At 31.8% G+C, this 140,886-nt stretch overlaps 1 protein-coding gene and 2 long non-coding RNA genes across 5 annotated transcripts; 2 read left to right on the top strand and 1 right to left on the bottom strand.

Annotated features, from left to right (window-relative positions):
* Positions 1–31,793: 31,793 nt before the first annotated feature.
* Positions 31,794–75,857, top strand: LOC143082162 (uncharacterized). Of its 2 annotated transcripts, none has more exons than XM_076257723.1 (7): positions 31,794–31,962; positions 69,869–69,901; positions 72,744–72,849; positions 73,330–73,461; positions 73,878–74,153; positions 74,578–74,761; positions 75,185–75,857. In XM_076257723.1, the coding sequence occupies exons 2-7, from the start codon at positions 69,878–69,880 to the stop codon at positions 75,324–75,326; spliced, it is 864 nt and encodes a 287-aa protein (XP_076113838.1). In that variant the 5' UTR covers positions 31,794–31,962; positions 69,869–69,877; the 3' UTR covers positions 75,327–75,857. The 2 variants fall into 2 exon arrangements, with proteins under 2 accessions (XP_076113838.1, XP_076113837.1); XM_076257722.1 differs by lacking the exon at positions 31,794–31,962 and adding an exon at positions 67,329–67,451.
* A 13,641-nt stretch (positions 75,858–89,498) lies between these two features.
* On the bottom strand, positions 89,499–102,128 carry LOC143082165 (uncharacterized). Its single transcript, XR_012980308.1, has 3 exons — positions 102,018–102,128; positions 91,691–91,816; positions 89,499–89,829 (listed from the first exon to the last, which is right to left on the bottom strand). It is a non-coding gene; the product is annotated as an uncharacterized LOC143082165 (long non-coding RNA).
* On the top strand, positions 102,109–116,833 carry LOC143082164 (uncharacterized). Of its 2 annotated transcripts, none has more exons than XR_012980306.1 (4): positions 102,109–102,210; positions 111,210–111,285; positions 113,620–114,030; positions 116,687–116,832. It is a non-coding gene; the product is annotated as an uncharacterized LOC143082164 (long non-coding RNA). The 2 variants fall into 2 exon arrangements; XR_012980307.1 differs by having other exon boundaries at positions 102,199–102,249; positions 116,687–116,833.
* Positions 116,834–140,886: the final 24,053 nt, after the last annotated feature.

Genomic DNA, 140,886 nt, shown 5'->3' on the forward strand with positions numbered 1-140,886 from the left:
CACAAATTGAATTTGATGGCGTATCTTTAACACTTGTATATAACATTTAACTAAAATAGTTTTTGTTTAAGGATTTTGTATTTAAATATCGTTCAAGAAACACTTTTAACAAATAAATCACCAGGACTTAAATAATTGGAAATTAAAAGTATTTAAGAGGCTCACATATGAGCATATAAGGGCATGTTTAACGGTTATCAGTGAGACGAAATATACGTTACACAGTATGATAAATCTATCTCAGAACTTTTATAGTTTTTCATCAGAAGAGTATTTAACCGTGAGAGAAAAACAATAGTTAAAAAGACAAGAGCCATTCAAAATAATGGATGTGCTCGGGAAAAGCCAGAGAGTTGATAAATATTGTAGGAAAGTTGACAATTGCAGCAACGTTCTTCCTTGAAGCAACTTCTTTTCCGTAGAAAATATAGGTGAAACTTTGTCAATTTATTGCATTGGTTTTCTGTACTAAAATGGTACTTGACAGAGATTGTGTATTACAATCGTTTAAGAATAAAAACTCAGCAATAAATCACACTCGGAACTATATAATAGGGGATATTAAATAATAAATCATTCTTAACTAGGCTATATTATATTTTGTTTGCGTGATCCTAACGAACCGTCCCCTTAAGTTATTTTAATCTATATAATTTTTACATTTTTGATCCTATCATTATTGTTCTATAAAATTATGACACTTGCGAAATATTATATGAAATTGTGACCTCTGAATTTCCTAATATGCGACCTACATGAATTGGTTTTGATCAAATTCAGACTGACTAAACCAATCACTATTTATGCAGGTCTTTCTAAAGTACAACAGCGGTTTAACAATAAGCATTGCTGTTAAATGTATAACAGTGTGAATACTAACAAGAACAAACTGATATTTTTTCATATTTTTGTCGAACAGGGTAATAAATGATGGTGGTAGATGTTTTGTTCGAGCTATTTGAGCTAGACCTATCGTATTGACACTTTTATATCATATCGTTCATTAATCTGTAGATGTATGGGATGGCGGTTCTCTCAATGGCGTTAAGAAACGATACCCGTTACAATGCCGTCCTACGCACCCAACATAGTGGATTAGTGGTCGAGTCAAGTTAATATTGTCCTTATAGTCTAAGGGAAAATATGAAGTATCTTCATGAATATGATGGGTGCATTTGAATAAAAAGTAAAAATCACAAAACTACTGAACTCCGATGAAAATTCAAAACCAGAAAGTCCCTTATAAAATGGCAAAACCATATGATAAAACCCGTCAAACAAATGGACAACAACTCTCATATTTCTAACCTGTTTCAGGCATTTTCAAATTTAGAAAATGCTGAATTGAACCTGGTTTTATAGCGCTAAAACTCTCATTTGTATGATAGTCGCATCAAATTCAATTATATTTACAACGATGCGTGAACAAAATAGACATAGTAGGTAAAATTGGGATACAGCGACCATCACCGTGTCACAATCTCAATCAGAACAAAAACAAACAAATATTTAACAAAGTAGCACAACAAAAGTACATATCAAATTAAACAACCACATATATGTATTCATTGCTTACTTATTTTTGTAACTTGAATCAACCCATAAAGGATTGAAATATTTGAAGTCCTGTTACTGAATGGCTAGTTAGGTTCACATCAACTCTGGTGTAGAATCGCGTGTTTGACGTCAGAATGTAAACGTCACACAGATAGAGATATAAAATAAATTTGTCGTTCAAAGTATTTTCAAAATTATAATAGAACAAATTATAATATAATGGCATTATAATAGAACAATAACATAACGGCATTATAATAGAACAATTAAATAATGGCGGGATGTTTAAAAGTACAGAGCCACGTCATATGCACCGAAGAAACACAAAAAGACACGTAAAAAGCACACCAGCAAAAATGAAAGATAATACAAACAACACATTGACGGGATTCAAGAGTACCGAGCCACGTCAAATGAATAACCCTAAAATCAGACCAAAAAGTAAAAGTAAGTTCGTGTGCATGATGGAATTATTTTTCGAAGGAAAGTATGCTATTCTGATACTTGTATTGTCCATGATAAAAGAAATGCGAAATTTACCAAAGGGACATTTAAAATAATAATTAAACAGACTAATTACGCCATTGCTAAAAAAATAAAAGACAAACGGACAAACAATAGAACACAAAACACAAGATACAAAACTAAAGACTGCAACACGAACCCCACCAAAACCTTGGGTGACCTAAGGTGCTCCGGAAGGGTAAGCAGATTTTGCTCCATATGTTGCGACCTTCGCGTTACTCATGTTAGTATAAACTTGGTAATAAGTCTAACTCGGAAACTCACATTCTGGAAAAAGTGACGGGATTGTAGTTACGACACAAGAAACATATCCACTATGATTTGTGAAACGGATATTCCATAACGGTCAACTCGTGATGATGTCCGTAAAACATACGGAGGGATGACTTTAATTTCAACACTTGGAACTCTTGGTTTAATAGTTTCCTTGTGAACAGCAACTCTCTGCTTCAGAGAAATGGAAAGTTCACAATTGGGGAAACTGAAACCATATGTATTGTAAAATTTTGTTTTCAACCTACCCTTATCGTCAACTTATAGTTTTAAGTCGAGATATGAGACAGACTTAACTGTATCTGTTATATCCTTTATCTCAACTTCGGTGGGATAGATGCGTTCAACATAGTCACCAAATTTTGAACAATTTTGTAAGAGAACGTCATCTATAATATACATGTATCAGAAAGTAAAGTTATATACCGCTGACTTTTTTCTTTTTTCATAAGAAGTTTTTGTATAAAGTCAGTCTCATATGAATAAAAGAACACGTTGGCAAGAAGAGGCGCACAGTTTTTCCAATGGGAATGCCGATTGTTTGTTGAAAAACGCGTCCTTAAAATGTAACAAATATGCTGTTTAAACAATAACAATCTGAAAACCAAGGAGTAAACAAAGACTCACAAATCCAAAGGACATTTACATCAACAGTTTTAAATAATAATTAAGAAACAACACGAACTCCACTAAAAACCGGGAGTGAAATCAGGTGCTCCGGAAGGGTCAAATATCGTAATAATGCCAGTTTCAGAGAATGTTTCGTTCAATAGGAGTGATTTTTTTTTTCAAAATATGAAGTTTTGTTTCTACCTAATTATACTTGTTTCTTCGATGGCCAGTTTTTTTTTATGTAAGGCATGTATCGAAGAATATTCGCCCCGTTTGAATGTTTGATTGGCTATTGTTTATCTAATCGATAAACATCGATTCTTTCTGGTGTTTATGTATCAAAATTTCTGTTGATGTAATTACCAGGTATATTTATTTGAGGAATGGTCTTACTGCTTTTGTTTGCCAACACAGATGTTTTATGACGAATTGTGAAATAAACTAAACAATGTACATTTGTACATCATTATATATTAATGTCACGTGATTAATCATGTATTATGTAATGACTAACTGTAATAAATAGTACACTCTGACGCAGTACGACACCTGGAATGTCAAGATCACTAATTTATTATAAGTTAATTACTACTAATTACGATATAAATATTAAAGACATTTCAGACCATGAAGATAATTACCTGTAATAGTTCTTAAAAGATACACGAATCACTGATGCTGAATGTATTTATCGTGTCTTTATTGTACACCATATTTCCTTTCATATGTTTTTGTCAAGTAAATTGTAAGCATGATTTTACATATTTTGATACCAATACAATACCATCAACAAAGTGTTTCAGAAGCAACAATACAATTTTAATACTAGGGACGGATTCAGACATTTCTAAAAGGAGGATCTCAACCCATGATAAAGGGGGCTCCATCTATATATCCCAAATCAAGTGCATTTGCATTAATCGTTAACAAAAAAGGTTTCCAATCCCCAGAACACTCCCCCAACCCCTGGATCCGTCGAAAGAGTAGTGATGTGAATTATGATGGCGGGAGTCAGTAAATTGAGATCTGCCTAGTATGGTCAGTGCATCTCAAATGCCGACTGTGTTTGTTTTCTTCTAAATGCATTCTTTGTATATTTTCTTCGGAAATGTAAAATGATATAAGATATTAATTAGTGTAAAATTCAAACAAACGGATTGCTACTTAATACATGAGATACTAAACAATACAAAATGTCATATTCCTCACAAATATTAAGTTAATTATACTTTACTATACAGTTTCTATAAGTTAACTAATTATTATTAATATTCAAATTCTCTTCATTCAAAAAGACCTTTTTTTCCAAAATGATGTGTAACATTCCAAAAGCTTCTTTGTAAAAGCCGAGTGTAATTCTTTCTTTTTTTTTTAGAAAAGGTATAGCAAGATTTTTAATATTTTATTAATAACATTATTAGTATATAGTAAAGTCTCCATTCAGTTTTTAAAAAATATGTATCCAGAATCTTATAAAAGACGTCAACGCCTGAATGGGAAACATTTATAAGAAATAAGGAAGCCAAAAGCTTAGAATTCTTAACATTTAAAACAGCAATATAAAAATTGTCATCAATGCCTATCTGAGATATTATCTGAGCTAAAATGTATGTCAATATAAAAAAAAGAAGATCTGGTATAAGTGCTAGTGAGACAACTCTTCAAAAGAGACCAAATGACACAGAAATTAACAACTATAGGTCACCATATACGGCCTTCAAAAGTGTGCTTTTGCTTTACAGCTTTACTTTAAAATATGTAAGAAAGTGGCTCTATAAAATTTTAACGTTAAGTGACCAATTGTTAAAATCGTTTAGCATCTTCACAACTTCTATCATAACGTGACAATTTACTGTTGCCAGACAGCTGACCGACTCTAACATTTAAGTAGGAACTATTAAACTCTATAGTCATTTGAATAAAAACGTCGTTAGAAAGATAATGTTAGGTTTTAAATTATTGCAGTTCAACTAAGTATGCTATTTATTAAGAGTTCAATCCAATTAATTTTACGGACACGTGATTTTTCAAGGCGATCTGTAACAATCCTCATGTCTTCTTGGTATATGTTCTGATGAAAGTTAATCTACACGTTTGTATAAAACTATTAAACACTTGGTTTGCTTTTTTGATATTGATTTAAACTAAAGCACCGGGTAACCGTTTCATTAAAGTAAGCAGTTTATAAGATTGATTGGGGATTGCTAAACGACGCATCAGCACAAAAAAGTCTTAAAACGTTGCGACCAGTTAAAAAGAATGAAGTATCAACGAATGTGGATGACATAATCCAATTATATATAACAGAAAAGCTAGGAGAAATAGCTTGATTGCGAACCAGACAACTACTCACCCCACAAGAGACCAACTTAGGTGGATATAATAGTCTCTGATAGTTCTTTTAAGAATGGCACATGCATTCTAAATTTTATATTGTGTACTTGATATTATATTGTGTTTATACTTGTATGTATGTGGTGAGACGTTAATAAACTATTGAATCTATAAGCAAGCTAGATACTAATTCAAGTACTATTTATTTCATTTTAAAAAGGGGAGATTTGTTTGGTTGATGCTTAAGCTTGCTAGCTTAAAACGTTCATTTTTTCTATTTATAGACGCATATGAATGAACACTATGGAGCTTTTATAGCGTTGATAAAATATACATTGTTAGAATATAACGCCGACTTTGACATTGAGACACTTTGTAAGAATATAACGCCGTCTTACATATTGAGACACTTGATTCGGTACAACATTATGGCATCTTTATATACAATATACAGATCACAAATAGCAGTGAGTAATACGATTTGTCAGAAAGAAACATTTGCAAGGACTTTATGCAAATTATTATGATTTTTAATTAAATGTGTTGTCATTGTGTGGTCCAATAAGCCTTTGATCTGTCATAACAGATTACATTTCATAAGAAAATATAATTATTCTATGCATTTAATTTTAAATGACACAGTATAGTTTTGTATATAATATCGCACGATGATAATATGGCATTTGTGTCGAGTGCATCTGAAATGAATACCGAAACTTGAACAGTTTGGCCTCTGGGCATCCACTAATTGAATTTGATATATATGCAAACTTGGTTTTTTTTACAATCTGCAGTTTACCCTTAAAAACAATGTTGCGGTACGATCTTTATATTTATTAAATACGTGCAAATCTTATTAAAATTAATTTTAACATGCTGTACACTACATATATATGCTACCAGTATCAGATTTTCCTTTGTAACACTATATAATTATAACTGCTGAAATTTTGATATGAGTCATTTGAATGTCATCAAAGAAGCACGATAAACCTCAAGCAACATTTGAATTTATCGAAGAAGCCTTGGGCAATCAGAAAATCTAGAAATCAGATGTGAGCATCACGAAAAATATCGTGAGCAGACCTAAGCATTTAGAAAAAAATGTAAGAAGCATGTGTGAGCAACTCGAAAACTAACGGTAGCATCCGTGTGTAACTCGAACAAATATGTGGAGCAGCGATCAACAGTTCAAAAAGTACCAGTAGGGGTGAACAGCTCGAAAAATATCAGGGATTGTGAGCAGCTCGAATAATACAGTTTCAAGCCTTAATTGACTGAAGATCTAACCAACTCCAACTATTGCCTATATTTATATTTGCCAATTAAGCAAAAAACAAACTTCCTCAAAATATTCCAAGAGAAGTTGACTATGACTTTCTATAGACGGTTTCATAGACCTGAATTCAATACTCCGATTTCTTACAAAATGAAAACTGAAAGAGCCTCTAAGATGAATAAATCAACAACTCAATTACATTCACGTGACTTGTCGAAGTCCATGCGCAATACATCTTTCGGGTCACACATACACAATACTTTTGTCCAGTCCCAGATGACGATAATTTCCTCTACTTGAATACACCCCCACAATCAAGACTTGACTTACCAATCATACACTACTAATATACTACTGAGATTGAAAACATAAGTTATTACGAATAATTAACAATAGACCTTAGCTTCATTGATTCTTTTTCCTCATCATTTTGTAACAAGCAGTCCAAAAGACAAATCAATAATCAGAAACGGGTACAATGTAAACAAAACAAGAAACAGCGAAAAGGATACAACACCACCACCATTTTTAAAACATCAATAATAAAAGAAACCTCAGAATCATGACGTTAAATTATAGAAGCATTTAAGACAAAACGTCTGAATTTAAAACAACAATACAATATACAAAGCCGGATATTATTTCTGGAACCGAATCTTGGCTTAAAGGGATAAAACCCGGAAAAATTCCAACTAAAAATGCTATAAAATCAGCAGAAGTATTCCCTGATAATTACACATCATACAGGAATGACAGAGGAAGTTTAAAGGAGTATTCCCTGATAATTACACATCATACAGGAATGACAGAGGAAGCTTAGAGGAGTATTCCCTGATAATTACACATCATACAGGAATGACAGAGGAAGCTTAGAGGAGTATTCCCTGATAATAACACATCATACAGGAATGACAGAGGAAGCTTAGAGGAGTATTCCCTGATAATTACACATCATACAGGAATGACATAGGAAGCTTAGAGGAGTATTCCCTGATAATTACACATCATACAGGAATGACAGAGGAAGCTTAGAGGAGTATTCCCTGATAATTACACATCATACAGGAATGACAGAGGAAGCTTAGAGGAGTATTCCCTGATAATTACACATCATACAGGAATGACAGAGGAAGCTTAGAGGAGTATTCCCTGGTAATTACACATCATACAGGAATGACAGAGGAAGCTTAGAGGAGTATTCCCTGATAATTACACATCATACAGGAATGACAGAGGAAGCTTAGAGGAGTATTCCCTGATAATTACACATCATACAGGAATGACATAGGTAGCTTAGAGGAGTATTCCCTGATAATTACACATCATACAGGAATGACAGAGGAAGCTTAGAGGAGTACTCCCTGATAATTACATATCATACAGGAATGACAGAGGAAGCTTAGAGGAGTATTCATCTTAGTCCACAACATGATTGGCACTGAACAACCACAATTTATTACAAAATGCAATATTGAATGGTTAAACTCAAACTTATAAAAGCTTAAGACCTAATCATCGGCTCACGATTGGGAACTAGAAGAATCCCCATAGGAGAACAAAAACAATAACATCATACTAGCTGGCGATTTCAACTGCCCAGATATTATATAGGACACCCTCTCCGTTTAAAAAACCAAACTGCTAGACCTTGTATATACAATAAACTCGTCACTAAATGAAAACATCAACAAACATATCAGGTATCATTCCATCATTACAGATACCGACATCAAACCTTACTACTCGAAATCTATATCTCGGAAAGTGTACACCTGGGAAAGAGCAAACTGGGAAGAAGGGAATAATGATTAGACTCACTATCACCACAAATAAAGAATAACATCCAAATCAACCAAAATGTCAACGAAACAGGGCTAACATTTAAAAAAACATCTATTCGCCAGCCTAGACAGAAAATACCATCAAAAGTCCAACAACTGCCATGGATAACCCACAAAATCAAGAAAATGCTAAAGAAAAAAGTTCTAGTGTTGTCAAATCGTACGCTTTTGCCTAACCGGTTATTAGGATAATCGTTCGACCGATTAACTGGTCAACCGATAGTTTAAGTTGATAGTACCATACACATATTTATAAGATGTGGTATGCGTGTCACTGTGACAACCGTCCATCTAAGTCATAAATTTACGTTTTTGTGATACGATGATTCGATGTTTGTCATTAGATATCATAAGGGTTGTTTGTGAGGATTCCTGGCGAAGATTGACTTTAATAATCAATTACACCGTATCAACTATGGCGTTTGTACTACATGTAACTTCAGATTGAAAAAATAAATAAAAACCGTCTTGATCTTCTAGAATTGAATATGTCTGAAACCGATGATTCTTTCATTTTCTCTTGTTGTCTCCGAAAATCATATGGATGTGTTATAATTTGAAATGGTTAAGCCTGTTACTCGTACTATCAAGTATACATTGATTACATTCAAACTAGTTTGCATTTCACAATTTTTGAGTTAGCATTTCGTTTTAAGTATTACAAAGCCTTGCACGACAGAGGTTGCACATTCAGATGTAGGTCTACACAATGTTAGATCAAATATGAAATAATGAAGTAAATCGTAAAATTTAATCGTATAACTGATTTAAAGTTACTGTTAAAACAACGGTGTCTTCCTTCTATTCCCACATGCAAAGAACAATAGATGTTTTGATAATTAATTTGTTCTATAACAATTAGGTTCATTAAAAATTCACCTAAGATATACCTGTTTTTATGAAAGAAACCAAATTCTTAGACTTTAAGAATACAGATTATTTAAAAAAGAATTTCACTGTTTATTTGTAAGATACTTTTCTTCAACACAGGATTACCTTAGAATAAAGAATAAGTCAGATAAACAGATGTAATATATGATTGAAAAATTGTTGAATTTTTAAACCTAAAAAATTGCCATCCGAACACATAAATTGATGATAGATAATAAAAAAAATCTTTCAAGATTTCCATGTACAACCAACACAAATAAAAAGCTAGTACTATAAAATCAACATAGAGGGTAGTCGTGTATTATTAGTGACTGGGATATTGATACGAACATTCATAGAACAAGTTAGCAAAAATAGAATATAAACTTTTAACCAATTATGAAAATAAATGGTCAGATGATCTCCAATGAGGATAAACATAACTATTTAATGATTTCAATACAAATTTATATCAAATATATTCAAATTGAAACAGGTCCGGTTAACCGGTTAGCGAATTTGGTATTCGGTCGTTCAAACGGTTAAACGTTGACAACACTAGAAAAAACAAAAACTGTATAACCAAGCATAACGATCAAAATCATGGACAAACTACCTCCATTTCCCAAAAATACTTCCAAATAGAAAGCAGGAAAGCAGAACATAATTACATTAACAACGCCATCAGTGAAGGAATGAATAAAAACAATACAAAACCGTTTTTTGAAAACCAAGGAAGCAAGATAACATCGGGGTTACACCTCTAAAGAAATAAGAACAGTTCATAAACAACCATACGGAGAAAGCCCAAATTCTACTGAATCAATTTGCGTCTGATTTTACAAAATAGACAACACAAACATTACACAAAATTCAAAACAAGCATCAGGGTAAAAGACTTCAGAACAGAAGGAGTAAAAAAATCTGCTGCAAGTTATCAACCCATCCAAAGCACTTGGTCCAGACAATATACAAAATTGGCTACTGAATCAATGCGCCGAACATCTGGCACCGATACTAACATCAATATTCCAGCTAACCATAGACAGTGGTACTCTACCAGAAGACTGGAGAAATGCCAACATCGTCAAGAAAGAAGATATACATGCGGCTGAAAACTACAGGCCAGTCTCGCTAACATCAGTATCATGTAAGATACTTGGGAACATTATATGCAAACATCATTATACTTAAACATCCAAAAAAGCTTTGTGTGCTGACTTCTATACTATGGCTTGTAACAACAAACGAGCGGTTAGTATCGAACAGTAAGACAGAAAAATTCAAGAATATTCTTTTGTGTGCACTGCATTAGAGTGAACCCATCTAGAGGACTCAGCAAAACTGCACTTCTCAGCAATAACGACTTGTGTGCTGACCAACCCGTCACATAATCTGTGACGTACCCATCCATATACAGAAGTGGGAAATACAGATATGCCGAACTCTTAATCATCTCGAGTAAAAGATAGATATGTATATTTCCTTGTATTACAAATAAAAAAATGTCAAAAGACAAAATGCCACACAGGACCTCTTAACTTTAGACAAGTTCTGTTACATAATAGAGACCAATGACATATCTGTAACAGACACCGGACGTCTTATGTAAACCACTAATGTCTACATTGTCCATCATCATCTGTAACAGACATCGGACGTCATATGTAAACCGCTACTGTCTACATTGTCCATCTTCATCTGTAACAGACATCGGACGTCATATGTAAACCGTCACTGTCTACATTGTCTATTATCATCTATGACTATTTCGGTTGATGCTTATACAAATACCTAGTTGCTTTTTGTTTGTGGCTCGCTTATGCCATCGTCTATCAATCATATTTTTAACCGTCGGAACATTTACGCTATGTTGGCGCATCATAAAGCCATCAGGGCATACAATTCATTTGATCCGAACCAGTATTCGAAGACCCTGTTTGAGAAACTTTCCAAATATTTTCATTGGAACAGGACCACCTCAATACAAACTTCATCGTGCAAGTTTGATTAAATTGGTTTGAAGTAATACAAATCAGTTTGACAAAACTGAAAATGACGTTTGTTTTGTATCAAAATGTGCAATGTGACAAATTCCGTAACCTGTGAGACTGTTGACAAGAGATCTCGTTCAAAAAGGCTATTAAAATAAAATCCAATAAAACACCATTTTGACATGTTTAGGAACAGTTTTATAATTACTTGTTTTGACACTTAATAATTACCTTTTTAAAAGTTTGAAACTTTAATTACCTAAGTGCGTTGATAATTACATGAGGATCAAAGGCATTTTGTTTCCACGAGTCCAAAGGTCGATGACAGAGGTCCACACATATTTGAAAGCTTTTATACACCACTTATTCAAATCATATTACTCTAGAACACTTTTGAAATTCTTGTGAAGATGATATAATTATAACGTATGTCAAATTTATAATTATTTGAATTGTAAATGACAATGGCCGCGTCATTTATACAATTGTTAAAAATATTTCATGACTCATAATGTCTCCCTGAAGATAGTAATTTATACATTTAGGGGGACCAATGCATATAGTTCTCGAAAGAACAACGCAAGGAGGTCTATTGTTATACAACTCACAGGGAGAAATTAATCATTGATAATTTAAGTTTTCATCATATTATTTCCGATTGATATTTTATTGTAAATAAAATTGAAAACTACTTAATTTTCAATACACCTTTTCATTTCATTTGAAATAATAATTATCAGATTGAAAGTCTAATAATGAATGCCAATATATAAAGGAAACCCACAACTCCATGTATTCTATCCATAATAAGCTTTGATAGATATGCAATTATTGCAGTAACACGCTGTATATTCTCAATAATAATATTGCATTGCTATTTTTGGAATATATAAATGAATGACCTTGTACATATATTTTAAGGATCATTTGGCAAAACTTTACCAAGTCTTTGAGGGTAGTATATTTGTGCTGTTTTTAATCAGGTTGATGAATATTCACAAGAAAAACCAACCACTCGCTTGTGCACATGTATATTATGATAATTCCGAGTCGACAATCTCTCGTTAAAACATTGTATTTTACCAACATTAAAAGCTTTGATTTTTTTCAACTCTTTATACCACTATTCCACATAATAAACTTAAATCTCGACTGAAAGAACTCGTCAGCTTATGTTTCTTTAACAAAAAGGGCACTAGACGTTTTAAATATCTAGTTTAGGGCTGGAATTCAGCTTACTTTGTGAAAAATCATACAGAGTCAAGGAAAAAATATACCGACCACGATATCACTCTAGGCTTCACTTTTTAATTGACAACATATTTGTTGAAATTGGAGGTTTGGTCTTCCAACAGACTATTGGTATCCCAATGGGTACCAATTGCGCTTCTCTAATTGCAGATTTGTTTTTATATTCCTATGAAGCAGAATTTATCCTCCAAGGGCTTGTACAAAAAGGAGAAAAGAAATTAGCGCAGTCTTTTAATTTCACCTTTCGGCATATTGATGATGTACTGTTTCTTAATAATAATAGATTCAGTGATCACTTACGTTTAATATATCCAAGTGAACTTGAAATTAAAGATACTACCGACACAGGTACTTCATATTAAAACCTTTTTCTCGAAATGACTACTGATGGTTGGTTGAATACCAAAATTTATGACAACCGCGATGATTTTAATTTTCCTATAGTCAACTTTCCATTTCTGTGTAGCAACATCCCAGTGGCACAATCATATGGAGTATGTGTGTCTCAATTGATACGTTACTCTAGGGCTAGCTCAAAGTACGTTGATTTTGTTGAATGAGGAATACTGCTTTCTCAAAAGTTGCTAAGACAGGGCTATGAATCAATCAAATTAAGGTCATCACTCAAGACATTTTACAGTCGACATCATCAGCTGATTGTCCATTATGACAAAAGTGTATCAGAAATCATATCTGATATTCTTCCTCAGTCATAATAACCTTCCATCATTACCGAACTCAAAAAAGAAATAACACGACGGGTGCCGTATACGGTGCAGGAAATGCTTACCCTTCCGGAGCACCTGATTTTATAACTCCCGGTTTTTAGTGGAGTTCGTGATGCTTCTTAATTATTATTTATTACTGTTGAAATAAATGTCCTTTGGTTTTGTAAGTCTTTGTTTACTCCTTGGTTTTGACTGTGATTGTCCTTGGCCACTTGACTTAAAATTTCAGCTTTACCAGGAAAGGACAAGATAAGACAAGACACATTCTTTATTAAAGTCTCACCACTTACATATAAAAGAGGGACAAAAGATACCAAAGGGACAGTCAAACTCATTAATCTAAAACAAACTGACAACGCCATAGCCAAAAATGAAAAAGACAAACAAAAAACAGCAAACATTACACAACATAGAAAACAAAAGAATAAACAACACGACCCCCCCCCCCCAAAAAAAAAAATAGGGGTGATCTCAGGCGGTAGGTCACATTCATGAAAGGGAAGGGGATTGTAGTTACGACGTAAGGAACATATCCGATATCATTTGTGAAACGGTTATTCCATAACGGTCAACCAACTCGTGTTGGCGTCCGTAAAATTTACAAAGGGATGCTTTCAACTTCACCATTTGGAACTCTTGGTTTAATAGCTTCCTTGTGAGCAGCAACCCTCGATCAAGAAAATCATGATAGGAAATGCAAGCACGGGAATATCGTATCAATCGGGAGATATATACCGCGTATGCAGGTACTGCTGGAATGTTACTACTTAGAAATGGAAAGTTCACAGCTGGAAAGCTGAAATCATCTCTTTTGTCGTAAAGTTTTGTTATCAACCGACCCTCATTGTCAATTTCTAGATGCAAGTTAAGATATGAGGCCGACTTAACTGTATCTGTGGTATCCTTTATCTCTAGCTCGATTGGATAGATGCGTTCCACATAGTCACCAAATTTTGAATTATTTAGTGAAAGAACATCATCTATATAGCGGAAAGTAGAGTTAAAAGATATTGCTAACTTCTTATCTTTCTTCCTAAGAAGTTCCTACATGAAGTCAGCTCATAATAATAAAGAAACAAGTCGGCAAGTAGAGGGGCACAGTTTGTTCCCATTGGAATGCCGACAGTCTGTTGAAAAACGTAACACATATGTTGTCAATCAAGAAATCAAGCATCTTGATATAAAATATACAGCATAGTAAAACACAAGTTAACAACAAGAGCCACTCTATAAAGAGTTACGAGAGACTATAAAACAGTTTAAGATGATACAAATACAAGTCAACTATCCAGAGCATAAAATACATTTTCGCTTTAAGAAAAATTTCCTTTCCATGTCAACCATCGAACACTCGATCGCCCGCACTCAAGTAAATTTTACCACGGGACCACCGAGGCGGTACCAATAAATAGTTTAACTCTACTTATTTAATGATACGATACGTTGAGCGTCACTGATGAAGGTTGATCTAAGGGAGACATTTTCGTTTGTTCTTATGTGACACCACTGTCTATAATCATCGACGGCCATACGCATAAGTACGTAAACCAGACATAGAAATGATGACTTCGTTATTGAAAAGTACGACAAATATAGAAGAGACGAAATCACAAGAAAGGAATATATTAGATGTGTTGTCTATACTAAGTACATACTCAGCAAGAACAGATTTATGATTTTAATGTACTCCGTTTTTATGGATATGAACGCTGTAAAAAGATTTTCAATTCGTCATATTAGTATTAAATGAGTGCTTTTTATCTTAGGTTTTTACTTCTTTATTTTAAAGTATGTGAATAAAGTGTACAACTGGCTTACGAAAGAGGTCTATAATGATAAATGAAAAATAACATGACTTGGATGGAGAGTTGTCTCATTTGCACTCATACCACATCTTCTTATATCTTTTCACCTGTAATTTACCTGTAAAAAAAATCGGCGCAAATGAAAAAAAAATCGACGCAAATGAAAGAAAAAATCGGCGCAAATGAAATGCAGATCGGCACAATTGCAAAACGCCGCATAAAATGTCGTCGTAATGTAATAATATTTATTCTTTTGACAAATAATTCGTTTTTTACCTCTTTACATCAACATTAGATAACAATTACAATTTTACAAATATGAAATTGAATAAATCATTAAAAATTCATTGAAAAAAACGTTTGAATGAAAACATAAGCTATATCTTTTGACCTTTATTATGTTAGATTGCCCCTTTTAACTTAATATAGTTACATGCATATATGGTGTTACATGTAGGTTAAATAATTTTAAGCTTTTTACAATACATTTTATACGATTACAATACATGGCATTCACTGACTGATTCAGGCCAATGACATTTTGATACAAAAAGTATGTCAAAATGATGAAGTGGAAGTAAACAAGTATACTTTTACTTTATGATCAATTGTGTAGCTTATCTTACGAAATCCTTATACAACCAACACTGTGTTCATAACAAACTTTCTCATTGACAATTATACCACATCTTCTTATTTTTATATTGATATCCTCTTTATCTTTATTTGTGCGGTTTTCATGTTAAAAACTATTATAGTATATTGTTATACATGACTACCGACAGGACATGTTTGCTTTTAAAATAGGATATATAGACATGCAATGTAATGACCGATTAAGGTGGTACCTAACACTACAGGGAGATAACTCTGTAAAGTCAGCTAAACGTTTCAATTACGTTGTGTTGTAAAAGAAATATTAAGCTTCTCAATGATCAAAATTGGTGTTTGTCAAACTGCTATATAACCAGTGTAATTTTTCTGACAAAACGGTTAGTTCAAAATTTTCAAAATTTTTATATTTTTGTTAAATGGTCAAAACTAAGACTACTATAACACATGTGGTATAGTCTGAGGGTATAGTAGTCTCAGGTCAAAGTCAATAATTCAATACTTTGACAACATTTTATGAAAATTAAACGAGCCAAATTAATTTTAGTGAAAGTGTTGGGTACCACCTTAATTGTTACAAAAATTACGATTCAGTTAATGGTTCATATCATAATAAACATTTTCTCGTCTGATATTGATGTGATACTTCTCGCCGAATGTTTAACATTTCTGGCATTCATGTTAATCAACACAGGTATTTGATGGCCAAAGGCCGATAACTTTGATCGTAGTTTGTAATATGTTGGTCCGCGTTTGTACCTATTTGAAACATACTACGAGTAAAAATGGATAGTTTAGAGTACACCAAGACACTTCTAATACAATAATCAGTACATTGAAAATTAAACTATACAATATTTATCATTAAAAAAATACACATTTATAATACGAGGGTTAAAGACAAACAGTACACAATATGCACAAAACCAACATTATAAAATTTTAAAACCTTAAATGTTAATAGAAAAAAAAAACAAATAGTAAATAATAAAATTCCATGATAACAATCAATAAATATGCAACATAATTTAAGTTCGATAGTTAATTATTCTGTGGCATTTACATATATAGTCTTCAACAATTGACGAGTGTACAATCTAAATATTTAGGCTGCATAACCTTTTACCCATGACCACCAAAGTTGAGCAGTGCGGTGTTTTATCAGATTCATGTTATAGAAAAGGGGAAATAAAGCATTACAACTGGAAGATGTAAGTATCATTTTCATTAGGATAACTTTGTTGAAATCCTGTTTTAAAACACGATGAAAAGCTTGTTCTTTTTGAAGGGGGTGGGCTGGAGTTGCCAACGTACATGTATATTTGTTCCGCCTAACAGAAGTTACCTGTTTGTTATTGAACAAATCTTATTCTTGTATGCCATTGAAAAAAAAAACTTGTCTAGAGGGAAAAAAATGCTGCACCACATAAGATGAAAAGTTGGGGCCCGGATGCGTGCTTTAGCTGGCCCATAAACAAAAAAATATATAATAGTTCAGTGAAAATGGACGCCATACTTAACTCCGAAATATACACAAGAAACTAAAATAAAAAATATACAAGACTATAACAAAGACCAGAGGTCCCTGACTTGGGACAGGGACAAACTGTGGCGGGGTTAAAAATGTTTTTGGATATATCAGCCCTCTCCTAATACCTTTAGCTAATGTAGAAAAAACAAGCACACAACAGTACGCACAATTCAAAGTCCGAGTCCGATGTCAGAATAGGAAACTAAAGAAACTACACAAAATGACAATGATACATAAATTAACAATCAACTCATCATAGATACCATGGTTATATTTTGTATTAACGCCAGACGCGCTTTTCGTCTAAATAAGACTCATCAGTGACGCCCGAATCCAAAAAAGTTAAAAAGGCCAAATGAAGTACGAAATTGAAGAGCATCGAGGACCGAGGACCAAAATTCCTAAAAGTTTTGCCAAATACAGCTAAGGTTATCTTTTTCTGAGGTAGAAAAGCTTTAGTATTTCAAAAATTGAAAAGTTTTGTAAACAGTTAATTTATAATTATGACAATATAAATGATTATTCATGTCAGCACAGAAGTGTTGCCTACTGGGCTTGTGATAACCTCGGGGAATTAAAACCCACCAGCAGTGGCATTGACCCAGTGGTTGTAAATAAACTCATCATATAGAAACCAGGATTACATTTTGTATTTACGTCAGACGCGCGTCGTTTCGTCTGCAAAGGACTACTAGCAGTTACTGACATGCCTGCTCCAGACCCCAATTAAACTGATTGAAAGATTATGTCTTCATCATATGAAGTACAATCCATCCCGTTCGGGGTTTAGTATTTAATACCATCATAAAATATATGAGAAGAACTAAAATCGTATCATTACAATAACTGGTTTTAGAATAAAGTGTTATAAGACACCATAAGTGAATTAATATTTAAGCCAAAATATGTAATCTTTAATGACCTGTCAACATTATCGTAACTATTTCTATTTATTTTTAAGTCTGCTTAAAGGTTTTGTTAACTTTTTAGGTGAATTCCGACTTTTTGTGCTTTGTAAAGAATGTTGCCATAAACAATTGGATGTAAAATATCTGAACGTATAAGATATCTGCATTTTGAATTATATTTACGAATGATGTCCTTGTACCGATGATAAAATTTAGTAAATGTTTTGACCGGTTTGTGATATCGAAAACCCTGGTGTAACAATTTTTTCAGTAATACACAAATTTCTCTCACTAAAATCTAATACGTTGTTACATACACGAGTGAATCTTACAAGTTGAGACATATAAACACCATAAGATGGCGATGGGAGCGTCTCCATCTAAAAATGGATAATTAACGATTGGAAATGAAAAATCTGCATCATTGTGGTATTGAGTTTCCCGTTTATGATATAGATATCAAGATCGAGGAAAGGGCAGTGTTCATTATTTGTATTAGCTTTATCAAAAGTTAGTTCAACAGGATAAATTTATTTAGTATACATACTGAAGTCGTCATTATTGAGAGCCAATATATCATCCAAATATCTAAAAGTGTTGATAATTTTTGTATCTGATGCTGGTCCAATGGGGCTTTGTTGATTTTAGTCATAAATTGTAACTCATAATAATACATAAACAGGTCCGCAATAAGTCGTGCACAGTTAGTTTCCATTGGAACTCCGATTACATGACGAATGCCGATATACGGAATCTCAAAAGCGAACACAAATGTTATCTAGTAAAACTTTCAGGGCTGTTATATCAGAAAAGCATATCAACTTGACATAGTTCTTTTGCTACTTAAAATGACTTAAAAGAGTTTTAACATATGTATTCGTGTCAATATATGTATAACTGTCAATGATTCTCTCTGTACGGAGGGGAAGGTTAAACATCCATAGTTTAGGTTGAATCGGGCTTTGGAGTTTCAACTTTGGTTTAGTCTTTTGTATTACTCATGTAATATTTTTTGGGGACCTTCATGTTATTCTTTATGTGTATGATAAAAAGTAAAATTTACTGTCAAGAAGCTATAATTATTTGTCATCGTAAACTCGAAATCGATAGCGATGCATGCAAACTAAACATAATTGGAGTAGGGACAGTTTGTGAAGTAAACTTAGATCCCTCTATGTAACAATAAAAAAGAACGATAATGATATACTACTATAAAATTTAGTTTTGAATAACCTATGACTGAAATAATTATTATTAATACATAAATACATCGGGGCAGAAACATAAGATATTGTATTTGTAAGATTTGATGTTGCTATTGCGTGTTGATGATTAGAGTTATTTCGCTTAGAATGATAAAATCCGTATTTCTTAGTGTAGAAATATGCACATGCAACATACATACATACATACATTTTGGTAAGTGTATATTTCTGTTATATAGAATGTCAAAAGAGGGTCAACTATTACCTAGTTTGACTTGAAATATGAACTTGTACGAAGACATTAGGAAATAAAGGCAACAGTAGTATACCGCTGTTCAAAACTCGTAAATCTATGGACAAAAAACAAAATCAGGGTAACAAATTAAAACTGAGGGAAACGCATTAAATGTAAGAGGAGAACAACGACACAACATTAAAATGTAACACACACAGAAACGGACTCAGCATTAGACAAAATCAAATGAGAATAACAAATATACAAAACCAAATACATGAATTTGGGATAGAAAAGTGCCGTGACACGTCTTATAGTAATATGAATTCACACTCAAATATAGGAAAAAACAAACGACACAAAGGAAACACAGAAACGAACTATAATATAACAATGGCCATTTTCCTGACTTGGTACAGGACACTTTTAAAGAAAAAAATGGTGGATGGAACCTGGTTTTGTGGCATGCCAAACTTCGCACTTTAATGGCAATGTTAAATATAACATTAAAATGACAACATAATATTACAGGACTATAATACAAGTAAATAGGAGAACGTATTAGACAAAGAAACACATGAATAATAGATAACAAAAGGCATCAGGTTTAAAATTCAATACGCCAAAAACGAGCCTCGTCCACACAAGACTTACCAGTGACGCCTAGATATAAAAGTTCGAAAGTCAAAAAAGTACAAAGTTGTACAGCACTGAGGATCAAAAGTTGAAAAAGGTTGTGCCAAATACGGCTTGGGTTTTCTGCTTGGGATTAGAAATTCTTATCATTTAGAACAATTTATGCTATTGCAAACAGTAAATTTTAGAAAACTGTATCCACAGCAAGGTACCTATATATAATACAGTCTAAAATTGTTTTAAAATATACTTATATATGTTCTGACATATTAACTTCCCAATTAAAAAAGGATTCAGCAACATCATCATAATAAAATTGAGAATGGAAAAGTGGAATGTGTCAAAGCGACAACAACCCGACCATAGAGCAGACAACAGCCGAAGGGTATTAAATGCAGCTAGAAACTCTCGCATCCAGAGGAGTTCTTCAGTTGGCCCGTAAACAAATATGTATACAAGTTCAGTGATAATTGACGTCATACTTAACTCCGAATTATTAGCACAGGCCAGCGTCTCCTGACTTAGGACAGGCACAAAAATGCGGCGGGGTTAAACATGTTTTTGAGATTTCAACCCTCCCCCTATACCTTAAGCAAATGTAGAAAAAACAAACACACAACAATACGCACATTAGTCTAAGAGAAGTGCGAGTCCGATGTCAGAATAGGTAACAAAAGAAACTAAACTAAATGACAATAATACATAAATTAACAAAGGACTACTAGCAGTTACTGACATGCCAGCTCCAGACCTCAATTAAACTGATTGAAAGATTCTGTCTTAATCACATGAATATAAAGCACAATCCCTCCCGTTAGGGTTTAGTATTATATCATCAAAAAATATTAGTGAAGAACATAACCTGTGTCATGCATGCCAACAACTGCTTTTATTATAAATGTGTTTAATTCCGATGCAAAGACCCTATAAGTGAATCAATATTAAAGCCAAAATATGCAATCTTTTATCATTGATAAGTTGATATGAAAATAAGGAGATGTTACCAGATTACATATGAGAAAAATATCCACCGGAGACCAAAGGACAATATATAATTGTCTCCATGGCAACCCTAACACATCTCTTAATTTGTAATGCATTAAACAAGTGGCGTGATTGTTTATGATTTCGTATTATTAACCTTCTTCAAGCCGTTTTATAAATGACGTTGTTATATACCGTATTCTGTAGACTGGTTCCCGATCCCAATATTAAGTATGTTACACATAAACAAACATAACGTGACAGTGTACCAGGATAAGTATGCTATAAAGTTCAGTCGCCGATATTAGAGTGGGGACTCAATTTTCAATATCAGCGTTGGATAAAATTCTGTGAAATTCCTTCAACTGCAAACATTCTTTAGTTTTGGTGTTCTGTATTTGTGACTTTTTATCTATTATATATACCGTTGTCATATAGTTACGAGATTTTCTTGTACTGATTGTTCCTTATAGAAATAAGAGGATGCGATATGAAAGCTCTCCATAAATGCAGTAATATCGTATTACAACTGGATGATAGAAGTAGCATTTTCATTAAGATAACTTCTTACAAATCTTGCTTCAAAACACAACGACAAGCTTGTATTTTCATTATAAATCTATGAATCTATGAGCATTCTTAATTCCCAACATTCATTCCGGTCGACTTACTTTGCAGAACCTATATATATATATATATATATATATATATATATATATATATATATATATATATATATATATATATATATATATATATATAACTCGTCTAAACATCAACCCAACAATGTTAGATCTGTAAATTTGCTTTCGCAAATTTTTGGTTTTTCCCTCGCCGGGATTCGAACCCATGCTACTGTGATATCGTGACACCAAATCGCCTGCACTGCAGCCGTCCCGCTAGACCACTCTCAATAAAAGAGCTTTCGCTGGCCGTGTGTTACCTTTCCTCGTCAGTTTTAATCTAGCGGCGTACTACAGTACATGATATATAAGGCATGAAGATGTTATTATTACAGATCAGCTAAATTATCTATAGTAAAGGATCCTACAAATTAATGTAATATACAGTCACAGAAAATAATTATATTTATAAGTACGTCTGAGTCAGTGACAACTCTACAACAGATGTATCCATCGGATCGCCATCAATGATGGTGATACATGGCTGTGTACATAATGTATATACAACTCGTCTAAACATCAACCCAACAATGTTAGATCTATAAATTTATAGATCTGTATATATATAGATAAGATAAGATAAGAATTTTATTGATCTAATCAAGAACCCATAAAGGGCATCATTTTACAACAATATTATGCACAATATGAATCTATTTGATTGGAGAAAAAAAATTAAACATAAACCAAACACCATACTGTAACGTTATGGACAGGATTAGAGCCTAACACCATACTATAACGTTATAGACAGGAGTAGAGCCTAACACCATACTATAACGTTATAGACAGGAGTAGAGCCTAACACCATACTATAACGTTATAGACAGGATTAGAGCCTAATACCATACTATAACGTTATGGACAGGATCAGAGCCTAACACAACATGTGTCTTACATAACTATTATATCAAATCTTATAATAATAAAAATATTTTATATATTTTGTTAACATCTGGATCTAATTTCTAAACTTTTAATTATGTAACTTCCTATGCACATTAGAGTTGGTAAATGCTCATTCGTGAACAGCCAGAGGTATATTTTTTTTACATAAATAAGGCCGTTAGTTTTTTCGTTTGAATTGTTTAACATTGTCATTTCGGGGCCTTTTATAGCTGAGTATGCGGTATTGACTTTGCTCATGATTGAAAGCCATACGGTGACCTATAGTTGTTAATTTCTGTGTCATTTTGGTCTCTTGTGGACATTTGGCTCATTGGCAATCATACCACATATTCTTTTTTTTATATTTTGTATAAAGTTTTATTTATTCTAACTCTGAATATCAATGAAGTACTTGCCATTGGACTTTAACCAAGAAACATTTAATCAAAGCAAATGTATATGAAAATTCATTATGCAAACTACACCTATTCTTGTTCTACACTTAACTTGTTATTTATTTTTTTGGGGGGGGGGGGGGGGGAGAAGGCATAGTTTTTAAGATACATCATTTCGTTCGAACTTTATGTTACTTGAAGAAAACAAATTTTATTTCAGAAGGAAAGTAAAAAAAATATTCCTTTCTTTTAAAAATCATGGAAAAAATTAAATACAATATTCAGTTAAAAAAATTCATATTGTTCCCATCATGTAGTTGTTTTTTTTTATTCTTCTATGTCATCGAAATTATATATTTGTCCGGAGAAAAGACCCATGCTGTACCACAGAAGATGGATAGTGGGTGCCTTATAGTATTTTCAATATTCCCCCTTTTACGCAGATCAAACCGTTTTACTCTTGTTATCAGTAATTTCCTCTTTATCTAATTCAGTGGGAACAAAAACAAAAGGCACATAGAAAAAAATACATAAGTTATCAGTTTAAAATAAATCTAAAGATATAAAAGGTGAAAATAGATCAAACTCAAAGATTCTGCAACAAAAAGTAAAACATCAAAACTAACGAATCGCCGAGGAAAATTTTGAAAAGAAAGTCCTTAAGCAAATGAAAAAATCAAACACATCAAATGAATGGATAATAACTGTCAACTATTCTCTCTGTTCTGTTACTGAGAGGAAGGTTAAACATCCATTGTATTGTTTGAATCTGGTTTTGGAGGTTGGTTTGGTCAGTTGTATTACTCATGTAATTATGTATATCCTTTATGTGTATAATAAAATGTATGTTTTCCTGTTAAACTTTAACTCGAAATCGATAGTTGTGTATGCAAACTTAACATAAAACTAACTATCAATTAATAAAAACAAATTGGAGTAGGGATAGTGGAGTAAATTTAGATCCCTCTATGTAACACTAAAAAAAAAACGATACTGACATACTACATTTTGTACGGTATTGTATTGTTTTGCTATTGCGTGTTGATGATTAGAGTTATCTCGCTTTGAATAATAAAATCGTATGTCTTGGTGTAGATATAGAATGTCAAAAGAGGGTCAACTATTGCCAAGTTTGTGTTGAAATGTGAACATGTACAAGGACATTTAGAAAACTTTATTAAGATACCTCTACTGTCGAGAATTGATTAAGAATAGACCTAAATGTACAACAAGTACGGGGAATACCATTTTGAATCATTCTGATTAGAAACTAACGTTAGCGTATAAGGATACAAACTACTTTCATTATTTATAGACATTTGTTTTAGGAACGGATGAGATAAAATATGATTATGATAACTTTTACAATATTACTTTAAATATGCTGGGTGTAACCTGTCGGTTCAAAGCACGGATTAGGAAGTAAGCTTATATATGTTCTGACATATTAACTTTTCAATTAAAAAAGGCCTTTGTTAGTCTCGTATGATTTGTATTTTTAGTTCATTTATAATATATTTATCATATATTTCGGAATTTAGTATGACGTCCATTATCACTGACCTTAAAACGATAAAGATCGAAGAAAAGTGACGATTTTGCAATCGTAAATTACTCACATTTGTACAAAACAGACCTCAAATATAATATCGGCGAAATTCATGACAAAAGACAGATTATTTATTTAGAGTTACATATGTACAAAATATAATTTACACAATTTTGCAGAAAAAGTAAAAAAATAGACGAAGACAAAGAACTTAATTTCCAAAAAGGATTATACAAAACTGACATAAAAAAAATTCTGACGCTCAAATAAGTCGAACTTATACGGATATACGAAACTGCAAACTGATTTTTCTATCTCAAATGAATATGCATACACAAAAAAGTCACACATTCAATACTTGCATACAACAAGTATTTTATTTAAAAATGTCAACTTACATGACTTGTAGATATGATAAAACTACAGAAAAAAAAAACAAATACGTTGCATTCTTTTCGTCAAAGTCGAAGTCTAATGACATAACTATCTAAGGTTAAAAATGTATAACAAATTTTCTGAATTATTCCCAATTAGATTACAAGAATGAGAATCAATTGAGATGAAATAAGTAGCAATTCATGTAACTTGTAGATATGATAACGTAAGACTTCAATACGCTGATGTTCGTATCACGGACGAAATGGTTTAACTGATTTTCATAAAAATGTTTACGATAATGCAATGTTCTTACTAAACGTCGAAAGTTCCTTGATATATCAATTAGAACAGCAATGTATATAGATATACTTAGTATGGAGGAAGATAACAAGGGACAATAGACACAAATGTGGAATAAAAAAAATACGAAAAAAGGGCGATATTTTTGTAACAGTTTAATTCAGATGACTTTACGGAAAGGCTTTGAGTTTTTCATGCATATTCAAAATGTCAAATATGCTTTATGGTCGGGTTGTTGTCGCTTTGACACATTCCCCATTTCCTTTTTCATCTCAATTTAGGTACAGAAGAAGAAAGTTTTAGTAACACGAACATGATTTAATAGAAACGCATATGCTATTTTTCAAATTAAACTGTTTTCAAATGAGATCGTTCAAGACCAATCAGACAAAACAAATGAGTGTACCATCAATTCTATAAAATAAGTAGATGCGATTTGATTGCCAAAGAGACAAGTTGAACACTGCACCAGAAGAAACCACATGAAATAGAAGTTATCAACTTTAGGTCATCGTTCGGCCTTTAACAATGATCAAAGCTCATACCATATAGTCAGATATATAATGCCTGAAAGGAAACATGTAAAACAATTCAAACGAGAAAACTAACGACCTAAGTAATGTACAAAACAATAAACGAAAAACAAATATGACATACAGCATATATCCTTAACCAGCGACAGACACAAGAGTATCACCTGAAATCTAAATAAAAGCAGATGTATATGTCGTGTACACGTTATTATTTTGGACAGGTTATTACTTGTACAAAATAAATCATACAAGTTATTACTTGTACAAATACAATTGTACAAGTAAGTAACAGTACAATTTTTACTGAGAAAAAGATAATAAACTTGTACAAATCATTATTTTACCTTGGCCTATTTAAAGTTTACAACACATAGTTTTCTTTTTAACAAATAATTCATTACTTAGCCTAAAGGTTTAGACTCTCAATATGTGAGTACATTTTATATATCAAATATATGAGCAAATTGTTCAGTTTAGTCGTCAAAACTAAAGTGTAAAGATGGAAAACAGTATAGAAAAGAAATTTCTGGACAAACACACTGAAATTAATATTGCAACCAGTACGTGCACTGAAACTAGTGTGAACACAGATTCAAATATCAATATTATATGTGCAAGAAAACGAGCCCTGTAAGGTCAACAAATACAGGCCGACTAGATGCTGTCTTCTTCTAAAAGAAGATTAAAAGATTTAGAAATTGAATACAATGTTATAATACCAATGCAAAGAGTAGACTGAGGTCCGATGGACTGTAGAAATATTAAAGGAGTTGTACTGACTATTGAGGAGTCGAAATCAAATCGAAGATTCAGGAAAAAAGAATTGACAATATTGGACATACTAGAGAACGCTGAGGTTAACGTCAGGAAAGGCAGTACAATTACTTTTTTTAAGTGGTGGCCAATGTCATGTTTACTGCAACTGTCGGGATGGCTGTAAGACTGGCAAATGTAAATGCAAAAAATTGAAGTTATTGCGTAATTCAAGAAGCCATGCTTCCTTGTTTTCAGCAAACAAATAGGTTATGTAATCTATTAGGCTTAGCTTTTGTTTCCAACTTTTTGTCATGATGTATGTTTGAAAATAAAATTTGCTTAAACGACTTTGTCACTTTGCACCAAAATAAAATTGAGAATGGAAATTGGGAATGTGTCAAAGAGACAACAACCCGACCATAGAGCAGACAACAGCAGAAAGACCGTATTTAAGTGGCATCAAGCTGTTTAGCTAAAGTTGAACAAGGTCTCATGTTAGCTTATGTTATAATTTTGCGTCCTACGTTCGTTTATAATTTTCTAAAATTTATAAATCAATACTTATAAACACTTGAAAATAAGAAAAGAAAATCAAACACAATATAAATTTCAAAAATACGACAAAATGACAACAAAAATCCAGACTTACAAACGCAAAAGAGAAGAGTTTTTAAATAAGAAAAAACAAATATTACTGGAAGATAGAGAGTTGAACAAGTTATTATATTTTTCTCCACAAAATTTGTACAGGTAATTACTTGTACAATTATATTTGTACAAGTAGTAACCTGTATGATGACATCATACAAGTAATTAAGTTTTTGTACAAGAAATAACCTGTACAAAATAATACAATGTACACAACATATATATAATAATAGATAAAATGAAGAGAGTCTTATAACAACAACACTTTAGGGACTGCTGCAGAAATTTATTGATCGACATGTTTCGGTGCCTAGGGCACCGTCATCAGGTTAAAATAGTTATCAAAAGTACCAGGATTATAATTTAGTACGCCAGACGCGCGTTTCGTCTACATAAGACTCATCAGTGACGCTCATATCAAAATAGTTATAAAGCCAAACAAGTACAAAGTTGAAGAGCATTGAGGATCCAAAATTCCAAAAAGTTGTGCCAAATACGGCTAAGGTAATCTATTCCTGGGACAAGAAAATCCTTAGTTTTACGAAAAATTCAAAGTTTTGTATCAGGAAATTTATAAAAATGACCACATGATTGATATTGATGTCAACACCGAAGTGCTGACTACTGGGCTGGTGATACCCTCGGGGACGAAACGTCCACCAGCAGTGGCATCGACCCAGTGGTGTAAATAGTTATCAAAAGTACCAGGATTATAATTTAGTACGCCAGACGCGCGTTTCGTCTACATAAGACTCATCAGTGACGCTCATATCAAAATAGTTATAAAGCCAAACAAGTACAAAGTTGAAGAGCATTGAGGATCCAAAATTCCAAAAATTTGTGCCAAATACGGCAAAGGTAATCTATTCCTGGGACAAGAAAATCCTTAGTTTTACGAAAAATTCAAAGTTTTGTATCAGGAAATTTATAAAAATGACCACATAATTGATATTCATGTCAACACCGAAGTGCTGACTACTGGGCTGGTGATACCCTTGGGGACGAAACGTCCACCAGCAGTGGCATCGACCCAGTGGTGTAAATAGTTATCAAAAGTACCAGGATTATAATTTAGTACGCCAGACGCGCGTTTCGTCTACATAAGACTCATCAGTGACGCTCATATCAAAATAGTTATAAAGCCAAACAAGTACAAAGTTGAAGAGCATTGAGGATCCAAACAATACATTAAATCATGCTGAAGTACAAAATCGAGTTGTTAAAATTTAAACGTCACAATGTTACAATGGTAACTAACGTTATTAATAGCAACTGAAAGTGAAAGTTCATTGTAAGTATGTAAGTAAACTGTAAAAAGAAATTAAAATAAAATGTTTGTTGTGAAAATGTTTGTTAAAATTATTCTGCCAACATGTGTTTGTCCTCTTGCATCGTGGAAAGAATAATACAATATGTTGTCAGGCTGTGTATAGACTGTATAGGTTGTGTGGTCTGAATGTTCTATTAACTTTCTTCTCCAAAATAGACGACATTTTATCAGCAATTTCGTACCATTTCGACTGGCTTCCCTTGGCCAGAAGTACTGCTTCGAATCGCGTCAGGAATGCTGTAAAATGTTTCGGTCGCCGAGAGTAAAGGACAAAGTATAAATATCACTAGTCTATGTTGAATTTTAACTATGTGTTCGTTCATCAAACTATCGGGAATGGCCAGTAATCTGTAAAAGTGGTTGTTTCTCGAGAGTTGTATGTTTGATGAACATATTTTCGGCAGCATCAGATTGCATTTGAAGAATACGAAATCGGGTGCATTTAATTTCAAATGAATTCAGTAAGAGAGAAATAATTTCCTATTACTGTTCTTTTCCTCCTTAGGGCTCGTTTTTGGTTAAGATGGTCCGTTTATCTATTTCTTTTCTTGTGTTTGACGGCGGCATTCTCGGAAGGTTCCTGTGGGTGCCTCAGCAAAATATAACTTTGTTTACTTAACTATAGACTTTCTCCGGTCCGAGTTCATTTTGTTTCTGTTGTGTTTGTTTATAAAATTAAGAATGAAAGTGGAGAATGTGTCAAAGAGACAATAACCCGACAAAGAGTGTATCAACGTACCTCATCTCCATTAGAGTTCACAGAAGATAATATGTTATACTATTAACTTGATTAAGCTATTAGGCACTATCCGTTTATCAACTTATCGACTGGACTGGAAAAATAACAGGTGCTTCGATAAGTCATGGTTCATGTACAACGGATAATAGGAGAGTATCACATTTACTCCGAAAGCTCTAACCGATATTGCACCTGACTTATTAGAATAGATAAAACAACGGCGAGCTTTGTTATTCCAATGAGAGTTTTGACACTTTTCGACTCCTATATCCCACTTTTACACAGTCAAAACTAAAGTGTTTCCTTTTTAAATAAATGTTGTTTGAAAAATGCAAGTTGGAATTTACTTGCTGCAACACACGTATAAAGTCTTCTGTTGTACACATGTAATGAAAAAGATCAAAATGACTTACTTACTGTGATGAGTTGATAAACATCTATATGTATGGTTTTAACTTAACCTATCGGCAGGTTTTATGTTTTCTGATGGGCACCAATTACACACCTTTAGTTATTAACTTGTTCTTGTATTGTTGTGAATCACAGTGTGTGACAACACTCTGTTAAAATCCTTCTTAATTTCCTTAAAAACACGTAAATATATCTAGGACAGTGGTGCAACAGTACAACATAAGAACGAAATACAAAAATCATTTGAAAAAGTCTTACAATAACTCATCTGATGGATGCATATAGAAACTCATCTGACAAAAAAGACAAAGAGTGAAAGTGGTAAACAAGTATTTTGAGCGCTCAACCTTGCCCTTACCTGGGGCAGCTCTGTAACAACACAACATAAGAACAACTTGTAAAAGATCGGCACACAACTACTTCCATAGATACAACAGACACAAATCACCGAAATAAGAGATATTGCTGTTAAAGTTAAAGCTAGTTCAGAGCCAACTATAACTGATGAATTAATATTGTTCTCCAATACTAAAATATCAATCAGTACACACTCAACGGATTTAGTGTTAAGGCGTCGCTAACAGTCTGAGAAACAGATGATCAGGGTTAATGAGTTTTCATTATTTTCCATATTTATTATTTAACAATGTATAGTTATAGTTATTGGTTAGGTTTTCGGCCATTTTAAAAGATAACATCATCGTCATAAATTAAGCCTATACCAAGTCAGGAATATGACACTTGTTATCCATTCGTTTGATGTGTTTGCGCTTCGGATTTTGGCAACTGGTTAGGGATTTTCCTCGGAGTTCAGTATCTTTGTGATTTTACTTTTTAATACTTCAAACATACTGCATCTTTTTATTTTCATTTAATTGAACATTGGCAATACGAAATTTTATAAAAATCGAGTTTTAATAAATGTAATAAATGCTGCGGATCATATTTCATATCATATTCTCGTCTAAATGAAGATATGCAAGTTATAAATTATGGCTGCGTTGAAGACACATTAAAATATTCAACTATTTTCTGCTGTTTGCTCGGATTATTGTATCTTTGATACATTCCATGTTTCCATTCTCTATTCTATACATAAGTATATATTCATGTGTTCATGGAAAACCTAATATGAGTAATATAATTAATGTCTACAGAATACAATGGTCTAGCAGTAATATTCCTTATGGTTATATGACCTCTTTATTTCAAATAACAAATTAATGTAATAATGGTTTTAATATAAAGGGTGACTTAAGTTTTCTTTGAAGTGGAATAAACCCCATAAGGATATATTAAACCAAAGAAAATGTAAGTGTTGTTACTTCATGGATGTAGATTTTAAGGTTGACATCAAATGCTTAGAAAACAAAGGGTCATTGTGACATATAAACACGCCATGATTATATATTGAAACGCTTAAAGAATAATTCTCCGTCAACAAATACACATGCAATAAGATGGGTCAAATATTCCCACAAACAAAATCCCCCCAAAATCCAACCTATTGCATAGATATGTTGTAAAGATTATAAAAGCAGATGATTTTTTTTTAATTGCTGTTTATTCAGTTCTCACATATAACTGTCTTCCGAGATTTTTTATTTCAAGTTATTTTCAGCTTAATTATTTTCCTGATATTATCTTTAATAAGTGCTATCCATTGCCAATTTTGAGATTCAATTTCCTTACAAATACGTTTTTACTTTGTGGTGTTTTTCTCAATTATATGGCAAGCATCTTTTTCAACTTATCCAAGTTGTTAAATCAGAGATGCTCTACATTACAATGTATTAAAATCTTCCTTAACATTATGTTGTATTATATGTGTTTATGTAATAATTGATAAAATAAAGTCAAATGCACAAGTAAAGTAGGTATAATTTCCTACTGAAGTCATTTTTTTTTTTATATTATATACATACACAAGGCACTAACATTTCCCCGTTCCGTGAGGAAATCATTTAAGAGACATATATATGGAAATCTTTCCGTATTTTAGCACTTTCTATCATCCATGTCCATAGCTGTAGAATCAGTGCTTAATTAATAGTTTTATTTGGATAGTATGTGCTCTATCATTATCAAAAACTTGTAAATACCCGAATTGTACTAAGGAGTACCTGCAATAAGAATTCACATCTGAAGCTTATTACTGGAGATGCTTTGCAGGTTTGTTCCTTTTGAATCCTGAAATTGCTTTAAGCTTGCTCTTTATATCAACGGGCACACTATATATGTTCAAAGTTGTTAATTATAATGATGTGCTACATGTGTATGCACATGTCCAAGATGATAACAAGATAAAACTGAATTCTTTAAAAACAACTTGTAAAGACTTTAATACTTATATAAATAGATAGGTGGTAAAATAAATGAAACAACGACATGTGCTTAATCTTTGTAACCATATATTGGTAATACATTGTATATAGATATTCGAGGAATGTCAACTTAATCTAGAGAACATCTCATTAGTATATGTATAAAACCATTATAGGAATATAGTGCAACTACATGCTTTCAAAAGGTCTAGTACATCTCTTGTTATGTATGCATTATAGCATGCTGTACGGTGTGAGCCAAGGCTCAATGTTGAAGACCATACTTTGATCTATAATGGTATTGTGACTTATATGGAGATTTGTCTCATTGGCACTGATACCACATCTTTTTGTATTTAATCATACGTCATGAAGAATTCTAAATTCATATCAAAAGTAAAGGTCAAAGCTAGGGAATGACTCAACTGATAATAATGACACTAGTGAGTTGAGGAACTGAGACTTTCTAATTTAAGACCCCGACATAGAACTGCGAAGTTATGTAAAATGATAGTTACGGTCTTTCGTAATAAATGAAAATAGTAAATTATAACAACTTTATTATTAGACCAATAACCGAAGTAATCTAATACATCATGGTGTTTTAAGGTTTCGTTAGTACACAGTAAATGGAGAAGTTCATAAAACTTAAGTTCTACTTTTTAGGGGCAAGGATAAATTTATGGTTTTTATTTTTTTCCAATTTTTCTCTGTGTCAATTTTGATTTTTTGGCTTTCTATATTTTTACAGTTTGCCTCTGACCATTCTTGCATAATCGACGGTAGAGACAAAATCATTCGATTATTAAAATCTAGGCAAAAATACTTTTAAAGATTTCATTGCCTATTTTACATGTTTCCTAAATATATCTTTTTGTTTATTTGCCTTCGATTTGGTTCTGGGTTTTAGAAGGATTCTGTGTCTTATTTGAGATTTTCGCATTGTGTGTAAGGTATTCTACTTATTTCATCTTTTGGCAGGATTTTAGGGGGGAGGGGCAAAATCACAAGTTAATGCAGGATATTTAATACTATTACCAAAAAGACTATAAACAAAAAGTACAACAACAGTCTAAAATACATTCAACAAAAAGTCTTAAGATTGAAGAACACAAACCAAACAAACCAAAATTATGCAAACAAATTTGAGAAAGTGCATATTCAAGGTTATAAATTATATGTCATTACAACCTTTTTTTTATTTATTCAGCAGAAATACATTATGTCATTGTCAATATGCAGACTAGTAAACAATTTTTTATATGGTGTATTGCAATTCTAAAATTCTGCCGCAAATCGAAATTTCTAATTTCTCCGTAATTGTTCCTGGCACCAGTCCAAACTACCTTATATGGGCATCTAAAAATCTGCTGAACTAGATCATGAACACAAGGTCGAAAAGTGAACTTTGAACAGTACAAGGAAGAAATTGACAGAATTTCTGATTTTTGAAGCATTTCCTTGGCAGATATGGTCTTATAAATAAATGATAACCTGACATTAATAACAATAGGTATCACATGTTCTTCCTAGAGAACAAACAATTTTCATTATTAAAAATGTATTGTTAAAATATAAACTGATCCCATTATAAAAAAAAATAAGTAAGTAACGTGCAGAGTATAAAAAGGTCAATGGAAGAAGCCAAATTTCGAAATTGCGTTGCAGAACACACCAAAAAAAACCTAACAATACTTGCTGGTTTCATTCATTTGTCCTTAATTTTTTTTCTTTGGGCTCTGAGGGTATAAAAGTATTAGTATACAATTTCATTTCTGACATGAAGTCTGAATGAACACTTCGAAAAGTCACAAAAAGAAAACAATAGAAGAGATAATGCCTAAAAATACAAATGGGGTCAAAATATTGCTTTTGTTTGGAAACTGAACTTTTTTTCCTACTGTGTTCACCTACACAATTTTGCTTCAAATTTTAATTCTCCCACACGTATAACTGCTATTTGATGCACTTATGATATACCCAATAATAATAAGAACAATGTACAACAAACAAAAACCATGCGTGCTAGATATAAATGTATGGGGCGAATTGAAAACTGAAATAAGATAGATTAATAAAATGAGTACAGTAAGTGAATTCATAAAAATGATATAACATACGTACAAATTTAATTATTAAGACAAAAGTAATTATAAAATTGACGAATATTAAATCTAACATGGATTGGTATGTCAAAAATACAGTTTATAATAATAGGCACAAACAGATATTCTTTAATTGGACTAGCTTTAAGTATTCTTCTAATTAATATGTATATTTGTATATGAATAACTAGATGTACATTATCATTCAAGATTATCACAAAGCTGTGAAACCGGATGAAGAAAAAATTCAATATATATAATATAAGTTCATCTTTCCGTCAGATCAACCGAAATGAATAGAAATTGATAAATTTTAGATTTGTTTATTATTTATTTTTGAAATTGAAGACTATTGTACCAGGCAAGAGGAGGTAACAAGGATCCGGAAAGTTGTCTCTTTTATCTTGTTTATACATCATCCGCAGACTGAAGGGCCTACACTTCAGTTAACCACAACATGGTTATCTCCTTCAATCTTAGGAAAGTCATTTTAAAATGTTAATTCTATAAGCTTAAAGTCAATATTTTATTAAAAACTGTAAGATAAAATAATATGAAAATAATGTGGTATTAGCATTTGTATACATGTTATACACAATAAGATATTTTCATTTGGCCATTCGATCAGGGACTTTCAGTTATGGATTTTCCTCGGAGTTCAGTATTTTTGTGATTTTATTTTTTACTATAGACTAGACATACATGACAGATTTGCAGTGTCTATGTAAATGAACAATCACAAGTGTATGTTCAGCAAGCACCCACACGTACATTACTTTATTCGTTGAAATATTACAAGTTTATAAGTTTTAGTAGGGTTAGAGCAAGACATATTGTATATACTCTTGTTCAGATACATGCCTTGTGTCGAGCTCAATTGTGTTGTTATTTGTGTTTCGTTGGGGTCTGTCTCATTTACAAGTAGTCAATGCTTCGGTACTGACATGATTAAACAAACTTTACTAAAATTGTCCGTGTATAAATTTTGAAATATTTTATGAAACTAAGGTTTCAACTCCCTCAGGCAAAGTTGGCTTTAGATGAATTTGGCTATTTATTTTAGGTATTTTTAACATATAGCTCTTCAACGATTTTCGGTACTTATACATCTTCGGATTTCAAATGTTTGGCTTTGAGCGTTCCTGATGAAGGTAAATCCAGAAAAGCGCTTCGGACGCAATAAATTATTAAACGTGTTGTTTTATATTTTTACTAATACCGATCCTGTTTTATCTCAGAGTTCTAGGTTGGTCACCTGAACAATTGTAATATTTCATTATTGTAATAATTTCTAATACATCATTATCGAAAACAATAACTTTTAACCCTTTTTTAATCGGCAGTAACCGTAAACTAAGTCGAAGGATTATTAGTCCCACTCTGGATTCCATTGTGGGTTAACAACACCATCTTAAATCTTTTTTTGATTAAGTTCTACAGCTTTGAATTTCGGATTTCCAAATATATATGTCGGTTAGTAGATACCTTTTGTCCCATTAAGAATCTAGTTCATCAGAATTGATAACTTACGTAGTTGTAAACAATTTTACAGTTAAGCTTTATATAACATACATTGTTAATATATCACAAAAGACGAAACTTTAATCAATATTGTATATAAGGAAGACGAATGTTCGGTTTTCACTGCTTTCACAATGTTGTTATTATATTTTCTCATTATTTTAATCAGGTGCCATAAATATGCGTATGACGTCTTTTCGGTTTCATTTACACCAAATTATTGCCATATTGTCAAAAATGGAGTTTTACAACTTAAACATATAAAACGTTTCTTCTAAATAAAATTTAATATAATATATTCAAATATGTACTACAAATGAAAAATACAAGTACACTGCAAGTAAATACATGAAAATTATTTAAAAAAAAAACATAAATATTGTCTTGGCAAATTGTTTTAGATTGGGTACAACTTGTTTTAGAACTATTTGGTTTAAATACTGTTCAATATCATAAGTGATTTAGTACCTCATCTGTTTTGGGTATGTTACCACAGAAAAATTCTACGCAGACAAGTCTGCTCCTGTCGTAATAATTCCTATAAGTCTGGTTATTTTGGAGACCCATTTTCCCCATAAACTTAACATAATTTGCTGCTTTAATTTCTGTAAAATAGATAGCATGTAAATCTTTTTTTCGGTAACGGTAGATGCTGTTATTTAAAAGAAAATACTGCTGATAACAAAGGAGGAAAGGATAATGTTCCATGATTTTAATTTACCAACAGGGTCATTTTTCAAACATTTTTTGAAAATATTTAGACAGCAGAAACATAAAACATTTTCTTTTACATAAAATTAGTTTTCGCAAATATACTTTAAATTAAAAAATACAAGTTGATTGCATGTATAGATTAGAGAATCAAAAGGACTAACTGTTATCTTGGCTGACATGTATGAAATGGTTTTAGGATTGAACGGTATACTACTGTTGCCTTTATCTAAAACTATTCTGATTGATATTTTAAAAAACAAATTATATACAACAATACAAAAAGGTTGCCCTCCAACACCTCATAGCATTGAAAGTATACCGTTTTTTTTTCAAAAGACTTGACTCACGAAAAGAAAATGTAAACTAAATAAGAATAAAGGCTAAGACAAAGTGATCTGAATGGTGTTTAATATAACTTAAAGTTTTGAGGAAGCTTTCCGTAAACTGATTTGTTATAGATATATTTTGTACAAGTCCTTAAAATAGTATATCCTCAATTATATCTGATCTTTTTATCTATATATTGAAAACGTCCTTCAAATTGTATATCTTGAATTATTACACTCCATATTTATTGAAATATGAAACTTATTTGAAATTATAAATTAATAAAAAGAATAAAAAGTCATTAAAAAATATCAACCCAGTTCATAAATATTGAAAGTTAATTGATTAAATCATGGTATGATTGTGATTTATCTACTCCTTCCCCCTTTTCCTTATTATGCATGAAAACAATTATTAAGGTGCTTATTATGTTCCGTGTTTTGACATATACAATAATGGTTTATGGGGAAGATTTGCTTGGGTTTAAATTGCTAAGTCTAGTTTTTTTTCTATATTCAGTTTTGTATTTTGGTAGTTTTTAGTTTTTCTGAGGGCGCTGTCAGTTTGTCCTCATGCATTTCTCGTCTGTGTTTAATAGTTACAGTTACAGAAAATTAAAAGAAATTGCTATTAAATTACTTCCAGAGAGTTTTCCCTTAAACAAAACTGTGTCATGATGAACACGCCATAAAATATTATCATGACAACATGGCTGCTTACGGATCTATATCCTTTCATCAATATAAATCACCATACTTGACAATAATGAATAGAAACATAAATAAACATCAGTAAAGTAACAAAATACTAGTTTTTCAGTATCATTTTCATTTTCAGCACTAATTACAAACAGGGTAATTACTAACGATACGAAGAGTCTGGTTAAATCCAAATATAGTCAGAAATTATGTCATTCTTTAATTGTCTTTTAATTATTTTCTTGTTATTCAAAATAGGCCAGGGTTTGTTTTTCAGATATACAAGTAAGAATATGTGTATATGATTGCAAATGTTTTCATTTGTTTTATAAAAACCTCTATCATGTTAAAAAATTGATAATGTCCATTATTAAAGGCCGAATATGATTTGCAGATATATTTTGATATTCAATCATATATAAATTGATAATTATGTAATTTTTTTCTATCCTGATAAGTATTTACTGGTACTTTATATCATCTCTTTTAAATATGTATTAGTTTTTAAAATATTTTGGCCTAGAGCATCACTAAAGGGACTTCAATTGTTTGAATGCATTGTGTGCAATAAAATTGGTACCATTGGTGTCATGTAGATGCCAGTCAGTTCTGAATCTTATAATACGGAAAATACTGATTTTATGTGTTGGTAATATTTAACAATACTGTTCAGCTGTTCAAAGGAATTTGTACTCTTAATTTGAAATGCATTTTTTTCAATTATATTTACAGTACAGTGTGCAAAGTTTCTCATCAAAATTTTTTTATGCAATTGTTCTTTTTTGGAATACATGTTGGGTAGAATTATATATGTAGGACTCTAAAGTGCGATGGGGACGTATTAGAGTCCTACATATATACCTTATGTCTTGTTCAATTTTTATATTTTCTCGCATCAACCTTATTTTGAAATTTGTTAATAATCATGATACCAAAAACAATAAAATTATCGTTTCGTTATCTACCTCTATGAACCATACCTCTGCTTTAGGTTTACAAATATAAAAAAGATTGGAAATATAAGATTTTGACCTGCTTCATTTTAAAGTTTCGTTAATTTTAATGGTTGATAGTAAATGTTCATAAAAAACAATAAGTAAAATTGTCTAGTTTATTCAGAGGTAATATTTGAATTTTGCTATACATTTTATTTACTGGAATTTCCACTGGACGTGTATTAGCATATCACGTGATTATCAAATTCAATTTGCATATCATGTGACTATCTCATTTACTTCCTGGGTTTATACTAACATTGTATATACAAACACCTGCCCGCAATTGTATTTTATCTTTAAGAAAAAAAACTTAAGAGAGATATATTTTGGGAAACCCTAAATATAATAATTCGAAGTGGCTAATCTCAAATTATATGCTGCAATACGTTTTTACATCTTAAGATGTTTAAGGAAGTATTGGGTTATAAACAAGTAATGCCAGAATCTTTTCATATTTTGAAAAAAAAGTGGTAAAATGATCACGTATGTGAATCTTCACAAGATGTCTGCGTCGGCATATGCATGTTAAAAATCTGAAACATCACATATTTGTCAGACAAGAACATCAAAACACTTAGCGTAAAAATTCATGGAACACATACTTTGAAGATTGTTTGTTCCAATAAAAAAGTAAAAATTGTTTTAACATTACAAACATCCTAGCATATAATAATTCTGGAATTTGAATTAAAAAATACTTGAGAAGATCAAATATGTTTCTTTGTCCTTAGTTTCTGTTGTTTAAACTATTTCTATAAAGATACTGTTATATACATAGGATGCTATCATTAGTTTTAAAGATAATTCAGGGCGAGTATGTTTGTATTGATATCTACTGTTGCAATAAGTCTGATAGGTCAGTTATACTATATCTATACAAATAGATTAGACTGTCGGTTTTTCTGTTTGAAGGGTTTTACACTAGTCAATTTTAAGACCCTTTATAGCTTACTGTTCGTTGTGAGCCAAGGCTCCGTGATGAAGACCGTACTTTGACCTATAACTGTTAGATTACCTTAGCAGTATTTGGCAAAACTTTTTGGAATTTTTTGTCCTCAATGCTCTTTAACCTTGTACTTTATTTGGCCTTTTAAACAATTTTTGATTCGAGCGTCAGCGGTGAGTCTTTTGTAGACGAAACGCGCGTCTGGCGTAAATATAAAATGTCAATCCTGGTATTCATGATGAGTTTTTTGACATGTATGGAAAATTGTCTCAATGACACTCATACCATCTCTTCTTATATCTATTCAACGACAAAATACCTTGTTTTATTTTTTTGTAGTAGCTGATATGTATTACATTTGTATGTGCGGTTTTCCAAGTCTTGCTCATTACATTAGTTCTACACAACTCCATTTTTGTGACAAAATTATGACATTATACAACTTACCTCAGTATTAAACATCAATATATAAAGCCTAAAGTAACAGCTACAAATACCTTACAAACAATACCAAAATAGAAAAAATAATAAAGGAACAGTGAATGAACCAAGGACGTTGATGTATATACAGCAAGACCACCGTATGCATTTTGATAATGAACAAAGCACATACCGTTTAGTAACCCTAAAAATGTATCGGCGAAACAAAATGGAAATCGATTCGAAAAAGAAAAACCAAACAGACTGATGAATCTACGCAAAATACAATAAAAAAATATCGTGTGGTTTTCTATGTTGTGATGTTATGCTATTGTTTCAGAAAAAGGGAGAAGATTTGGTACTATTAAAACGTTTAATCCCGCTGCAAATGTTTCCATCTGTCCTAAGTCAGGAATCTGATATACAGTAGTTGTCGTTTGTTTATTTAATTTATACGTGCTTCTCGTTTCTCGTTTTGTTATATAGATTAGACCGTTGGTTTTCCCGTTTGGATGGTTTTACACTAGTCAATTTGGGGCCCGTTATAGCTTTTTGTTCTGTGTGAGCCAAGGCTCCGTGTTGAAGGCCGCACATTTACCTTTAATGGTTTACTTGTATAAGTTGTTTTTTGGATGGAGAGTTGTCACATTGGCACTCATACCACATCTTCCTATATCTAATAACAGATAGCAAACGACGACCTAAATGATGCCGACTGTAGTTAACATATGTCTACATTTAATGAATTGATTTAAAAGATACTTATCGAAATTAACAATAGAAGATAATGGAATTTGCATGAATTCCAAAAAGAAACCAACTGACAGATGCCTTGGTGTAACGGTTTATTTCTTCCTCTGTGATATTTTATCCTGAGGATGATCTGTCCCGGTAATTTTTTTCCAGGCATGGTATTTCACAGGTTGATTTTTTCCAGAGGAGTGAAAATCTATCTGTGTTATGCGGATAGTATGTACCGGTATATATTTGCCGTACTATATTTCACAGAACCGTGTGAAATAGAGTCCCATTAACTACTATGTAAGTTACTCACAATCAATATATACCCGACTATAATTATAAAATGTTTCACAAAGGTAGACCAAATTTGCATAATTTATCAAAGGGAGGTAATTATGAGCAATTTATATTTTAAAGATATTAATATAATATATTTCTGAATCTATTTTATAGTGAAATTTTTCCTTGAATCTTATTTTTTATATATTCATTTATATAAAAAGATGACTTACAACTTGATTTAATAAGAGAGATAACATTTCACAGGTAAAAACTATCCAGCTGTTAAACATGCTTTTGTTCCAATATATTGTTATGCTATGATTTATTTGATTTCCATATAATCAACAGCTACATCTCTGTCCCCAGACTATTTATATAGTTAAAAATATCATCATAATCAAATTCTTTTATTACTGTTAACAGTAGTAATGCAACTATATTTCTACCTTACTTTTAAATTTATATTTGTACTGAGATCTGAAAACAACTCACTTTTACATGTATTACACTAACCTTATTTAATCATGATATTATTTTCACAATTACGATCTTTGAAATTACTTCTGTTTTTCTTCCCTATGTTTCATGATCATTTTCTTTTTAAAAGGATGATATTGACTTGAATATTTCAGGAAATTTTTTCAAGGATAATTTGTGAAATTATTTACCATTATAATACATTTTTTTTTAATAATTTCGCTTTATTTCAAATACACTATTGTTATTTCATAGTATTTTAAAGGATAAGTTTTTTTCTAATAACTATAATAAGTTAACTACCCAGATAGAATTTCACGGCAAAGGAAAAAATATCCCAGGGAAATATTTTCCTCCGGATAAAAAAAGAACAACAACTACTGTGACATTTTTTCCTCCGGATCAAATTTCACCCGGATATAATTTTGCTTTACATAGGTTCTAAAGAGTTATGTGTATTGGAATAAAAAAAGTAAAAAGGGCCAAACGAATTATTTTGTTTTTCCTTATTTGAATTAAGGAATATATAGGATTGCATGTCATGTGTTGTTTATCGTGTAATTTTGTATGTTCCTATATGCCATACACTATTGTGCAAAGTTTGAAATTCATTCAACAGTATTGATAAAATAATTTGAGCTTTGTGGCCGCTTGAAAAGAATTAATCGTTAATTATAAACATCAACATAATTTTCTGTACTATTTGTTTTTATCCCATCACGTTTCGTTCAACCTTCGTATGTAACGCTGTATTGTTTCATTAAATAAAATTAAGTAAACATGATTTTTTTACAGGGCATCGTAAATTATGATATACAAGACATAGGGGAATGTCAGAATCATTGAAATGTAAACATAGTTTAGACATCTCCAAGTTTTATTTCTTATAATTCTGACGTTTCTATAAACTCAACAATAATGTCTATACCACTTATTTAACACAGAGTCAACTAATAAGGGCAAAAGTAGTTCATCGCTGTTTAAACTAATGTGACGAATTGGGAAAGCCGTTGCCTCCTTATTTACATTTTTAGACATTAAAACGATTCAAAACGGAGCAGTTTCAAATATGACATGTACCTTTACGCAGTAACTAGGTCAAAGTGACAGTACCTGATATATGCATTTTTCGACTATTTCCCTCGTTTTATTTTTACTATGATTTGTATCGTTTGATGGTTTTATTCGACATTGGTAAAATATTATCTGTAATACTTAAAGAATCTTTTTTTTTTTAATTTGAAGCTCCAATATTTGTCTATAAACTCATCATAGATACACGGATTGAAATTTTATATTGCACCGAACGTGCGTTTTGTCTGCAAAAGACTTTGCAGTGACGCTCGAATAAAAAAAGTTGAAAAGGCCAAATAAAGTAAGAAGATGAAGAGCATTGAGGACCACAAATTCCTAAAAAGGTTTGCCAAATACAGCTAAGGTAATATATTCCTGAGGTAGAACAGTCTTAGTATTTCACAATTCAAAGTTTTGTAAATAGTTAATTTACAATTATGATCATATCAATGATAATTTATGTCAACACAGAAGTGCTGACTACGGGGCTGGTAATACTCTCGAGGAATAAATAATCCACTAGCAGTGGCATCAACCCAGTGGTTGTAAATAAACTCATCATTAAAACTCCTTGATTTAGCATTAATATTTTTCATCGTGTATTTATCAACAATTAAAATATGTATGCTTTTGTCAAATTAAGGCTTTCGTATTTTGGTCCAAATGTTAAGTACTATTTATACCCTATCCTTTTCATATGTAAGATATCAAACAAACTATTGTCAGTTTGATTGAAATTGAAAAAGAAAAATATGGTCACAGTCAATAGACGTTCATATATATAACGAATTGAAATATCATATAATTTAATAATTATAGTAAAAATATATGTTAAACTTCTGGATTTGATTTGAGATATGTAAAGTTAAAACTGATTAACAATTATAAACTAATTTTGATTAAAACATAGATATATAGTGTTAACTCCCTCACCTGACTCATTGATTCCATGAATGTTCATACATTTGTTCGTCCGAAGTGAGACAGAATGCATTTGCAGAATAGTCTGCTGCTATATGAGCACATGTCATATTGTTTCTCAGAGACAACTGTTTTTCATGTACATTTTTGATAACTCAATATATTGATAACCATGTATATCTCTATATCTAGCTGCCGACTTACTGGTAAAAGCTACAAAAACCTGAAAACTGTTGCATGAAACCCCTTATTCATGTAAAAGAAAGACGACAATGCACAGTAGATAATTACAAACCTTTAGATTTGTTAATTCGTTGTCAATATAATACAATTTCATGCGGTTTTCATATAATTGAGAGATTTAACTAGCTAACAACCAGGTTTTATCGACCATTTTCTATACATGGAAAATCCCTGTACTAAGTAAAGAGTATGCCAGTTGATATCCATGCGTTTGATTTTGTCATTTAATAAGGGATTCCCGTAGTGAATTTTCCTCGGAGTTCAGTATTTTTGTGATTTTACTTTTTAGACGAATATATAAACATATATGAGTGTGTAGTTTCAGTATTTGGTACTATGATCTATTGAAGCTTAGCTTACATTTCTGTTAGGTAGTGGTCATTGGAATGATTATTTACTGCACGCAAAGATAATTATTAAATCATTCTTAACGTTACTGAAAGGTCAAAATATGTGTGTTGCTAGTGAATAGTGTATTTAAAGTTAATAATGGTATCCTGACGATTTGGCCATATTGATAAAATTTGTTCCATTAGATTATTTGAAGTTGGGAATATGAAATTTTTAAATGTATGCATTTCTCTGCAATTGTATATTCAACATTCTTTTTGTTCAAATATGTAATTTTCTATTCTTAAGATAACACACTAACATAATTAAAATATCAGCACACATGGGCATGCATCTCGTTGTAACGTTATATTTGCGGGAAAAAAATTACTGTTCTGCATTCATATATCATTCACACAACGTTGCGTATAGTTGATCGCTAGACACAGGTCATCATTTTGTTGCGATTGTTCATTGTAAATTGTATACAATTTCCTCATTTTATGTCTGTTTCCTTAGTTTGTATCGTTTTACTCGATTTGTGATATGTGTAAACTATTCTGACCTAGATCTGAGATTGAAGGTGTTATACCAATGAAGAAAAACATGGTTTCGTTTTAAGCACACGCATCAATTTAGCAATCCCAACTATTCATGTGTGTGCAAATACAAACTAATTGAAATTGAGATATCAGAGTTATCATTTATTCCTTTCATATCTATTGTATTACAGTAAATAAATTAGATATAATATGTTTTGAGAGAGGGTCAAAAGATAACAGAGGGACATTCAAACTCATAGATCGAAAATAAACTTCCAACGCCATGGCTAAAAAACAAAAAGGAACAACAGACAAATAATAGTACACACGACACAACATAGAAAACTAAAGAATAAGTTAAAACGTCGATCTAAATTACATTAAAGAATACAATTTTGATAATTATTATGGTATGTGTGTGTGTGTGTGTATGTGTGTCCTCGAAACGTGAGATAAGATTTCATAAAAAAAAACAATTTTGTTATAAATCCAAAACTTCAGAATAGTACAATAAAACGTTATACAACAATCTTCGTTCCGGGATTTCCACTGGACATTTATATGTTTCTTAAACTTAAATTTGTCATTTACATAGTTTAGGGATAGTTAACTCTAATAATAATCATAAAACTACCGATATTTTTTAAAAAAAATTTTTTAAAAGAACTAAACAAAGGTATTTATCATGATTATGGTAACTTTTTATAAAAGACTTTATACATTTCGTGACATTTAAACGTGAATAGTTATTAAACTTTGCCGATCCTGCTTTCTATATCCAGCATTATGATTAAACAAATAAATGATTTAATTTGTTAAACATATAATTTACAATATTTCTATAATTTTAAAATTGTTTTTTTTATTTATATTACCAATTGAAGTTTCTTTGATGGACACTGGTATAACTTCACCTTACAATCGACTACAACTTCACATTTAGTTTTGTATAATCGCAAAGTGACCATGCACTCATACTGGGGAGCTAGACAACTACATCAAAATTAGAAAATTAGTGAAATATTCGGTTGTCATCATACAATCTCGAAACGGATTGAGATCGGGTGCGTTTTGTACTACAGATAAAGAGAGGCGTCTGTCCTATAATATAAAAAGTTATTTTAATCTAATATTTGAAGTCCATAAAGATCACAGTCCAGGTCTTTTATATAACATGCGATCTTCGTTTTGTAATTAAACATGGTCTGAAGAAATTTAAGAATGAATAAAGATTAGTCCATTTATGAACTAAAGGGTGTGTTGCGTTATGCACTTTTAATTTTATATATACTGCAGCTGTCCTATTTGAGCAGTCAAATTGCATTGACTGTATATTCATATGTGATATACAGTCACTGACCGTATATCACCTTGTTTATGACGTTGACAATGAGTTTCCGTAGAGTTTTATTTATGACGTCAATAAAACATACAGGTTCGCGGAAATTTTACGTCGTCCGCTTCAAATTAAAAAAATGATTGTTTTTACCCTAAATATTTCATTTAGAACACTTATAAGAGTTGCAGTATATAAAGAATAACCATACATTGTCTCGAAATATCAATCGGTTATTTGTACTCGGCTCGAAACATGTAGAAATGCTCGGCACAGCCTCGCTTTCTACCTGTTTCTAAGCCTCGTACAAATAACATTGATATTTCGAGACAATGTATGGTTATTCTATATATATAAAGATATCACATATGTACATGATGTATTGTGGCTGTGTAATAACTTGTATAAATGATTATATTAAACAATTAATAATTAGATCTGACGTGAATAAAATTACAGAAAAAACTACTTAAATATCAAGCTACCACAATTGCAAATCCCAGTGGACTTTCCAAGAATATTTTGAACTCATATTATAAAAAAACCGTTACCATCGATACTGTAATTTGTGGGAAAATGAAGTCACAAACTATTTCCTCGGGTTATTTAGTACGCGTACTTTAGTGGAATTAGTTAATTTACTGTTTATATTCCGATTACATGTTTAAGTCTTTAAATATTGTGAAAAGGCAATAAATAATAATAATAATAATAATAATAATAATAATAATAATAATAATAATAATAATAAGAAGAAGAAGAAGAATAAAAATAATAATAATAATAATAATAATAATAATAATGATTTGAATTCATGAATAATTTATCTAAACAATGATTAAAATTCAACCAAATTGCTTACCCACACTGGTATTCGTTTTTGACCTTCATAGAGTACATATTTATTATTCAAAAACCAAAGAAATTCTAGACAGTTACACGTTAAATAAAGGCAACAGTAGTATACCGCTGTTCAAAACTCATAAATCCATGGACAAAAAACAAAATCGGGGTAACAAACCAAAACCGAGCGAAACGCATTAAATATAAGAGGAGAACAACGACACAACATCGAAACGCAACACACACAGAAACAGACCAATCATCAGACAAAACACCACGAGAATAACAAATGTAACATGAAAACCAAATACATGAATTTGGGATAGACAAGTACCGTGCCACGTCTTATCTCAATATCTCAAAAATAAGAGAAAACACAAACGACTCAACGTTAAAATGCAACACAAAGAGAAACGAACAATATATAACAATGACCATCTTCCTGACTTGGTACAGGACACTTTTAAAGGGGAATAAAAGTGGTGGGTTGAACCTGGTTTTAAGGCATGCCAAACCTCGCACTTTAATGGCAAAGTTAAATATAACATTGAAATGACAACACAATATTACAGGACTACAATACAAATAAATAGGAGAACATATTATACACAGAAAAACATGATTAATAGATAACAAAAAGCATCAGGTTTAAAATTCAATACGCCAAAAACGCGCCTTGCCCACACAAGACTCACCAGTGACGCCCAGATATAAAAGATCGAAAGTGAAAAAAGTACAAAGTTGTACAGCACTGAAGATCAAAAGTTGAAAAGGTTTCGCAAAATACGGCATTGTTTTTATGCCCGGGATAAGAACATTCTTATTATATAGAACAATTCATGCTATTGCAAACAGTAAATTTTATCAAATGAATATGAAAGAGATATACACAAAGAAACTAAAGTATTTACTAATTACAGAAAACTAAACCTGAATACATAACGCCTAGATATAAAAGATCGAACGTGAAAAAGGTACAAAGTTGTACAGCACTGAAGATTAAAAGTTGAAAAGGTTTTGACAAATACGGCATTGTTTTTATGCACGGGATAAGAACATCCTTATTATATAGAATACTTAATGCTATTGCAAACAGTAAATGTTAACAAATGAATATGAAAGAGATATACATAATGAAACTAAAATATTAACTAATTACAGAAAACTAAACCCAAGTTTATCACAAAATAGACACACATCCGAATCAGTCCAAGCGTCAACGTAATTAAAAAAATTGTGACGTCACATACGATGGCGAAAAGGCAGAAACGTTATGCCACATTTGAATTTATGAAATTTAGAAACAGCATGACGTCACATATGAAAAACTATCATTCAAAAATGAGATAGAATTAGGATTGATTTAGAACTAAATACTGATAAAATCAGGTTAAATGCACATAAGGTCCAATAGAATTGGAACCGTTAATGCTAATGATGTATTCCCAGAAGATAGTGGGTCTGCACAACTTTTGATTCTTAAATGAACATCATGATCTTAAATTTCTTTACATAATGATGTTGCTTCTTAGCAAGAGTGAATGTCACTTTATGCAGATTTTATCATTGCGAAATCGGTAGTATTCTCAATTCCAAACTAAGAGACAATTCAAAAGAATTTGTGCTTTGTTATATGAAAAAAGTATGATCAATAATTATATCTTAGGGAGAACAACATCGAATTTTGTCAAAGCAACATTTTCTGTAACTCACATTATTAATGCGATTGATTACTTGATTAAACACTAATTTCAACGTTTTTTTTATGGTGTTTTATGGCGTTTTTTCTTTAAACAATCGCATTCGAATGAGAAACAACTGTGCTCCTCATTTTGCTCACTTTTTCTATTAATCAATACGGATGACTTCATGCCAGAGAAAGAATAAAAAGAATCTTGTCTTATCCTTTAAATTTACGTTCCGCTGTATTTCCTTCCACTTACTTATTAATGTTGAACGCATCTATCCCATCGAACTTCAAATAAGGATACAACAAATACAATTAATGTAAAAATAAGAATATCTGTTTTATTTTTGGTCTAACATCTAGAAATTGACAATGACTTTCAGTTGAGAAAAAGTTACGACTAAGAAGATGGTTTCAGCTTCCTAATTGATCACTTTCTGTGTCTATTGACTGCCTTCTAACGCTTTCGAAAATATATGTCAATGTCCGATGGAAAGTATCGTTTCAAACGAATTTCATTTCATTACGTTGTTTTCCATTGTTACTTTCCATGATATTTACTTTTCGTTCAATAAAATCAGGCCGTTGACTTTTTTCGTTCAAATTTGTCGGAGCGTTTCATAGTTAAGTAGACAGAATTTGTCTAGTCCTTGCTGAGGGACGTACGATGACCTTTAATTTCCTAAATCCATGTAATAAGGACCTTGATGTATTGTTATCGCAAATATACCACTTCTCCTTATATTTTGAAGGTCAAAATCAGATTTAACAAACCCTAGGAAATAGCATCAAATTAAACCGGAGCGAAAAAGATCAACTTAGTTACCATCTCTGGCTATGCATGTAGCATACGCCGTACATTCACAACTTAGTTAAATGAAACAACATTGATTATGACATAATCTGCACAACATTCCTGGTATTTATAAATTTAAGACCGTGAAAAATATATCTCATGAGTTCTGACACAGATAGATCGGCAATGTTGACCCGTATAAAAGCATGGTGTTTATTCAGTAGTTCATCGTCTTTACCATGCTGGTAAGAATTTTTATCAGGGGAACATACCCATGTTCATAAGTCTGTTTAATTTGAAAATGTACATATATAACGAACTAATTTCGAGACTGCTGATGAACCAGATGTATATCATTCATGTGCTTTGGTGAAATCAATTTTGTATTTATAAGGAATGGTGATTTGAAATGACCTGTGTACATGAATATGAAAGAACATAAGAACAGTTTTGTGATTTTAATCTAAATGTCTTGTTCCAACGAGTAAATGATCCACATCATTCCCGCAATTGAAGATAGCTGCAGTGGTACGACATAAGTGTTACATTACAAAAATGAGTAAATTTGGTAGAAAAAGCTAAATTTCCTAAAGCAGCAGCGATACTAGGAAAATTTATCTGTCAAAAACATAGTAATTGAAAATATTTAAGGGAAAACCAAAAAAAAAAAAAAAAAAGAACCCAACATAGCACACAATCAGCGTGAAAGATGAACCGTATCAGCAGTAGACATCATTTAACAATAAATTAACACATCTCTTGCTAAAGACATGTGTTAACATTTTATTTCCTGGATTGATATATGAGTGGTTTGTCGAATCGAATTGGTCATATTTCATAAAATAAAGAGACCTAGTCCAGGAAATTTAGATTGAGTGTATCGTATTACTCTAACCTTATTTTAAAAAGAAGCGTCGACAAACCAGTTTTATGTATGAGTTTTCAACAATGAACTTAGGGGAGAATAAACAGCGATAATTGTTGGTGAGCATTAAGCGCCAGAGCTTAATTCTGATCTAAAGTGAACATTGGCAATTCGTTTTATATATACTCTCATTTTTCTGTTTTATTTCAAAGTTTTGGCATTTGTGTAATTGGACTCAAAATCTTTTTAAACGGTTCTTATTAAATATCTTATTTTTCTTATTGTTTATCCATATACCGTAAACTATTGTTAAAAAGTATAATAAGTTTGCTGAAATATTATCAGAGAATCTTAGAAAGTCAAAGATATTATACATAAAGTTTAACTAAAATATCTACTGTTTATTAACAAAACAGTTTTGCAACTAACAAATATTTCACAAGATTTAAAAATGTTGCATGGTAATTTGTGTTTAATATGCTACAAATCAATATGTGTCAATGCAGATGAAACGTTTCGTTTATCGCATATTCAGACCCTTTTTATTATTGGTCTTTCATTTCCCCTCTGTTAAATCTGCTGCATTGCAATTGCCTCTGTAACTAAGCTGTGAACACGTGAAAGAAAATGACCTCTTTTTGAATTGTTGTCGTAAATATAAACTTTACGTTTACAAAAGAGGTTATTTTTAGAACACTATGCATCATTGACCTCAAATGACTCAATCTGTAAAATGTATTGATTTAAAAACAAAATATGAAATTTATTATTTTTGCTACCCGTATAAATACTTTGCCATTCGTATAATACTAAAGTGATGTTTATTAAATCTCTATTTAAAGTGATACAAGTACCTTGTCTACTTTTTATATGTATATTACAATAAATACAAAACAGTTTTGATATGGATTGGCCGTAATGATAAGTTTTACACTTAAAGGTTAATTAATTCATTATCATTACAGGAAATTGGTTCAATTGAAATAAATATGTATCAAGTATTAACAAACAATTACTATCATCAGAATGTTAAAAGTATTAAAAAAGTGTATATTATCACATATAAATTGGAAGGAGGGTATAAAGTTCAACATTGGATAAATAACGCGTTCCGACGCACTTCACTTGTGGGTATTCTAAAATTACCTATAAACGTAGCCAAAAATAATTTTGGAAAATCTGTTTAGCTCGGATCAAATTAAATAACGTTTCCAAACAAAATTTGAATATTTAAATAATTTATATTTAAATGAGTGACGCTTTGTATATTGTACACGTCAAAGGCTATTGGGGATATCCACTTTAATTCTTTAGAATGGCTGGACTACAGTATTAGTACCTGCACAATATATTAATGACATAATTGTAGTATCAGTTTATAGACTGTATAAAACAGAGTTGGTATTACTTAAAGTAGTGACATTGCTTTAGAATATTAACAAAAGTTTTTCCTATTGGTATTTAACACCAAGGATTTGTATAATTCGAAACATACTTTACAAATCGTGTATAGTACACTGCCATTTCCTCATATGTGTATGAAGAAAATATTTAAGAGAAAACATCAAAAAGATATTTAACAAAATATATTAATAAATTAAATCTGGGGTACACACCAAGGACACAGATAAACGACAGACATACAAAAGTTAGCAATAACCAGGTGACTATACAATATGTCATGCTCTAAACCATCCGGAGTATATGAAAGTTGTGAATACATTTAACAGAGACTACTGAATAAGTTCGCGACATGGGATAGACGCATGAAGTGTAGATGGGTTTGACTAGCCTTTTGCTATCTCAACCCCAACCTCATCTCGATTACTAGTAAAACAGAAGGTTAATCGAATTGTCAATCATGTTTTAAATTTTCATATATTTATGTCATGTATATTTGTTTTAATTTTTTTAATCCACAAGAACCATAATCCCTTAAACCTATGTTTAAATATCCCTATGGTATCTTTCGCGACTTTATTATCGCATAGATGGTGTTTTTTTTGTGTTATATTTATTGTAGACTTTCTTAATTTGATTTATACAAACAAATGCACATGAATATTTCAAATGTAAAAAAAGTACGTTTTGGTGTTTAAACAATCTCTCTTCATATACGTATGGATGTATATTAGAAAGTAGATGTTACAAAAGAAAAACCCACTAGATACTATTTTCGTGCATTAGACATTTATTTCTGAAATAACATTTTATCAGGTCCTCTCGAGACCAAGAGATAGTTTTATTTGTCAACTGATTATACTATGTAGTGTAATCACGTGAGTCGGGTGAGGTTAATAATTAGTACAATATAGATCTGGCGAGAACTCACGTGCAGTCAATGTCGTTAAACATCTCCTAGTAGTAGCAGCGTACTTGTACGAAACATGTAAAAAGTGTACATACGTCACTAGTGTATACCCTGTAAAGGTACTAAATCCTCGAGCAGTATTCTATTCTGCTTCTTGTATCAAATGTAATTGGTGTTTAATCAATTAAAAAACTTTAAGTTAAACGCATGTGTATCTCCCTAGTAAAGACAGTCTAATTCAGTTGTTTCATTTTGTACTGTATATCATATTTGATTTCATGTATTGTTATGTACATACAGGTCGTTGGTTTCTTTTTGTTTTAATTGTTTTATAATTGTCAGTTTAGGTCTTTTGTAGCTTAGTATGCGGAATGAGTTTTGCTTTTTGATTAAGATTTTACGTTGACCAAGTCAGGAATATGACAGTTCTTGTCCATTCGATTTTGCTGTGTTTTTTCATTTGATTTTGCCATGTGATTATGGACTTTTCGATTAGATTTTCCTCTGAGTTCAGTATTTTTGTGATTTTACTTTTTATAACAGTTGGTACCTTTACGTTATTTGGTCTCTGGCGGAGAGTTGTCTCAAATGTATTTGTTTGATGTGCTTGATCTTTTGATCTTGCCATTTCATAAGGGACTTTCCGTTTTGAATTTTCCTCTGAGTATTTTTTTTATTTTACTTTTTGCAACGCTATGCCTTACCACATCCTTTAACATGCAATGACATGTCGACTTATAGTTGTCTTTTGGTAATTTGGGTTGTTGTTTCATTGGCGTATAACCAACACATATATTTATTCACTGCGACAATATTAATAAGGTAGTGAAAGTTAAACAAATATGAAAGACAGCCATTCAGATGTGTCCAAAATTTTAACTTCATACTTCATTGATAAACATTAAATCTATTAATCAGCTGACAATTTAAAATCAATAGATAAAAAACATAATAAAACAGGAAGACTTCCCACAAAATCAAAGGTATTTCCATCCAATACACAAAGTATATTAAAATACGTATGCTGTATTTGGTATGTATCGCGTGATAAGTGATGCAATATTTGTTAATATATCAATAAAAAACGACTAACAGAGCCTTTATTTATCAAATTAATGTTAATGCAGGAAATTTTATCCCCCTTTCCCAATTTTTTCCCAAAGAATCATTCAAGTGGTCTTTGGTTTTAATAAGTGATGTTTTAGTTTAATTTATTAGAAATATCAATAACTTTGGTAAGTCGCTGTACTTGCATTGCACAAATGCAATAATATTCTATCAAAAGCCAGACCATGATGGTGTGCTGGTGTCCTCTGAAAGACATTATCAAACAAACTGCACATTTAAATAGTTGAACGACAAAGAAACATATGTTTGAATGTCACTTAAAAAACATAAGACGATTTTAAATGACAGACAGCTTCAAGTAGTTTTTGAAGGTTTTTGGTGTAATCTTTCCCGAATAAAGTATACAAAGTTCTTTCGAGTTAAATCTAAATTGCAGATTTAATGAAAACAATAGTTACTCCTGGACATAGTCATATGTGTCTTTCAGGAGTCAAAAGCTTTGCAATATTAGTGTCATAATGTAAACTAAGTATGCCATCTCATAAAACCTCATGTTGATAGCAGATATTGTATTATATAGGCTGTTTGCTTCATGAACCTTTTTTAGACGTTACTATTTTAAAGCGTATGTTGACTTCTATCCTTTTTTAAAATTTGTTGGGTTGCAGTCTCAAATCAAAGATGTTTCAAAGATCATTATCAATCAGGAAACATTTTTTTGCAGATAATATTTATCACCAAGTTATAAGTTTTTTTTTCTCAAAAAGTCGAACAGTTACGTGGATCAATATGATATCGAAGTCTGTCATGTGCAGAAGTATCTTAAAAATGAGTGTAAATAATAAGAAATCCGGAAAGGGTATCTAAAGAACGATTTTATATTTAACATAATGAAAATTCTGTTTTAAGTGGACGTTTGGTGTCAGGGTACTTTTCATATCTCAAAGGAGAAGGGATGAAGTGTTCGTACAAATATCTACGAGATGATTTTATCTCGTTTGTATATAATGACAGACAGCCTTGCTCGTACAATATTTATATATCTATCTTTAAGACCCGACACTGAAAACATAAATGACACCTAAATCTACCCGTGATATCAAATTGAGAAATTACGTATCTCTCTGTTTGATACTGTAATAAACTTAACTACACCATGCTGTGTCGACAATTGTGAGGAGGTAAATATTATTATAAAATATATTACTTCCATATTAAAACTTACACTTCTCAAACGAAAGTACCAATATCATTTATATATGGAGTGAAAACATTGGTTTTCTATTAATTTTAACAATCACTTTCAATCATACAAACGCATTCTTCACCCATAAAAAATGTTAATAAAAATTGGGCAATCTCAAATGAAATTATGTAAATATTAATAAATTAAATGTGGTTGGGTACATGTCAATTAAATAGCAAATAAACAAAATATTTAAATAAAGTCAAAACGCATGTGGTGAGCTTGAAATTGTCTTGTGAAAAAACTTTTAGCGAAAAGCTGCAAAAGATCCGTACCGAAAATTATCAATAATTATATCACTTTTAACATGCTTAAACTACAAAACATTATGATTGGTAAAGAAAATAGGATTATTTCCATTTATGCCTCTTTTTATTATGAGTCCCTGTTTTTCGATTTATATATAGTTAACATTTGTTTATATTTGTATAAATACTATGTCAGGTAATTAATTGATTTCTTCCGCTGAATATTAAGCTTATGAAAATGTTAGATTTCGTAGAAAGATAAAAGATCTGTGTCCAATTGTCTACATCACAGGTTAAAATCACTGAAGATGATACAAAATGCTGATGAGAAAAATGTACAGTAGATGTATATACACGATAACCCTATAATATTTCAGCTTCAGTGGATTTTTAAAATGTTTACGTCGCTTTTAGACATTTATATTGTGTAAATTTTAAAAGCATTTTAAAGAAAACATAAGAAATATATCTGAGCCGAAACTTATATGCAAGGTCGTTTTTATTTATAAAGTAGATCAACACTAGTTATAGCTTTTATTTTAAATCGGTCACAAAGATAAATAACAATTCTTCTTTGACCATAACTCTCCTTGTGATAAATTTTTCAAAACTGTGTTATATTTCACTACTTTATTAAGCTTTTCAATTTCAAGTTCAAATTCTGTATTGTAAACTTTCACAGACGCATTATTGGTATAGAAGAATTCAATACATGTGTGCACATAGAAATGAAAAAGGCAAAGAGTATGTATTTCGGTATTATGTAACCTTCATATTGGACAAATTAGTACAAAGAAAAACCTGCTTAGCATACTGATGTTTTTAACAAAGCTCCAAGTGTAAGTTTTGGATTGAAATTTGTCGACCTATTATTGATGATGGTCCAAAAGTAATACGAAATATAAGCTACACCATATTCAACTGGCATGTATTATAACAGAACGGACATTCTTTTTATTGTTTTTAATTGGTGGAGAAAGCCGCCGGAGTGCCGGAGAAAACCACCGACCTTCGAAAGGAAAACTGACAATCCTAGTCAATTTAGATTGGAGTCAAGTGCACCCGCACGAGCGGGGTTCGAACTTCTTAGACTACTCGGCCACCGAAAGAAGGTGGGGCGGTGGGGGTAGCACGTTAAACAGTTTTAAAAATTTAACCCCTTCACAAAACGTACTTGAAAACCTTCTAGCTTTTATAAGCTACGTGATGTTTATTTTTGCTAATTTTTGTTTTTCTTTGTACGTCTATCTTCTAGTCGGGTGTTTGTGTCAGATTTTGATCTGTTTTATTGTCTGATATATTTGTCCTAGAATAGGCACATGAAAATGTAGCGGGCTTGAAATAGTTAAGGCAATCCTTCGTTTTCAATCTCCATCTGCAAATTAACATAGAGGAAACATTACAAATTTAGCGTTATTTCTCAATGATATACATTATACTAAGGAGGTTATGTAACCTCCTTGATTGTACATACAAAAACGCATTGTCCTTTTTCTAAAAATATCACAGAAAATAATGTGTAAAATTATGGTAATTATGAAGACAAATAACTGGTAATGGAACACTTAAGTTGTCAATTGGTTTTTGTATTTTATTAATTTAGTCTAAAATTGATATTTTAAATAATATTTTTTTTCTCGTCAAGATTATCAAATGGAATTAAAAATATCATCATATATGCATAATCATAAAATATGAAATCGATAAGGTTAGAAGCTTTATAATGTATTATAAGGAATGACATATTTCAAGTTATTTCAAAATAGTCTTTACATTCGTTATTTATTTATTTAATTTTTTTTTAAAAGGAATATGAAATTTAAAAAAACAACAATGCCCAAAAATCCATGTACTGACATCAGATCATGTTTAAAACCTTAAAATTTGACATGTAAGAGCATTATGTGTTCCTTTTTAGGTATCAGTAACACTAAACGTTAACCACACATCATACTATAGCATTGTGGCGATGTATATCTCGTTATCGATACATCTTAAAAGTGTAAAGTGATAACAGTAGTAATATTGAAATGACTTTTCATTGTTATGAGTTGAAAGTGTTACAGGTTTTTTGGTAAAGTGATCTTATCAAATTACATAACACGAAACCCGTCTTCATCTTAAACGACATATTAAGTCAACCGTAACGATTATTATTAGATGTATTCATATGTTTGAGAAGTGCGTAGAAATAAATTATGTTAGACTAATTAAAATACAAAAACTTTCAGATATGTCGAGGTGTAATTTGAAGATACAGCAACAGGTTGTGACATCAATATATATTTGATTGTTAATATGGATTTTCTAATATTAAACGTCTCTTGTTCTGCAAAGTTCGAACTTGAAGTCAAATTAACTTGTAAAACCAGGAAGACATACGCTTGGTTTTAAATATTTGACTATGTCATAAATACAGCCTCGAATCTATGTTCACTTTAGGATGACATGTCTAAGATAAAAGATGCCTGTCTTTCACTTCTGAAATGTTTGTGGTTCTCCATGCGCATCATCTTCATGCTTTGGCCTTTGTTGTAACGGAGGGGTATTAAGTTTTACCCTTGTCCGTCTGTACGTCCTAAAAAGGGTTTCTGTTTTGTAATAATTCTTACCACAAAACACAAATCAATATAGAACAGAAAATCTTTCATATAAAAAGGATGTGGTATGACAAGTTTGAATTTTGGTGGCGTTAATTTTACCGTTTAAGAGTTATGCCCCTTTACAAATACGAAATTCTGATTTTTTTGGGCCTTCCGTACTCTAACTAAAGTTGGCATCAACCAAAATGCAATGAAACTTTTTGCAATGATTATAACCACATGCACAGAACACAGATACAGTTTGAATTGGGTAGGGGTCATTTAACCATTCTAGAGTAATGCGCCTTTATAAATGGTGCAAATGATGAATTTTTCGTGTACGTTCTCTAACATACGTTTACCTCAACCAAATGTTATAAATGTTATACATTATGCTTATTATCACAAAACTCAGATCATGAACAAATTTGAGTAGCATCACAACACGGATATATTTTCTCTCAATCGATTAATGACTTTTGAACAGCGGTATACAAATGTTGCCTTTATTTAACGTTGTTTAGTTATGCCTCGTTATAACGGTATATGCTAGAGGGATATCATATGTGTTCCATGGACACATTTCCCAATTGTTTATTCGTGTGTCTCTGGCGCTTTTAGAGTACAAACATTTATCAGTTTGATATCTTTGACGAATTCAACTACAAGTTATATAGCCGACACACATTTCGTAAACCTAAAAGTCCACAGTAACGCTCTTATGAAAAGTAGAAACTCAAAATAACGTTGAACAACGTGTATAAAGTTTTGATGGTGTATGATTTCTCAATTGTTATCTTCTTTCCTTTTTTGGTCCTGCTCATATGGAATATAAGAGGCAACAGTATTTTCCCGATGTTCATATCTAATAAATCTTTTAGCGAAAATACAAATATAGGTAAAATGTCATCAAAAGCTGGGTAAAACGCATGAACTCCAAAAGCAGCTTTTCGGTCACATAACCTTTCTTAGTTCTCGGTGTACAAATAAACTCATCATAGATACCAGGATTGAATTTTTTTGTATTTGCGTCAGATGCGCGTTTTATCTACAAAAGAACATAATTTGACTTCCAAACACCAAATCCGGTATTGAGATAGGCTGACTTCTAGGTAAAAGAACAAAAACCGATCGAATTTGACGTTTTGTGTGCGCCGATGGGGTAAGCGAATATTACTTTTTGTATGTATCACCCGCCATTCGAATCTCCACCAGTGAGTATTTAACTTTCTGGAGAGATTATATGACTGCTGTAATACCTAAAGCCACAAATTTGTAGTTGGCTTTCTGTATGGTGTTTAATGGATTGTTGTTTGTCTTTGCTTTATTTTATTTAGTGCTTGCCTTTACCTTGATTTGTATGTACTAAATTGATGAGTATCGGTAAACTTCTGTCGCCTCATATTCAGATATATGCCATTTTAAAAGTTCTAAAATTATAACAATACTTGTTTGATTTGATATATGTTGTGGAAACCAATGTGGAATTTGTTTTATTGAAAAGTCTGGGACTCTTTTCACAAAAAAAATTTACGATTAAAATTGATCATAAGTTATACTGAAATGAATATGATTAAGATTTAATCATGCATCGCCTTAACAACGGTTTTTTGTAATTAAATCACTATCACGGATAGAAATAAACGGTTGATTTTAGATAAAATATTTTAATAATGATCGTGATTTGCATGCACATATTAAATCTATGTGTGAGTGGGTAACATGTACACATTAAAGGAGCGTCAAGTGAAGTGAAGTTTTTTAACAATTTTCCATTTAGATACACAAATAAATGGGAGTTTTTATAAGTATCCCCAGATTTTTATTTCCTTCTAAGAAAATTGCACACGTGTACGTACAATTGCTAAATGTAGTGTCATCAGTATAAGGATTTTTTGTAATTCTATACTGGATTGATTTTTCTTTTATTCTGCAAAAACATGGTAATTTCTGACAACAACACTGAGAAATATTACGTAATCACAAATCAGTGTAAAGGGTAAATACACGAACGACATTACATAGACTTTTTTCATGATAATGTCTTGAAAAAAAGTAAAATCACAAAATTCCTGAACTGCGAGGAAAATTCCCTTATCAAATGGCAAAATCAAATGATAAAACACATCAAACGAATGGACAACAACTGTCATATTCCTGACTTGGTACAGGCATTTTCAAATGTAAAAAGTGGTTGATTGAACCTGGTTTAATAGCGCTAAACCTCTCACTTGTATGTGAAATGAAAAGTAGCGCGTTGGTTACTGTTATATTTGTTCTTCGTTCTTCGTTTATCAGCTTGCAGTTGGTCTTTTTATTTGATTTGTTTTTACATTTTGTCATGCTGGTATGCAATTAAAATGTGGTATAGTAACGCAATGAGACATCTCTCCACCAGAAACTAAATGACGTAGACGTTAGCAACTATATGTCATCGTATAGTCTTCAAACTTTTTTGAAGCCATTGTAACAAGAATAGTTTATTTGTAATAACATGATCAACACGACGGGTGCCACGTGTGGAGCAGGATCTGCTTACCCTTTCGGAGCACATGAGATCATCCCCAGTTTTCGGTGGGGTTCATGTTGCTTAGTCTTTGGTTTTCTATGTTGTGTCATGTGTACTATTATTTGTATGTTTGTCTTTTTCATTTTTAGCCATGACGTTGTCAGTTTATTTTTGATTTATGAGTTTTCAAAGTCGGATTCTGTTTTAAATGAATATTATTAAGAAAAATCATGCATCACCTTGACAACGGCAATGAACAAAACTTCTACCAAATAGTTAAAAGTCTTCGAGATAACAATTTTTTAACAATTCAAACGAGAAAACGAACGACCTGATCTACGTTCAAAATCAATCAACTAAAAACAAATATGGTATTCACGAACAAACGACAACCATCGAATTAAAGGCTACTGCCTTGAGACAGGTGCATACTGAATTTGTCGGAGTTAATGTTAGCGGATGTCTAACTCTCCCCCTTAGACCCGGATCAATTAAATTCTTACTATACAGTATGAGCTTTACGTTATTGTCTATATTCATAGTCATTTGGGTTTTGTTTGATAGATGTCTTATTTGGTGTAGTTTTTTATTCATGTTTTTATTTTTTGGAGAGGTTGCATTATATTTTTTATTATTGTTTGGTTTATTCTTTTTCGATTGAATTGTATTCTTCTTTGTTCTTTTTAACTCTAGAATATTTATAAAAATTGTTGCACTCAAATGATCAACAGAATACTATCTGGGTCATTTCTGTAAGTGGCATAAACATCAATTGAACCTTAAATTTAAAATGACAAAGTTTCCGCAGTTTTGGGAAAGCATCCATTTGTCTCAATTTCCTTAATTCTATGAAATGTATCATATCTTACACAAACATTGTATAATATTATAATACATCTCAATGTGTTATCCAAGTACCCATATAGTTGTAATTTTCCAGTTTCTAATTCCGTTCGACAAGTGATAACATTTGTATCAGTACTATACGACAGAGTACTTTAAGAAAGGACACATAGCAATATGATGCATTTTCCATTGTATATACATATGCAATCACTTATATAGACTTGATCCTCTTTGTTTGACTTATGAGTTCGAATATCCCTTAAAGCGTTTATCGCGTCTCTTTTTAAAAAAAGCGAGACTGTATAGTGAAATATTGAGTTAATTTATATTAGTATATGAAAATATAACAAGACTTATTACAACAGTCATTACTGTGTTAAAGTTACTTTGTATGACTTTTTTTATTTATTCTTTATCAAAGATTTTGCACGTGTGTAAATATGTACAATAAAACATCTTTTAAATAAACGTTCACATGACATGCATCTAATGTGTCGTCGTTCATACAAAGTGATGTTACTTGGTAACCATTTAAAAAATAATTATGTTTTTTTTTAAACCCAAGTACTATTTTTGTCCTTATTAAATAAAAATTGCGTTGATTTGGAAAAAAAGACATTTAGTGTTAACCGTTTGTTTGGTTAAGAAATGGTTTATAGAAAACTTATTATATTTGACATTGACATTTGCGTTATGTGATGGACAAGGCATTGAAAAAACAACTATTATTGATATGTTTTGTATAACAACAAACGACTCCAAATCATCAAATCATTAGGAACGATAGGTCAAATGAAAAAAAATACTAGAGATATTGACCTAATTTGTTTTATTATTAGTAATATCTAGGTTTATTCTTAAATAAAAATATTTATAGCTTTGTGAATGTCCAAAAAAATATTTCCTCGTAAAAATATACTATGAGGAACATTTACTATAAAAGACAATATTTATTATTGACCTTAACAACTAAATAGAATTAGTAAGGTAATATAATCCATCGTATTAAACCGTCAAATCATACATTATCCGGAAAATTGATGATGGTTAAAAAAACTCCGCGTTCGGATAAAGTGTAGCAGGTGACAGCTTTCAAGATATAAAACTGTAAAACATGCCATGTTAGTGACCCTCGGACCAAGACAGATGGAATGCAAAATCAAATCCAAATTTGGAGTAGAAAAAAATTGACAAAACACATGTTTTTATGCTTATACCATCTATGCATGAGTCTCAAAATATTAGGCGTTCGAATGTATCAACGTTAAGGAAAATTTAAAAACAAGAAAAAAAGAAAAAAAAAACAGTTTCACGATGACAGGTCTGAAAATTGACGTTTTTTTGGCATATTTGATAGATTTTTCATATGTAAGCTTGAATCTGAGCGTTTTTAACGACTAAATCAGTCAAAATCTTTCACATAAAATAATTGAATAAATTAAACTTAAAAGTGTCCAAATTCTTTCATTAGATGAACCTGAAATTTGAGGCCAAAATCGGCCCTTACCGGACCTACTCCTTTATAACGATGACCACATTAATGATATTCATGTCAACACCGAAGTGTTGACTACTGGGCTGGTGATACCATCGGGAACAATATTTCCACCAGCAGTGGCATCGACCCAGTGGTGTAAATAATTATCAAAGGTACCAGGATTATGATTTAATACGCCAGACGCGCATTTCGTCTACATAAGACTCATCAGTGACGATCATATCAAAATAGTTATAAAGCCAAACAAGTACAAAGTTGAAGAGCATTGAGGACCAATATTCGAAAAAGTTGTGCCAAATACGACTAAGGTATCTATTCCTGGGATAAGAAAATCCTTAGTTTTTCGAAAAATTCAAAGTTTTGTATCAGAAAATTTATAAAAATGACCATATAATTGATATTCATGTCAACATGAAGTGCTGACTACTGGGCTGGTGATACCATCGGGTCCAAACGTCCATCAGCAGTGGCATCGATCCAGTGGTGTAAATAGTTATCAAAGGTACCAGGATTATGATTTAATACGCCAGACGCGCGTTTCGTCTACATAAGACTCATCAGTGACGCTCAGATCAAAATGGTTATAAAGCCAAACAAGTACAAAGTTGAAGAGCATTAAAGACCAACATTTCAAAAAGTTGTGCCCAGATTAAACACAATTTTCGGTTGTTTTTTTTTGTATTGCTTTTCTGTCCATTTTATTAAATTTAAGTTCCACTGGTGATACTTGTGTAGACGAAACACATATCTAATGTTCTAGATTATAAACGATTGTGTTTTTGATCAAATTTTGCAACCACTATGACGACATCAAGGAATTTGCTTTTTGAAAAAAATAATCTGATAATCATTTGAAATCCATAGACGATTCCGAGTAGACGACACGCGCATCAGACCTATCTAACTTCAAGCCTAACATCTTTAATAAAATATTACACTTCATAGAATAAGAAAACAACAAAACAGTACAATATTGCAACCCACAGACAATCACCTCAATGAGAAATCATGTGTAAAATACCGTATTTGGCACAACTTTTCGGAATTTAGCTTATTTGATGATGTGCTTTTCAACATCGTTATACTAACATTTGATTTGGCTTTTGATCCGAGCGTCACTAGTGAGTCTTTGTAAAGACTAAACTTGTACCTGGTATACCAGATTACAAGACTGTTATCTTTAATGAGATCTGTATAAAAAAAAAATCAATCTAGTACATGTAACGTGTGTAGCAATGTTATGAAAAAGAAATAAGGAATTATTATGATTTAAAAATATCGTGCATTGTCAACAATAAATACTATTTGATATCTTAAACTTCTTTGATATTTGCATAAATGTACAAAAAAATAATTCTGGACATTTCATTTTCAACTTCCTTTTATGAAAAAAAGAAAAAACAACCTTTATACTTCTAATGAAATTCGCCCCACACACTTATGTTTGTACTTATAACATGCAGAAAAGAAGGCGGATTGCACTGTTGCTGTGTTTTATAGATAAAGATAAAGATCATTCTATTTGTATCTTTGATGACTGAATCATCCCTAAATAAAATATATAAAGATTCTCGCCGGGGTCTTTTAAGGGATTTATATATGTATATATATGTATACCTATTACCATGGGTGTATGCGTATGTCATAATATCTCAAATTTCCCAATTTTCACTTGAATATCATAAAATGTTTTGTAATAATTACATGCTTAATTTATGAATATAAAATCAACTTTAAATATAACGAACAAAGACAAAATAAAAAGCTAACAGACGAAAATGTATGTTCCCTTTTTTCAATTAACTACATGTAAGTGTGAGAAAGAGAATAAACTAACTTGTCTCAGTCTCGTTTTCAATTAACCGAGTGTGAGAAAAGACTAATCTGTAGTAAATCTTCTGTTACCCGGATGATAGTACATTTTAGTTAAATTATCAGTAAATAACAAAGTATATGGTTAAAAGTATAGGTAGATAGAATTTAATTAGAAATGAAATATATGTCCCCTTCCTGACACCAAGATCCGTTAAAAATTTAATTTTCCGTGAGTGTGATGATCATCTTCATTATACCACGACCGGACTGTAAGTATGTACGCTTTATTATACTGCTTAATAACAAAATATATAATTTTTAATAATATCACATGAAAAACAGCAAAATTAGGAATATTACTGTTTTTTTTTTTATTACTTACTAATATTATTAAGTTATAAATAAGTGTACACTTGATATTACAACAGCTTCTTTGTACTTATAATATATATGTATTACACTTAACATTAAAATAGTTTAGAGTTTTTTTGTAGCACTTGACATAATATATTTTTTTGTTAATTTTGTTTTTTGCTGGGGTATTTTTTTTATGACCAATCGCATTATAATGAGCTCTTGATATAAATAATTAGTCTCGGTTTTAATTTCATGATTAATCATTGCTTTGCTCATTGTTGAAGGCCGTACGGTGACATATAGTTATTAATTTATGTTGGAGAGTTGTCTCATTGGAAGTCATACCACATCTTCTTTTGTTTATGATAAGAAATCTACGATTACGTAAGTTTGCAGATCAACATGCCATTCAACAAATGGTGTTGATATTTCGTAGTTTGCATTTGGGAATCATGTTGTTTGTCTTTATGTTATTTTACTAAGACCCCACCCCATTCTTTCTTATATTCGGTATTTTTTATTCCAGTGCGGACCGTGTACAATATAAGTCTTTTTAGACAGACGAGAATTGAAAATGAAGTTCAGTTATAAATAGAACATGGGAGAAAAATAGGTTGGAATCATCTCCAGAGGAAACACCAGTATACCCCCCCCCCTTCCCCCCTCCCCGTTGGTAAACATTCATTCATGCCTCACTTATTTTTGATAGAACATTATATTTCTAATAAGTGATTAACACATGCAAAATATTTACCTTGAGGTCTTCAGTGCCATGTACATGTACATGTAAGAGGAATACCTTAAATAAAATATGTTCTTGCCTTGTAAATGCATTGCATACGTTAATTATGAGATATAAATCAGTAGATTAATAAACTTCAAATAATTTTAAATAGCTGTATATATCTTTGATTTATGATATAAATTTACATTTTATTATCATTTTTTTTCTTAGAAATTCGAAAAGTACTGTTCGTGATTGCTTAATATAAATATCGCGCATATCTTGGAAAAAACTCTACTTTAATGTCTCAGATAACATTTTTTAAATTCTTAAAACGAGGTCAGTTCGGTTTGAAGTGTTTGATTGAATTAAATGGAGATATTATCATAAATCGAGATTCTTTAATGCGATTATGTGAATTTTTCCAATTCTAATTTATTAAATACTTTATCATGTTTGTCACAACAATAAAAACATTACAATGGATTATTATTCCGCAACAATTAAAAATGCGTTGAAAAAAGAAGTTACGTGTATACATAACTTTTGAAACTGTCATTCAGCTTTTAATGGTTTTGAAATCGGGGTCCCCAGCCAACAGGGAGAGGATTTGTTGTTTTATAGTTATACTCATGATTGCTGTCCTATTGTTTCTGTTGGTGCTTGTGAAAGCTGAGGACCACCTCCGGGTGTGGGATTTTCTCACTGCGTTGAAGACCCATTGGTGGCCTTTTTTCATTATTTCCATTCTCAAATTTATTTTTGTTGTGTATTGCTAGTATACAAAGGAAGCTTTTTCTCCTTTTGATAGTTAATTAACTGCTGGAAGTGGCTTTAAAACAATTATTTCTCAGAGAACATACTCTAAATGTGACCTTGGATGATTAAATATAATAAAAAGAAGAAATGGTATGATTGCCAATGAGACAACTCTTCACAAGAAATCAAATGACACAGACATTAACAACTATATGTCACCGTACGGTCTTCGACAATGAACAAAGCCCATACCCCATAGTCAGCTATAAATGGCCCCGAAATGACAAATGAAAAACAATTCAAACGATAAAAAAAACCAACGGCCTATTTTTTGTACTAAATTATGAACGAAAAAGAAATTTGCAACACAGCAACACACGACATCCACTGAATTACATGCTCCTGACTTAAGACAGACACATTCAGAATATTGCGTGGTTAAACATGTTAGAGGGCAATAACCCTCCCCTTTTCATTGGACAGTGGTGTACAGGAGGGGTGAAAGATACCAGAGGGACAGTCAACATAAGAACAAACTATAAAAAAAAAAAACAGCTGAAAAAGGCTTAGCTCATCAGATGGATACAAACAGAAATACATCTAACAAAAACACTGAGTGGACGTGATCGGGTACTTGTACATCCAAAAACAGATATGAGAGTAGTCTCAGTTACATATACTGAAAGCTAGTTCAAAGCTAATAACAACAGTTACTAATAAAAAGAAAGTCATGCCATCAATCAGTACAGTACAATGTTTGTTTGTGTATAGATTGTTTATTGTTGCTTGTTTAACGTCTATTTACTGTAAAGGTCCTATTTCATCAATAATGGAACAACTATTGGTACGACTCGTAATTCTAATGCTTAAGGTGATTAGACTATATTCGTTTTACTAGTGAGTCGATTTAGTGAAGCCAAGTTTCGCATTAATCATGTCATTAATTTCATGAAAGTTTTAATTTCTTAAGTGTGATAATTATGCAGTCAAATTTGGTCAGATATCACGCAAACGAAGAAACTGAAAGACTTTTAATCACCGAAATAGGGATATTTTTAGTAGAGATTATATTTGTTGTCAAACAATTTATGTCACAAGGTCATACCAAGGTCAGCACCATAAATGGCTTTAAATCATAAAGTTCGTAAAATAGGTATAATTTTACTATTTCCTACAACATTGTAAGTTCTTATATCCAATGAGGAACTGAATATAAGTATACAATTAATGTATTGTGTATGTGTATTGTCAACATAGACTAATATAGAAGTTTACCTAAGAAAATGCACACGCATACATGATAAAGATGCACGGGGTCTTTAACTTACCGGTATTTAGGTAAAGGGTATTCCCGGTAAAAGCGTCACCTGGATTTTCCCCAAGTACAAAATATAAATTCGGCCCCAGGTGATTTAAAAGCATAAAATATGTCACTTTAGCATATAAGTCGTAGAAGTATTGATGCAGTCGTGAGGATAACGTCACGAGGCATTTAAATTATTTTAAAGGTAAAATATTTTATTTAACCACAATATCAGCTGATTGCATAATTTTATGATTTGTGTAATGTGTTTGTTATGTTTTTGATGGATGCACAGCCTGAAGTTTTGACTAAATCTTAAAAACTTGCAAAATCTAATGTTAATATGTTTCTTATTTATAAATAATATTACAATTTGCACTCATAAAATCATTTTTTTTTTCTCTGCAATTTTTATTAACCAAAAAAAAAATAATGATAAATTTATAACTTAACCATTATTAGGTACGGTTGAGACAAAAAGTTTAGAAAGTCGAAAAAGAAAACCAAAACGGTCAGAATAGCTAAACATTGAGTTAAGTCAACCTAGGGTAAGGGATTTCAACTTTACAAACTATTTCTTAACTTGTACATTTCATTTGACGTCTATTAAAAGCTAAGTGCGATATGCATATACAACTCAATGCGATTTGGAGTAGGCCTATACTTCTATGATGCAGTTTTCTGGCATCTTGGTTAATTAGTGATGAGTGGTTGCTGTCACACTGATGTTAACTCTGCACAACCCCTCATCCATATATTAAATGAAGCATTATTAGGTTCAATATCAACAAAGCTTTAGAATTATCAACTGTATACATTTTATATTTCTAACTACGTTTTTAACCGGTTCATTACGTAAATAATTATTGTGACAATCAAAATTGATGTTCAATCTTTTGTATATAGATATAGGAAGATGTGGTATGATTGTTATAGATGGGGTATGGTACTTGTTTACAAAGTCATAGACAGATATGACTTTGTAAACAAGTCTGTTTAACAATGTTATGGTATGAAACATTGCGTTTGTTCAGTTCAAGTCCCTTTTTATTTTTTTCGTTTCATCTTAGATATAGTATATAAACTCTGAGTGGGTTGTTTTTTTAAGTAGTGAAAAGGTGCATTGGTGTTTACAAAACATAACGTCTTTATAAGCGATCCTTCTTTCAACAATAAAACAGTCGTTTATTATATTAAACATAATAAATTCTAGATAGTTTGTGTTTATTAAAATGTGTACTTTTTAAAGCAATTATATGCAGACACAAAAGCCTTTTATACGGCAACATTCAAATTTAAATAAATTTTACATTTTTGTTATAAATAGAACCATTGCTTCCTAAACAATTCGTCACGTCAACACTTGATAAGAATCAACCTAATCTGGTATTTCCCTTCTACACAAACTTAATATTATGTAATGCAAAAAAATATCTAGGGTTTTTAAACACGCTAAAATCAACAATGGTGATCTAGCTATTTAAATAAACCTACAAACCTATTTAAAGTACAGCGTGGGACCTTAGTGAAAATGTAAAAACCTTGTTCTGACCATCTCTTCTGTATAGGGATGGTTAGATATATTATTGCTTCCTTCGTCAGATGCAGATCAAGGATTTTATGTTGGGGGCGCTTATAAATAAAGCGTTAGAGGGGAGGGGGAATGATGTAAATTTACCTATAAAATACATTTAAAAAAAAATTAAAAAAATTTATAAATGGGGAGGACACTTGGTGCGCTCCGGTCAGAATCTGCACCTGTCTTATTTAAGAGTATACAAAACTTTCATTTTTTTGTATCTGTAACTTTGAATTAAAAGTTCATTATTTGACGATTTGTAAATAGCAAATTAATTACACTGGCACGCTTCTCAAAGCAACTTTGTTATGTTGCTTTTTTTATCATAAAAACTTGGTTTTTTTTTCAAAATGCAGTTTTATACTGTTTTGAAAAGGCATGAATCGGAATTATATAAAAATTAAAAAAGTCTGTGCGAGTTCTTCAAAACCGCTTGGTTCAAAATCAGCAATTTTCATGAACTCACATAATGACTTAACTAAAATTCAGTAGGCAAAAGAAATTGTTCCTGACTCATGAAATTATTTTGTATAACTAGAATCCAAGCAATTTCTTCATCAAGAATTAAAAATGTTGCAATATTTATTCCATTTACGTACAATAGTTTTATGGGTACAGAAATGATCAGTCAAATAATTTCACCATTTTCACATACGTCGTAGATGTAAGAGACACTAAATGGTCCATAAAGATGGGCTTTTAACTATATAAAATGATCTTACAAAAACTTTGTGAATTTTTCTGATTATCACTTGATCGTGTAATTATTTAAAATGCCAGAAATATTGCTAAAATATAATATGGAACAGAACAAATTTTGCAGACTGTTAAAATTCGAAATATTTATAATTAAACTACAAATGTATATCCGCTGATTTTTGCGAAAAACATAAACACCATGTAAATGTTCATATTTGTATAAATTGTTAGTCATTTCCTTCTCAGTTCCGCTTTATTATGAATTAACATTACAAGTGCCATTGTCTGTTACAAGTACCATTAAGTACCTTGAGGTTTTCTAACATTTTGTTTCATTGTTACAGGTCGAGCCAATGATATCAGATATGGATTTACAAGTAAGTCAATATTTTTGTATGATGGTATAATTTGTTTAATTTTACAACTGTTGGCTAATTATTTTGAAGAAAAAATCATTTATATCTGATTGATTTACAGTAATGTTTTTGTTCTCCCCTTGTAAAACTTTGGTGCAGTTTTTTGCCTATAATATACACCTTGCTAAACACGTGTTAGGTCCATACTTTAAGCAAGTGTCTGTTTTTTATTTATTTTTTATCCTGTTGGCAAAAAGAAGGTTGCTTCAATCTTTCAGCCAGTTTCTGTCTTTTATCCCGTTGCCATAGACGATTTGGGTCGACACTTTGCCGGGGTTGTATCTGTATTTTATATTGTTTAGTGCGTTTTATGTTTTGACGGTCTAGCTTAATAGGTAGTGTGCACGTTTCTAAGCAGCTTAGAAGATCGTGGGTTCTACTCAGAGTTGGATTAAGACAAACATTTGGGAATTGGTATTTGATAATTTTCTGCTAAGTATGCGACATTGAAGTAAGGAATAAGAGTGTTCTGCTCAGAGTCAACATTATTTGTCCGAATAGGTTGAGATGTATGTCTGCGGACTGAGGTAAACAAATCTGAATCAGCGTATCGGTCTTGAGATGTATGTCTGCGGACTGAGGTACACAAATCTGAATCAGCGTATCGGTCTTGAGATGTATGTCTGCGGACTGAGGTACACAAATCTGAATCAGCGTATCGGTCTTGAGATGTATGTCTGCGGACTGAGGTACACAAACAAATCTGAATCAGCGTATCGGTCTTGAGATGTATGTCTGCGGACTGAGGTAAAACAAATCTGAATCAGCGTATCGGTCTTGAGATGTATGTCTGCGGACTAAGGTAAAACAAATCTGAATCAGCGTATCGGTCTTGAGATGTATGTCTGCGGACTGAGGTAAAACAAATCTGAATCAGCGTATCGGTCTTGAGATGTATGTCTGTGGACTGAGGTACACAAACAAATCTGAATCAGCGTATCGGTCTTGAGATGTATGTCTGCGGACTGAGGTAAAACAAATCTGAATCAGCGTATCGGTCTTGAGATTTATGTCTGCGGACTGAGGTAAAACAAATCTGAATCAGCGTATCGGTCTTGAGATGTTTGTCTGCGGACTGAGGTAAACAAATCTGAATCAGCGTATCGGTCTTTTACATGCAGGTTTATATTTGTATCCAGTACTGGTTATAATATAAAACGAAACAGTGAGGTTTTCTTTTCCCAGGCATAGGTCATCTTACCTGTAAATGGCACACTTATTTGGAATCTATTGGTTTCAATCCTCGTCATTTCTTGTATTTGATGTGGCCTTTCAACTGCTTTTAGTGCCACTTATTTAAACAAAACGATGGTTCGTACAGAATTATAGGCTTTATATTTTGGATGAGTTTTATAAATAAGTATTGTTTGAATTAATTTGAAAAACGAATAATTGTAAGCAAAATTTATTGATAACTCACTTAAAAAAATATATGTTCCTGTTAATAATATACATTATTTGTTTTCCTTTGAAATTTTCAATGGTCATTGTTGAAGTTTTACTGTTTAAATAATGATAATATAAAAGTACATGTTATTTATGATTGAAATGTGCACCCGTGTAAATGTGTCCTATTATAAGAATTATGTACCCGCTGTCAATCCTGATAAGTGCGGTCGTGTCACTTCATTCAGTCCTTAATTTGGGGAACAAACAATTCGGTTCCTGGACTATTTTTATATTTAGAAACTAAACAAAAACATAAGAAAATGAGGACGCGTCGTATTCAATTTCACTGTGTTTACAAAGTTTGACAGAAGAATACACAAACACGATAAGATATCTGTACCAATCTAGGGTTTTATTACTTAGTGTTATCTTGACAAAGTTGACATCTTTATCTGTCTATGACTTTGTAAATAAGTACCATACCCCATGTATAACAATCATCCATGGTAGTTATCTTTGTTCCTACTCATGTTGATAATGTTTCACACTTCTGCATTCCGGCTTCAGACACGTGCCTGTTCCGGATCTTATCTTATTGTGATTTGTTAAGTTAGTCAAACGTTAAATTGTAGTATATTACAAAAGAAAATTACTTTTTTTTTCGTTTTCTGTGTCTTATCAAACGTGTTTTAAAAGGGTGGTAGCGTAATCTCTTGAGCAACATGGTTTTCTGCACGTTATCAGACGGGTTACAGCGGCGGATCCAGAATTTTTTATAAAAGGAGGTCCACTGACTGGCTAAGAGGGGTCCCCTGGGTCCCCCTTAAATCCGTCTCTGGTTTAGGTTCTGACATCCTTTTTCATCAGCTAAACATATACATGTTAAACAGCTGATGGGAGGGAGGGAGCGTTATTTTTCTTCGAATGCTCGGTTTGTTTTGGTAGAAAATCAGACCGTTTGTATTGTAATACATTATGTCATATCGGGGCCTTTTATAGCTGATTGTACTATATGGGTTTCGTTCATCGTTAAAGAGTGTACGGAGATCTATAGTTGTTTAATTTTGCTTCATTTGGATTATTGGATAGTTGTCTCATTGCCGTTCATACTACATCTTTTTTTATATTGTTCACTGTAAATTATTGGATAGTTGTCTCATTGCCGTTCATACTACATCTTTTTTTATATTGTTCACTGTAAATTATTGGATAGTGGTCTCATTGCCGTTCATACTACATCTTCTTATTTTATATTGTTCACTAGAACACAAGTGTACATAGCCTTCAATGTTCGACCTTAAATAGGCTTTTGCATGCGGGCTATGAATAATTAACCGAAAACATTCTTTTGAATTTTGAATGAAGACTATGAAGTAACGACTTTATTCACGGTTTTCCTATTTTATTGTTTCAGAGAAGTTTGAGTGTTTTACAGAATTATCACGAGTCTGAATGGGCTGGAGATGACAGCCTGTATTCATCGTATGACCCCAACAATAATGGACACTATATATACACAGGTAATTAATAGCTGATTTACAAATGATAAACTATCTCCTAACAATTGTTTAAAATACTTTAAATTTGCACTTTAGTTTTATCAAAAAATCTTTAAAATGACATTTTAGGCGTTTTTTGATAAAAACCCTGAGTTTTTTTCTGTGTTAAGGGTTACTTTGTGTTAATTGTATAAGATGGTATTTTAATCATGTGCATCAATAAAGCAATGGAGGATCTTTGATAGTCGCTTTGTTCTATTTACGACTTTTGTTAACCTCTACATGGCTTTTATTTTGTTTTTTGTGTGGTTGGGTTGCTGTCTTTGTATTAAACTCCATTGAAACAGTTGTGTATAACACGGGTCTTTGATTTGTTTGTTATTGTGTGGTTGGGTTGCTGTCTTTGTCTTTAATCTCTATTGTAACAGTTGTGTATTTACAGATTCTTCTGATTATTTCCTGTGTATACCCAATATTGTAACTTTTATTTCAATTTTACAGATCCCCTGGACTATCCTATAAGGCCGATGCATGGTCAGTTTATGCTGAGCGGAACAGATTACCATTATACAACAATGACATGCCCGGGAAGCTCAGATCTAGACGATAGTCATGAGTCAGATGATTCAAGTGGTAAAATTTTATTTTTGGGGACCTCAAAGTATGGGACTATTCGTGAATTGCAATGCTATTTGTACAGTCTTTAATTTTTATGTAAAATTTTGTTTTTACTCCATTTTCGACAGTTCAATTTCAAGGTAATTTAAGTATTCGACAACCTACCATCTTAAAATATTATTATCTACCTCTAATTAGGGGAATATATTTAAATCTCACCGATTCTTTAAAGTTTTGAACATATCAAACAGAAACAACCAAAGATCTTTCGACAACACTTAATTCTCCTAATAACAAAAAAAAAACTTTCATATAAAGACATATTTGGAACCGAAGTCAATAATATTTGACCACTCTAGGATTTTCTCTTTGAAACGTTTAAATATTATATATAATCATATATATATATTGGGGTTTCTTTCGTTTTTCAGTTATCCTTGATCAAGTAGACATGGAAATGATAGAATTTTACGAAAGAGACGTGGAAGAAAAGTATTCACATACAGAACAATTTCAGCAATCACTTAATAGTGCCCCGTATCAGCAACTGTGTAAACCCCAACAAAGTAACAATTTACCGGCCTTCGAAACTTTATTCAAAGGAAACCGGCATTCCAATAATGTAAATAGACTGAGTTCCAATCATGTAATGTCTGACTCTGAGGATGACGAAGAAAGTAGCAGTATTTGTAGAAAAGGGAAACGAGGTACAGTAATGTCTTTTTTGTTTTATGATGTTGTTGGACTGCTGTATACTCAATACATATCACACACCTTCTTCGATTTCTGTAACCAATTTCTGTGTATGTAAGGAGACGTTTTCAAAGAATGCAATTTATACTTGCCGTAAAAATGAAGATAAAAACCATTTGAAAGCGATTTAAAAAAGACTTACTGCAAGCAGGAAACAAGGCATCTATTTTCGAAGCATTTTCCATTCATTTAGATATTTCACAGTTAACAGTGTTAACAAATTATTTAAAAACATATCAGTAGATTGCTGATTTTTGCTGTTACTTTTAATAATTAAAACACGTTGCATACAGAAACAAGATAATGAATAAATATAAATTATATGCAAATCATATTTTCTCAATGAAAAATAATATATATTATGGTAATTCCTTTCAGGTGCCAAGAACGTTTTGTTATGGAAGTTCTTATTGGAAGAATTAAAAAAAGGTAAACACGTTGAATGGACGGATATCTCCCAGGGGACCTTCCGGTTTGTTGACACGAGTGAGATCAGTCGGCTGTGGGGAAATATGAAGAGAAAGGATGACATGAACTTCGAAAAGCTCAGCAGGGGAATCAGGTACGGTAACTCTTATGTCACGTGATTAATCATTTCTTAGAAAAATTTAACAAAGAAAACAGATAGAATGGAAACTAATACAAGATATTAAGGAAATTTACATGATTGTTACAAATATAATACAATGCAATGTTCCGAGGACTTATCAAATATTATATAAGAAAACATGAAGCCATTATTAAATCAAAGGAGATTGATCAAATTCATGCTATCAATCACCGGAAATTATTCATTTCCTAGCAGACAATATACAATAGAATGAATGGACAATGATCTTGGAATACCTAGAAATGTTCGAAAAACAATGTCAAAACCTACCTAAAGGAAAACACTTAATTTTGTCAGAATCAATAAAAGTTACTACATTAGTATTATTATCTTGATATTGTAATGAAATCATGACATATTACTTTCTCACTTCAGACATTACTACAAAAGCGGGTTTATGAGTAGACAAGAAGGTACCAGACTTATCTACAGGTTCAACTGGGCCAAAGTACCGAAAAAATACAGACAATACGACCCAAAAAGGGGGATGACCATCAAACATCAAATCGCATATTAAAATAAATCAAGTATTTCTACACAGATGTGTTCAGCGTTCATCAGTCACAAACATTCAAAAAGTGACAAAACAATATTAACTTAATACAAATTATGCCAAGAACATGTTTCATTATCTTTTACAAACTGTTATATGAATCGCTTTATTGCTTGGTAATGAATAAGAAACATTATTTCATAAATCTCATTTATATTTGAGATTGAACAAAAGGGTCGACGAAGAGTGCAATTGTGTATGTCGTGTTGGTACCCTGCCAGGGTTAATGGCGACATGTTAATTCCAGTACTTTATGCCTTTTTAACGTATGCATGTGTTCAAGTGAGACATTTTTGCAGACTGAGATATGCTGTATGCCTAGGGAGGAGATCTGAATCTGTGATTTTTGTTGCTCGTATTATGTACATATTGTGTTACAATGAAATTAACACTGCCACTGTATTATACTGTTAATTCGAGAACGATTAATTCAGTTGTCGTTCTTCGTTGTTGATTTTTTAAAATTTTATTATGTAAATAAAATAATAAATATGACTATTAGTTAATTCATGCCAACTTATTCCTGTATTTTATTGTATAATTTACCACGGTGATCACTAAAGAGTTTACTCTTCTGATTGTAGAAAAACAGCCGTTAAATTATGGGAAAGGCAAAAATACAAACAAAGTGTAATTATGTAACAAGGGCGAAACGTAACAATATTTCTACACCGGAGGTAAATTTTGTTTCATATTCTATCGCGATTATATATCAGAAAATACGCAGAGTATAAATATCAGTATTGACATTGAAGTGGTTAGAATCTGTTTCTCTCAGAATTTTAAATGACAATTAATTATAAGGTAAACTGACATCTTTTTTTTTCGTCCTATTCGCCAAACCAGAGAACGGATCATTATCGGCACTTTGATAGCATTCGAAACAATATCGATCATTGACGGAAAAAAAATGTCGACCATAAGCGGAAAAGCATTCGAAACAGTGTAAACCATTGACGGAAGTCTTTCAAAACAGTGTCGACCAATGACGGAAAGGCATTCAAAACAGTGTTGACCAATGACGGAAAAGCATGTCGACCAATGACGGAAAGGCATTCAAAACAGTGTCGACCATTAACGGAAAAGCATGTTGACCATTGACAGAAAAACATTCGAAACAGTGTCGACCATTGACGGAAAAGCATTCGAAACAGTATCGACCATAGACGGAAAAGCATGTCGACAATTGACGGAAAAGCATTTGAAACAGTATCGACCATAGACGGAAAAGTCTTACAATAGCTGAAAATGTTTATTCAAGAATTAAATTGTGGTCCATAACGCCTTTTTTAAAGTTAATATCAACAAAGAGGCGACAGACACCTAAGATACCAACGGGGCATTCATTTAAACTTGTAAATTCGTCTTCATTATATTCATCCTTTTGTTTGGCTCTTCTTTTATCCGGAATACAAAGCGTAAAATGTCAATGGTTTATCAATGATCATTCAAATTTGGAATAGTCAGTTTCCGACCACACTTGTAAATTTCTATTTATATCTTATTTTTCGCGTCTTTACCTACATGTGGGTTGATTTTGCATCCCCATTGTTTGATGATACTTGAAATTTGAGAGTCTGAAGTGCGATTTAAAGCATTTTGTTCCGGAAAATATAGACAGTTCCGGTGTCGATTTCGATTCGATTGTTTGTTCTTGGTAACACCATGAATATATGAATTGGGGCGGCAAAATTAATAGCTTATGTAATTTGTGTAAACATTCTTAGTTCTCTCTGTTATCATATATGAAAATAAATAGCAGTTATTTTGTTTGCAGCAGCTATTGGTTGATGTGTGTCGCATAAACCTTTCGTTTAATGTTTGTCATAAATCAGACTGTTTGAAATGTTTCACATTTTGTTAAAGGGGCACTATAGCTACGAGATATATAAAAAAATCTAAAGTTTGATTTTTTGTTTGGTTCAATCAATAATGAAAGTGAAATAGTGAAATAACAATTCGCTTTTTGCGGCCAAAAAGGTTCAATTTTGTCAAATTACGTTAGGAAACATTGATAATTAGTTATTCACTTGCAAGTGAATGAGTCGACCTCTTTAAATCCGTATTCATGTGAACTTCAATTTAACCCCTAGCTAGAGATTGACAACGCATGCATTGTACGTGTACTGGTTATTTAAAAAAAAAAAGAATGTCAACAATGAAAGTGAAACTACGTTAGCACATACTTACAACTTCTCGTCCAATCACATTGCTTGAATTTGCCTTCTAATTTTCATAGTACATACTTTTTCCGTGTACTAAGTAACTACGCATGAATGACCACAATGGTAAGATTTCATTGTATTGTAATCAAGATATTAGAACAAAAATTGCTACTGGCTATTTTGAAATAAATGATGTGTTCCAAATTTAACTAAATAGTTTGTAATTAGTTTTCAAAAATATTTTTAACATCCTACTAATCAATCTTTTGATATAAATTTTGTTTTGACAATTAAAAAAGTTTCTTTCATTTAAATAAAGAGTAATAATAATGGTGCTTTATACCTTGATTAAAGTACAACTCAATCTAAAATTTGTAATCCTTTATCTTCCATGCAATTACTTTGTACACAAAAAGAGTCAACCATGAATCTTTTGAAGGGAAGTTATTAATAAAGCAATTTGATATATTTAGTCATAAATTGGTCGATAATTGGTTGCCTAATGTCCAGTGACAAATATTTCATGCATATAAACTATCCACTATAGTGTGTGATAACATTGTGTGAGGGAATTCGACGTTTGATGTACCACTGTTCACTCCAGTGCAATTTATGACAATACCACTGCATCAATCAGAATTATTTTTTTTGCAGTGTTTTAAGAAATGATTTTGCTTTGTTGTCGCGTATTATTTGTGAAACATTCAATGTTTTAAAAAGGCGAATTTTCTTTATAAAGTCAATGATTATGTTGACTTTTGAAGGCCAAACTTTCTACAGCCTTATTTACGCTAATGAAAGATCCAAAAACTATACCAATACATAACGACATGTTTATGAAATTATAACAAATCTATTGGTTAACAAATTTTTACTCGTTATTGCAAAATAATGAACTTAATATATCTGACATTTTCTCCCTACCCAGTTTACCCCTATACATTTTTATGATGTAGACTGGTCATTGTTATTGAATCGTAGGCAATTTGATTGGATTAAGTTGTTATTAGTTTACCTTCAAACTTGTTTATGCTTTTCATACATAACTATTGATTAATTAGAACGTGCATGAATGTGTACGGTAACTAAAATGACCTTCAAACTGGACACTGGACGAGTCAATATTATGTTTTATCAATGAAAGTTAAGGTATGAAAGGTAAGAATTGCCACTTATTCGATTTTCACAAAATTTTCGGAATATACAGTTGAAAGGTTATTTTTTAAAAGCCTATTGTGAAAAGTAAAGAGAAAGTTTACAAATAATACGTTTTGTTCCATTAAACAAGTCATTTTCGTAAGAGAAATACCGAAATATATTTTACGCACGACTACGGCAGGTAAAATTATTATTTATCATAATAAAAAAAAGCATTTGTCAGTCTCATTGGAATATGTTGATTACAATTAATCCCAAACTTAAAAAGTAAGTAACTAAAGTCAAAATATGTCCGATCTGCCTATTTCTGCACATCAAAAGTCAATACGATCGTTTTAAAGTCAATTTCGTCTACCTCACAAAATCTTGTTAGGCACTATAGACTACCTATGGGTACATACCAGGGGCAGATCCAGCCATTTTTAAAAGGTGTTTCAACCAAAGATGTGGGAGGGGGATCCAACTGATTGTATTAAGATAGTTTTAGGTTTTATGTGAAATTAAAAAAATGTTTTCAAGAATGTAAAGCTTTCACTGCAATTTAAGAATTGTCTGCACTTGGTCAATTCATTTTGTCATCTTACCATGTAAATAAGAACATGTATAGTAAAACCACGCTTTGTTCATATCAATAAACATACTTACACCAGCAGCTACCTTCTTTACATTCTAAAGTCAAGGGCCTTTTGAAATCCCATTTTTACAATGATATTATAGTGAGTAGATTTACAAAACTACGTAACTTGATGAGCTACATCCAGTCAGCCAAAACATATCAATAGACTAATTACAGGATTACTCAAGTTGTAAATATGTGCTAAATTGGATATTGTATAGAAAGGTATATACTATGAATAAGAGCTTGGGGCAAAGCCCCTCGCTCTAATTTTCATAGTATATACCTTTCTATACAATAACCGAGACGTATTAAATCATTTGATTACTAATTCGATGCATTATAAAATCATTCTTTTACGGTTAAAAACAATGAGAAACATCTATTTTTAATCTATAAAATAAAATCCAACAGACCTATAAAAATCCAATTGCACGTGTTGGTTTGATCTATTCATTTCTTTATGTTTACATCGCTTACATGTATATGGTCATTTGGGGTCAAATCGATAGTTTAAAGTTAGATGAGGTCTGGACTAAAATACACACGAAACGAACCTATATATTATTTACCCCATGCTCTGTAAACTGTTTATTTTAGACTTTTGATAGTTTGGATAAATGTTTTTCATTGTTATAAATCAACTATGAGAATTTGAGTCAAATCGGTGACCATGAAATTGACAGCTAGTGCCCCTTTAAGTCGGGGTCTGTTGTCTTTTATTAGTTTATTATTGTTTTGTCATATATTCTGTTTGTTTCACATTTTGTTAGGTCGGAGTTTTCTAAAGTTGACTACTACTTGCTATGGGTGTTGCTCGTTGTTGAACACCATACAATGACCTAAAGCCAGGTCATTTTGACCTTAGTGAACAGTTGTAACATTGAAAATCATACAATCTAATAAAAAATTTAATCTCCGCACTCGCAGCGACCAAGCATAAAATATGAGCGAGTGCGGAGATTTAATTTTAATTAGATTGGAGATCATAGCACATTTTCTTTTTTGTATGTATGGAAAACATATTCAAATGTTGTTTTTTTTTTATAGAAAATGCTATGTGTAGAGGTATTATCATACAACTGTAAATCGGGTGAGTATCTTGTGTACAGTTACTGTATATTGACAAATCATAGTTCCTATCAATTTTTAATTGCGAAATTGTAGAATATCATCTAAAATAACATAAAAAGGAGCAGCAATAAATTGTTTTTTTTCAATGAGATAAGAAGGAGAAGTTATAATTGGTCTCAGTAAAAATAAGACATAGCACACACGTATTCTTGTTATGCCCACCTACGAAAGTAGAGGTGCATTATGTTTTCTGCTCTGTGCGTCCGTTCGTTCGTCTGTGCATTCGTCTGTTCGTTCGTCCGATCATTCGTCCGTCCGTCTTTCCCGCTGCGGGTTAAAGTTTTTGGTCAAGGTAGTTTTTGATGAAGTTGGTGTCCAATCTACTAGCAACTTAGTACACATGTTTCCTATGATATGCCAAATTAGAGTTTTGATCCCAATTTCACGGCACTGAACATAGAAAATGATAGTGCGGGTAGGGCATCCTTGTACTATGGACACATTCTTGTTTTATTTATATTTAAAAGAGGATTTTACAAATTTTTGAGTTGTATTTTAAATAGAAATTGATTAAAAATATTTGTTTGGTGTTTCCAATATTCACTGGTGCACATGTATGTCATCTGTCACGTGACACTAGTCAAAGGAAATAATTACCCGGAATATATCCGGGTAAAGTTAGTGATGTATATTCTTCATTTTCAATTTCAATCTAATTACAGAAATTATGTATGTCAAAGAGCGCTATACTTTTGTCGTGGCAAATATCTTTGAAGTGCAATTTGCTAATGATATGAACCATGAATTAACAGTTATTCTTTCAAATACGAAAAATTAAATAAAATAGCGTCTCCCTGTCGCCGCCTATGAAAGTGAAATCTTTCTTTAAAATAAACTAACTATTGATTTATGATCAAATAATTGTTTTTTAAAGCAGTTTTTTTTTCTATAAATATTGGTTACGAAATTTTTTATCGTGACTTTTAAGCCAGATGTACTTTTAGATTTAGGCCGGTAAAACGGCAAAAAACTGTTCTACATTAGAACTGTCATTTTTGTTCTAGAGTATAGTTTCATTTGTTATAAACTGTTTGGGGGTTTTATTGCTTCTATCAAAACTATTAAAAAATTGCTCGAAGATTTATTTCTACAATGTATTGATTGATCGATTGGTGGGTGGATGTTAACGCCCAGTCGTAACTATTTGCTGCAATCATACGAAAACCAGGAGATATTTCTCTGTAACATGCGAACAAACTATAAAAATCAAATGAAGATGGATTAACTCATCAAATCAGTACGAAAAACACAAACAAATAACAAATGTTGATAACCTTTATAAAAAGTTTGTTTTCAAGAATAGTAAAATACATACATCGACGGTAGTTTCATTTACGAACTCTATATTTACCAGGCTTCAGCTGGCCCCATAACAAAAAAAAATGTGTACTAGTTCAGAGAGAATGGACGTGAAACTTATAAGACGACGACAAACTGACAATGCCTAGCAAGAAATAAAAACCGATAACAAGATAACAGTAAACAAAACACAACATAGACAACTACAGACTGAGCAAACAAACACCACATAACTAGGGGTGATGTCAGGTGCTCTAGAATAATAAGCAGATCCTGCTCCACTCTTGAAATGGCACCTAACTGACTTATCTGATACATATAATGACTTTATATAATGACTATATATTGCCTCTTAATGTGATTGTACAATGCTGAGAACCGGTGAAAATGAAAGGCTGCACCGAGCATTTCTATCATGTTATAAACAAATCAGCCAATCACTATATTCTTTATTTATGTCACAAATACAATTCTACGAAAGCGCATTTTAGCGTCATAAACAAAGCCATATACGATCATTGAAAAGTAAATAACAAAATTTAAAACTCCAAGGAAAATTCAAGAACAGAAGGCATTCACAAAATGCCAAAAACAAAACTCAAACAAATCGAACGAATGGAAAAGAACAGTCATCTTCCTGACTTTGTACATGTATTTACGTAGAAAATGGTGGAATATTACTTACTAGACAATGTGTCACGTGATGCTAAATATGTCATAGTTGGTTGACAAGAACATGACTTGTAAGATGCAATTTGAATTAAAGAATTATATAAAAACGTATATGGGGTAACATTGTATAACAATTAACCCCTTTGACCTTTGTCCCTTTACTTATATGCTGCAACGATCTAATAATATATTGCAAACCAAAGAAACTCTCTTGATCAAGCACACAAGAATTGGGAAATGATAATTTTCCTAAAACCGACTTTACAAGTAGGACACCTATTATTTAGGTTGATATAAATTAATTTAACAACGAAGTGCACTTGTGATTAAACAATGATAAAAAGGCGTCTGTAATGACCATGATAACGATCGGATATTGACTATTAAATCGTGGGAAATTTGTTTATATCATTCATACAATTTCTATACATCTCAAAACTATAGCCAAATAGGGATTGGTTTTAATAATTGACGATATTAATATATTATATAATTATTTAGTATGACATTAGACATTATTTTATTTTTCCAATCGTATGTGAATTGCATACTGCATTCATTAAATCATTCATTTATATCTTATTAAATTAACTTCATGATGTTTTAATATTTGACCTATAATGTTTTCTATGATCCATGCATTGGTTTTGTTTTATTGTATAAAAATCATTTAACTTCGGAATACGAAATTCTTGTCAATATTAAATAAACTGGTATAATTCTATGTACGTTGGTGTTTAATTTTGTAGCAGTTCCTATCCATTATACCCTCATTTTCCAGTGGCAGTCCAAATTTCCCCGACCATCACCCTAGATGGCCTCTATTACAACAACCTACCTATTGTATTTATTGTTTAACTTGTTCTCGTCCTGAATATGCATGAAATATTTGCAGTTCAGTGTTTCTGTTGTTCCGTTATTCCGTTGATTTCCTCTTATAGTTGTTTCCTTCGGTTTTTGTTTGTTACCTGGGTTCGTGTCAGTTAAATCGATCTATAACTATTGAACAGCGGTATACTACTGTTGCCTTTATTAAGAACTAACGTGTGCACTAAGTCAGCTTTCAGTTCTTTTTGGAAAACAAAAATAGAACAGCAACAGATGAGTTGTAGGCAGACCAATAAATACCTTGATAGAAGAAGATATGAGATGTACGTCAAAAGGTAAATATTTCAACGCCATCTCAAAACTTCTCTCAGTCAAGAAATTGCCTATTCTTTAACAAAAGTCTATATTCCATATACAAGTCTTAATTGTCATAACCAAAAAAAGTCGTGAATGAACGATTTAAAAACTAGTTAACATTTCCAAGCATCATATTTTTAGGTGTTCAAAACACTTACATAATAAATAAAAACAACAACAACAACAACAACTTTAGAGATTGCCAACATTGGAACCATACTCATGTTTCTGGAACTGAATCGAGTAATAATAGTCGAGTTGACGAGTAATCGCGATTCATCTCCTCAATGACATCCTTCATCCGTGAAACGACTCGAAACTCATCAAATAAAGGTAAGACCAGAATTAGAACAAAGCCAACTACAATAACTATTGTGATAATTGTACAGCCTTATTTTCAGAATATAGTATGCATATAGAGTAAATATTCTTTGATACAATGGTGTGTATGTCAAAATATATTCAGAAATAAAACACAATCCAGTCACACATACTGTTTCTTACAGTATATCTGAAGAGCCAAACATAGCGCTTAAAGGTAATTGAAGTACATTATGTACCTGGAATGTGTTTTTATTCTCAATATATTTTAAAATATATAAAGGAACATTCGTTCTATTTATATTTGAGATATCTAGTTGTAGTGATGAATAGTTTCAAGCATTTATAATTGGTTTGCATGTTAAACATGTTGACATGAACTTCATAATTGATAACTCAAAGAACAAAAACCAAGTTGTGATACTTTAAATTTTGAAAAAAGTCATCGAAAATAAGTCCCATTTCCTCTTGCTTAATGTATGAACTATTTATCCCGGAAACTGAAATGTTGACATTTGATTGTCGGCCTTGGCCTCGTTTTCACTATATGTATTGCAATACACATATCCATATCATGGTGTCAATGTTATTTATTCATTTGCATGTATTGAAAAGGAAGAGTATAGTTTGAGATATGTGATATTCAGTAGTTTTTCATTGGATATTTTTAGTACGTCCTGAATACCAAGCTTGATACGTAGAATAATTTGATATGTTAAAATCCCATTAGGTTGATATTTTTAACACAAATGCCAGAAATTCTAAGTAATTTGTGTTTTAAGGTCATAGTAACATACGATGCATAACTGGCACACATAACATGACAAACTTTTTTAACTTAAGTTCATAATTAAGCCAAAATAATTGCAGACCCAAATAGAACTATGGAAACTTGTATTGTAAAAAATATAGCACAGTTTGTCATAAAATACTTTATTTCCCTCAATTTAGGAGTAAAAACAGTTTACTCAAAAACACTAAATAAAAACGAATTATATCAGGACCAATTCATATACATTTTGGCTTATTTGGTTTCGGGGTTTGACAGACGAGTTAATCATGAAGGAAATTTCGGCGAACTATGATCACTTTGTAAAACCTCATCTGTTCTGTGAATATATCACATAAGGTAACCATAAAGACAACAGAAGTATACCGGTGTTCAAAAGTCAGCGATCGACCGATAGAAATCAAATCCGGGCTACAAACTAAAACCGAGGGAAACGCATAAACTATAATAGTACAACAAAGGAATAGCAGGAACACTGAAATACAACAAAAACAAACGTCAACATACAAAGAAACGAACTATTTGATAACATTTAACTGCCATATTTCTGACTTGATATAGGACTTTTTAGAAAAAATTGTGACTTGAACCTGGTTTTATGGCTACAATAAACATACTGCTAAAATGACCACACTACGTAGGTTGTATTTGTTCTTTTGAAATAAATTGAATTTGTATGCGACCCAATTAAATACATACTTATATCTCCTTTACAATTTTGGTAATTGTTAAGAGTGTCTTTCTATTTCCAAATACTCATATTTACAAGAAAAGCATGAAAATTTGATTAAAAAAATGAGAACTCCCATCATTAACAAGGAAAAACAATAGGTACAGCGGAAAGATAGGCGTGTCGTACTGCATAGTGGTCAAAGCGTATTTTGCAATCAGTAAAACAAAGTGCAGAACGAAAGAAAATATGTCCTTCGCCATATGCGCAATAATCACATAGTCATCTAATAAGTTGCCACATTTGGAGCAGGATCTGCTTTACCTTTCCGGAGCACATGAGACTCGTGTTGCTCTGTCTTTAGTTTTTTATGTTATTTCTTGAGTACTATTATTTGTCTGTTTGACCTTTTCATTTTTAGCCATGGCGTTGTCTGGTTATTTTCGATTTATTAGTTTGACTGTTCCTGTGGTATCTTTGACCCCTCTTTTGTAGATAACCACCGTCTTATATTGGTGTCGACTATGCACATTTATAGTAATAGTATCGGTTAATGTTTGATTAAACCGTTTCTCAATAAATGCACTTTGAATTGCAGGTGATGTATGTATACTCAACTCAGAACAGAATATTTAACTATCTAGAAATAAAAATTATGTTAACATGTAAGTGCAAAGAAGGAGCAAAAAATACCAGAGGGACATTCAAACTCATATATCGAAAATAAACTGACAACTCCATGGCTAAAAAGAAAAAGACAAACAGACAACTAATAGTACACAAGCCCACACAAACTTGTGGTGATCTCAAGTGCACTGGAAGAGTTAGCAGATCGGGTTGCTGGTGTTACTACAAACCCGTTGAAAAATTATAATCGGTAGGTCAAACTTGTGAAAAGGAAATGGGATTGTAGTTACGACAAAAGGAACATATCCGATATTTTCTGTTAAACGAAAAATCCTTAACGGTCAACCAGCTCCTGATGGCGTCCGTAAAATTGACGAATATATGATTTCAACTTCATCATTTGGAACTCTAGGTTTAATATCTTCTTTGTGAGCAGCAACTCTCTATCAAGGAAATCATTCATGATAGAACAAGGAAAACAAATCCCGGGAATATCGTATGAATTGGAAGATATATACTCCGTATGCAGACGCTGTTGGACTGTTGCTTCATAGAAATGGAAAGTTCACAATTGGGAAGCTGAAATAATCTCTTTTGTCGTGAATTTTTGTTTTCATTCGACCCTCATCTACAAAACTGTTTTGTTGGCATCTTTGTCATAATTACTATTAGCTACAACATTGTTTTATTGGCATCTTCGTTATATAAAAAAAGTAAAATCACAAAAATACTGAACTCCGAGGAAAAATTAATCGTAAAGTCCCTGGCAAAATAAAATGACAAAACACATTAAAAGAATATTAGTTTGTATGTTTATATTTTTAGTCAGTTGTGTTGTTTGTCTGTGATTTATGTTTACATAGTTTGGGCTACTGGATCAAAATAAATGTAACATAATTTAACCTACATTTTTCTGTGTGGTTTGTTCACTCAATTCCATAAATATTACAAAAGTATGAACTGTAATACAAATGGGATGTGTAACTATCTATAAAAGCAAGTTTTACCCACAATTGGTTTGCTGAAGATGCCTACACCAAGTCAGAAATATAACAGTTGTTTTTCACTCGGTCCATCGCTTAATAACGATTGATTTTGTAAGGTTTAATGGACCTCCTCTCATTGGAGTTCTGTATTTTTGTAAAATTATTCTATCCCACTTTATTATTATTATTTACTCGAAAAGCACTTTAGATGCACAAAATGTGATTTTCATTTAAAATCTTTAATATTTAGTTGTATCTATTTTGAATGTCGAGTGTTTACACAAACAATAGAAAGTGGCTCACTAGGAGAACATGCAACATAAGAAGACTGTGAAATTTTTTGTTTTGAAAAGGTTGACAATAATTATTATATTTGATCTATTGTATTGTTAAACATTTAAAGGACCTATGTTGACATCCGTTTCGTAAGATGCTTTTTAAAAATTGATTTTTAAATTTCATTTCGTGGGAATTTCTGCAAAATCTCATTGTGCATGTATCGTTTTCCATGCAGTAAGCGTGTTTTGTTTATAATTTGGAGGATTTGGTTGTGATAACATCTTTGGTGGTGTATGCTTAATGTTTTCCTAACTTTTACAGACGCTGGATAATTTGAAGGGTGACATATAACTAGTCTAAGAATGTGTTTTGTCCTTATTAAGTGGGGTATGTTTTTGTCTTGTTAATATTTTACCTTCACCCCTTATTAATATTACTTAATTCCAATCAAATAAGATCGTGACAATGTTGAATTAAATAATTTGATAAATTAAACATACATACAACATTTTGCGGGGTTAGCATGTTTGTAAGCTGTTAACCCTTTCCTTACCTTGAACATTTGTGTAAAAACACAGCATTGGAACACACTGTAAAAAGGTAGTTGATAAAGGCTTGACTCGTCAAATTAACTCAAAAAACAAAAAACTTATGACACAAAGCTAGTACATATCTATTAACAACTCATCAATAAATAAATTGGGTTTGTCAGACTAAAAAATAATTCTGAACGCATCAACTGTATTTAGTGTGCTGACGCCAAAACCAGTGTGCGAAAAAAAAACCTTGTGCAGTTGACGTATGTGCAAATATGTTATCTTTATGATTATCAAAACAATATACCTTTTCGTTTTATGTTCTTAATTGATTCACTATGATTTTAGAAAATGCAAATCACATGAAATAGAAACTTCTTTGTGTCGTATTGTTGACAAGAGATTAAATTCCTGTAGATGTGTTTTTGTAATTAATGTATTGATATACTTTACACAATAAAAGCATATAATTAGTATGAAAGTTTTTTTTTAATGCATTTGATACATATAAATATACTTCCTTGTTCGTATATTGGAACTATTTGTGACGAGTGTTTCTTTTTAAATAACAAAAGCCTCGCAGATACAACTGAATAAAACATAGTAAACAGACTCTATTTTAAAAGAGTAAAATCCATTTTATTCCTTTTTATAATCTTTTTCAATGTTTACTATAAATGAATACATGTTTCATTAAAAAAATACACAACTTTTACAATATTCCATGTTTTTATTCTCATAATTTATTAAACTTACAATAAATGTTGGGGAAATTTCCCAAAATATATGATAGTTTTAAAATATTTGTGGTAAAAATGTATATGACAGCTATTTATTTGGGAAATGTCCCGAAATCATTTTCAACATTAAATTTTATGACATATATATGTTGGCAAAGCATTTTAACAAACAGACCTGAAACACATTTCGGGAAATATCCCGACAAAAATAAACTAAGTACAAAATGTATAACACAGATGTCTTCAAATATTTCGGGATTTATCCCGAAAATATGAAATGTATATGCTAGATCTCATGACTAATAATTTCTTTCCACATTTCGGGAAAAATCCAGAAAATATGAAACCAATATCAGACACACACTTGGTGCATAGATTTTATTTACCCACTTCGGGAAAAATCCCGAAAATAAAATCTACCAGCAAAAATTATGCATTTTGATTTCTTTTTACCCATTTCGGGAAAAATCCCGAAATAAAATCTACAAGCAAAAATTGTGCATTTTGATTTCTTTTTACCCATTTCGGGAAAAATCCCGAAATAAAATCTACAGGCAAAAATTATGCATTTTGATTTCTTTTTACCCATTTCGGGAAAAATCCCGAATAAAAATCTACAAGCAAAAATTATGCATTTTGATTTCTTGAAACATATTGGGAAAAATCCTGAAAAAAAACAAAATCTTTTCACAACACAGAATTTTGATACACAAGATTATTTGTATGTAAACTTGTTTCTAACATTTGTTGAATTATTATGATTGATAAAAAATATGTCTCACTTAAAAAAAAGTATTTTGATTATAACCTTACTTTTCATTATAGTTCAGAAAAAAGTATTTTTTAAGAAATATAAAGGTTGCTACATGCATATAACAGGTTAAACATAGAAAATAAAATTCAATAAGAATAACTTGTTTTTAAATTTATTTCTAAATTAAAAAGACTAAGATGCTGAAAGGTATGGTATCTGATAATGCATACATATGCAATTACTACGCGCTAGTCAACTAATAAACTCAAATAAAGAACTACAATCATGATAATTTTTACTTAATAGTGATTGCATTTAAGGAGCTTAAAAGGCACCAACAAGATTTACAGGATGTATGCCTATACAAATAAGTTGATATTGCATTATTACATTTATACCAAAAAGAACAGTTCGATAGATATCAGGAAGTCTGCAGTCCTTTGAATCATGTTTGTCATTCTTTTTCTATTGTTTATCTTCAAATCTGTGCCTTTTAAGACTTGCACCAATTTGTCCTTCAAGATTTCTATGTATCCTACAAAGAAAAGGATGTGACTTATTAGTAGATCTTATGGTGTTGATCATTTTTACTATACAAAGTTTGTTTCCCTCTCTGTACAAAATGCTGTACAATAGTTTTCAATAGGGCTAACAACAAAAAAGACGCGTTTTGATTGCCATTTCAACTCTAATTTATCGGCTTGGACACCCCAAAAAAAATCGATGTTAAACAAAAAATTAAATGGGGAATGTATCAATGGATCACAGTTGATGCCCCTGCTTGCATATATCATATAAAGTTATAAAAGGACATAACTGAAGAACAGTAAAAGTGACTCTACCAAAAACACTTGATCTGATTTAGTGGTAATAGGTATTGTGTATAAGTTCCATAAAACTTGGTTTATGCAAACTTAATTTAGAGATTGGAAACAAAAATTCAGCAATTTTTCCATTTTCAAAGGGGCATAACTCTAGAAAATTTAGTGACAACCTCAAAATTCAAACTTGGTTTGTATTTTGTGGTAATAAGTATTGTTTAAAATATCATAGCATTTGGTTGAGGCAAGCTAAAGTTAATGAATGGAAATGAAAATTTCAGCAATCATTCAATTTGTGAAGAGGCATAATTTTAGAAAAGTTAAAGTGACCCCCTTTAAAATTCAAACTTGATCTGTATTTTGTGGTAACAAGCATTGTGTATAAGTTTCATTGCATTAAGTTGAGGCAAACCAATGTTAGAGAATGGAAACTACAAATATAAGCATCTTTTTTCATTTGTTAAGGGGCATAACTGAACAACAGGTAAGTGACCCTGTCCCTTAATTCATACTTGATCTGTATTTTGTGGAAATAAGCATTGCTGTGTATTAGTTTCATAGCATTTGGTTCAGAGGCAAACTAAGGGAGCTACCATTTGATTTTTTTGGGGGGGCTAGGATGAAAAATTTTGTCCTGCATTTTTTTTTAGCTGTAATCTCTGTCCTGCCTTTTTATTTTTCACTCTGTTCGGTCCTGCCTTTTTTTTTTTAGTTTATCCTGACTTTTTTTTTTGCAAGTGTCTCATCCTGCCTTTTTTTTTACTCAAAACTCCTGTCCTGCCTATTTTTTTCAAATTTCATCCTAGCCACCCCCCCCCCCCCCCCATAAAAATCAAATGGTAGCTCCCTAAAGTTAGAAAACGAATAGAAAAATTCAGCAATTTTTTTTGTAAAGAGGCATAACTATTGAACGGTTAAAGTACATGATGCAACCAAAATTCAAACTTGATCTGTGTTTTGTGGTAATAAGCATTGTGTATCAGTTTCATAACATTTGGTTGAGGCAAACTGAAGTTAGGAAACGGTAACAAACTTTGGGAGGTATGGAAGGACGTACATACAGACGGTCAAGGGTAAAACTACTGCAGGGGCATAAAAAAGGTCTTCCTTAGCATGTCCCTTAATTGCACAAATGAAGTTATTTGTGAACATGGATGCTTATTAACAATTGGCCAGCTATTGTGTGATTGTAATATGTATATATATATAAAATGCAAAATTCAAATGTCAATTAAAAAAGTAGATGTGGTATAATTGCCAATGAGACAACTCTCAGCAAGAGCCCAAATGACAGAAATTAACATTTAAGCCAGCTTTACTTGTCTGAAAATTTGACGCTATTTTCAATTATCAGATAAACTTGATCCATAAACATGATAAATGATCCATGCATGAAAATGAAGGCATGGGTGAGTTTAACCGGTCAGGCAAATACAGCTTACAATCATTTCATACACCAATATAGTGGCCTTATTGCAATTGCTACATAAGTGTCTACGACACAGAGTATTTTATTTGTGAAACAGCACATTTTGTTAGAAATATTTTTGCACACTTGCAAACTTTCAAACTTACCTTTCACATCTTCCCATATTTAGACTAAGAAAGACCTTGAACTTCACAGAGAACTTCACAGAGACCTTTCTCTTCCTGTTTGTCTACATGGTCTAGGGTAACTGCATGTCCTATGGATATGTCAATCTGAAATAAGAACAGAATGACATAAAACTTCATCATTCATGCTGAAAATATTTACTGTGGATTCATTATTATTCATGGGATACCAGTTTTGGCGTTTTGGTGGAAACAGCTGAACCACGAATTTAAATGTTAAATGTTAAACGAATTAAAAATTTGCCATCGGGTTGTAAAAATACTTTGACAAAACCAAAAAAACAAATATCGGCGAAATATACAAAAAATTCTTTAATCTTTAATTGATACCCATGAAAATAAATGAATCCACAGTAACATCCTAAGCATTTTTTTTTACACATGAACTGCTTAAAGGCACATTAATTTTAAATTGTGATTTGCACTAATGGATATTAATTTCTATGAAATTCTGTCTATGAAATCAGGACAGAGTTATGATTTTCACCTTATTTAAATAGGTGGATATTGGATCAATTTCTATGAATTTATGTCTAGAAAAAGAACAAAGTTGAAAATAGATACAATATATCAATCGGTACGAATAATAATTCGAATTCTTCAGCAGAAAACTTCGAACAGTATTCAGGAAATACCGGAATCTAATCAAAACAGATTCTACAATTGGTGACAAAATCAATAAAAACCTATCAATAGGATTCAAAAGAAATAGAAACATTGATGAATTAGTTAAACAGCTATAAAATAATTAGTATGAACTAAAAAGTTCCTTCTAACATTTAACTTTAAAGGGCAATAACTCCTTAAGGAGTCAATTGACTTTTTTGGTCATATCAACTTTTTTGTAGATCATTATTGCTGCTTATACAGTTCACATCTATCTATAATAATATTCAAGATAAAAACAAAAAACTGCAAAATTTTGTTATAACTACCAATTTCAGTGGCAGCAACCCAACAATGGAATGTTTGATTCGTCTGAAAATTTCAGGGCTGATAGACCTTGACCAATTGAACGATTTTACCCAATGTCAGATTTGCTCTAAAAGCTTCAGTTTTTGAGATATAAGCCAAAAACTGCATTTGACCCCTATGTTCTATTTTTAGCCATGGTAGCCATGTTTGTTGATGGATCAAAACTTCGGATACAATTTATAAACTTGATACCCTAAGGAACATTTAGTTAAAGTTTGAAGTTTAAAGTAGTTTCAGAGGAGAAGATTTTTTAAATAGTTTACGAAGACAGAATCCAAGTGATGGCATAAGCTCACATGGGGCCCTTGAAGGATCCCTGTGAGCTAATTATTACAAAATATATACCCATTTAGCCTAAGTTTGGTTAAAATGAATTAATTCAGTAGTTTCAGAAGAGAAGATCTATGAAAAAGTGTACACCAGACAATGGATGATTCAACAATTAATGCCAAGGGATGGCAAAAGCTCAGATGGCCTCTTTCTTAGGTCAGGTGAGCTAAAAAGAAAAAAAAACTTTTGACAAACAGAAAAAAAAATCATAAGTTGGGTATTACATATATATTGAAGCACTCTGTTAATGTAAGTGCCAGGATTCTATAATGGTTGGTTGACAAAATATATGTATGCATACAAGTCCCCAAGTCCCAAGTCAGGAGCCTCTGGTCTTTGTTACATGTAGTCTTGTATTATTTTTAATTTTAGTTTCTTGTGTACAATTTGGAGCTTAATATGGTGTTCATTAATTGTCACTAAACTAGTATATATATATTGTTTAGGGGCCAGCTGAAGGACACCTCTGGGTGTGGGAATTTCTCGCTGCATTGAAGACCTGTTGGTGACCTTCTGCTGTTGTTTGTTTTATGGTCCGGTTGTTGTGTCTTTGATACATTTCCCATTTCAATTCTTAATCTTATGTATATTATTGTCCTCTTTCTATAATGATAAAATTGTAAAAGGAAATGGGGAATGTGTCAAAGCGACAACAACCCGACCATAGAGCAGACAAAAGCCAAAGGCCACCATGCAATGGGTCTGTATTAATTCTTTGAAAATAAATGAAATAAAATTCATCTCTAAAACAGTGTTTATATAATGTACTTCGACTTGCTACAATTCCCTATCTGTTTTTTTTTTTACTAATTTATATGTTTGCTGATAACTGCCTGTCTACAGATTGCCCCTGCAGATGTCAGTATAATGGTAATCTCCTAGTTATAGCAGTGAAATGTTAAAGGGGCAAAATTGAAAAAAAAAAAATTAGGAAGGAACATGTAGCAAGTCTAATAATGTACTGTACACACAATCTAACTTTTTTGCTCTATTATAACATTAACCAGTTTCATTTATCAGTCAGGGGTATTACTTAAACAAGTGACAATTAAAATTACCTATACAAGCTAAGTTATGTTGAAAACGAGGCTATTTTAAATATTACTTATATATGTAACTTTTCTAAATATTATTTTTATAGATGTCCAATAATGCAGATTTTACTAGCTTTAACAAATTTTCACAGTCATCTGGTTATTTTTCCCCATGAAATATAATCCTTCTGAAACACTAATTAACATACTGACGCACTTCATATCACTTATCTTTCATACCCATGGATGCTTCTGGGTCAAAGTTGGTCTCTTGGGACTATTAAATTATCATTTTCCTCCAAAATCTTGAAGATAGACTGACACAATGACTGATATAAATAGATACATACTTGTGAATTAATTAAGATTTCAAGTTCTTTTTAACTGCTAACCCAAATAAACTACATGATGTGTTTCTTAAATAAGTGTTATTACTATATTTTTTTCAAAAATGTATAAAACAACTTACCGTATTCAAGTAATTTGTCATTATTTTTAATTTAAACCTTTATCTCCATACTCCTTCTAAAATCTTATAAATTCTTTTTTTTTTATAGAAAATGATACAATAACTTATTCAAACTACATTTAATCTATGCTTCTATTAGAATTTAAAATCACTCTATTAAGTAATTTTATTATTTTCAAAAACAAAAATTACTTAAATATATAAGTAACTTAAAAATATTGCTTGTTTAAGTAATGCCCCTGACTGTTTCTAATTTTTTAATTTGAGGTTCTAAGTTGTGTATTTTATGTATGAATCATGTCTTTCTCAGTTTTTCTCTTGATTATCAAAGACAAAGTTTTTAATTTTGTAAATTATTTGGCCTTTAATTTTTTTTTTTATTGGAGATCAATTGAGTTACTTATGAGTCTTTTGCAGACAAATTCCTGTCTGACCTAAACTAAATTATCAGAGTATTTGTCATGTATGTGTTAATATGGCTTGATTTATTAAGGTCGAGATAGGGGTTATGCATACCCGTAGCCAGGGGGGTTCAGATGAACCCCCCTTGAAACCAAATAAGCACTGTTAAAGTCAACGTTCTGTTCAAATTGTGACTGTTAAAGTTGAGTTCATGAGTCCAAATAACCCCCCATTGGAAATTCCTGACACGGGCCTGTTATGTATACAATTTTTACATGTATCTTTATTCTTTAATACATGTATATTAGATTGTTTTTCTTTAATCTCTATTCTTTACATAAATTTCATTTCAGCACTTATTCTCTAATATTTATTTAGTTTTAGTTTTCCTTCTTTTCCCTATTTATTATTTTTTTTCCTTTATTCTGTACATTTTGCCTGTTATTCTCTATTTTGTAAACCTCATCTAAACTCTCATCCAGGTCAAATACAATATACTTTTAAGTGGCATACTTGTATGCAAAATTCTTGAATTTTAAATTGTAGGCAATTATCAACTCGTGCAATTCAGAAACTTAATTCTTAATACTTTGCATTTAAGATCATTTAAGGTGGTACCCAACACTTTTACTAAAAATTATTTAGCTCGTTTAATTTTCATAAAATTTGGTCAAAGTATTTAACAAAAATATAAAAAATTCAAAAATTTTGAACCAACCGTTTTGCCAGAAAAATTACACTGGTTATATAGCAGTTTGACATTTAACACTAATTTTGATCATTAAGAAGCTTAGTATTCTTTTGACAACACAACGTAATTATAACACTTTTTTTTAAAGGGACTTATCATTATTTATCTGGGAGGGTGGGGTGGTCAAAATACAGGGGGGATCAAGTTTTTTTCTGTGTGTGGAAAAGGGGGGTTCAAATTTTTTTATAAATTCAAAATGGGGGGATCAATATTTTTTACACATGGAAATAAGTATTTCACATACTTCAAGAAACAACATCATGAACATGTCAAGAAGAACATTGCAACAGTCAAATAGAAATATATTTTTAACACCATTCATATACAGTTAATTAAGACACCACAAGAATTTGGTGATGTAGGTGCTTCATAATCCAAATAATTCAGTTGTTATACATGTATTTCACTCAAGAGAAGGCCATATAATAGATTCCATTTAGTAAATAATGTGTTGTTACTGTTTCAAAAAGTTATCTTTTAGAGTTACTTAGGATCAAGTTTTTTCTTTAATAGCACAATACAGGAAATTAGAAAAAAAAAGTCAGAAAAAAATTACTCAAAGTTATTGGCTTGCGCTACCTATCATGCTTATTATTCATGGAAGAGGCCTCATGGAAGTGCCCTGCAGGCCTCTACAATAACTTTTTTTTCAACTTGTCCAGTAGGACAAGTACATACCAAAACTTACTTGTCCGAATGAAATTTATTGAGCCATGAACAACTGAATTTAGTTGTGTCACAGGACTTAGGTTCTAGTTTTTATCAATGCTAAAGTCTCATCATACTTTGAACATGAGGCACCATCTGATTGGCCTCTAAATGTACACTGATTAGATTTTTATCCTATTTTTTTAAAAGTTGAAAAAAGTTTATTCAAATGCAATCAATAAAAAGAATATGAGGTATGATTGTCAATGAGACAAAAGACCAAATGACACAGAAATTAACAACTATAGGTCACTGTGCACACTGCAAGTATTGTTTTTTCTACATAAAGATCAAACATGATTTGATGATTTTTATAGTAAATAATTTCCTCATTCTTATTTAAAAAATACGGTATGGACATTGGTATTAATTATTATAAAGCAACAAAATAAGTTAGGAAAAGAGATTCTGATTTGTCTTGGTCCAGAAATGTCTACTGCCTTGCCAAACTGTCTATTAAACTTGGAGCCGAATCATTTCCGAGCTGGTGACGAACTGTCTTTTAAAGTTACCTTATATAAAAAGCGCATGGTTGAATGGGATCGGTAAGACTGGTTTCCGAGAAAAGTGTGCTTTTTACCTGTTAAAAGTACTTGACAAAGAACCAGTTTTAAATTATCGATTGCAATTCTGAGGGGTCTTGAGAAATAAAAAGTTTCAATTAGTTTCAGTTTAAAAAGGAAAGATGTCAAACAAATCTTCTTTTCTTGTTTTTTTGTTAATAATTATACTTTGTTCATCAAAGTTGGATTAAAATTTATTTTCTGCAGAATGATTCTACTTGTCCCATCGGACAAGCTTGGTATAGCTTTTACTTGTCCGACCTTTTTTACCTCTGGTACCGGACAATCAGACAAGCGTTATTGTCGAGGCCTGGCCCTATTTCAAGACAATTTTCCTGTAGTGTTAGGTACCACCTTAAATCAATAACAATAATGTTTCCATAGTAAACAGATGACCCACTATAGCTAGCACTATCATTTTTATAATTATGTTCAGTGGACCATGAAATTGGGGGCAAAAAACTAATTTGATACTGAAAGGCTTAGATGCCCAACAGTGAGACATAAAACATCTGTAGGCAAATATCCTTAGGTGACAGATTATTAAATTTATCACTAATGCATGCATGCATATATGATTGTTTGTACTTGTACTTTCAAATTTGCAAAGGTATCACCTCCTCCAAAACATTTGAATATATAGTCTTATAAGAATATGAATGTTGTTTAAATCTAGATATTATATGTTTGTAATGATTGTCATGTTTGTCTTGGTAACAATCCAATATTTGGATTTTACACCAATAAAATGATTTGATTTGATTTGATTTTATATCAATATAAATATTTTTTTAATTGATAGATATATTAGAATTTTTTTAAATAATAAAACATCCTTAATTTCTGTATATGTCTGTGGTATGCAGTGGCAGATCCAGAATTTTTTAAAAGGGACCCGCTTAAATCATGCTTCAGTGATTTGATCCCGAAATAAATTAATCAAACAAATTTTTTTTTAAAAGGGGGGGGGGGGCATTACCCATTAGCCCCACCCCCTTAATCCTCCTCATAATAAAACTTTAAGGAGACCATACACAAAACATAGAAATAAACAATTATTGGCATTAAGTATGAAATTATTACTTACAATAAATTTTTCTCAAAATTCTATCCCTGTATGTCATTGGAACATATACTGCATGTGTATTCTAATCCTTCTAATTATTTCACTTTTATTTACACTAATAGACCTATTCCCATTATACTTAATTAAGTCCATTGAATTGATGACATTGAATGTGGTGAGAGTATTATATATATGTATAACATTTACTGGTGTTTTTATATTTAAGTACAGCATACACACAATATGTACATTTGTACAAGTAAATGTGACCTGTTTTTATCCAAAGATTTTAGGAAGACATTAAATAAATTTCTCTTTTATCTCATTGGTTACTATATGGATTTATATTGATGTCATGACCTCATTACTTGGACATCATAAAATGTGTAGAGCAAAATAAATTTATTTTGAAAATCACACATAGTTGTGCTACTCTTATAACTCTTCAATTTATTACAATATTGTTTTTGTGGTGATTTTGTGAAGAACCTGATTATGCAGTGGAGGAAAACAGTTCAAAGAAGAAAATGGCAAGTTAATTAATTTTACTTTGAAGTTTAGTTACAGTAATATAATATAAAAAGATAATTTCAACAATTCTCTATCGCATATTTCTTTAAAAGTTCAACAACAGTGGGTTTGAAGTTTAACAGTAATTCATCATTCCCTAATTAATGCATATTATGACTATATATTATATATAGAAATGTAATGCTGTCTTGAAATAACTGCATGGTTGAGGATAGTTTGAAGTGAATATTTTGACATATATATATATATACATGGACATGTATATACAAATCTAAATTGAAAACTACGTTCAAACCTATGATTGTGTTGGATAAAAACTGCAATTTTTATATGTGTGCATGTAAAACAAATTTCGTTATAGAAGCACAAACAACATTTTCCAAAAGACCCAAAAAGTGAAAAAGTATATTTTAACAAAACCCATTTGACTAACACATATATATATCCGATGTTCATGCCTTATATATATCATGTACTGTATTACAACGTTTAATAAAAACTGAGGAGGAAATTAGGAAACAAAGGGACCCGGCCATCGGAAAGCTTTATTTTTGTGAAGCCCAGGTGGTCAAGTGGTCTAACGCGTCCGATAAACATGATAAAGTGCAGGGGCCAGTTTCACAAAGCTGTCTTAGGACTAAGACATGTCTTAGGATGGTCTTACAACATATCTTAGTCCTATGTGGGTTTCACAAAGCGGTCCTAAATTGGGACATCTCTTTATATTGGTAATAAAGTTAGGACTACACGAGAGGTGTCTTATGATGGTCTTAGGATAGTTGTACGTTTATTTATACAACTTTCACTCATTTTAATATCAATTTTGCAAATTTTCTAATATTATTTTATTTCTCTTTTCCTTTTCCTGCTTAGTATACCTAAATATTTATAGGTTGACAGATCAAATATAACGATTTGTCAACATTGAACATTCGATTTATTGATATCAAGAATGCACGATTTTATCCTTTAACTTTTTTATAACCGATACAGTGTTGGGTTAAATTTAGAGGAGGTGTATATATACATGTGCATACCTTCTTCAGATGATTTAAATGATCTTACATGTGTATGTTTTTTAATAGATCTTTAATAAAAAAAAAATTGTATCATAAATATATTGCTGATCAATGAAGTCTGTTTAGTTTCTCTCTATCTTCATAATCTTATTTAGCTCTTGATCCAAACACAAAAGAGTATTTTTTCTGATCATTTTTGCATTTTTTAAAGTTTCTCTCTATCTATTTTAGTTTTCAAGATAATAGGCAAAATTAGATCGGAAAAAAAATGACCTTCATTGCTCCTACTCCTTTGATTCCATATTGTATATTGTATTGTATTGTATTTCATGTATTTGGACCAGTAGTTTCAGATTATAAAAATTTACCAAAAAAATATTTAAATAGACTATAACTCTGGTCATGTTGACCTAATTGTAGATCTTACTTTGCTGAACCTTATTGCTGTTTAAAATTTATCTCTATCCATTATAATATTCAAGGTAATCAATGTTGTTTTAGTAAATCAGCTGATTATGTGCTTACCAGCTGCACATGGTCAATCAATTAAAGCCAATAAATTTCTTCAGTTTAAGTGACCACAAATAATTGCTCCCAATCAAGCATTAAATTTGTCTGACCCTAAAATGTTGTGGAACAGTATCATTATAAATCACAGCTTTATTCTGTTAAGCTCCTGTGCATTTAGCATGTCAGTTTATACAGGAGATTTAATTATGCTGGCTGAAATTGTAGTTATCAGAATAAACATAAAGTTGGAAGAAAATATTTTAGAAGATGTAGGAACTTTTCAAAAACGTCACAGATACTGGTCAAAAACTATACAAAATCCCTTGAAAACACATAGAGAAAATATAATAAAATGCATCAAAAATTAGTGCACGAATAAATAAAGGTAGCTTTGTTACTAAAATATTAAATAGTTGTTTCCAGATTATTAGGGTTGGTGATATGATGATATATTTCACTTTATTCATCTAATTGTCATAATATTAATTTGTGTGTTTATATATTCAATAACAGATTTTGATCCAAAAAAAAATTGAAAACAATTAACACCTTTAATAATTTATTGCGTCCGAAGCACTTTTCTGGATTTAACTTCATCAGGAACGCTCAAAGCCAAACATTTGAACTCCGAAGATGTATAAGTACCAAAACCATTGAAGAGCTATATGTCAAAAATACCTAAAATTTATAGCCAAATTCATCTAACATGTCTAAAGCCAACTTTGCCTGAGGGAGTTAAAACCTAAGTTTCTAAATAATTTCAAAATTTGTAGACCGACAATTTTAGTAAAGTTTGTTAAATCATGTCAGTTCCGAAATACTGCCTTCTGAGCTGATGATACCCTCGGGGACTGATAGTCCACCAGCAGAGGTATCGACCCATGCAGTGATGTAAAAAATTGAAAACAACACGTTTAATAATTTATTGCGTCCAAAGCGCTTTTCTGGATAAATGTTTGTCTAAAATTAATACCTATGGTCCAAATACATAAAGGGGCCAGTTAGTCCTAACTAGACTGTACGAGTACACTCATAAATATTGGTGTGACCATACACATATGGTCCGACCACACGAATATAGGTGTACCATCCAAATACTCATGCATATGGTCTGGAGCATATATATACAATATGAAGTTTTGTTCGTTTTTAGTTATGTTGAAGACCCATTAGTTGCCTTCAGATGGTTTCTGCTCTTCTGGTAGCCGGGTTGCTGTCTTTTTTACAAATTCCCCATTTCCATTCTCAATTTTCATACAAAAAAGGCAGGACCGAAAATAGAGTGAAAAATACATAACAACTAATAGAATGCAGGACAAAATTTTTCATCCTAGACCCCTATAAAACCAATTGGTAGCTAGGTCGCTTATCTATACCTTTCTGAGACAGAGGATGGTAAATGGTTATTTTTGTGCGAAGTGATTGTCGTGTTTTTATTTTAGTTTCTATGTGTTTTAACTTTTTTATTTGACGTTCTGTCTTACAAGATTTTCAAATGCTTATAAATTTTGCATAATTAAATCTCCTGTAAAATTCAAACGCTTAAATTTGCAGGGATTGTCAAGAAATACTTTTTTAAAAGCTGTAAACCAATTATATCATAAATGTGTATACTAAATCGGGAATATCAAGTCAAACGTAAAGTTAATATATATACAAGAAGCAGCGACTCAGTCAGAAAAAAGGTTCACACCAAAGTAATTTTTTTTTCGTGCACCGTTCATGACATGATGACAGAAAACTTTTAACGTGAAATTATGTCTTATTTCATGCTTATTCAGTGCAAGCACCACCACCCTTACCACCCACTTCACACTAAATGACCCCCCCCCCCCAAAAAAAAAAAAAAAAAAGAACAACAAAAACCAAAAAACTAGTCCCTCTTTAAACGTAAATTATACTCTCACATTTGTTTTAACTAAATGTTTACCATATAGGACCATATATATTGAAATCATTTCAACAACAGGCTACCGCCGTACTGTCAAGTTTTCATTCAGAATTTTAAGCTCTGCATCTTCAAGTTCAAGGTCACAACCAGTTTGTCTTACCTGAACTGGTTCCCTGATTGCATTTGGATAACAGACGTTCTTCTATCGCACTGCATGTGTTGATCACTGACTGTAAGTAGTAGAAGTTGAACTAAAAAAAACAGTTTGAAGGTGAGGATGTTTGTTTCATCCACAGACCTGGTACCCGTCACCTATTCTGTAAATTCCACCTTTCTCAGACGAACCACTTCGGTTTGGAAATCCTTAGGTTACCTGACAGCTAGTGACAGGTATGAGGAAAATCTGGATTCAGAATATTTTTTGTCATTTGCTTGACCACAATAATGTCAACTGTTCAATGCTTATTAAATAGAGCAATAATTTCTCTTACACAGTTTAAAAAAAAACAATTTAAAATTCAGAAATAAAGTTATTCATTAAAACAATACATGTACTACCAAATATAGACCTATTCAAGTACACCTTTGGCTTAAGGGGGCTCGCGGGTCTAAATGATTTTTTTTAATTTAATATAGGATTTCGCTATATTTTTCTATAAATGAACTTTATCTTATACTAATTTAATGGAAAAATGAAATAAAAAAATGGGGTTACTGTTCATTTACGCTCACAATCTGCCTTCGAAAGAAGCATACATTTTGGTTAATGTCCTTTTTTTCTGTTGAACTAATGGTGACATCCCATTAGTCCGACAACCATTATTCCGACAGCCCATTACTCTGACAGCCTATTATTCCGACAGCCCATTACTCCGACAGCCCGCTATTCCGACAGCCCAATACTCCGACAGCCCACTATTCCGACAGCCCATTACTCCGACAACCCATTACTCCGACAATGCATCTTTCTTGTGTGTATTGGTAATTTTTCTTTAAAAAGACCAACTCTGTTCTCTTCAATATTTGGGATTGTCCGTTTTGATTCCTATTATTCTTTCCATGCGGGATAGTTGTCTCATTATATTGGAGTTGATACACATGCTAATTGCTACTGCTAAGTCCTTACATTCGACCCTCTTTCGTTTTACGTATTTATTTGTTTACATTTCGTCGTTTGTGTGTCAACTGTCAGTCTGTGATGTTCTAGTTCGCCTGGTGTTTTTTATGAATACGGTATCATGTTCGGGAATGTGAATCCACGAAATACTGAGACAACCTCAAGTCACTTCCAAAAACGATAGATCAGACATAGTCTGAGAGATGACACTCAATATATATTGTAGGGATACCAATTTTATATCCCAAGCTTATTTCAAAATCTAGGAAAAATATCCCTCCTTTAAAATGGTTGGGGGAGGTGCAGGATTTATGATTTACAACAAAACTTATTACGAAAAACAAGTATCATGGACATGAACATTTCGGCAACTTCTATTTAAATATTCATGAGGAAAAGTGATATTCAGGGACTGTATATATGACAAAGAAACAAACAGTCAACTCAAAATGACTGCTTTTAAAAATAGAACGAGTCAATAACAACTAGTAAAAAATCTAAGACAATGTGTGAAATTCTTGTCACGCTTGTGTCTTTCTCAAATTATCTAGTTGTAAAAACTTTAAGTACAGTATGTGTTTTGTGGCATACTTGACATTTATTTTTCATTATGTTTCAAGGAGAAAAATATTTAGATATCAATGATTTTAAGAAAGGTAGTTGATATGTTAATTAAGAATCGGTGCTCACCCATTACATTAGGAATAGAAAATGCCAGATACTAAAAAAATCGTATTGTACAGCTGATATAGGTTGAGATGAGCGTCATTTTTCAATCGAATGCTCCCTTCATAATAATTTGAGTGAGGAACTCTTTCAGCATATTTCTAGCACTTGTCAGAACTTTAAAAAGTTAGATAAACATGATTAATCTTCGATGTTAACACAAGAAAACTTAACTTTTATTGGAAAAATTATGATTTTATTATTAGTTCATTTGAATTATGTAGTACAGGTCTTGATACTGACTGTTGTTTCATATCAATGTGTTAGTTCTTTTTTTCCTATTTTGTTTTGGCTCATATTGTGACTGAGTCTTATGGTGAAAAATATAACTAGTATAAATTAGTATTGTAATGTCTTAATGTTGACCCAATCATTATACCGCCGCTTCGTAAAAGTGGGGAGTATACTGTGTTACCTCTGTCTGACCGTCCGAAGTCTGGTTTATCGTGTGATGCATTTTCAGATTCTTAACTCAACAACTTTCTGTTTACCGAACACTTTTTACATGAGAGCTAAGTTGAACATTTTCGTCACATTTTTCTCAGAAACTACAATACAATGATTTCTGAAATTTGGTTTCAAGGTTTATATAAGTCAGATATACTGTGTGATGCTTTTTTAGATTCACATCTCAACAATTTCCTGTTTACCGAAATATTTTGGGGGGGGGTCTCACCAGTAGCTCGCACCATCACTGGTTGGTTATGATTTGTATGCTCTTTATAGACTGTGTTATTTGGAAAATGAAATATTCTTTTCTGTTCTATTCTATATACTGTTCTATTCTATATACAGATTTCGAATTGAATATATAATAGAAAGTATTCGAACTACCTTAGTCTTATGTAATATATTCGGAGTTATTTCTTAAAATATGCTATTACATAAACGTAATAATACAGAGAGACAAAAAATATTTTACCCTGATACTTGAATTGATAAGTGTCGGACTTATGGGTTGTCGGAGTATTGGGCTGTCGAAGCAATGGGTTGTCGGACTGTTGGGTTGTCGGACTAATGGGTTGTCGGGCCAATGGGCTGTCGGACTAATGGGCTGTCGGAATAATGGCGTGTAACCGAACTAATAGGAGAAATAGCGGTAATATCGAAATGAAAAAAGAACTGAATTACAGAAATCGCTTAAATTTTAGAATTATTTAGTTTATGTACAGCTTATTCGAAAACAACAATAAAACATATAGGTCACCGATGATTTAAAAAAGATATTTCAATTTTAATGCCAAAAAATAGCATTTTTGCACCAAAGGGAGATAATTTGGAGCTTTTTCAATGATATCTACATTTTAAAAGTCACGAATTGATTTTTTGGAATGATTTTTGTACCATATGATAAAGTAGCAACTAGTAAAGGTAATTCATAAAATTTGTAATGAAAAATAAATGTTTATAATTTTTTTCTAAAAATCTTATACCCGCGAGCCTCCTTAATTAAGAAGTTCCGGGTCAAGTCAGATACCGATACCAATAGTATATTCACCTATTACCTATTACCTTATCTGACAGGCGCACCACAAAACGGTGTATTCAGGATTAATATGCTATATATATACACAGGTCATAATCACAGGGTTGACACTACTAAATTGTTACCTATTGTAGTATTTTAATCAGTAAGACTTTCTAAGATAACAATACGAATACTAAAAATCTGGACTAAAAATAAGGCGTATACATTATTGTAGGTACAGTTTTCAATTTGTTAGCGGGCATGACGTAAAACAGCGAATCAAAGAATTCAACTTTATTTATAACTAATATAGGACAATGCTGTTGATTAAAAAATACTCCATTCCAGGACCTTTTGTTTTCCAAATAATTAATTTTACCAATAATTGATAAGTTCCAATTCGACGGGTTCAAACAGAAAGATTTGAAAGCAGAGAAAACTGTGTATCTTATAATCGGCATGACTTTATCAGATGACAATACTAATACTAAAATAAGGCTTGCGCATAGTTATATACTTTAATTCAGTCATGGACCCGCGATATCACAGGTGTGTTCTAGTTTAATTTAAAGTTCTGTAGGACTCTTTGTAAACAATAAATGCTGGCATAATTAACATAATACTTATTTTAGTGACTTAATCACAATGAAAATCTGTAATAGATCAACCTAATTAAAAGTCTCTGTTTTTTTTTTTTACAAAAATCTAAGCTTTACTTGCATACAACCCCTATTTTCTATTCGTTTTTTTCTGTTTTTTCTACTCTATTCTACCATATAGTAACTGCCTTCAACAAAAGTAAGATGTTGTAATTGAGTTAATATTGATGCTTTGAAATTGAAGATTTGAAAGAGTCTACTGAAGTGCAATTTACAATGTTATCCGGTAGTTTAGATCAGGCCATGCAAAAATGATTGTTTGTTTCCCCCATCCCTGCTGGGAATGAAGATGAAAAGAAAGAAAGAGTTGTTTTGGTTTTAAAATTGTCTGATATTTTTTATAAAGTGTTTAGTTTAAACAATATTTATTCAGATAAATCGACATTTAACAATATTATACAACATGCACAAAAGAAACAATATGTCATTATGTATAATGAATAGCAATATAATATTTCCAAAAAAAAGTAACCAAAGGTTATATATAGCGTGCAATAAATTCCAATATTGCACTAGTGCAATAAATCTTCAAAATTCATGACGTCATGGAATGTCTTTATCTACTGTGGATTCATTAATATTCTTTGGATATCAATTTCCGTGGTTTTCATGGGTACAGGCCTAGGTGAACCACAAATTTAAAAGTTCACAAAGAATAACAAATTTTCTCTTTAAGATTGTATGCAGTAACTTTGCCAAAACCATGTTCTAAACAAGACAACACAGTGATAATTTAAACTGTTCAATAAAACATTACTCTGGACTTGCTAACTATTATTATTGCATAGCAATATAATATTTCCCACAGATAGTAACCAAAAGTAATTTAAGTGTGCAATAAATCTTCAAAATTCATGAATCTTCGTTTAAACCAATTTTAACTTTCAAATATTATATTGCTATACAATAATAAGGTTATTGCATGAATATTGGGGAATATTGTCCCTTGTAGAACATATTTGATTGCACTCGCAATCTCGTGCAATAACGTAATTCTACTCTAGACAATATTCCCCAATATTCATGCAATAACCCTATAATATTATTTTAATTTATCGGATGCTGTGAAAAAGTGTTCTTCAATTGGACATTATTTCATGAAAAAGTACTATTAAATTCTGTCCTACAAGGTTGACTTTCGATAAGAGGACTTTTTCACAGTGAAAGGTGTCCTTTAAAGGGATATAATAAAAAATTCACTGATCATTATAATTCTGCTAAGGTTTTTTTACCTATTCTGAATCAATTAAAGAAATTAAAAGATCTAGTCAATGGATCACAGCTTATTGGGAACCACAAGCACCAAATCTGAAGAAACTTCTTACATGAACAAAATTCAGTACACATGCGAGAAGGTGAAAGAAATACAAAAATGCAGGGATCCCAGATGTGGAATTTGCTAAATGCTAGAAGTGAGACAAAGTAAAACTCTGAAATCAGGCACAGCAATTAAACCAAAATTAAAGCATGAACGGGGCCTTTTATAGCTAACTATGTGGTATGGGCTTTGCTCATTGTTGAAGGCCATACGGTGACATATAGTTGTTATTGTCTCTGTCATTTTGGTCTCGTGTGGACAGTTGTCTCATTGGCAATCATACCACATCTTCTTTTTTATATGAACTGTAAATCATAAAAAAATATTTATTGTGCAACCTGTCCCACTTGTAATCATAAGTACATAGGTCAAACCAATAGGCCAATTGATAAAGTGAGAGTTCACAAAGTGACAGCAGATAAAGGACCCGTCAATTAGAAACTCTCCATGTTCAGGAACATTTTGACCAATGTGGAAAGGGAAAATTTCCCTTTTTAGCTCACCTGACCTGAAAGGTCAAGTGAGCTTTTCTCATCGTCTGTGCCGTCGTCAAGCTGCCCCTGAATTGGCAATTTTAAGGAAATTTTGCAGTTTTTGGTTATTATCTTGAATATTATTATAGATAGAGATAAACTGTAAACAGCAATAATGTTCAGCAAAGTAAGATCTACAAAAAAGTCCGCATGACCAAATTGGTCAGTTGACCCCTTAACGAGTGACTGCCCTTTATAGTCAACTTTTGTCAATTTTTTCATAAATTTTTAATTGTAATTTTTACAAAAATCTCTTCTGAAACTTTTAAGACAAATTTAACCAAACTTGTCCACAATTATCATTAGGGTATCTAGTTTAAAAAATGTGTCCGATGACCTGCCCGACGAACCAAGATGGCTAAAAATAATACATAGGGTGAAATGCAGTTTTTAGCTAAAATCTCAAAAACCAAAGCATTTAAAGCAAATCTGACTAGTTCAATTTGTTCATTAGGTCTATCTGCCTTGAAATTGCCAGACTAATCAGGCAACCTGTTGTTGGGTTGCTGCCACTGAATTGGTAATTTTAAGAAAATTTTGCAGCTTTTGGTTATTATCTTGAATATTATTATAGATAGAGATAAACTGTAAACAGCAATAATATAAAGCTAAGTAAGACCTACAAATAAGTCAACATCATGATGAAAATGGTCATTTGACCCCTTAAGGAGTTATATGTATTGTCCTTTATAGTCAATTTTTAACAATTTTGTAAATCTTGTAAAATTTTACAAAATATTTTAACTACTGGGATAGATTCATGGGTTCATTATAGATAGAGACAATTGTAAGCAGCAAGAATGTTCAGTAGAGTAAGATCTGCAAACACATCACCATCATCAAAACAAAATTTTGTCATGAATCCATCTGTGTCCTTTGTTTATAATGATATGCACATAGACCAAGGTGGGCGACACAGGCTCTTTAGAGCCTCTAGTTTAAGATGTGGACCGAAGATAAAATTACATGTGAAGCCAAGGAACCCTATTTTCTTGAACTGTATAAGCTGACTTTAAATAGGAAGTGAAATTCGGTCCGTAAATAAGATTTCGTAATCATGGTTATATATACAAACTACCGCATGATGTTACTATTAGGTAATGTCACAAGTTGTTACTAGTAACGATAACAGTTCTGTCTGATGAACTCTAGGAGATGCGGTGAAAGTGCTAACAGAAACAATGTTTTATTTATAACGTGATTTTTGTCAAGCCTGCAACTTTTGTTGCAGAAAGCTCGACATAGGGATAGTGATCCGGCGGCGGCTACGGCGGCCGCGGCATTAGCTAACTTCTTAAAAGCTTTATATTTTAAAAGGTATAAGACCTGGATGCTTCATACTTTGTATATAGATGCCTCATGTTACGAACTTTCCGTCAGTCACATGTCCAATGTCCTTGACCTCATTTTCATGGTTCAGTGACTACTTGAAAAAAAAGTTAAGAGTTTTTTGTAATGTTAAATTCTCTCTTATTATAAGTAATTGGATAACTATTTTTGGTATGTGCGCACCTTCCAAGGTCCTCATGCCCGTCACAGTTTTCACTTGACCTCAACCTCATTTCATGGATCAGTGAAAAAGGTTAAGTTTTGGCGGTCAAGTCCATATCTCAGATACAATAAGCAATAGGTCAGTGTATGGCAGGACTGTAAGGTGTACAAGTCCAACTGGCAGGTGTTATCTGACCTTGACCTCATTTTCATGGTTCAGTGTTTATAGTTAAGTTTTTGTGTTTTGGTCTGTTTTTCTTATACTATATGCAATAGGTCTACTATATTTGGTGTATGGAATGATTGTAAGGTGTACATGTCTAGCTGACAGGTGTCATCTGACCTTGACCTCATTTTTATGGTTCAGTGGTCAAAGTTGAGTTTTTGAGTTTTGGTCTATTTTTCTAATACTTATGCATTAGGTCAACTATATTTGGTGTATGGAAATATTTTATGATCTATATGTTTGTTACACAGGTTTTATTTGACCTTGACCTCATTTTCACGGTCCATTGCTGAGTGTTTAGTGTTTGCGTTTTGGTCTGTTTTTCTTAATTTATAAGCAATAAGTCAACTATATTTGTTGTATTGAAGAATTGTTAGCTGTACATGTCTGCCTGGCATGGTTCATCTGACCTTGATCTGATTTTCGTGGTTCATTCATGATTGATCAATGTTTCGTTTTCTTGGTTAGTGTTGAGTTTAAGTGACAGTTGTAATAAAGCTTTATATTTAGGTCTATCAACATAATATGAATGATTAGTAAAGAAGGCGAGACATTTCAGCGTTTGCACTCTTGTTTGTGCTTTTTATTTTTAAGCTATATATATATGTATGTTCTTTGAAAATTTCTTAATACATTATAGGTCATCAAAAATGTGTGTCATTAATATTTACATGTACTTGGGACCTTTTAAATGTTCAAAACTGTTCTATTTGCTTAAAAGTAATCTGAAGCAATTTCTAGACATGCTTCTATCATCAAGGTAAAAAGCCTTTTGACCTAAATATTGATTAATCAGTTAAGCTAAAAAAAAATTCATTAATAAAAAAATTTACAGATGATTAAGTATAAAACAATTATATATCTATTTCAAGGAAACTATAAGAATGTTTAAAATTTTAAAAAGTCACAGAATCTAAATAGAAAAATTGTAACTTTGCATTATTTGTTAAAGGGACACTCAGTGACAGTATGGACTCAGTTCATCATTATGATAGGAGCACATGTCCTGTGCATGCTGTGTATATAGTATAATAGATTTATTATGTCTAGTCTATCTTAAGTTTGGTTAAACTGCCTACTGGGAAAACATTATTACATGTTTACATTCCCAATTACTACTATTAGTCAATTATGTGTGAAAAATTTCAATTTCATGGGTTTTAATCCCCCAGGATATAAATGAAGAGATATAAAACTTTTATTCTCAGTACTGTCTCAGTTACTTACTTAAAGACAATAAAAATATAAAATTAGGGTAATATTTAAATATTCCCCCAAAAAATGAACATTGAGAAGTTCTCACTCTGATACACATTTCAAAGATCAATAAAATCATATATATCTTTTATAAATTAGATGTGAGGACATGATGGGTAATTTATAAACTCTTTCCTTACTTAGAAAAAGCACCTGGTTTCCTTAAGAGCAGAACATTTCAGGGGGTGGATGCAGAGCCTCTATATATTTACCATTCTCCTGGATACTGATTTGTGTACATGTAAAAATAAGGCAGATAAATCACTCATGTAACATCAACAACGATAGCGACAAATGTATAATTTTATTTACTTTTTTCAATTTCTCATTGATGTGATGTAAATTTTCTGTTAGAAACTCACACGATTGTCTATCTAAATTAGTGTGACAGTTGCACAAGACTGTTTTATCTTAATTTTGCAGATTTTTTTTCTAGGTGTACAACTGTGCAAGTATTGAACATCAGCTTGAAATGCAATGTGACCTAAAAGACAGCATAATAATGGACAGATGTAAGTAATGATAAAATAGTCAATGATATGGGAAATGTATGAAATTGTAAGGAAAAAGTTGACAGACATATTATTTTACACCTGTCCCTCCGTCGGTCAGTTAGCTATAGATCAAAGTGTAGCCTTCAACAATGAGCAAAGCTCATACTGCATAGTCATATATATAAGCCCTGAAATTACAATTGTAAAACAATTCAGAACGAATGACCTTAATATTAATATACAAATAAAATAACTAAAAACAAATATATGCTACACAGCAACATACAACAACCACTGATTGTCCAGGTTCCTGACTTGGGACAAGCACAGAAGATGGCAGGATTAAACATGTCAGTGGGATCCAAGCCCTCATAAAATCATGTATTTTAGATATTCTCCTCAAGAAAATCTGATACATGTATATCAGAAATGTAATTAACATCAACCATTGTCAACACTTTTAAAAGTTGTATTTAACTTTATTTGATTTATGCTTATACAAAGAAGATGTGGTATGATTGCCAATCAGACAACTCTCGACAAGAGACCAAATGACACAGAAATTAACAACTTAAGGTCACTGTACTGCCTTCAACAATGAGGAAAGCCCATACCACATAGTCAGCTATAAAAGGCCTCCAAATGAAAAATGTAAAACAAGAAAACAAAAAACTAACTGCCTAATTTATGTACAAAAAATGAACAAAAACAAATATATGTAACACATCAACAAATGACAACCACTGCATTAAAGGCTCCTGACTTGAAACAGGCACATACATTACATTGTACCTTAATATTTTAATTCACATATTGGTATATAATCTATTATGTTTTTGTACGACCCAAATTTTTGTTTTGGATTGTATAATGGTATGATGTCGTGGTCGTCATCGTCCGAAGACACATTGTTTTCCAGATAATAACTTTAGTTTAAGTGATTAGATCTTAATGAAATTTTCTCAGAAGGTTCAAAGTACCACAAAAGGAAGGTTGGGATCAATTTTGTGGATGATGGTCCCAACTGTTTAGGGATTAGGGGCCCAAAACAAGCATTTTTCTAGTTTCAGGATAATAACTTAGTGTACAAGTATTTAAATTGCTCTGAAATTATACCTCAATGTTGAGACCACACGTAGAAGGTTATGATTCATTTGAGGGGTTATGGGGCCAAAGTTTAGGAATTCAGGGCCAAAAAGGGGCCAAAACAAGCATTTTTATAGAAGCTTCCCTTCTGTTAAGGGGTATGTTATGGGGCATAAAGAGGGGAGGGGTTAACATTAGAACACTATGGGATTTTATTTAAAAAAAAAATCAAATGACTTGAAAACTGTAAGTGATAAACCCATGCAGTCTTCAGAAATGATCACAGGACAATAAAACAAATCAAATGAAATATAGGGTGAGTCCCTAGGGGAAACCCCCACCCCTTTCAATTTGAGAATGTGCTATTATCTTGTAAACCGTCCAGACCCCCACCCCTAAACCATATATATTCCTGTATGGGACAATAAAACAAATCATATAAAATAAAAGGGAAGTCCCTGGGGGTCACCCCCAACCCCTCTTGTATGAGAACTTGTAAATGATCAAAATCCCCACCCCTAAACCATATATATTCTTGCATGGGACAATAAAACAAATTAAATGAAAAAAATGGGAATTCCCTAGGGGTCATCCCCACCCCCTCTTGTTTGAAAACTTGTAAATGGTCCAGATCCCCACCCCTAAACCATATATATTCTTGCAAGGGACAATTAAACAAATGAAATGAAATAAAAGGAATTTCTCTGGGGTTCACCCCCACCACTCTTGTTTGAAAACTTGTTAACCATCCAGAACCCCACCCCTAAACCATATATATTCTCGTATGGGACAATTAAACAAATCAAATGAAATAAAAGGGAAGTCCTTCAGGTCTACCCCCATCCCCTCTTGTTTGAGAACTTGTAAACGGTTCAGATCCCTACCCCTAAACCATATATATTCTTGAATGGAACAATTTAACAAATCAAACCAAATATAGGGGGAGTCTATGGGGTTACCCCACACCCTTTTGTTAGAATACTTGTAAACAGTAGAGATCCCTACCTCTAAACCTTATATATTCTTGTATGGGATAATAAAACAAATCTAATAAAATATGGGACCATGGAAATGGCTAGTTATGGGAGCTTTGTTTGGGAGATTTCGTAACAGCATCCTGTTACAATTACTTCTTGTTTATTACATATTTTAGTGTATTAAAGTAATTATACTGCTTCGACCTTTCAAAATTCTAAGAAAGCTCTATCTCTTTAATGGATAAATAAATGAAACTAGTCAAGAACTCAACAGATAATTTTTTTTCAGGTTCTCTGATTGTAAGTACCTGTTGGCCACACACATGAATACTCTCATTGATCCTGCATTCAGCTAAATATCAGAAAAATTAAGAACAAAGGAAAATATGCTGAAACTGTACAGTCACTGGTCAGGATTATTTCAGAAGTGCAATTATAATACAATATATGTTACTGGTTAATTTCTATGATTTGTAAATTTAAACAACACACAGAGGCTTTGCATTATTGTTTTACAAGAAAGACACCAAAAGATGCAGTCAACATTTATCATTTTTATCAAAATACGCCCAGGACAAACCATGGGTACACTTAGCTTGAAATATGGTGCTTTCATACCAAAATTGCCTGGAAGTAAAAGAAATAAAGAACCAAAATTCATGTCAGCAATAAGGGATAAGATGAAAGAATACAGAATAAGGTACTGTCATGTTCAGTCTTTATAAGAGTCCTGATGCTCTATATATACAAATGTATATGCATTTTGTTATGCCCCGTCATAGCGGTGGGGGCATTTAGTTTTATCCTTGTATGTTTGTACATAATATTAGATTTAAGAAGATGTGGTATGACTCCCAACGAGACAACTCTCCATCCAAGTCACAATTTGTAAAAGAAAAACCATTATAAATAGGTCAAAGTACAGTCTTCAACACATGTACAGAGCCTTGGATCACACCCAACAGTAAGCTATTATTATTTTTTTTTAAATTACTAGTGTGCAACCAGCTTTGACACATTAAACCAAAGGTTTATTCTATATAAAAAAAGAAAAAAGAGAAACACTTATAGTGCATGATTTTCTCACTTTGTTGAAGACCCATTGGTGGACTTTGGTTGTTGTCTGCACTTTGGTCGGGTTGTTGACATATTCCCCGCATTTCCATTCTCAATTTTATTAAGAAGTTATTGAACTTTATTCTTTGAAAATGTGATGGAGATATCATGTGCACATGGCGAATCGTTTTAGTTCACTATAAACTTAAGTTTGCTTAACCAAATGTACTGAAACTTATACACAATGCTTATAACCACAAAACTCAGATCAAGTACTCATTTGGGTACTGTGTGTCACTTTTACCATTCTTAATTTATGACCCCTTAAAATGTTATATGCAAGCAGGGGCATAATCTGTGTCCCATGGACCCATTCACCATTTATTTATTCACAGAATTTTGAAAGGAATAAATTATCCATGATGTTCATATAGATAAAACATATATTGTTTCAAGAATTTTTATCTGTTTATTACAGATGAAACGAAACTCTAACAACATGAACAACACAAAAAATAACTAAATAGCATAGATGCAGTTTTGACCTATATCATGTATATTTATATAAAAATAATGATGATTGCCAATGAGACAACTATCCACCAAAGTTTGAATAAAGTGGATATAAGCAGTTTTAGGTAACTGTACACCCTTATGAATGATAAAAATCTGTACTGTACATATAGTCCGCTGTAAAAGGTCCCGACAAGAAAAAATATGAACAAAAACATTTGAGAAAACTAAAGGCCTAATTTATATAATTTACAACAAAACAAGTAGCGAAAATCAAATGTATAACATAAGTAAACCAACGACTTATGGAATTACTGGCTCCTGACTTGGGACAGGCACACAGAGAATGTGGCAGGTTAAACAAATTTTTGGTTGCTCAAACCTCCCCTAACCTGGGACAGTGGTGTTACAGCACAACATAAGAACAAACTATAAAAATCAGTTGAAAAGGTTTCATCATATTTGTATAGGTCAACTGTCTTGAAATGATCAACAAGTGATTGTAGAATTGAATAACCAAAAACACACAAACATCTACTGTCAACACCAAATTCCCCAAAACAAAAGCTTTAAGGGGGATTGCAGGCATAAAACAATTTTTGTTTTTAAACATAGAATTTTGCTATTTTTTTTCTACAAATAAACTTTATATATCCTATACTTAAATAGAAAATAAAAGTATAGGGTCACCGTTCATTAAAGCTCACAATCTGCCTTCGAAAGAAGCATGTATTTTTTGTTAAGTACCTTTTACTGTAGAACTAAAACATGTAATAGGACAAAATGTAAGAGGAAAAACATGTAATTTCAAAATATAAAGAACTTAATTACAGAAATTGCTTAAATTTTACAATAGTTGAGTTTTAGTACAGCTTGTTTTGAGAAAAAATAATGAAAAATATAAGTCACCCATGAGTTGAAAAAGATGTTTCAATTTTAATGCCAAAAAATGGCATTTTTTCATCTAAGGGAGATAATTTAGAGCTTTTTCAGTGGTATAAACATTTCAAAAATCATCTGGGGCCAAAACAAATAGATTTTTTGGTTGATGTTTGTACCATATCATATATTAACCTCTAATAGTATAAGAAATAAAATTTGTAATGAAAAAAAAAATGTTTAAATTTTTGCTGAATTTTTATACCCTCATGCATCCTTAAGATACAACTTTAGATGACAGGAATGGTCTTGACTTGGTAAAGCCACATGCAAACTCAATGTTGCTCCCCTTGTAAATCTCGATCAGTCTTTTTAAAAAGAAAAAAAGTAAACATAAAAGAATGCAGGTTGTCAGGAACATTCAATTGAAGAAAGGGAAAAGAACACAACTTTACACTAAATAATTTTGAAAACTTATTGCCTATACTATCTTTATTGATAACAGACTGAGCCAAAAATGTTTTTATCTACTAGTACGGACACTAAATATCAAAACTTGTGCCTTTATAACTCTATAAAGTTTTGAAAATATTCAATAGTCCGAATCAATATTTACTAGTCTGGGGCATTGGACTAGTGGCTAACAGTGCAGACTGTGATAAAAAATTTCAGAAACATTATGTACATTATGATCATTGTGATTGTGTTAAACATCAGACAATTAAGGCAATCAAAATGGTCAGAGGGGGCAAAGAAGTTTTGTTATAAATGTCAAATGGTTATAGTCTCAACCTATCAACATGATCAAAATTGTTGATTTCACAGTTAATATTTACTTTTAGCATGTTCAGCGGAATAGAATGTTTTTGTTATATTTTATTAAATGTTAATTTACTTTGTTCTTATAGGCAGGAGTGAAAGGAAGAGCAAACAAGGCATCAGTAAAGAAGCAGATCAATTTATATTGATATGTAATAATTCCAACTGAATATGTTACAAACATTGCACATGCTATGAAGATTTATTCATATGTATACATGTACTATGATTTGTAGTTATATTTTATTGTATGCTTTTGTAATAGTATAGAGTACTACTACATGTATTTTTATATTTTGGTATGGAGAATATCAAAGAAATTTAGAAAAATATAATAAAGATAGTTTCTTCCATGTTTCCTGTGACAAAAACAAATTTGTGCAATTAGGAAAATGAAATTAGGCTACATTATTGAATATTTTTGAGTTTGAGTTTGAGTTTTTTTTTCATTCCTATTTTAAAATTTCATTGGCATTTGAATGAGTTGAAACTAGTTTTTATCAATTATTTTGTTTTCAAGATGTACAACAGTACAGGAGGTAAAGGTTTTTTGTACAATAGTTTAATACTATGATGTTATGGTCACTCAAATAAACTTGAAACTTTGTATTCCAAGTGTTCATTATGAAGGCAGTATTTTTTAAACAATTACAATAAGTTACTGAACATGGAAATCTGATTGTGGAAGAAGGGTACAATGTGTTATGGACGCATATCTCAATTGCCCTCCTCACTAGCCTCTCAGTAATGGAATTTTGACTTTGAAAATTTCCTTAGTTTACACTGAAATATTTGTGATAACCGGGTTAGTTCAGTTTAAGGAGAACCAGGGATATTTTATATGCAGTTAAATAAGCTTTTGAACAATACATGTGCTTGGGGATTTTAATAATCCTGAACTTTAAATCATAGTTTTATAACTTGCAATCTTTTGCAGTTTACATGTTAAGTTTATGCTTAGGCCAGTTTAAAATCGACCTCTTATAAATAGGATTAAGAGGTGTGGGACAAATTGGCCTGATACATGTAATATTATATTAAGAAAATTACTGAAGCATGACAAAAGGGATGCAATAGAGAGTAACCTTAATATTTCTAAGAAAAGTAATCAAAAATGTGGTTATAAACAAATACATATTTTTTTCAGTTAGAAACATCATTTTTATGAATCAAAATTTTTATGAATCAAAATTTTTATGAATCAAAATTTTTATGAATCAAAATTTAAAAAAATTAATTTATGTAAAAACTTTTAAATGTATCAAAATTTTGTGTTGTAAAATCTGAAAGATTTTGTTTTCGGGATTTTTCCCAAAAATGTTTAAGAAATCAAAATGCATTATTTCTGCTTGTAGATTATATCGGGATTTTTCCCGAAATGGGTAACAAAAATCTATGTAACAAGTGAGTGCCTGATGTTAGATTTATATTTTCGGGATTTTTCCCGAAATGTGAAAAGAAATTATTAGTCGTTATGTCTAGCATATACACTTGATTTTTCGGGATAAATCCCGAAATATTTGAAGACATCTGTGTGCACATTTTGTAGTAGGTTAATTTTTGTCGGGATGTTTCCCGAAATGTGTTTTTCTGGATTTTTCCCAAATATGTTTAAGAAAACAAAATCCATTATTTCTGCTTGTAGATTTTATTTCGGGATTTTGCCCGAAATGGGTAACAAAAATCTATGTAAAAAGTGTGTGCCTGATATAAGATTTATATTTTCGGGATTTTGCCCGAAATGTGAAAAGAAATTATTAGTCATTAGGTCTAGCTTATACACTTGATTTTTCGGGATAAATCCCGAAATATTTGAAGACATCTGTGTACATATTTTGTAGCTAGTTAATTTTTGTCGGGATATTTCCCGAAATGTGTTTCAGATATTGTTGTTAAAACGCTCTGCCAACATATATGTTATAAATAATAATGTTGAAAATGATTTCGGGACATTTCCCAAAAAAAAAGTTGACACATACAGCTTCACTACAAATATTTTAAAAACTTTCATATATTTTGGGAAATTTCCTGAACATTAAATGTAAATTTTATCAGTTTTAAGAATAAAAACATGGAATATTGTAAAAACATGTGTGTTTCTTATGAAATTTGCATTCAATTTATGGTAAACATTGAAAAAGACTAGAAAAAGGAATAAAACGGATTTTACTCTTTTAAAATAGAGTCTGTTAGTAATAATATATAATTTATTTCAAATTCGAATTACACTTAATTGACAGCTTTTGTACGTATTATATGTTTATTGATTATTGATTGAATAATGCACTCGGGGTTGAAGGCATACATAATTCAACACAATAAGTTAACAATACATCATAAAAAGCAATAAAAGAACAACACATTATATACATATGTATCTATCATGCAGTTGTTGAGTCCATCCTCCTCAGTATTATATTATGTTTTTCCGTATTTTATTCAATCATGATAAATAAATACGTTTAGAAAGGAGAAGGAATGCAGAGAGCCATTCGTTTTCTCTGAAGGTTCTAAAATAGAAAAAAAACAAATCTTCATTCCTTCAAACATCGTATTAATTCTTATAATCTATGAATTTTGTGATAAAACCCGGACGCTTTAGTTTATAAAATTAACATTTTATTGTTGATGGATTTACCTAAAAAACTCATTTTACCATATATACAGATATGCGTTTGTAATTTGGTTATGAACCAAGACCTTACCCAAAAGATATTATTTCACCAACTTTATAATCTTTGTAAATGACATTTTTTTGTAGACAAAATATTTTTGTACAGCCTTTATTTATATAAATACTAATGAAAAGATCTCAAATTTGAAACACATATTAGTTTTAAGGATATCCAAATTTCATAAATATATTAAGACGACATACACAAGGTGAACGAACTAAGGCAATTGTATGAAAGCAGCAAGACTGTGCACACCGACAGTTCTGATATGCATGCATAAACGCCATGTACATGTATATTCACACTCAGTCAAAATGTCATAATCGGGAAAAGGGCAAAACCGTTCATCTTTAAGATCAGACGACTATTCATGTATATAAAGGTCTATGAAAACGGTTGCATGTCGCTGGTGAATTGAGAACAGACAGTTCGTATCTAGCACCCTATTGGAATATTGATTGTAAAATCACAAAAATACTTTCTTCTGGGGAAAATTCAAAAAGGAAAGTCACTAATCAAATAGCAAAATCAAAAGCTCAAACACATCAAAAGATTGGATAACAACTGTCATATTCCTGACTTGGTACAGACTTTTTCTTATGTACAAAATAGTGGACTAAACCTGGGTTTAAACATAAAACGAATGTATTGAGTCATTTTTTATTTTAAGCCAGTTTTCTTTCACGAGCACATTACTGTTAATGAGGTACATGTAATATAAACATGCAAGGATTTGACGCATAGTTTGGAATTATAACAAATGATTTGGCAGAGGGTATACTACTGAAAAATAGGAAGTTAATAATTGGAAAGTCACGGTGGTCAAATTCTAGGTTAAAGTCATCCATCATCGTCAATATCGAGGTCAATATCTAAATATGAGGCATATCCTCTAGTTTAAGAAGTATCTGTTATGACAAGTTCGCTTATAAGATGACAAAACTCCCGAAGATGTGGATTATTGAGTTACAGAATATTATCAAGCAATCAGGAAATAAAAGAATTTTGTAAGATTTTCCTTTTGTCCAGAGAAGGATCTTTACGATCAGTGCAAGAACAAGTCTACCAGTAAGTACCTATTGAAAAAGCTGACTGACTGACTCTACAAAATGCCATGAAAATATCGAGCATTTTTTTCTATGTATGATGACGATTGCACCCGGAACAAAATTATATCGCCACCCCGTTATTGAAGGTTTAACATTCCGTACACTCTCAGTATACCCGAATTGACCCTTTTACCATTTATGCTCCCTTTGGCCTATATTATTTCGAAACATAATCAGAAAAAAATATCAATTTTTGTGGCGTTGACACATCCGTGTAACGCAAATTTCATAATTCTATTGTGGTATACTGGTTTACTATCGTGAATTCAAGGAGGGTGTCGTCTGTTAATAATTTGTATTATTCTGAGGTTTATAATATGTTGTTATGTATCATTATATTATTCATTTGTGTATTTTGTCTGTACTGAGTGTTTTGGCATTAATTTGTCATCTTAGCGATATTTTTAAACATTGCCATATAAACGAGAGGTTTAGCTAGGCATAAAAACAAGTTCAGGTTAAAATTTCGTGTACCTAGTCAGAAATATAGCAGTTGTTATCAAATAGTTCGTTTCTATGTATGGTTTGCGTTTGCTTTTGTAGCAGTTTATTGCTTCTGATGTTCCATTATTTTTCTCATATAGTTTATGTGTTTCCCTCTGTGTTGGTTTTGTGGCCTGACTTTCTATTCGCTTAATGACTTCATGACTATTGAACAGTGATATACTATTTTTTGGCTTTATTTTATTAGTTATATTTTGTTCTTGATGCATGAACGTTTAATTTTAATTTCAACCCGTTTCAATCTTTGAATTTATTCCCAACGATATGTTTAAAAAATGAATAGTTAGAGGCCTTGACTGAGTCGGGTGTGTCTATTCTGTGTTGGTCATTCATTATGTATTCGTGTTTGTTTTATGTAATGAGTTAATACTTCAGTTTCATTATGTATATCTGTTATATTCATTTGATAAAATTTACTGTTTGCAATTAATTGTTCTAAATAATTAGGATGTTCTTATCCCAAGCATACAAACTTGGCCGTATTTGACACAACCTTCTTCAACTTTTGATCTTCAGTGCTGTACAACTTTGTACTTTTTTTCGCTTTCGATCTTTTATATCTGGGCGTCACTGGTGAGTCTTGTGTGGACGAGGCGCGTTTTTGGCGTATTAAATTTTAAACCTGATGCTTTTTGTTATTCATTAATCATGTGTTTCTTTGTCTAATACGTTTTCCTATTTATTTGTATTGTAGTCCTGTAATATTATGTTGTCATTTCTATGTTATATTTAACATTGCCATTAAAGTGCGAGGTTTGGCATGCCAAAAAACCAGGTTCAACCCACCATTTTTTCCTTTAAAAATGTCCTGTACCAAGTCAGGAATATGGCCATTGTTATATTATAGTTCGTTTCTGTGTGTGTTACAATTTAACGTTGCGTCGTTTGTTTTCTCTTATTTTTGAGTGTAAATTGACATTGCGATAAGACGTGTCACGGTACTTGTCTATCCCAAATTCATGTATTTGGTTTTGATGTTATATTTGTTATTCTCGTGGGATTTTGTCTGATGCTTGGTCCGTTTCTGTGTGTGTTAGTTACATTGTAGTGTTGTGTCGTTGTTCTCCTCTTATATTTAAGCGTTTCCGTCAGTTTTAGTTTGTTACCCCGATTTTGTTTTTTGTCCATGGATTTATGAGTTTGAACAGCGGTATACTACTGTTGCCTTTATTTAACATAGTATCAGAAATTCAGGCGACATTTTAGCTCACAATTGAAATAAAGCAACAAAGTATGCGAATGTCTTTTATTTGTATAATAGTGGGCTACATTTGATGTAAAACAATATTCCTAGTTCTAGTTTTATTTTATTTTATTCTGAATAGCATATCATCTATATTTTCTTCATATTTTAAACGAATATATATTTATTTTTGATATACATTATAAAAGAAACAGACAGGATTCGTGTATTTTACTTTCAGATGCCTTATTTGTAAGTACTATTTTGCTTTACTTAATCACAAAGTAAAACCCCATATTTACAGTATGAATGGTTTTTCCTTATTTAATATATGAAAATGCACTTCCTTACTCTCATTGAAATGTTAATTCTTTTTGTTCATACAATTAAATTTAAGAATGAACAAAACCCGGTCGAATAGACAAAACAATATGATATAAATAATAATGTACTAATTGTAACTTCATTGGTACACCTAATGACCAGGAAACAGCTTTAGAACTCATTATAGTTTTATTTGTTTACATACTTAGTTCGATAAGTTACCAAACTTGCTTCCCAATCCACTATAAATAAATATGTTTAAACTAAACTAACTAATAAGAATGGTAAACATTAAAATCGTAATCACAGACACTTTTAAAACTTAATTAACAAATTTGAATAAATGTTGAATAAATGTACCTGGTATTTTTATATTCATATGATTTTGAAAATAAACGAATGTAATAGCTCAGCCCATGTCAAATTGACAAAAATATCTATGGCTTCTATCGTATCTGGGAGTTCTTTTACTTGGTACATTGTTTTTTGGTTGATGTTTCCCTGCACTGTACCGATAAGTCAATTGCAACTAACTTTAAGCATGTGATAGTATGTTATGTTGTTATACCATTATCATATTTGAATTGTTTCAATTTTCCCCAATCGGTGCATTTCATAGCTTAATGGTATGGGTTTTCCTCTTTGTGTAATGCCTTTAGATGGGAACTATACAATTTAATATCCCATTTATTTGAACTCTAGTGGGTAGTGAGAACTAAGGTTGTCCCATTCCCCTTGTAAAATAAAGATTAATGTATTCGCCATTTATATGGCTCGCATGCATTATTTCTTAAATAACTCCTTAAAAGAGTGTTTAATCCTTATCATTCTCGGTACAAACACATGCAGATTTAGTTATATCGAAATTTTAAATCACGATGTAGCAACTTTACCTGACCATATAGGAAAATAGGTATCTAGTCGGATCTTAACACGTACTTGTGATTTGGTTAAAACCGGTTTTGTTCAAAATATACGAAGAAATGTCGAAATGTTCAGGACTTAATTTAATTCGTATTTCGGTAGGATGGTGCAAGCATACGATTTTTATTGCGTCTTACACTTTGAGAGGCGAATAATCTTCAACTACTTTATTCAAATATTGTGTTAAAACGTTAATTTTGAGCTATGAAAGTCAAGTGGCTCGAGTATTTTTCTGAGGAAGTTTTAAAAAATTGCAAAAAAATGTTTTTACATTGGGTTAGCTTTCATTAGTCTTAACTATCTATAGATTAACAACTTTTGGTTATATTTATAATTTAGAATCATCATTGAAGGTGGGGGACGATTTCGCAGATAATTAATTATATTGATGTGCCATTTGTATGCAAGAGTGACATTTCGTTGTATTATGTGCCAATTCGAAAAAGTTATGCGAGTATTCTCTCCCCTTAACAGGTTCATTATTTTATAATTAAGTTTAGGTTTCTGATATAATTTTGAATAATTACAAAATGTATCAATTCAATATATTTCAGTTTTTGTTATTGGTGTATCAAAAACATTGATGTACGAATATAATTTCATAAATTTGAAACGTTTAAAATGATTACATACCAATATAAAGAACTGTTCATCATTTTTGAAAAAGACTATGAACGAAAATAGAATTATTTATCTTCCCTTGGTGACAGATTGATTGGGAAATGAACCAGCGTAATATAATAGTAATCACATAGAGGGACCAGCAAGCAATTTTTAATTGTAGCTTAATCAACGTTAAAACAATTTTCCACTATAAACGAATGTTACTTTATACAAATATAAGGACTTTGTTAGCTAAATCTACAAATTTTAGTAGATATTATGATTTTTTATTGCATTAGATTAATATGCTATAGACACCAAAACACTTCTGTAAATCTGTGAACCAACCTCCAAAACAATTTGAGATATCATCACAACAATCATTGAAGATCACGCTACACTATCGTTTCAATCTATATTATGATGGAAATGTAATCATAAGATACATCTCAAAATATAAAGACAAGATGACACACACCCTTGTTTAAAACCTAATTAGGCAAATTGAAGAGATGTTTAAATATTTTACATGGTGCATTTACTTATTTGAATGTGCAGAAATTAATGTCGCCGTATTTGGACAAAATTGAATGACCTATTTAATCCTATACTAACAATAATTCAATGAAAATATAATTTCAAAAGATTAAAAATAAACAGACAACACTATCGTTGAATAGAAAAACAACAAACAGACAAAAATAAATCCAAAAATGACTACACTTAAACCTGGAGACAGAACAACACGAGCCCCATCAAAACACGCAAACTAACTCGGATGCTTCTGTAGGGTAACCTGGAGACAGAACAACACGAGCCCCATCAAAACACGCAAACTAATTCGGATGCTTCTGTAGGGTAACCTGGAGACAGAACAACACGAGCCCCATCAAAACACGCAAACTAACTCGGATGCTTCTGTAGGGTAACCAATTTCTGTTTCACCAGTGCCCCGCCTCCCTCGTGTCACATATTGCAAATAAAGACACGTTCGAGAAAGATGAGATAGGATTGAGGCTACGAAAAGTGGACAAATATATTTCATAAAGGGGCAACTCAATTATGAAGGCGTCAGCAAACCTTCCGACTTCTGACTTTGCTATCTGAACCCCTTGGTTTGATAGCTTCATTGTAAACAGCAATCATCTATCAAAGAATTCATGATAGGAAACTATATCCTGCATATTTTATATCATTTGCCGTATTCAATTCTCACACTCCACGAGTGTTGCTCCATAGAAATTAAAAGTTTACAATCGGAAAATTGAAGTTATCTTTTTTGTCATCAACTAAGTTCTTAAACCAATGACATGTTAAAGATGTTTATCAATATACGAAGGAGGCTTATATTCATCTTTGATTTCCTTTACTTCGTCTTATTGGATAGATGCGTTATACATAGTCACCGAATTATACGTTGACATGACATGACCTGTATAGTGGAACCAGCAAATTATTTTTTAATGCCATTTCCTTCGTTTTTCTTGAGTAGCTCCTTGACGAAGTCAGCTTCGCAAGAATAATAACATTTATGGTAACTAGTTGACTACACCAGATGCACATTTCAACAATTGGATTTTCTTCAGTGATGATCGAGCCTAAAACATTTTGAAAGTTCAAAGCCTAATAAAGAACTGCTTAAAATAGTTTATGTAAATTACATTTTGGCGTTCAAACTAAAATTTTACCAACTGGGGAAAGATTGAAGATCCATCGCATAACGAAAAACACTTTAAGAATTTCATACAGAAAACACAAGATGTTAAATATAATACAGCAGTAGTATATCGCTGTTCAATAGTCATCAATTGTTTCAACAAAATAAATCCGGTAAAAAACTAAACCCAAGTAAAACACATCAACTAATAAATAAATTTGGTGTTTTACTATCTTCTGATTGGTTAAAATTATTTGTTTTATTTTCAATGTTGTCAATTTTGATGGCGACACGCCCAATCTGACGTTGTGTAATCATACGCCAACATGTGTGTACGTTGTTATTGTTAATATAAATAATATAAAAAGTTATTTGAGCCTTATTTTTGATAGAAATTTATTTATAATGAATGACAATAATTTATTTTGATTTTATTGAACCATAAAACTAATTTTTGACTCTTCACATTTTACATAATCCGCTTCGCGGATTATTCAATGTGAAGAGTCAAAAATTAGTTTTATGGTTCAATAAATTCAAAATAGATAATAGCCATTCATTAATACGAGGAAAACAACGGAACAACAGAAACACTGAACTACTTCATAAGCAAACGTCAACGCACATAAAAACGGACTGTAGATAACAACTGCCATGTGCATGACATGGTACGGGACATTTTAAGAAATAATGGTTGTTTGTACCTGGATTTATGGCCAGGCAATTTCACCTTAAAACAGGGATTAAACTGATATAAAAATAAGAAATTGTGGTATGATTACCAATGATAAAACTCTCCACAAATGTCACAGAAATTACAGAATTGTTTTACATTTGGTCATTTCGGTGCCTTTTACTATAGCTGACTATGCGGTATGGGTTTTGCTTATTGTTGAAGGCCGTTAGATGACCTATAGTTGTTAATTTCTCTGTTTCATTTGGTCTCTTGTTTCGAGTTTTCTTATTCGCAAAACATACCACATCTGTTTTATATAAATAAAGCAAATTATTCACATGAATTTTATTGTTAATTTGAAAACATAAAATATCTACAGTATATATAACACTACGCAGTTCCTTTATTACGTAACCCTGCTATCTTTCTACTGTGAAATCTTCAAAACATTTTAAATCGGTTGTGTATCGTTAAAACTATATCAAGCTATTTACCCTTTAACACTTCCTTTTAAAGATAAATCTTTTTTGGTTACAAAGACACCGTAAATAATAGAATATCTGTGATATCTAATCTGATATAGGCAAATTATAAACCAGTTGGTCGGGAAAACCTTAGTTCCTCGTATAATCGCAATGACCCAGTAAATACGTAATTTTTTTTCTCAATGTTATGTATAATTATAAAAATGCAAATTTGTTCCTCATAAATCTGTAAAATTGGGACAGCAAATATTTTTACGCTATAAATAGAAACCATAATACACATTAAAAGTATTGCAATTTGACGTGAATGTATATTAGAATATTTCGAAATCTTTAGTTTGACGTATTTACAATCTCAATAGGAGTTATGTCTCTTCCCTTTTTGTCAATTTTCTGTTAATCCAAGATTTTAAAAAGGGAATCAAAGTGTTTAGATAAGTAAACTGAAATACAACATTGGTATTTTGAAGGCATTATAATTATTATATTAAGTTTACTATTTGTCTTTTGAGTAATGTCTCATTAGTTAATGCCAAATAATACTTTTAATTCATTGCTATTTTTCAGTTTATACATTTCAATAACCATATTTAATTTTTCAGAATGAGGACAGCTCGCTCAAACCCTGTCCCTGTATGTATTCCTATAAGATAACAATTTCATAAAACGAAAGAGCATCTTCAATTTTATGGTCGCACTCTTTTAAATTTATTTTCAACGCTTGGTGGTCATGCTTTATTACAAACTTTAATAGCAAGGTCTTTGATTTTAGTCAAGGAAAAAGTTAAAAATAATACTAACCGACGAGATGAAACGATATTTGACTATTTATCTGGCCAATATAGAGATTTTCAAAATAAAAGGAAGCCTGAAACTTAAGCTGATGTGATTGTTTGATATGTGTGCGCAGCTTTGAATGCAAATAATTTGTAGTAATCATTTTTACGAATATTTTAAGAATACTTAAACTTTTAATAAACGGGTTTATGTGATGGTCAAACGTTCTGACCATGAGAGGGTCATAAGTCCTGAACATGTAATAGTTAAAAGTCCTGTACATGTGAGGGTCAAAATTCCTGACCATGTGAGGGTTAAAGTCTTGAACATGTAAGGGTTAAAGTCTTGAACATGTAAGGGTCAAAGTCCAGAACATGTGATGGTCAAAGGACCTGAACACGAGATGTCAATAGCAATATTAACGGGTCAGATGCCAGGAAATATAAAAGGTCGACAAGAAAATTAACATTAGTTTTAATTTTGTAAAACATACCACAAATACGTTCTAAATCTTCTTGGGTTTTTTTTATTTTTTGACAATTCCTAACCGTAATATTTATGAATACGAGATTATAAATAGAAAAACAAGAAGATGTAGTATGATTGCCAACGAAACAAATGACACAAAATATTTCAACTATCACTGAACGGCCTTCAATAATCAGCAAGTCACTTGGTAAAATTGGCTGTCTTGACTGAGGTAATATGTTTTTTTTTTCTTTTTTTCCCGCGAAAATGAAAAAAAGAGAAAAGTTATATTTCTAGTCTTATTAAACAAAGCACAACTTAAAACCCTATGTACCGTTTGTTCTATTTAATCTTTGAGATTTAAGGGGTTATAGTTCTCATAACTAATGTAATCCCTGTTACACACGCGCGCCCTCAGACACAACTACCTCATTTACTTCAGGAACCTCTCGAATGGCTGCCTTTTGTTGAAATTATAATTGTGTCTGAAAGGAAAATTGAAAATTATGGCTGTTTTTTTATATATTCTATGTAAGATTAATTTACAACATGTTCTAGACTGTTAATTGGGCGCCTCACATATACATGTGTAGCAAACATACTTGACATGTTGACTCGAAACTATGTTGATCTTTCATCTGCCTTTTTAGTGTATCATTGACTTGTTACTGAAGTCTCCCTTTTGACATGATTTGTATTTCTCAATATTTAGTGTTTCGCTGTTTTTTGTCTATTCTTTCTACTACGGTGATGTCTCCTTGGTATATACTCCACTAGTATATTCAAATTACCTTCATTAATGTATGCGTAAATTAGGGTGGTTCAGGATTACTGAATTGTTTTCATATATTGAAATAATACTGTTCCTCAATGTTTGAATAAATGTATTTCTTTGCTTTGTGTAATGCATTTTGTGATCTTCTTGTCTGTAAATAGACTCCAGTTTCTATGTACTGAATTGATGAAGGGTGTTATGAAATATATTGATATAATAGTTCCCTGAATTTGAGCATTCAGTTGATGGAAATTAAATGCCTTTCTTTATTTGGATTATTTTAAATTCAAGCTATAAAAATCACATCCATGCTGTGACATCGTTCAAGACTGAAAGGTTATAAACGTTCTGAATAAAGGACAAAAATGTCCTCAATAGATGAAAAACAAATGGAAAGAGTGCCACCATGTCATTTTAAATGCTCTTTATATATCTCCCAATTGATACGATATTCACGGGCTTGTATTGCCCTTCATGATTTTCTTGATAAATAATTGCTGCTCACAAGAAAGCTATTAAACCAAGAGTTCCACATGGTGAAGTTGAAATCATCCCTTCGTGAATATTACGAACTCCATCGGGAGTTGGTTGACCGTTATGGAATAACCGTTTCACAGATGATATTATACATGTTTCGTATATCGTAACTACAATACCTTTCTTTTTTTACGAATGTGAACTACCGAATTAAGACTATATACTGGATTTGTAATAACATAACTAACACGACGGGTGCCACATGTACATGTGGAGCATGATCTTTTTACCCTTACGGAGCACCTGAGATCACCCCCAGTTTTATGGTGGGATTCGTGTTGCTTATTCTTTAGCTTTCTGTGTTGTGTCTTCTGTACTATTATTTGTCTGTTTGTCTTTTTATTATTTTGTTAGCCAATTGTCAGTTTATTGTCAATCTATGAGTTTGACTGTCTCTCTGGTATCGTTCGCCCCTCTTTTATCCTAAGGTATACATTGGTGTTAACCGCAGAAATCCGAAACAATCATTTGATGATAATTTCATTAAATGTATGAATATTGATGATATTGGCATATTACCTTTCGAAAATAATTCGAACTTAGATAAAGGATTAGTTATATGTCAAAATCTGGGATTACTTGGAAGACAACAGTTACTTCGCATGACGTAAATTCTTCACGAACGTTCTGAAGTTCTTTAAAATAATAAATTATTGTGCATTATGAATATATCAGCTTAATCATTACCTTGTACTGGTTGTCTCAACTACACATGAAATAAACAGTCAAATGTCACTTCATCTCGTAGTTTTGTATTGATGCAACTTGTTCCTTGACTTGTATCGGCTGACAAAGCAGACCACAATATTGGTGACGTAAATACTTCAGGAGTTCTTAAAAGTTCTTAAATACTATATATACTTCTGCATTAAAGGTTGCGCACAAATATCATACAATCATATCAGTTCAACCATATTTTTTTTTATTCCTAAACAAAAAATGTATGCTTATATAAAAAAGAAGATGTGGTATGATTGCCAATGATACAACTATCCACAAAAGACCAAAATGACACAGACATTAACAACTATAGATCACCGTACGGCCTTCAATAATGAGCAAAGCCCATACCGCATAGTCAGCTATAATAGGCCCCGATAAGACAATGTAAAACAATTCAAACGAGAAAACTAACGGCCTTTTTTATGTAAAAAAATGAATAGCACATTTCTGATGTATTTTCTTCGTCAGGTATGCTTTAACAAAAATGGCCAAAAGTTCAACACTCGGCAAATTCCTTTGTTATAAAATCGTTGTCTTGATGGTATTAAATGAAGTGTTGTTTTTTTTTGTTTTTTTTTATTGATGCATTTTTGATGAAATTTGTTAATTATTGCAGCTCTTTGATAGTCTCTGTCAAACTTATTCAAAACATAATATGGACTGTGAACTGAGAGCCTAACATATAGCATTAACACTTGTCTGTTGTTAAAGACATCAACAACGTTGACCATTTGGCTACTTGTTTAGGGGCTCATTTACTTTTTATTTAAATCTCTCTTTTTAGATGATTTTTTTTCTCGCTATTGACTGTTTTACTGTATGTGTCTATTCTTTTGAGTACGGTGATGCCTCCTTAAAAAAAATTTCACTAGTATAATCAAATTGGCTTTAAAAATGTATACGTAAATTATTATTGTTTAGCATTTCTGATTTGTTTTCATACCTCAGAATATACCGTAACTGTTCCAAAATGTATGAATAAATGTATCTCTTTACTGTGTGTAGTGCATTTTGTTATCTTTTTGTCTGTAAATAGACTTTTCTGAATGTGACAAGGTATATCATGCCTTCTCTGATCTACTGATCTGTAAAGACTCCCGTTTCTATGTACTGAATTGATGAATGAGTGTAATATTAAACATATTTTGGTATTATAATAGTTCCCTGAATTTGAGCATTCAGATGATTGAAATGTATTGCCTTTCTTTATTATGATTTTTTTTATAATCAGGTTACAAGATCTCATTATCCATGTTGTTACAGACTTCGACATCGTTCAAGACTGAAAGGTTATACACGTTCTGAATAAAGGACAAAAATATCCAAAACCGCTGAAGAAAAATTGAAAGAGTGCCGCCATTTAATTGAAGATGCTCTTTCATCATGATCAGGAGGATTACATTAGTGTTGACCGTAGAAATCCGATACAAGCATTTGATTCTTATTCTATTAAATGTATGAATATTGATGATATTGGCATATCACATTTCGAAAATATTTTAAAATTTAAGTAAAAATAAATTATAATAAAATTATGTCAAAATCTAGGATTGCAAGTAAACTCCAAGTACTCGGTCGTATCGGCCGACAAAGCAGACCCCAATGGTGACGTACATACTTCACGGAAGTTCTTAAAAGTTCTTAAAAATTATAAATTCTTCTGCATTAAAGACTGTGCACAAATATCAAACAATGATATCAGTTCAATTTTGAGGCTTCCTTAAATTTTTAAAAATCCTACTTTGTACTGGCTGCCTTAATTGTTCAACCACAAAAAAAAACAAATATCGTTTCAACTCATCGGCTAGTTTCATTTGAACTAGCACTCGCTAAGTACTATTATATTCAGCTATGAAGCATATGCATATAATAGAGTTTATTTAAAATTAGTTTTGGAGTGTTATAAACTCGTTGCATGTCTTTAATTATTACCGCAATAGAGGCTCCTTCAATTGGTTGACAGTAACTGTTTTACTTTTTGACTCTCTACACCTCACTTCAGCCGTATCCTGCACGTAGTAGCGACAACGCCTGGGATGTTGTAGATTCACTCCATGTCCGAGTCAAGCCAAAGACTTTGACATGTTTTTTTTCTTTTTTTGCTGTTTCTTCGCTATTCAATTGACATTAAGGAAATAAAACAAAGACTAGTCGACTTGGGATCCAGTATATGTGTACGGCGTGTAGTGTATAAAGATAAAAACATGTACTATGATTGTCAATGAGACAACTCTCCATTAAAGAGACCAAATGACATAGAAATTAACAAATATAGGCCTTCATGTAACAATAAGAAAAAAACAATTCCACATTGTAAACTATAAAAGGCACTGAGATTCAAACGATAAAACTGTCATTGTTGTATTACATATTTGTTTTTCGTTCATTTTTTGTAAATTAATCAGGCCGTTAGTTTTCCTTTTTGGATTGTTTAACATTTGTCATTTCGGGGCCTTTTACAGTTGACTATGCGGTATGGGCTTTGCTCATTGATGAAGACCGTACGGTGACATATAGTTGTTAACTTCTGTGCCATTGTGTCTCTTGTGAAGAGTTGTCTCATTGATTAACAATCCTACAGCATATGTATATTTATTTACAGAGCTCTACTGGTTATATATCATATGGAACCTATATCAATCTAAAGAAAGCTCTCTTTATGTTCATTAAAGAGTTAGTATCATCTTACTCTGATGAAACCAACATTTTTATATCCTTTTCACGATAAGTTATTGATTCGACGGTCAGAGATTTTATTTCTAATCGTACTAAGAAAAATAATTCATACAACATTAGTACAATATTTAAAACTATCAGAGTTGTCTTTCCTTAAATGTTTACAAATCTGAAAAAATGTTTATGGAGAAGATTTTTTTAACCGCGATTGAATGAACAAGCGTCCAATTGGTAAAGAATAGATTTTTTGTATCAACCTTAATACATAATGTAAATGTTCTGTCTGATTTTGCTTATCATATGAAGAAAAATAAATGTATTTCAAACGCTTAGCGGACAAGGTGCCACATAAATCAGGCCAGGTAATTGAATCTTAATTCATTTTGTTTGCAATTTTTAAAAAGATTTGCTGTGCAAAGGTGAAAAATAACATTTGCCTCTAAAGCGTTATAAATCTGGTGTATGAAACACTTTTCTGGATTAACCTTCAGCAGACCCACTCATACTCAAAACTTTACCAAAGATTTATAAGTCTGCTTAAATACGTAATGAGCTTATTTGAACAAGTTGTCCTGTCTTATCTAACGTTTTAAAAAAACATATGAAGATACGCATAACAAAAGGGCATCTGGGATATTCCTTTGCCAATAGAACAGCAAACAAACAACACAAGCGTACATCACAATGATAGTTTCTCTCTATACAACAGACTATCAATGATCTGCTATCAACATCGATTTTTTTCTAATTGAAACCATGAACATGATATATTGATTTATTTGTTAGATTTTTGGTATGGTCGATGTTGATTTCTGGGGCGCAGGATATTTTACAATAGGGAAATATTTAACTACTAGGGGACAATTTGAGGGAGACATAAATGTATTGCCCATTTTAGTGCAGGATTATTACTAACTGGAATTTTTCTACTCTCTCTTGCGTAGCACTCGTGCGACAAAAAAATGGGGAAAAAAACATTACAATAATTGGTTATGGGATATTGATGGTGACGGACGTGTTTATATATTGTGCTTCAATTTGAAAAAAATTCTGTGCTGTTGGAGATTTATTGTTACAGGAACATTGCAATAACATCATATGCATACATAATAACACTGGCGTGATAAATTTTACCTCTTAAAACGTATTTTTACGATTTTACGAACAGATAAACTTTTACATGTGACCCGCCAAAATAAAACATGGCGGCCCTTTGCTGAAAAAAAGGCATTCCAGTCCAAACACACTACCATTGACTTTTAAATATTTTAACTTTTAGTTAGTAATAGGAAAATATGAAATTTTAAAGCAAAAGGTTTAATCAAGAATTCGTTTTATTGACACTATATAAACTTTTACCTGTGTGTTTTGTGCTTACGCTTGAAGCTAAATTCACTTTTAACCGGCTGTGTCAACCTGGGCTTCCTATATATATACACATTTAGCTGTGTAACCAATTACTAATGACTGATAAAAAGTTACTCAAATATCTGAGATAAGGTTTTGAGCCACCAAACGGGGAACAAAGACTTGCTCCTGTGGTTTTTACAGATAGCAAGGGAAAATACCTTCAAACACAGTGTAGCTTACCTATTGAAACCAATATCAGATGGTGGGATAAATCTGGTCGTAACACTAAACAAGGCCGAAAGTGGCTACGAGATAACTTAGAACCTGAGATAGCATGCACTTATAGGCAACATTCCACTTTACATATGGATAGGCACATGCGATGTAACTGAATATAATCCATCCTTTTTAAAATTAAGAAACGATCCTGATGAAATAGTACACTCTGTAATTGATAACTTCCAGAGAATTGCAGAAATTCTACAGGGTTACTCTAATTGTAAACTAACTTTCTTTGAAATATCACCTTATTCAATATACAACTGGAATTCTCGTCGATCACACCCTGATACCAAACAGTTTATTGCTGAGGACATAACTCTAGTCAAATACATCGGTGAAATAAACGATCATATTAGGTATATTAACAATACATTAGAAACCAGAACTCCAGGATTTTCTTCTGATCTTCTTCACCCGGTAAATAAATCAAAAAACAAATCACGCAAAACTGCCGGTGACGAGTACAACTATAGTTTATACCGAGACGGATTCCACCCCGACACAAATCTTGCTAAAATTTGGCTCCGCAAAATTGCGCACAAAGTAAAGTTCGACTGATGATAGGCTGTTTTATAGCGGTCAGGGTGGGTACTTCCACAGGTACCGTTGACACAGTCTAACTAGGCTAGGGTGGGACCTTCCAAAGTGTCCTAGTTGTCTGTGTATCAACAGTCCTGCCATACATTAAAAACTTATAACTAGTGCATAGAAAGAAAAATTAAAAGTAAATATGGATCTTGTCAGAAAATCATTGAGGCAGTACAATAGCGACAGTAAAATTTCCATCAGGAATGAATATGAGAATAACTACACTCTAAAATTAGAAAAATCACTAAAGAAAAAATTGGAATCCACAAAAAGATCAGAAATAGATTATATAAGACCAAGGGGTGGTGTTACTGTAAAGTTAGATGCAATTTGATTTGAACTCTTCATTTGTGCTTGTGAGAAGCTCTATGCTGACTCGAACAACTATAACTTCACGAAAACAACTGGAACCGACAAACAGAAAAATAATGTCCAACTTAGCTTTCATATAGTGAAAAAAAGAAACTGTACCAGCTACCTACACAATCAATGCATATCTAACAAAATGTTTCTTGCTGATAAATAGGGAAAATGTGCAGTCATTTATGGATAATGATGTTAAACAGATTCATATAATAATGTCAAAAACTACAATTCAAGGTGCAAACATTAATGTCAGCCTGCTAAATCAAAATTTGGCTACCAAACTGGAAACAGCATTACAATCAATTGATAATCCAAAATGTACTGAGGAATCAAAAACAACTGAAACTGCTCTTACAAAAACTATAGAAAAATGCTACAAATGCAATAAACATGCAAATCCAAACCTGTGTTATGCCAAAATGGACATTGGGTACATTATCTATGCGATAAGCTTTCAGAACATGATATCCAAAATATTGAAAAAAGATGTGCAGGATTATTTTTGTAAAACTTACTCTTTCTTGGACGCCAAATCACCACCCAAACGTATAACACTACCATCTAAAATGTAAAATGTAGAAAAGACTCATTACAAACAGGAACAAATACTTTAGCAAAAGCATTATTGTTAGAAGAACTACAATGCAATGGTTGTACTGACAATTTAGATAATGTCGAAAACAGATGTATCAAATGTGACATGATATTTCACTCACAATGTTTAGATCAGAAAACCGACACATGTATCTCGTGTATAGGGATATATGAACAAGATACAACTGATGACTCCTTAAACTTACATCAAACTGAGGTGAAGCAAAATGTAGACCACTCTCAAAATTTGAATAAAGCTATAGAAAATCTGCAGCTGATACAACATAATAATGGGCACACACCTATCTCTGACAACTCTGTACCAGTTAAAAAAACTCAACCTGTTGTACAAAACAAGCACATGTTATCATTAAATCCATCTATAGTGACAAGCAGTCGAGATAGTCATTCAAAAACTGATACTCTAAATGAACAAAATATGTCAACCAAAGGGAAAGAACTAAGAACCCTAGAGCTAAAATTAAAAAAGAAAAAGGGGAAGAACAGCTACAAATCAAGGAAGCAATGTTAAACGAAGACATGAAGGAAAAAATAGTTGAAAGATTGCATAAAGCTGAAATCGGGAACATTGAACTCGAAAATACCATAAAAACTCTACAAACCCGGATAGAGCAGCTACCAACGCAATCATCAACATCATATATCAAACCACCACATGTTCATGACGAGCTAATATGAGCTGGTATGAGAAAGCGTATAACAAAATTTGTTTTAGGGAGAATTGACACTGAGCTCAATAAATTAGAATCAAATGTCAATAACACATGGTCTGAATCTCAAAACGATCAAACTAGGGCAAACCTGTACCAACAAAACATTATAGATACGCCAAACTACTCGCATAACCAGTGGCACTATGACCATACTCATTCTCAACAACTTTGGAACTTCAGTCATACTCATCCTCAACAACATTACACATGAAAACTCGTATCACAGCTATGAACATGATTATGTTTCTTTTGGGAACTTAAAGTCTGGTCAATATATGTGCAAGGACTATCTAATTGAAATTCAACCTCTTATTCTACCAACTGAACCAAATCCAAAATTAGAAATTTCATATAAAGGACAACCGTTATATTATATACCAACAACACATTTAGATGAATCTGTAAATAGCGAGAGTGATGTAAATACACGTATGGAAGAGATACTCAAAATTTTAGATTTTAATTGTAAAAAGTTTTAACATGGGGTCCAATTTCTAAAGAATTAGAAAACAGTATTGATATGTTTCTACTACAAGAACATTGGCTATATGACTGTCGGTTATCAATGATAAATGAAATAAGTGATCATCTTACCGGTGTTGGCAAGGCTGTTGACACACTAGATCCCATCTCCGCTACACAGATGCCAAGAGGTTACGGGGGCACTGCTATATTATGGAAAAAAATATCTAGACTCCATAATTTCACCTTCAACAATAGGTAACGAAAGAATTCAAGGAATAGAAGTCACTAGTGATCCTAATTTAATTATGCTTTTTGTATACTTGCCTTGTAAAGGATCATATCAAAACCTTCGTGATTTTCAAGACTATAATGCTCAGTTACATGAAATAGTCAGCACGTATAAACAAACACACCAAATAATATAAGGCCATAAAAGAAGCTATCAAAAAGAAGAAACTTGCTTTTCATGACTGGAAATTAAATGGACGTCCAAAAGAATCGGAAAGTATATATCTGAAAAACGCAAAAAGTACGTAAAGAATGCAGATTAGAAGTAGCTAAACGTAGAATAAATGGACGTCAAAAACTAATTAATGCCAGAACATCAGACAGAAACATGTTTTATAAAATTATAAAAAGTCAAAGAGGAAAATTATCTAGATTTATTGATCAACAACATGTAGATGAAAATACCTATCATAACGATAATATCTTAGAAGGCTCAGCCAGTGGTGTTCACACAATCAAATAGAGCCAAATTCAACAATTGTGAGGTATCAGCCACTTGCAAAATTTGTAATCAAGAGGATGAGACGATTGAACACTTTCTTATATCTTGTATACATCTAGAACCAGAAAGGGAAAATCTTTTAAAAGTGATACGTGAGCAGTGTCTTAGAATGGTAGAACTATTTAACTTTAGTTTGGATATAAAGTTAATCCATGTGATAATTAACCCATATTATCACATGTGACATTCTGTGCTAGCACTCAAACTAGTGATTAATGTAGCTTTATTAGCTTACATGTTGAACCTGCTTGTAGAACACTTATATATAACCTGAATATGCAAAGGTACAAGTTACTAAACACTGGACAGAAAAACTTAAGACAGTCAAATTTAGCTAAGTAGTAGTTGTGTGTTGACTGTAAATTGTATATTCTAAATTCCGTAAAAAAGCCTTGATATGTGATATTGGTGGAGGAATATATTGACATAATATTATTGTGTACAGACTGTATTATAATTCTATTAGTGATTGGATTTATATTGGATTTATTACTTCGTACTGAATGTGTGCCTATATTGGCAGAATAAAAAATGAAGATAGCAATACACAGTTAGGAAAAAAACTTAAAATTGACTCTCATAATTTTGGAACACCCTCTTTCTCCTCCTTTCTAACAAATAAGGCTTAATATTTGTGTTATGCATGTGTATATTTATAAAAAGAGAATCTTCCATAGATTTGATTTCTAATGGTCATAATGATGAAATAAAATCCCTTTTGGGTGTAACCATGGCAACAATCTGCATTTCTTTGATACAAAATATTGCAAAAAGGGGGTGAACATGTCACAAAAATTTCCAAAATTTGGTCCAAAGGAAAATTGCAATCAAATACAGTGATACCTTTCCTGAGACCATAGGCTTTTATCTATCAAGTGGTCCAAAAAAATCATATATAAAAAAGAAGATATGGTATGATTGCCAATGAGACAACTGTCCACAAGAGACCAAAATGACACAGACATTAACAACTATAGGTCACCGTACGGCCTTCAACAATGGGCAAAACCCATACCGCATAGTCAGCTATAAAACATGCTAAAAACAATCTAAATGTTCATATCAACCCACTAAGAAGGCTATATTATTTTTCAATTATCTAAAAATCTATCTTATTGTACAAAAACTTTCATATTTAAAAAATTCACCATGGCCATAATGCGAAACTAAACTTCTTACTGTGTATTGCAACCACAGATACAGACTGCTGGACCAATGTTTGGTATGGATATGCAAATACGGACTGCCAAAGCAGCCATACAGAAAACAGCCTATATATATTACATACATTACATAATCTTGATGTTCATATAAATCCAATACGAAGGCTATTTTAAACCTGAGCTATTCAAAAATGAATTTAATGGCACACTAGCTGTCATATTTAAACAGGGACCAAAATGCGAAACTACACACCTAACTGTGGACTGCTACATTGACACCATTTGCGAGTATGGTCTTGAGAAACGATGATAGTCCTTCGGAAAGGGACGATAAATGGTTGACCCGTGATAAGAGAAAGCCATATCTCTTGCACGTAAAAGATACCTTGTAGATTTCGAAAAAAATAGTAGGCTAATGCCACTACAAGGCAGCACTCTCACCCGCAAAGTGGAAAGGGATTGATATAAGTTGCAAAAACTTGTTTCCCAATCCACTATTAATAAATATGCTCTTCCAACCGACAATTTTGTAACACCAGTAATTAAGTACGAAAAGTACTACCAAAGCCAACACATGTGTAAATTTTTACTAGTACCTTTTTAGTGACAGTATGCTTTAATGGTGTAGCTCTTTTATGTGTTGTATGCTTGTTTTGTTTTCTATGTGCTTGTTATAGATGTTTTGTTTGTAATAAGGCGATATATAAACTCAAAAGAGCTCCTGTTTTCTGTATATTGATATTCGTCTATAATAGATAAAAGTATAAAAGATAAACTCTCTATCTAATTGATTGTTGCTGAATAACTTTGCATCCACATACTTCTAAATCAGATACAGGATATATCTGAATATACAGATATGCACGAAGAAAATATCTGTTTGTGTATTTAAGCTGGAAACAGTATACCTAACAATATATATATATATATGTTCCTTATATACACATGGAAAAAAATATTGCAACACCTTGATTTTTAAAAAACTTAAAAAATCAGCCTCTTATTTTGGATGGAATATGAACATATTTGTAAAATAATATTGAAACATAGTTTATGATAACATGGGCATTTAAACGAACAAAAAATGTATGAAAAAAAATGATTTATCTAACCACAATTTTAATAACAAAATGAAGTGTTTTTTTGTACAAAAAAATGCATTTCACAACTTTTACTGTAGTCGAACTTTACAATGTTAAACATTTCAAAATTAATCTGAAGATGATTGTTTACATCATGGTTGATCGTTATACGCCAAAGAATTAGTATGTTGTGCGCAGCCTCCATTCAAACGGATAACCGCCCCTTAACATCTTCTGATTCCTGTCATAAATTGACTAATTTGTTGCTAAGGTAGCAGGAACCATTTCTGATGAAGGGCTATGTTTATTTCATGACGTGTTTGAACTGGGGTGTCCTTTCGCGCACGCTACGCCCAATAGTGCCCCATATATGCTCGATAAGGTTCAAATCCGGGCTACGATCGGGCCAAGGAAGATGAACCGAATTCCATTGGAACAATGGATCTTCCTCCACGATGCTAATTTCCAACTTTAGCGAGCTCTACTCTACATTGGATACGGTCAACTGTGTGTCTGTTCATAAGCAAAGGTCCCCGAAATGGTCTTATCGCACGATAACCAGTTGCGATGAGTCGATCTCGAAAAGTTCTTGTTAAAAGGCCCCTGTATGCCCACCACTCTCGTTTTATGATTGTATTGTATGCAATGGGTTTCCTTCGGACCAACCTTCATTATACTTGATTTTCCCTAGCAGATGGTATAAGGCGTCTTCTTGATCTTTGAAGGTCTTTAACATCGTTTATTGCCGGATTTTTATTCTCAAAACGATTTATAGTGGT

This window comes from Mytilus galloprovincialis, chromosome 7 (genome assembly GCF_965363235.1).
Source record: "Mytilus galloprovincialis chromosome 7, xbMytGall1.hap1.1, whole genome shotgun sequence".
NCBI lineage: Eukaryota > Metazoa > Mollusca > Bivalvia > Mytilida > Mytilidae > Mytilus > Mytilus galloprovincialis.

Coding starts and splice junctions, on each gene's coding strand:
- LOC143082162 (XM_076257723.1), top strand. CDS start 69,878: ATGATATCAGATATGGATTTACAA. Junction 69,902..72,743: donor TATCAGATATGGATTTACAA/GTAAGTCAATAT, acceptor TTATTGTTTCAG/AGAAGTTTGAGTGTTTTACA. Junction 74,762..75,184: donor AAGCTCAGCAGGGGAATCAG/GTACGGTAACTC, acceptor TTCTCACTTCAG/ACATTACTACAAAAGCGGGT.